General features: G+C 41.7%; 4 protein-coding genes across 4 annotated transcripts in view; 1 reads left to right on the top strand and 3 right to left on the bottom strand.

The window, feature by feature from the left end:
- Window positions 1–35,217, bottom strand: part of LOC308293623 (long-chain fatty acid transport protein 2-like) — a 40,362-nt gene extending 5,145 nt beyond the window's left edge. Inside the window, exons 1-10 of the mRNA XM_080736218.1 lie at window positions 34,494–35,217; window positions 31,979–32,104; window positions 23,946–24,001; window positions 23,138–23,306; window positions 19,287–19,445; window positions 16,285–16,409; window positions 13,154–13,348; window positions 11,873–11,963; window positions 9,288–9,486; window positions 5,763–5,860 (exon numbers count right to left, since the gene is read on the bottom strand). Coding sequence (XP_080592344.1) covers window positions 5,763–5,860; window positions 9,288–9,486; window positions 11,873–11,963; window positions 13,154–13,348; window positions 16,285–16,409; window positions 19,287–19,445; window positions 23,138–23,306; window positions 23,946–24,001; window positions 31,979–32,104; window positions 34,494–35,010 — 1,735 coding nt within the window. The 5' untranslated portion in view covers window positions 35,011–35,217. The remainder of the gene's footprint in view (window positions 1–5,762; window positions 5,861–9,287; window positions 9,487–11,872; window positions 11,964–13,153; window positions 13,349–16,284; window positions 16,410–19,286; window positions 19,446–23,137; window positions 23,307–23,945; window positions 24,002–31,978; window positions 32,105–34,493) is intronic.
- Window positions 35,218–42,603: 7,386 nt separating this feature from the next.
- Window positions 42,604–44,545, top strand: LOC308294638 (uncharacterized protein). Its single transcript, XM_080737394.1, has 2 exons — window positions 42,604–43,276; window positions 43,799–44,545. Exons 1-2 carry the CDS (start codon window positions 42,641–42,643, stop codon window positions 44,537–44,539), a joined length of 1,377 nt encoding a protein of 458 aa, XP_080593520.1. The 5' UTR covers window positions 42,604–42,640; the 3' UTR covers window positions 44,540–44,545.
- Window positions 44,546–46,359: 1,814 nt separating this feature from the next.
- Window positions 46,360–49,001, bottom strand: LOC308293622 (putative nuclease HARBI1; the record flags this gene model as incomplete). The annotated part of the gene is made up of 2 exons (XM_080736217.1): window positions 48,312–49,001; window positions 46,360–47,291 (listed from the first exon to the last, which is right to left on the bottom strand). Exons 1-2 carry the CDS (start codon window positions 48,640–48,642, stop codon window positions 46,360–46,362), a joined length of 1,263 nt encoding a protein of 420 aa, XP_080592343.1. The 5' UTR covers window positions 48,643–49,001.
- A 7,438-nt stretch (window positions 49,002–56,439) lies between these two features.
- On the bottom strand, window positions 56,440–106,566 carry LOC308293621 (long-chain fatty acid transport protein 2-like; the record flags this gene model as incomplete). The annotated part of the gene is made up of 17 exons (XM_080736216.1): window positions 56,440–56,616; window positions 63,956–64,086; window positions 66,703–66,800; window positions 67,466–67,664; window positions 69,417–69,510; window positions 70,231–70,425; window positions 75,127–75,251; window positions 75,534–75,689; window positions 76,873–77,082; window positions 87,605–87,776; window positions 88,497–88,607; window positions 88,772–88,891; window positions 89,201–89,311; window positions 90,612–90,699; window positions 95,686–95,834; window positions 96,625–96,710; window positions 106,545–106,566. 17 exons carry the CDS (start codon window positions 106,564–106,566, stop codon window positions 56,440–56,442), a joined length of 2,244 nt encoding a protein of 747 aa, XP_080592342.1.
- Between the last annotated feature and the right edge of the window lie 10,687 nt (window positions 106,567–117,253).

Below are 117,253 nucleotides of genomic sequence, written 5' to 3'. Positions count from 1 at the left end.
TTTTTTTCTGTAAACAGCGGCAGATAGAGCCTGGATACAGCCAACGGATATTTCTTTTTCCAATGGGATTGTTTTTTTCGAAAGCTGCGGTCCGGTCTGCAACGCTGGTACACGTTACATGCACAGATCGTGCCCACGTTAAAAGGTAAGGACAATTTGGCAGTTGCTGAGTTCAGGCTATGTTAAGGGCTTTGCACACAGACGCGTTATTTATTTTTATTTTTTTCACACAGAACAATGATTCTCTATGATCTCACTATGACCTCACTATGACCTCACTATGACCTCATGCACACCGGCTGTCCTGTGTGCAAAGCCCTTTAGTGTGGTATGTGGCTGATGTGGCCTCCATATATGGGCATTCCCTTATGAAGTCCTGTTAGATGTGGGCTTAATATTGTTGACATCAGGGAACTCCATATATGGGCATAAAAGGGAGTGTGGTTCCCCTGATATCACAGTGATGTCAGAGCATGTGCTGTTTCTCATACTAAACTGTGACCTTTGGTCTTAATTACATAGCGATCCTCCCCTCATTGATAATCCATTATGTTTATCTGTATGTCATTAAAACAATGGGCCTAAAGCTCACAACCTGCTGATCCATTATGTTTATCTGTATGTCATTAAAACAATGGGCCTAAAGCTCACAACCTGCTGATAACCCTAACCCTCATTGATAATCCATTATGTTTATCTGTATGTCATTAAAACCTCAGCTCACAACCTGCTGATCCCAACACGCTGGATGATTCAGAGCAGAAGGCCGGGTTAACTTTCAGCTCAGGATAAACGACACCAATTAAGCTTAACCATACCATTTATTGCAATGATAAAATCAGTGAGAGCTGACCGTTCAGTGTGGTGAATAGAGAATAGAGACTGCTTTACCCATTTAGGCCTAAAATTATTGAATGCTTTAACCAGTGAAAAATAGCAGATATACAAGCTCACAGCGCAGCACCGAGTGCCACGCTGTGAGCTTGTAGATCTGCTATTTTTGAAAAAGTCGTTAAAATATGTGCAAATCTTTGAATAAATGTATTTTCAAAGCGAACGTTTGTAATTGAAATTTTGCTTCTGGGTGGTCCCTGGAACTAGATATTTTGAGATGGGGGTCCGTGGCCAAATACATATCATTTTGGGGGTCCTTCACATGAAAAGGTTTGAGAACCACTGACATAGTAGTCTCTCAAGAACAGACTAACTGAGCTCCAGTTAAGTGAAAAGGACCTTTTCTTTGACGATGGCTGGCCAGATTGCTGACATTGAAACATGGGTTTTTCAAAAAAACCTCAGAAGGATTCAAAAGACACTTATAGAATCGGGTCAAAATTCAAATTTTCACGATAAAAAAAAAAAATAGCACTCGGTGCCGCGCTGTGAGCTTGTATATCTGCTATTTTTCACTGATTAAAGCATTCAATAATCCTAGGCCTAAATGGGTTAAATGTACCGCACTGTGGGTAGCAGGTAGGGTTGGGACTTGTTAGGATTTTAACGATTCCGAGTCCTTAGCGATTCCCTCTTAACGATTCCGGTTCCTAACGGTTCTCTTAACGGTTCCAATATATATATTTTTTCATATTTTCTATCATCCATTATACAATTACATAATACACACAACTTAAACCATGGATAATCTGCTTTATTAAATTACTGCACCCATTTCACTTGGCTTGAACACTGTTCGGTTAGGTAGTCTGGCTGTATGCATGAGTCCAACATGTTTTTTTTTAATGATTTTTTTTCCTAAATAAAACATGAACGATTGAGACCATTTAACAGTAGTTGTTTACATAAGCCTAATGGGCGTTCAAACAGTAGTTAGCAGTGATGTTAATAGGTTTTCAATGTAATGGGTCCCGGCCTCCCGGGTCCCAGAAAAGTTTTATGAGTCAATAAAATGTGTTTGAGCGCTGTGAGCTTGTAGATCGGCTATTTTCAAAATGTTTGCCTATTTCTTATATTTATTTTACAATATGGCTTAGTTTGAACTTAGAACTAGGATTTCTAAATACACTAGGCTACAGATACCCATTTAATTATATTTATATCACTGGGACCCCAATTTATATTAAATGTTAAAATGTAGTAAGTGAGTAAAAATGGAACAGGTCCATTTGGTTCCATTTATTCACTGAGTTACATAAAGTTTCCAAAAGATTCCCTTTTACTTTGCTTATTAGCAATATAAAACGTTTTTATATTCAGCAAAATGTCAGTAATGGTATTGTCTGCCTCTCATTATTGTCAAGGAAGAAAGTACTGTATGTCGCTGCCTTGCTTAAGTTTCATCAAGGCAAAAAAAAGCACCCTAAGACACACACCAAAGGTTTCACTTCACATGTGTGCGGGGGACGAGGAGGGGGAGCCACCGTTGCACAGAAGTTACTTTCACTTTCAGCTTAGGACAAATGGCAGCTTTTAATCAATGCACAAGGATTTAAGGACAGACACCACGGTTTGATTTGATCATTGCACAGTCAATTATGAAGGGATTTCAAAAATTAAAACGTCTCCATATTGCTTGGGAAGTCTACTTCGCGGCCTTCGCTAATCGCTAGTGTTTTTCTTTTACCGCTATGCGGTGATGAGACCCGTTAAGAGAATCGGACCGGCAAAAATGATTGACCCGGTTCTGGACCCGCTATCATGGAACCGGGTCCTAAAAAGAACCGGTTTCGGGTCCCAACCCTAGTAGCAGGGGGCTTGAATCCAATGAGAATGAACGAGGAGTGACAGACGGCAATGTTGGAGTGTGAATGAATTAACATATTGACGAATGAATGAAAAGGGGGGTTCTGGGGAATAGATAACAAAGCATCCAGCTTTCCACAAATAAAATAACTTCCGCAGGCTCGATTCTATGATCCTAATAGTCTCTCTGCGTTCTATGATCCTATAGTTTACTGAGACGCTACGCTGTCTCTCTGTGTTCTATGATCCTATAGTTTACTGAGACGCTACGCTGTCTCTCTAAATTCTATGATCCTATAGTTTACTGAGACGCTACGCTGTCTCTCTGCGTTCTATGATCCTATAGTTTACTGAGACGCTACGCTGTCTCTCTAAATTCTATGATCCTATAGTTTACTGAGACGCTACGCTGTCTCTCTGCGTTCTATGATCCTATAGTTTACTGAGACGCTACGCTGTCTCTCTGCGTTCTACGATCCTATAGTTTACTGAGACGCTACGCTGTCTCTCTGCGTTCTACGATCCTATAGTTTACTGAGACGCTACGCTGTCTCTCTGCGTTCTACGATCCTATAGTTTACTGAGACGCTACGCTGTCTCTCTGCGTTCTACGATCCTATAGTTTACTGAGACGCTACGCTGTCTCTCTGCGTTCTACGATCCTATAGTTTACTGAGACGCTACGCTGTCTCTCTGCGTTCTGCGATCCTATAGTTTACTGAGACGCTACGCTTTCTCTCTGCGTTCTGCGATCCTATAGTTTACTGAGACGCTACGCTGTCTCTCTGCGTTCTGCGATCCTATAGTTTACTGAGACGCTACGCTGTCTCTCTGCGTTCTACGATCCTATAGTTTACTGAGACGCTACGCTGTCTCTGCGTTCTACGATCCTATAGTTTACTGAGACGCTACGCTGTCTCTCTGCGTTCTACGATCCTATAGTTTACTGAGACGCTACGCTGTCTCTCTGCGTTCTACGATCCTATAGTTTACTGAGACGCTACGCTGTCTCTCTGCGTTCTACGATCCTATAGTTTACTGAGACGCTACGCTGTCTCTCTGCGTTCTACGATCCTATAGTTTACTGAGACGCTACGCTGTCTCTCTGCGTTCTACGATCCTATAGTTTACTGAGACGCTACGCTGTCTCTCTGCGTTCTATGATCCTATAGTTTACTGAGACGCTACGCTGTCTCTCTGCGTTCTACGATCCTAAAGTTTACTGAGACGCTACGCTGTCTCTCTACTTTCACTTTCAGCTTAGGACAAATGGCAGCTTTTAATCAATGCACAAGGATTTAAGGACAGACACCACGGTTTGATTTGATCATTGCACAGTCAATTATGAAGGGATTTCAAAAATTAAAACGTCTCCATATTGCTTGGGAAGTCTACTTCGCGGCCTTCGCTAATCGCTAGTGTTTTTCTTTTACCGCTATGCGGTGATGAGACCCGTTAAGAGAATCGGACCGGCAAAAATGATTGACCCGGTTCTGGACCCGCTATCATGGAACCGGGTCCTAAAAAGAACCGGTTTCGGGTCCCAACCCTAGTAGCAGGGGGCTTGAATCCAATGAGAATGAACGAGGAGTGACAGACGGCAATGTTGGAGTGTGAATGAATTAACATATTGACGAATGAATGAAAAGGGGGGTTCTGGGGAATAGATAACAAAGCATCCAGCTTTCCACAAATAAAATAACTTCCGCAGGCTCGATTCTATGATCCTAATAGTCTCTCTGCGTTCTATGATCCTATAGTTTACTGAGACGCTACGCTGTCTCTCTGTGTTCTATGATCCTATAGTTTACTGAGACGCTACGCTGTCTCTCTAAATTCTATGATCCTATAGTTTACTGAGACGCTACGCTGTCTCTCTGCGTTCTATGATCCTATAGTTTACTGAGACGCTACGCTGTCTCTCTAAATTCTATGATCCTATAGTTTACTGAGACGCTACGCTGTCTCTCTGCGTTCTATGATCCTATAGTTTACTGAGACGCTACGCTGTCTCTCTGCGTTCTACGATCCTATAGTTTACTGAGACGCTACGCTGTCTCTCTGCGTTCTACGATCCTATAGTTTACTGAGACGCTACGCTGTCTCTCTGCGTTCTACGATCCTATAGTTTACTGAGACGCTACGCTGTCTCTCTGCGTTCTACGATCCTATAGTTTACTGAGACGCTACGCTGTCTCTCTGCGTTCTACGATCCTATAGTTTACTGAGACGCTACGCTGTCTCTCTGCGTTCTGCGATCCTATAGTTTACTGAGACGCTACGCTTTCTCTCTGCGTTCTGCGATCCTATAGTTTACTGAGACGCTACGCTGTCTCTCTGCGTTCTGCGATCCTATAGTTTACTGAGACGCTACGCTGTCTCTCTGCGTTCTACGATCCTATAGTTTACTGAGACGCTACGCTGTCTCTGCGTTCTACGATCCTATAGTTTACTGAGACGCTACGCTGTCTCTCTGCGTTCTACGATCCTATAGTTTACTGAGACGCTACGCTGTCTCTCTGCGTTCTACGATCCTATAGTTTACTGAGACGCTACGCTGTCTCTCTGCGTTCTACGATCCTATAGTTTACTGAGACGCTACGCTGTCTCTCTGCGTTCTACGATCCTATAGTTTACTGAGACGCTACGCTGTCTCTCTGCGTTCTACGATCCTAAAGTTTACTGAGACGCTACGCTGTCTCTCTGCGTTCTACGATCCTATAGTTTACTGAGACGCTACGCTGTCTCTCTGCGTTCTACGATCCTAAAGTTTACTGAGACGCTACGCTGTCTCTCTGCGTCCTATGATCCTATAGTTTACTGAGACGCTACGCTGTCTCTCTGTGTTCTATGATCCTATAGTTTACTGAGACGCTACGCTGTCTCTCTGCGTTCTATGATCCTATAGTTTACTGAGACGCTACGCTGTCTCTCTGCGTTCTACGATCCTATAGTTTACTGAGACGCTACGCTGTCTCTCTGCGTTCTATGATCCTATAGTTTACTGAGACACTACTCATATCCATACTCAAGTCTCTTTTCAGATCTCAAAGTGCATTTACCTTCAACTTTGACCCCGTAGACGTTTGCCTCAGCGATGCAGTTCACCATGGTGAGAACGTCTGCTACCTCTGAGGTGGCCACGTTCTCTCCTTTCCACCTGGAAAGAAACCACGTCTCAAGTTAAAGCTACCCCTGGAGAAATGTAACTTATTAAGTTAAAGCTACCCCTGGAGAAATGTAACTTATTAAGTTAAAGCTACCCCTGGAGAAATGTAACTTATTAAGTTAAAGCTACCCCTGGAGAAATGTAACTTATTAAGTTAAAGCTACCCCTGGAGAAATGTAACTTATTAAGTTTCAAGTTACATAGAAAAGGTAACTTGAGTAACTTGAGTTACTTTTTTTTTCAGTGTTAAATTGAGAAAAAAAAAGTCACATGTCAGCAGAAATAATTATGCCTCCCAACTGAGTTTTATGTTTTATTTCAAAAAGGTTGACATTTTCTTTAGTAAACATCTGTGTTCCTAAAATAAAGTTAAGAAAATAAGAAAATGCTGATCTGTTGAGGACATTTGATCGTCAAACAAAACTTAAATGTAAAAGTATAACTTCGCTTGTAACTCCTTGTAACTTGTAACTTGAGCCAAAAATTATCCAAAAAGTATCTCAGTTACTTGACGAGTTACAAAATATGAATTTAACTCAGTTACCAGCACGTTACAGCAAAATGTAACTTAGTTACATAACTCAGTTACATGTAACTTTAACTTCCCCAACACGGTGCATTTGTTATATTGTTGTTGACGTACTGACATATTATCTTGCTTATTATATTGATGTATTATTATTATATTATTATTATATTCATGTATTACCTTGCTTATTGGGTCCCATTCTAATTTACAGTACACTTTAAGACAGAATAAGACATAATAAAGCCATAAGAAATAATGTGTTGGTAATTAGAACTAATATGTTTTATTAGACAGAAACAAAGACCGAATAGCAGAAAGAGCGAATACATTTTCTGGCACCGGTACCTGCCGACCGGCAGTTCGACCATCAGTCGTGCTGCATCGCCCGGCGACAGGACCGGCGGCCGCCTCACGAAACTGTAGGTAGGACCGGCATCGCTGGTAACTGCCGCGGCAGCCACCACCGCACGGTGGAACTGCCAGGCCTGTCGCCGGCGATGCAGTGCGACGGGTGTTCGAACTGCCGGTCGTGCGACGGTACCTGCTGCGGTAGTTCCGCGGCAGGTACCGATGCCAGAGAATGTATTCGCTCTTTCTGCTATTCTGACTTTGTTTCTGTCTAATAAAACATATTAGTTCGAATTACCAACACAGTCTTATTCCGTCTTAAAGTGCACTGTAAATTAGAATGGGACCGCTTATCGTAAGTCACTTTGGATTAAAAGCGTCTGCTAAATGCCTAAACTGTAAACTGTAAGAGAATGACATGGTGGAGTTGAGAGTCTGACCCCCCGGCTCCACCGAGCGCGTCGAGCGTCGCGTCAACGTCAACGCAGGGAACGCTCCCGTTTTAATCAATGAAGGGTGCTCCACTGCCGACGTCAACGTCCGCGTCGGACGCTCAAATTCGCCCCGGTTCATTTTTTGACGGCGTCCAACGCCGGCACGACGCCGTCATTTTGGTGGAGCCCTAGCCTGAGAGAGAAGTTCACCTGGAGGGTTGGGGTTAAGGTCAGGGGCGGCTCCTCTATATATATATATATCTCTATCTTATGGGGGAAATATCCCTTAAAAAAATCAAAAATAATTTCTTTTTTTTTTAGAAGAAATATTATTTTTATATGCTGGTGGAACCTAAAGCAGTAACAGCATCAAAAAGTTACAAAAAACACCAAATATGTCCAAATGGGCTGAGTTCTTTTAGCCCAAGCCAGCTTTCATTGACTATCATTGAAGAATGATTGACAGCTTAGTGAGCTTACATGCCACGCCTGCTTCATATTCTTAACATTGTGGGGCTAGTTTCTGTCAGCCCAAAGAACACGCCCAGTTCTGTGACATCACTGTGTGATTATCGTTGAGCTGGGTGATTGACAGCTGGCATGCCACGCCTGCTTCATTTAGTCCCTGTTTGGGCTAATTTCATTCAGCCCGTAGGACGTGCCCACTGCAGTTCCACCATGTGACTGGCTTTTAACCAATGTCTGATGTCTGTGTTTGAGGAAGAGAAATACAATGTCGCGGGACAATTCAAATGGACTTATTATTTACTTTTTAATCGATTTTCTGTCATGTTCGTGGGAGAAAAAATAGAAGTCAAGAGACTGGTGGTGCAAATACAAAAGGAAAGACCACAAAATCATACATTTGGTGTGAAATGCTTGCCTTTTGGAGGAGAGTGCACAGTGGACCCAGTCATTCTAAAGGTATCGTGAATTTCATTTATCTGACAAAGTTAAGAATGGTCGCTGCTTTAATAACATTGGAAATGTGCTGTGGATTAAGCTGCCTGTCTTTAGATGCTGTTGTCAACGTGACTGCGTGCCTGTGTGTGTGTGTGTGTGTGTGTGTGTGTGTGTGTGTGTGTGTGTGTGTGTGTGTGTGTGTGTGTTTGTTTTGATTCGTGTCTGTACCGCGTGCGTTTGCGTTGGTACCGCTCGCACGCGCGTTAGTGTGTCACACACAGTGTGTGTGTGTCTGTTTGTTTTGATTCGTGTCTGTACCGCGTGGGTTCACGTCGGTATTGCGCGCATTCGTGCGTGTGTTTGTGTCAGTGGCATGGCACGGTGAAGAGAGAGAGAGAGAGAGAGAGAGAGAGAGAGAGAGAGAGAGAGAGACTTTAAAAGCAGTTATATGGAAAGGGAGACAGAGATTATTTTGTATCATAATGTAATGCTTTGGCAATATAAGGTCCACCTCAAGCTGTAATAATCAAACCTTTTCATTAGTTGTCTGGTTCTGGTCTTATATTTTGTTTAAAAAGTACATGATGTTCTTGTGTGACCCTTAATTTAGGATTGTGTTATTCCTATGCTTAAAATGATGAGTATTGTCAACTCCACCAATAATGATGATAGTTATCTGCACATACAAACATAATGTTCACTGGAGCAGTGGAACCCCTGTTTGTTGTGGGCACTTCTGTTCATGTGCATCTCTTGCTATAACAAAGTACAGTAGTGTCATTGCTGTAACTGCATCTGGAATGTGATGTTGCTGCAGGGTGAACTATGGCTAGCATATAGTATAATATGATGCTGTTGCTGCAGAGTGAACTATGGCTAGTAATAGTATATAGTGTGATGGATTTATTGATGTAGCAGCTCACTGCCTCAGCCTGATAGCCTCAAAAGTCTAGTATTTCCCTCAGTCCATAGGGATATCCCTTTGGATCAATGGTTAAGATATTGGACTTCCACACGCGGGATACCCGAGTTCGAATCCCGGGCGTTACATTAGCCCTACCACCCAAAATCACCAAGAGCCGCTACTGGTTAAGGTTATTAGAAGGTCACCTGAAGGGTTAAGGTTAGGGTTATTAGAAGTTCAGCTGAAGGGTTAGGTTTAGGTTTAGGTTTAGGTTTAGGGTTAGGGTTATTAGAAGGTCACCTGAAGGTGTCCCCGACTCGATCCTTGAAGTACACAAAGTTGTCCTGGTCGATCCACAGCAGATCCCCGGTGTTGAAGAACTGATCTCCTTTCCTCTGGACGTCAAACAGACGCTTCTTCTCCGTCTGCTGGCGGTTCCCTGCGTAGCCAACGAACGGAGAGATCTTGGTGATCTTCCCCACCAGCAGCCCGCTCTCCCCTGGAGACCAGCACACCGTATGAGACACATGTTAGTGGATGCTTTAACCCTAACCCTAACCCTAACCCTAACCCTAACCCACAAGCAGCCCGCTCTCCCCTGAAGCACACCGTATGAGACACATGTTAGTGGAAGCTTTAACTATTAACCCTAACCCTAGCCCGCTCTCCCCTGGAGACCAGCACACCGTATGAGACACATGTTAGTGGATGCTTTAACCCTAACCCTAGCCCTAACCCTAGCCCGCTCTCCCCTGGAGACCAGCACACCGTATGAGACACATGTTAGTGGATGCTTTAACCCTAACCCTAGCCCTAACCCTAACCCTAACCCGCTCTCCCCTGGAGACCAGCACACCGTATGAGACACATGTTGGTCACCTTGACCCATGTAGGCCTACATGTAACCCTAACCCTAACCCACCAGCAGCCCGCTCTCCCCTGGAGACCAGCACACCGTATGAGACACATGTTAGTGGATGCTTTAACTATTAACCCTAACCCTAACCCTAACCCACCAGCAGCCCGCTCTCCCCTGGAGACCAGCACACCGTATGAGACACATGTTGGTCACCTTGACCCATGTAGGCCTAGGATTAGTGGATGCTTTAACTATTGAAAAATAGCAGATATACAAGCTCACAGCGCGGCACCGAGTGCCGCGCTGTGAGCTTGTAGATCTGCTATTTTTTGAAAAAGTCCTGAAAATGTGTGCAAATCCTTGAATATATGTATTTTTAAAGTGAACGTATGTAACTAAAATTTTAGCTCTGGGGGGTCCCTGGAACTAAATATTTTGAGATGGGGGTCCGTGGCCAAATAAATATAATTTTGGGGGTCCTTCACATGAAAAGGTTTGAGAACCACTGACATAGTATTCTCTCAGGAACAGAATAATTGAGCTCCAGTTAAGTGAAAAGGAGCTTTTCTTTGACGATGGCTGGCCAGATTGCTGACATAGAAACATGGGGTTTTCAAAAAAAAAACATAGAAGGATTCAAGAGACAAATATAGAATCGGGTCAAAATTCTAATTTTCACGATTTTTCAAAAACTGCAGATCTACAAGCGTGCAGCGCGGCTGTGAGCTGGTAGATCTGCTATTTTTCAATGGTTAAAGCATAAAATAATGATACACAATAATGTGTACCCGTTCTGAATAGGTTTTAAAGGAGAATTTCACATTCAAAACAAAAAAATATTGTGTCATTTTATCGTCTAATCAGCGTAGCCTGACTTTTCATTTGGTTTCACTCCATTATTCAGTCTGAGTCTGGGATGGGCGTTGCCAAAGAGGAAGTCATCGGTGATTGGTTCAGTCCCCAATCAATCATAACAGCAGCAAAGCAGATGAGGTCGTTGTTGGTGTTGCTATGTGGCTGTCTGACCTGTTGCTACTTGCTAACCAAAGAAACTGTCAGAATAGGAGCGCTACTGACTAGTAATCAAACACAGTAAAACATGTCAGCTACTGTTGTTTCAAAACGAGATCGATACGATGGCAAGTTGTTTATGTTTGGGAATGTCAGTTCCGACGCCGTTGTTTGATGCCATGGAGTTGAAACGACGCTGATTTGCCGGACGTACAGATTTTCTACAGAGCTCGCCTCTCATTGAGACGTGGCTGCCATTCAGGGGGCGGAGCCAGGCTAGCTTTTGGGAACACCCAATTCAGTATTTAGATATTTGATATTCATTTTATCAGACACACCTCCTTCCTATAAAAACCCATTGTAACTTCAAACTCCATTTTAACCACGATAGATTCATCTAAAACATTGTCCTTCTAATATGATGTTTTATAAATGACATTTTGCATTTATTTTTAATAATCCTCACCTCTCTCTACAGCAACACAGAGACCCTCAGAGTTCATTTATTCTCACCTCTCTCTACAGCAACACAGAGACCCTCAGAGTTCATTTATTCTCACCTCTCTCTGCAGCAACACAGAGACCCTCAGAGTTCATTTATTCTCACCTCTCTCTACAGCAACACAGAGACCCTCAGAGTTTATTTATTCTCACCTCTCTCTACAGCAACACAGAGACCCTCAGAGTTCATTTATTCTCACCTCTCTCTACAGCAACACAGAGACCCTCAGAGTTCATTTATTCTCACCTCTCTCTACAGCAACACAGAGACCCTCAGAGTTTATTTATTCTCACCTCTCTCTACAGCAACACAGAGACCCTCAGAGTTATTCTCACCTCTCTCTACAGCAACACAGAGACCCTCAGAGTTCATTTATTCTCACCTCTCTCTACAGCAACACAGAGACCCTCAGAGTTCATTTATTCTCACCTCTCTCTGCAGCAACACAGAGACCCTCAGAGTTATTCTCACCTCTCTCTGCAGCAACACAGAGACCCTCAGAGTTATTCTCACCTCTCTCTGCAGCAACACAGAGACCCTCAGAGTTCCTCACAGGTTCTTCTTTCTCAACATCGAACTTTATCAGGGTGTACGGGAAGAACCTCTGAAATATAAATATAAATATATGTTATATATAAATATATGTTTAATAAACTTTATCAATGTGTAGGGGAAGAACCTCTGAAATATAAATATATGTTAATATATATACATATATGTTTAATAAACTTTATCAATGTGTAGCGGAAGAACCTCTGAAATATAAATATATGTTAATATATATAAATATATGTTTAATAAACTTTATCAATGTGTAGCGGAAGAACCTCTGAAATATAAATATAAATATATGTTAATATATATAAATATATGTTTAATAAACTTTATCAATGTGTAGGGGAAGAACCTCTGAAATATAAATATAAATATATGTTAACTCATTGAATGCCCTTTTCAAGATGGCCGCCAAGTACCAGGATGCCACGTTCTTAAATTTCTAGTGCACGGATCAATTTTTAGTGCACGGATCGTGCACGCCCATGCACCATATATGCACCATATGTGTAGTACTTTTTAACAGCTTTCAAACAAAAAAATCCGCTTGGAAATCCGTTCAGGCATTCATGAGATAGAAGCCTTCAAAGTCAGACAAAACAAACACTGCCACCTTCCTAAATTTCTAGTGCACAGATCAATTTTTAGTGCACGGATCGTGCACGCCCATGCACCATATATGCACCATATGTGTAGTACTTTTTAACAGCTTTCAAACAAAAAAATCCGCTTGGAAATCCGTTCAGGCATTCATGAGATACAAGCCTTCAAAGTCAGACAAAACAGCCATTTTTTACATTTTGAAAGATGTGTTTGTTATGGGGCTAAACATGCAATTTCGCAATTGCGATCATGCCTAATACATTTTAGGCATTTTTGGATTTTTTTTTTTTTTTCAAAATGGCTGCCAACTCGGAAAAAATTCGGGCTGTGGCAGCCTGGGACTACTGTAATGACTCGGGAAACTCGGGCCTTGGCAATCAATGAGTTAAGGACATATATGGGAATGCCCATATTTGGTAATATCCATATATGGGCATGTTTTGACATAACATAACTATCATGAAGGGGTCTCCATATATGAGTAACTGGTCCCATATACATCACTGGCCAGATGGCCAAGAATTGGCACAACCTCACCCTTTAGGGCGAGGTCGCATGTCACCCTGAGGTCGCAAGTCACCCTGAGGTGTCTTACTAGTAAAAAGACAGACAGACAGACAGACAGGAAGTACCCACCGAGTGCAGGAAGTTGACCCTCCCCACGGCTCCGATCTTGTCGGTGTAGTTGATGAATCCGATGTTTCCCTCGGTGGCGGCGTAAAGCTCCCGCACCGCGATGTCCCCGAAGCGACGCAGGAACTCCGCCCAGACGTCTGAGCGAACGCCGTTCCCGATGGCGATCCTCACACCGTGATCCTTCTCCTTCTCTCTCTGGAAGAAAGACATCACAGTCATGGATTTATCAGATATACAAGCTCACAGTGTGGCACTCGGTGCCGCGCTGTGAGCTTGTATATCTGCTATTTTTCACTGGTTAAAGCATTTGAGCACTTGAACCCTGTCTCTATTCTGGGGGGAGGGGGGGGGGGAAGCTTGTGATTGGTTGTTGGTCCGACCACCTGAACCTAACCTTAACAGTAAAACTAACAGGGTTGGGGAAGTTAAAGTTACATGTAACTGAGTTACGTAACTAAGTTACATTTTGCTGTAACTTGCTGGTAACTGAGTTACATTCATATTTCTGTAACTCGTCAAGTAACTGAGATACTTTTTGGGTCATTGTTGGCTCAAGTTAGAAGAAGTTTCAAGCGAAGTTATAATTTTATATTTAAGTTTTGTTAAGATTGACGTTCAAATGTCATGTAACAGTTTAATTAATATGCACTAGCCCTTACCCGTTCAAAGATATGAGCTCCGAAATTATGTGCAGTGTGTGGGTTATGGGATGTGCACTGTGCACACAGTATATGAGGGATGGAAAGTAACTTTAACTCTTTGAGCGCCAGCGCCCTCTAGGGGCCAAAGAATGCCAGCGCATCTCTCATAGGCGAGCGCTTTAGCTTCCAGGACTTCAGCTTCCAGGACCTGACGTGCTCACGTTCATGCACGCCATGGAAATGTCCCGGATGAAGATGCTAACAGAATGGCTATTCCCATTTTGTCATCTAAAAGATCATTTTTGGGCGATTTCGCCGTAAATAAACCTCGCGCCGCTTTCCTAAAACACAAAAAAGAGATATAAGCCTTTAAAGATGCGGTCTTTCATTGGATTAGGCGGAGATTGGCGATTGCGTTCGCAAATTACGGCCGGCCGGGACGTTGTTAGCTTTCGGCTAGTAGCTACAAAAATCAAGCCAGGCTTCAGAAGGCCTCTTATCATTTTATTCATTTAATTAAATAAAGCCGAACTACTTCGGGATCGGCACACTCGTGTACTCATCGGAAGCGGCGCCGAACATCGGGTGAACATTGGGGAGCTCAAAAATGTATTTTAAACCATTTTTAATGGAATATATCGTCGGACAGAGTAGAACGGCTAGCTGGCTAGCGGCTAGCGAGCCAGGACCACCCACGACTCTACAAGCAGCTCGGGGTAAGTGAATTAATAAAAAAAAGATTGTATTGGATTGAAATAAAGCCGAACTAGTTCGGGATCGGCACCAGATGAGTTAACTGGTGCTTGCATGATAATATGTAGGAGCATCAATGTAAGAAATACCCGTTTCGTTTAATGGCTACAGAGATACTGTCCCCCCCCCAACCTCTCTCTCAGCGTTTGACACCAGGACCTGCATGGCTTTCCCGTGTCAACCTTTTCATCCAGCCAAGCCCATCTCCATTTGTTTTTGACCGCGCTGAGCACGTCCGAGCCTTATTGTCGCTGACTGAACCGATGCCACGCGTGGGTAATGTTATGAGAGAAACACTGCAACGCAGTGGAAAAATCTCCGCCTATTGCCATGAACACCACCCCGAAGTATTTCATTAGCATCACTAATGAAATCACTTTTGTGAGTGACAAATAAATCCCCTCGAATCTCTTATTTGCAAACATAACAAGTGTTCTGTTGCTTGTTTTAATGCAGAGAATGTAAGCAAACCATAGACTGTAGGAAGCAAACGCTTATTGTCAATTACTGCTGCCCCCTGTAAACACATATTTAGATAGTACAGGCTACCTGCTGTTTACATGTAAAACTCCAGTGACTTCATCTTTTGACACCGCCATCCACACATTACAGACAGAGCGACGTCTCATTCCATTGCAGCATGATATAATAACACCACCACTCATCTATTGGAATTCAGTGTAGGTCCAAAAAGTTTAACACACTTCCAAACGGTGTACATCGTTTAAGCCACAGGAGCATGGTTTTCTATCATAAATATGAACTTTAGCCAAACTATTGCGAGTAATCCAAGTAATGTTTTGTTTATCCAAGTAGTATGCATCGTTGCAGTTAGCTTACAGGCATTTCCTCTCAGTGTAGGGCGGATTTCAAAATAAGAGCCTAACGTAATCTGATCAAGTCAAGTCAAGTCACGTAACTGGTTTTATTTTTAAGTTTACTTACAGGAAATAGTTGGTCTAAATTAGAATACATGACACACCAGCAAGTCTACCGCACCACAGTAGTAACTGATGCTATTATAATTAGCGCAGACGGTTCGCCTTTTTTCTTTTTTTGCGAATCTGCACTGATCTCATAAATGGCCCCTAGGGAATCCTCAAGACGGAAATCCGTCCCCAGGACGGAGAAATGTAACCCCTGCCCCCTATATTAACTCTGAGGACCCCCTAGGGGTCCCGGACCCCTTGTGGAGAACCACTGTTCTAAACCAATATCCTAAACTGTAATCCTGGGCTCTGCTCTCCCTCTTCCTAGGGTAGATACCCTGACAAAAACATGCAGTAATCCTGGTCTCTATACTGCCTCCCCCTGGCCAGCCGGGGTGCCTGATGGAGGGGAAAGGAACTGGTTGGAATAACATGTTCCTTCCACACGCTACGTCCAAACCAGGGAAATCCCCACTGTCAGGTGAAAAGAAGCAACTTGGAATCCTCATGAATAGAAGGAAGCATGAGGTCAGTCCGTTGTCTCCCCAGGCGCAGCAGAGGGAGAGCAGAGCCCAGGATTACATAGACAATTGGCACTGGGTGAAAAATTGGGTTACAAAATCATGGGATAAAAATTATAAGAAGAAGAAAAAAAGAGACCAGGATTACTGCATGTGTTATTTTATTGAGGGTGTCTACCCAACATTGGCATGGTTTCTGTTGTAAGATAATGTAATCTATAAGTAATCCATTACCTTAGGGGTACTACAGAGGTAAGATAATGTAATCTAGTAAAGTAATCCATTACCTTAGGGGTACTACAGAGGTACCTCAGGGTCTCTCCGATGTACTGCATCACCGTAACGTTGTACTTCCTGCAGTCGTCCCAGAACTGAGAGGCCGAAAACTTCCTCCTCAGAACCAACGTATTACCTGGAATATAAGAGCAAAACACAACCATGGTATTACCTGGAATATAAGAGCACAACACAACCATGGTATTACCTGGAATATAAGAGCACTCACATCATAACCATTGTATTACCTAGAATATAAGAGCACTCACATCACAACCATGGTATTGCCTAGACTATAAGAGCACTCACATCATAACCATTGTATTACCTAGAATATAAGAGCACTCACATCACAACCATGGTATTACCTATAATGTAAGAGCACAACCAGTGTTTTGTAGGAAAGTTCTTGTCCGAAACAGAAAATGCATGCAGAATGGAGATAACACTCCCAGCCACCCCCGAAATGGCTGTGTGCTTTTATTCTGCCAGGGAGTTTCTATTATTTCAGGAATGATACGTAGCCTGCAAAGTTAGTTCAGGCAGGTCTACTCCAGAGGGTACATTGCATTGCAGTTGTATAAGAACACTAATACACACTAAATAAAACACTGACTTTTATAATCAATAATTCACACATTAATGTGAATTGTGAATTCATGTTATGTATCAAACAATGACTACTCTAAATGTATGACAACCTGAAAACCTGCGTGTGCGCGCGCTTGTGTGTGTGTGTGTGTGTGTGTGTGTGTGTGTGTGTGTGTGTGTGTGTGTGTGTGTGTGTGTGTGTGTGTGTGTGTGTGTGTGTGTGCGTGCGTGCGTGCGTGCGTGCGTGCGTGCGTGCGTGCGTGCGTGCGTGCGTGCGTGCGTGCGTGCGTGCGTGTGCATCTGAACTTGCACACAGAAGACAGTGATGAAGCAAGTGTTCACTTTTCCCCCAAATCTAAGCCGTTTATTAGAGATTTCATCAACTGGGCTTCTACCCCTAACCCACAGAGCAAAGTTTATCAACCTTTTTTTTCTGCCAGGGCACAGCTATATACGGGGTGTGTGTGTGTGTGCGCGTGTGTGTGTGTGTGTGTGTGTGTGTGTGTGTGTGTGTGTGTGTGTGTGTGTGTGTGTGTGTGTGTGTGTGTGTGTGTGTGTGTGTGTCCATATATTATTTTACCATTTGGCCAATGTTTTACCAGTTTTAGTTTGTTGATATTTTGATGCAGTAATGGTCTTTTTTCGTCCCCAGTTAACAGTTTCCATGCCAGCCCATTTCAGTGTTTTTTTTACAACCACAAGAAAACACTGTTTACACATCTATCCGTTCTGTCCATTATTTTCAGTGGGTGACGCTAAATTCTACCACAGTTACACTCATACAATCATGCTAACAAAATGAGCTAATACCTACTTTTGCGTTGGGCGCTCCACGCACTCGCTCCGTGCATGTGATGGTAACGTTCGGAACTGCGTTGCCACCAGCTGCTCAGATCTTTTTTCCGAATCAAAATAGGACTTATGGGTGAGGAGGAAAGTGTGTTTTTGTGTTTCATGCATTCTAACGTCTTGTCACAACAAAGCTGAAGTCACACGGGCCTACACTTCCCCGTTTTCATTCAGTCTCATGATCTGCCACTGGAGGGAGGCAAAGTCTTTGGTATGAAGTTCTGTTTGGCCATTAGGCAAAAATAATGTATTTTGAGTTGTTTTATAACAAAAATAGCCTATTCTCGTCAATCTTCGTCTGTGGCCTGGCTGCCTAATTAATCATTCTCGTCAATCTACCCCTGTGGCTTGGAAACTGTTAATGAGAGTTTTTGGGGGTCGCGGCCAGAAAAGGTTGAGAACCACAGCATCAGAGGACAGATTGAAAATCACTTTTTAGACGGGACATTTAACCACTTGATGCCCAGTGTCACCTTTTCTGGGGGGAACATTAGCTAAAAAATAGCAGATCTACGACACATTTGCGAAAGAATGCAACAAGCACAGTGCAGGTCGCAGTTAACTATGAAAACCGGCACATCAAATCATGGGGATGTGACAGGTGATGGATTTAGAGCTACAAATTATGGGATGGGACTGGTATAGGAATTAGACTTACACATCATGGGGATGGTACAGGTGTTGGAACTAGACCTACAAATCATTGGAATGGAACTGGCAATGGAATTAGACCTACAAATCATGGGGATGGGACGGATACTATAATATGATCTCCAAATCATGGGACTATCAAATTAGACCTTCAAATCATGGATTTACAGCTACAAATTATGGGATTGAACTGCCACGGAATTAGGTCTACAAATTATGGGGATGGGACTGGTTTTGGAAGTAGATCTACAAATCATTGGGATATGACAGGAGATGGATTTAGAGGTACACATTATGGGATGGAACTGCAGATGGAATTAGATATACAAATCATGGGGATGGGACATTAGACTCTACCCAGTAAGCCTAGTACACCAAAGTCTAGCCGAGTCCACTCTGGTGGGAGCACAGACTGAGAGGTGGTCCTCCACTAGGGGCACTAGGATCAGGCTCCACTAATAGGCTAGACTAGCTGTACGAGTCTATACTAGAATGTACCAGTAAGACTCCCTAATCGGGAGATAAGCGACCGCCAGGTCACATGTATACACCACGGGCCGTGGAGTGGAGCAGTAGCTTGTAGATCGGCTACTTTTGACTATTTTCCCATATTTTCTCCCCGGCGGCGCAGGTGTCCGCGGGGATCAGCTGGGGGCCCCGGTGGTGGCTGGGCCCCCGGGGACCCCCTGGTTGCCGGCCCGGTCTCTCCCGGTCTCTCGGGGGCCGAGTTACGGCCTTTATAGCGGGCTGCAGTGGCGGGGTTCCGCCAGTAAGTGGCGCTGAGGCGGACGCGTGGGTACCGGCTCCGGCTCTCCCAGTCGCTCCTAGCACGAGTTACGGGGTTATGTAGTAGTAGTAGTAGTAGTAGTAGTAGTAGTAGTAGTAGTAGTAGTAGTAGTAGTAGTAGTAGTAGTATCATTACCTCTCTCTATGCATCCAGCCAGACCAATCAGGAAGCCAGCACTGTGGTACAGCGGCAGGTTGATGTAGAACACATCCTGTGATGTCACTCCTGTGGAGGCCTGGATGAAAGACGCTGCCCAAACCCTCTCCTGAGTCACCAACGCTGCTTTAGGAAGACCTGAAACACAACCACACCTTCTGCTTTAGGAAGACCTGAAACACAACCACACCTTCTGCTTTAGGAAGACCTGAAACACAACCAAACCTTCTGTTAGGAAGACCTGAAACACAACCACACCTTCTGCTTTAGGAAGACCTGAAACACAACCACACCTTCTGCTTTAGGAAGACCTGAAACAAAACCAAACCTTCTGCTTTAGGAAGACCTGAAACACACAACCACACCTTCTGCTTTAGGAAGACCTGAAACACAACCAAACCTTCTGCTTTAGGAAGACCTGAAACACACAACCACACCTTCTGTTTTATGAAGACCTGAAACACACAACCACACCTTCTGTTTTATGAAGACCTGAAACACACAACCAAACCTTCTGTTAGGAAGACCTGAAACACAACCAAACCTTCTGCTTTAGGAAGACCTGAAACACACAACCACACCTTCTGCTTTAGGAAGACCTGAAACACACAACCAAACCTTCTGCTTTAGGAAGACCTGAAACACACAACCACACCTTCTGTTTTAGGAAGACCTGAAACACACAACCAAACCTTCTGCTTTAGGAAGACCTGAAACACACAACCTTCTGTTAGGAAGACCTGAAACACACAACCACACCTTCTGTTAGGAAGACCTGAAACACACAACCAAACCTTCTGCTTTAGGAAGACCTGAAACACAACCACACCTTCTGCTTTAGGAAGACCTGAAACACAACCAAACCTTCTGCTTTAGGAAGACCTGAAACACACAACCACACCTTCTGTTAGGAAGACCTGAAACACACAACCAAACCTTCTGTTAGGAAGACCTGAAACACACAACCAAACCTTCTGTTAGGAAGACCTGAAACACACAACCAAACCTTCTGCTTTAGGAAGACCTGAAACACACAACCACACCTTCTGTTTTAGGAAGACCTGGAACACACAACCACACCTTCTGTTAGGAAGACCTGAAACACACAACCAAACCTTCTGTTAGGAAGACCTGAAACACACAACCAAACCTTCTGTTTTAGGAAGACCTGGAACACACAACCACACCTTCTGTTAGGAAGACCTGAAACACACAACCACACCTTCTGTTAGGAAGACCTGAAACACACAACCACACCTTCTGTTAGGAAGACCTGAAACACACAACCAACCAACCAACCAACCAACCAAACAAACAAACAAACAAACAAACAAACAAACAAACAAACAAACAAACAAACAAACAAACAAACAAACAAACAAACAAACAAACTGTTTTAGCTGCTTTAGGTAAACCTGGAAAGAAGGTCAAGGTCAAGGTAAACTTTATTATCCTGTACAGTGAAATTCATTTGGTCCAAAAACACGGAACATCACAGACAACATCCAACAATAAACTAAATAAATACATAGAAATCATCATTACATAAATTGCATAAAACATGTTTCTACAAGGCAACATGTATTTATCTGCTGTCCTTGGGACAAAGGATTTGCTGAACCGGGAGGTTGTGATGTTCCTTCTGTTGCCCTGTTTTTACTGAGTTGGAAGTTGCTATGCAAGGTGAGCAGGGTCACCAAGGATGCGCTCAGCCTGGCTCAACATGAGATCTTTACACAATAATGTGCAGCAGACTTCTGAGCACACCCAACAACCCTGCTTGACACAAACCCACAAACACACTGTAAAAGTGTACAGGTGTGTACATGTGGGGAGTTACCTGTTGTTCTAAAAGTGTACAGGTGTGTTACAGGGAGTTACCTGTTGTTCTAAAAGTGTACAGGTGTGTACATGTGGGGAGTTACCTGTTGTTCTAAAAGTGTACAGGTGTGTTACAGGGAGTTACCTGTTGTTCTAAAAGTGTACAGGTGTGTACATGTGGGGAGTTACCTGTTGTTCTAAAAGTGTACAGGTGTGTTCATGTAGGGAGTTACCGGTTGTTCTAAAAGTGTACAGGTGTGGAGTTACCTGTTGTTCTAAAAGTGTACAGGTGTGTTACAGGGAGTTACCTGTTGTTCTAAATGTGTACAGGTGTGTTACAGGGAGTTACATGTTGTTCTAAAAGTGTACAGGTGTGTTACAGGGAGTTACATGTTGTTCTAAAAGTGTACAGGTGTGTTACAGGGAGTTACCTGTTGTTCTAAAAGTGTACAGGTGTGTTACAGGGAGTTACATGTTGTTCTAAAAGTGTACAGGTGTGTTACAGGGAGTTACCTGTTGTTCTAAAAGTGTACAGGTGTGTTACAGGGAGTTACATGTTGTTCTAAAAGTGTACAGGTGTGTTACAGGGAGTTACATGTTGTTCTAAAAGTGTACAGGTGTGTTACAGGGAGTTACCTGTTGTTCTAAAAGTGTACAGGTGTGTTACAGGGAGTTACCTCTTGTTCTAAAAGTGTACAGGTGTGGACATGTGGGGAGTTACCGGTTGTTCTAAAAGTGTATTGATTGACTGATTATTTTATTAGACAGAAATGGGGGATTCTGTTAGTGTGACATCACATGTACAGTATCGTGTTTCTTTGATCAAAGAAACAAAGATACTGTAAGAGCTGGCAGGGTTATTTGGAATCCTTTCCTTAAAAGGTCATTAAATAACAGAATAGAACAATACAAAACAACACAAGTTAACAAGGGGAGCAGCTGTGCAATAAAGAACTAAAACAACTGCACAAAAGAAGGAAAAAGACAAAAACAAAACAAAACAAAACATTTAAAAATGAACTTTAGGCTGAGAAGTATATATATATATATATATATATATATATATATATATATATATATATATATATATATATATATATATATATATGTCTGTTTATGTCTGTTTAACCTGTAGTTCCAGAGGTGTAGATCAGTAGATCAGTATAGATCAGGGGTTTTCAAAGTGGGTGACGGGGCACCCTGGGGTGCCACGACAGCAGTCCAGGGGTGCCGTAACTTGAAGAACAAAGTTATTTTCAGTCAGTTCTAACCAAAATGGCTGTTATCTCAACGTTTTAACATAATCACTAAAATATCGTCACTGTCGGGCAGAAACCTCGTATCTCCAAGTTTCAAATGTGTACGTCTTTTGATTAAGCAAAGCCCTGCTTCATCATACAAGACTGTCGCACAAAACTAGTGAAAACAGCCAATCTACAAGCACGTTGTGTGCTTGTAGATCTGCTGTTTTCACTAGTTTAGTACATTTTATAGATGATAAATACAAAACAAACGGTTTTGGACATACAAGGTTTCCACCCGACAACGACGTTATGCTATAAATATAAGGTGCTGGGAGTGAAAATTATAATCTAGGGGTGCCTCGGATTAAAACAATATTCATGGGGTCATTGGGGTGCCCTGAGACAAAAAAAGTTTGGGACCCCTGGTATAGATCATCAGTGACATAGCGTTACCTGTAGTTCCAGATGTGTAGATGTATATATAGATCTAACCTGTAGTTCCAGATGTGCAGATGTATATATAGATCTAACCTGTAGTTCCAGAGGTGTAGATGTATATATAGATCTAACCTGTAGTTCCAGATGTGTAGATGTATATATAGATCTAACCTGTAGTTCCAGATGTGTAGATGTATATATAGATCTAACCTGTAGTTCCAGATGTGCAGATGTATATATAGATCTAACCTGTAGTTCCAGAGGTGTAGATGTATATATAGATCTAACCTGTAGTTCCAGATGTGTAGATGTATATATAGATCTAACCTGTAGTTCCAGATGTGTAGATGTACAGAGCGATGCTCTTGACGGTGACGTTCTCCCTCAGCTGAGGGTTCAGAGGCTGGTCAGACTCCTGGAGGAAGTCCTGCTCGGTGAGCAGACTGATGCCCTCAGGCAGAGATGGAAGCTCCTGTTCTTCTGTCAGCAGGAACACCTGTAGAGATAGTAAACAACTTTAAATAAATAGGCACTATAACTGACAGCAACCTTAACTTGACAACACTGACTATATTTTTAAATCCTGTAACCAACGTCTCCACCTTTTACGCAAGCTCAACTCTTTCAGGGTGAGCAAGCACATTATGGAAACGGTTTATAAGAACCTAATAATCTTAACCTTCAACATAGTAATGTGGTACGGTAATCAGAACATACAATGTAGAGGCAAGCTGCAGAGAATAGTAAATCTGGCATCAAAAATCATAGGGAAAAAACTAAAAAACTAAAACAATTTAATTGTATCTACAATGAAGTGCTTAGGGAAAAAGCTGTCAAGATAATACATGACCCCTCTCATCCACTCCATAGGGAGTTGGATTTACTTCACTCTGGTAGACGCTATAGAACAGCTTGGGCAAACCGTAGCCGCAATATTTTTAAAAACTCTTTAATTCCAAATGCCATTAAGGCAATGAATGATGTCATGTCTCGTTGATCTGCCCGTTTCTTCATATATGCCACTGTTGTCCTTCTGGTTGCCTTAAAGATGCTTTGTGTGTAAGTGTGTGTTGCTATTATCTGTTGTTTTAATGTTGTGAATGCATATGAGACACAATAAATGAAACTAACTGACCTTGATGCCCTGCTCAGTGAGAGCTGGAAGAACCTCCTCCACCGCCTCACGGAGCTCTGAAACACATCAACATCATCATCATCATCAACATCAACATCAACATCAACATCATCATCATCATCATCAACATCAACATCAACATCATCATCAACATCAACATCATCAACATCAACATCAACATCATCAACATCATCATCAACATCAACATCATCATCATCATCATCATCAACATCATCATCATCATCATCATCAACATCAACATCATCATCATCATCAACATCATCATCATCATCATCATCAACATCATCATCATCATCTTCTTCTTTACTATGTAGTTGGGGCGGGCAACATGGTGATAAATATCATTGAGACGATACAATGTCTCCACGATATGCCTTTTCAGAGATATCGTATATATTGTGATACAATATAAACAATCCTGTTGAATTGTTAATACTAGTGGTGGGAATTTTCGTTCATTTCCGTGAACCGAATCATCGTTCGTTCGTTCACAAGATAGATTCGGTCATTATCGTTCAATCGGTCGTTCACAACTTTCGGGAAGCGGGGGGGGGGGGGGGGGGGGGGGTATTGGAGCCGGCGTTGAGCCGGTCGTCACATCATTCTAGTTCAGAGCCGTGACCGATAATCAGTCGAGTTCAGTCAGTCAGTCAGTCAGTCAGTCAAACACAAGCAGTCAAAAACACACAGCTCTTTCCTCTCTGCCTGACTGTTTCGGTCAGATGACAGACTCTGGATGCCTGGCCTGCCTTCTGCCTATATTGTGAACGTGACCTGACGAAGATGATGTATTGACATCGAAACGTCGCTTTTCCCTGCAGTGCCCTGCACCCTAAAAGAATAAAAATCGGAGTAGGCTTTTTCCACGACTGGTGCACGCACGCATATCAATCAAAAACATTCACACCGTCGCCGACTCATTATAAAACGGCCAACATCACTCAAAAGCCCAAATTAACATTTCACCCGTTCAGAGAATGAACGATTATCCCTTACCATTAGCATTACGTTCACACTTCATGAATTAACATGACACTGGCTCAATGGTCCATTGTATGAGATGAGATGTGTTACTATAGGCTACTTGTAGGATAGATTAATGCCATAGTGTTTTCTATGGCTTATCTTCTAGCATTCTTTTGTATAGAACTGTACCGCTTTTTTTGCAAACTTAATACAGTAGTCAGTCAGTCAGTCAGTCTGCAGTCTCGTAGGGTAGGCTAGTAATTAGAACATCCCGTTCAAAGAATGAACGATAACACCCTTTTCACTCGCAGGCAGGCAGTCAGTCGGTCTCGGTCAATCAATCATCAGTCACAACTCTTCTCGCGGTCGGAGGCACTCTGCTGCTCCGTAACTGTAGGTCCCTGATTTCTGTTCCAAACCCCCACGCACACACAGTCCTGCTTCTCTGAGGGAGAGCCCGCCTCCAGCCCACTACAGTGTCTAATAAGGAAAGAGGAACGGTGGAAAGGAGGGACGGAACGGTCGTTCGGGTCTGTCTTCTCTTGTGAGATACGTTGAATGAACCGTCTCTCTCTCGTCGCATTTGCAACTGAACGCCGTGAACGGTTGAACGGGTCTTTTCCGGATGGTGACCCGTTCGATCTCGTTCACCATAAAGATCCGTTCATTTGAACGGGTCATTCATGACCGACACATCACTAGTTAATACAGAGATTCATTGCAGAATTGTATTTAAACCTTTTGGTCTAAATCAGTAGTTCTCAAACTTTACAATGTCAAGTTCTCCCCTTAACTCTGACAGTATACATGTGTATACTTTCAGGGTTACATACATGTAAGGATCAATTTGGACCTCCCAAAAGGAACCCAGAGAGTCCTTGGACCTTGAAAAATAACCATATAAACGTATAAAAAATGAACGCATGTCAAACATTTTTTTGTATCGTGTGGATTTTCGATGTGTGCACTGTGTCATTTTATAGCAGTATCTAAAGAGCAAAAAGTATGTTTCTAAACGTGCCAAGTATCGCAAGACTATCCACCGTTTCCTTTCTGGGAACCAAATCTCGCGATACTTCGGAGACAGAAACTATTATTATGTACTGTTATTATTATTATTTCATTATGTACTGTGCACATTGAAAAGCAAGTGATTGTAAAAATACCTTTGATATGTCTTCTTTTATATTCCTGAACAGATTATATGACAAAGGTCTCAGTCGTTCATAAATAGTTTTTGTTCCAGGTTTGTTCATGAGCTGATCAAGCCGGCTCCATTCACTGACGCGACCGCGGTTTTCCCAACGACCCTGAGCGCAACAGTGGGGGCACGGGAGTGTGGGGGAAGCCTATTTATTGCCCATCGGCCCCCACCGTTGCGCTCAGGGTCATTGGGAAAACTGCGGTGGCTTCACTGACATGTATTTTATCGCACTTCCGGTGCGAGTTCTGGCACCCATGGTGAGCTTCATAGCCAGACATGGAGCATCCCTGTTGTCATGTGATGTCCCTTCCTCCTATTGACCTCCTATTGACCTTGGTCATCTGTCCTTATAAAGACATGATGTCCCTACCTCCTATTGACCTTGGTCATCTGTCCTTATAAAGACATGATGTCCCTACCTCCTATTGACCTTGGTCATATGTTGTCCCTACCTCCTATTGACCTCCTATTGACCTCCTATTGACCTTGGTCATCTGTCCTTATAAAGACATGATGTCCCTACCTCCTATTGACCTTGGTCATCTGTCCTTATAAAGACATGATGTCCCTACCTCCTATTGACCTTGGTCATCTGTCCTTATAAAGACATGATGTCCCTACCTCCTATTGACCTCCTATTGACCTCCTATTGACCTTGGTCATCTGTCCTTATAAAGACATGATGTCCCTACCTCCTATTGACCTTGGTCATATGTCCTTATAAAGACATGATGTCCCTACCTCTTATTGACCTTGGTCATCTGTCCTTATAAAGACATGATGTCCCTACCTCCTATTTATCTGTCCTTATAAAGCGTCCGAGGGCTACACTATTTATTACCCAAGAGACATTTAGCCTCTCAGACCCAGGTTAGGGTTAGGGTATTGGGTTAGGGTATTGGGTTAGGGTATTGGGTTACAACAAACTATTTTGTTATCGTTTAACGTTTAGCAATTCCATGCTGTATTGATGTTGGTGCCATAGGAGAGATAACAGGTAAACCTTGGAAAAAATAAAAAAATACTAAATGTGTAGACTTCTTGTTAAATAAGTAATGTAGGTGTTTAAGATTAAGAATAATTTAAATCTTCAGAGTGTAAAATGAAACCAGAAGGACCCGTACGGGTCCATTTGGTTACCAACTCTCCACCATTTAGCTGGGGACCACCTGAAACCCCCTAAAGGACCACCAGTGGTCCCCGGACCACTGTTTGAGAAAACCACTGTTTACAGTGTCAGTTGGTCGTGTTGTGTGACATCACCAACATTTTAATACACAATAAAAGGAAAGCGCAACAGGTCTTATTGTGGCCTCCTGGTGGCGCTAGAACAGGCCAATGTGAAAATGGTGCCATGTCTTTTTCAGCCTTTCACGGACGCTGCATGCATGATTTTGTTCCAAAGATTTGTTTTGCAAAAGTTGACCTGGTGGTGGCGCTATAACCATCACATGACTGTGGAGATGCTGTCTACAGATTGTACGTGAACTTTGGACAGAATATGTAGGAGCAGTGTCTAAAAATTAGTTTGACAAAAATCGGCCTCATGGTGGCGCTAGAACAGGCCCAAGTGAAACGACCGGGCCAACGGTGCCGGAGATTAGCTGGTAACAGACACACACACGGACGAACGGACGGACAGGGGCGAAAACAGTTTCTCTTCAGCCTGGTGGAGACAACATCCAGAATGACTCCAACACACAGGGGTTTTCAAACCCTAACATAATCACTAACATATCGTCACTGTCGGGCAGAAACCTCGTATCTCCAAGTTTCAAATGTGTACGTCTTTTGGTAAAGCAAAGCCCTGCTTCATCATACAAGACTGTCATACAAAACTAGTGAAAACAGCCGATCTACAAGCACACAACGCCTCACGATGCGAGGCGTTGTGTGCTTGTAGATTGGCTGTTTTCACTAGTTTAGTACATTTTATAGATGATAAATACAAAACGAACGGTTTTGGACATACAAGGTTTCCACCCGACAACGACGATATGCTATAAATATAAGGTGCTGGGAGTGAAAATTATAACTTAGGGGTGCCTCGGATTAAAACAATATTCATGGGGTGCTCTGAGAAGCCCTGCTCTAACACGTGCAGTCCTTTGCTGCAGATGACACACACACACACACACGCACGCACGCACGCACACACGCACAAACACATGTTAATTATTACCAGGGTGCAGCCAGGCCACTGTCTGACACACACACACACACACACACACACACACACACACACACACACACACACGCATGCAGGTATTTGTACTTTACTTGAGTGTCCAGTTTGCACTACTTTTACTTCTACTCCACTGCATCTCAGAGGTAAATAATGTACTTTTACTCCACTACATTTATGTGCCAGTTTAGTTACTTTGAAGAATGTGATTATTGTTAAGAAACATACATTAAGCACTTTAGCCTATACATTTTGGCCATTTGAAAATAGCAGATCTGCAATCTCACAATGCGTCGTGATGCAACACATTGTGAGCTTGTAGATCTGCTATTTTCAAACATTTGTATACATTGGAAAACTTGAGTACTTCCTACTTTTGTACTTTAAGGACATTTTTCATTCCAATTCTTTTGTACTTTTACTCAATTACATTTAGAATCGAGGACTTGTAACAGAGTATTTCTATATAATATAGAAAATACTCCTCGGTTCTAATATTGCAGTATTGATTGCGACCGTAGGTCGCATTTACTACCAAAACCTCCACAGGCTGTCCGTGGGTCAGTGAGTCAGTCAGTCAGTCAGTCAGTCAGTCACACTTTTGCCCTGCTCATATCTCCGCAACCGTTGACCCGATCCATGACAGATTTTGCACACACACTCTTTGACTGCCAAACTACAACCTCCAAGGACCCCCGGAGCCCCAGGGACCCGGGTCCCTGGGGGACCCCCAGATGTAAAAAATGACCAAATGTGGTCACACGTCACACGTCACACTTTTTCCCTGCTCATATCTCCGCAACCGTTGACCCGATCCATGCCAGATTTTGCACACACACTCCTTGCCTGCCAAACTACAACCTCCAAGGACCCCCGGGGCCCCAGGGACGGGGGACCCCCAGATGTAAAAAATGACCAAATGTGCAAAAATGACCAAATGACCACCGCAACGGGGCTGCTCACGGTGAATTCCCGGGGACCACCGACTCCTGGTGCTCCAGAACGGAGGCAAAAGTGGTGGCGCCCCCAGTGGAGGACCCCCTGCCACTGCAGCGCACATAAAATGCCGTAACTCAGGCTAGGAACGTCCGGGAGAGCCGGGGCCGGTACCTATTCGTCCGCCAAGGCAACGCGGACACCCCACTCCTCATTTCTCACATGGCCCTATTCCAGCGCCACCTTCAGGCCGATTTTAAAACACATTTTTGGACACTGCTCCTACAGTTTTTGCCCTAAAATCACGAATATCACTACACAGCATGTCTACACTCATGTCATCAACATGGATCAGGAAGATTTTGGAAAAACAAATGTTTGCCCTATTTGTGGAGATAAGCCACCTACGGTCGCTTATCTCCCGATTAGGGAGTCTTACTGGTACTTTTACTAAAGTAAGAAATGTGAGTACTCTCTCTCTCTCTGAGAGTAGGTTCCGGTGAGTTCCACCCAAACAGAGATTGTCTCCAGTGAAAGTCCAGATTCTCACCCTGTTCTGAAGGTCTTATGTGAAGAACAGCGGTGGTCCGGGGACCCCTACAGATGTCTGCACAACAATCATAAAGCAACCTTTAAGCGACGAGGTCGAGACGAGACGACCGTTTAAATCACTCATCTACTCAGACTCAGACTCTGAGATGGAAGACCAAGCACAACTAATTAGGGTTGTGCTTGGTCTCCCTCCTCAGACCCACCTTACCGATCATCACCACGAAAGCGTGGGGTGGCTCAAAGTAGCTGACAGAGTACAGCATCTTGCAATGGGCCTGGTGTACAAGATACACTACACCTCCAAGATACCCATGTACCTGGCAAACTACTTCTTAAAGGTCAAGGATGTTCACGATCACAACACCAGAGGCAGCTCCACTAATCATCATCATCATAGATTTAACACTAAATAAGGCTCTAACTCGTTCTCCTGCTACACCATCAACATGTGGAACGCCCTTCCTCAAGCCCTAAAGGAGAGCAAATCCCTAGCCTCCTTCAAAATTGGTATGAAAAGTCACCTTCAGGCGGTTGCTACCTGTGACTTGTAAATAGACTAAGCCCCCATGCTCCCCCCCCCCCCCCTTTTTCTTTTTTTTTGTTCTGCCTTTGTATTTGATGTTATGCTATTGAAACTGATATTATCCTAGATAAAGTATGTTCTATCCGTCTGTCTTTCAATGTTATATGAGATACTTAAAGCTGTACTGTGGAAGCTGCTCAACTAGTGGTCAGTAGCAGTATTGCTTTTTTCGGCCGGAGTCGCCGCGGACCACCAGAACGGCGCCCGCCGCGCCCGCCGCGAGCACCTCCGCCTCGCCGATACGCATCCGTAGAGCCGTCTCCCGTCATTTTTAGACCAGGATTGAGGGAGTAGCATGCAAGATTCCTTCACCAATGTAAACACAGTTGCTGAGGGAAGCTACTTCCTTTAGAGACAGCAAGACTCGCTGTGATTGGCCGGTAGTGTATCATGTGGGAGATGACATCATTTTGCCGGGAAATTCTACCCCCCTCACAACTCTTAGAAAACGTATAAAGAGAAGGCTTCAGAAGCTGAAAATAACAGAGTGGGTGTTCTAAAACTTTAGCGATTTAACAGTTAGGACAATTTTAAGATTTGTTTTATAAAAAAAGTTACATGGTGTAACTTTAAAGTGTGGTTCCTGTGGAAATAAGCCTCGGCTTTCTAGGATCTCCTTTTAGTTGACCTTGTACCAGTGATTTGTACTGTCATGAAACTGTACTTTTTTCTATTGCAAACTTCTAATAAATTCTTCAATCAATCAATCAATCAATTGACCGGGCGGAACGCAGCGGAACCTCAGCATGCAGACAGACTCACTTCCAAACATTTAATAACAATACTGGCTTTCAAGCAGTTAGAAACCTTGTATCTCCAAGTTTCAAATGTGTACTTCGCTTCATCATACAAGGCTGTCACATAACAGTAGTGAAAACAGCAGGACGCCTAGCACCGCGAGGCGTTGTGTGCTTGTAGATCGTCTGTTTTCACTAGTTTAAATCATTTTTTAAAATGATAAACACAATACTGGCTTTCAAGCAGTTTCAAGGGGCACACTTGACCCTTCTCAGGGGCACACTTGACCCTTCTCAGGGGCACACCAAAGGTCCCCAGGACCAGTGGTTGAGAAACACTGGTCTAAATGACATGAATTACCTTTGGACCCAATATTACAGTTGATCAGGGCAGCTTAAACATTATATTTAGTATTAACAGTATATTAGTATTAATATTATATTTACCTGTAGATGTTATAAGGGTCTTGGCTCCAGAACAGTTTAAACAGTGCAGAAGTATTATAGTATGTTAATATTATATTTACCTGTAGATGTAATGATAGTTTTAGCTCCAGAACAGGTTAAACAGTGGACCAGACCCTTGGCTCTTATATTAGTTGATCAAAGCAGCAGGACATCCCAGCTTGCTGAGTCCCAGCCACAGCCACATGTATTATATTTAGTATTAATATTATATTAACAGTATTTACCTGTACATGTAATGATAGTCTTGGCTCCAGAGCAGTTTAAACAGTGTAATAAACCCTTGGCTCTGATATTACAGTTAATCAGGGCAGCAGGACATCCCAGCTTGCTGAGTCCCAGCCACAGCCAGATGTATTATATTTAGTATTATATTATATTTACCTGTAGATGTAATGATAGTCTTGGCTCCAGAACAGGTTAAACAGTGCAGAAGACCCTTATTCCTGATGTTACAGTTAATCAAAGCAGCAGGACATCCCAGCTTGCTGAGTCCCAGCCACAGCCACATGTATTATACTAGAAGGTCGGCCGGCTACGCCGGCCTCCCCTCTAGGTCGTCGCGTTGCGTCTATAGGAGTAAATATTCGTCGAAAACAAATCCCTGAGGTACAGGGTGGCCACGATCTGATGGTTTTTTTGAGAAAAAAAAGTTTTTTGAGAAAAAAAAGTTTTTTGAGAAAAAAAAATGTTTTGAGAAAAAAAAAGTTTTTTGAGAAAAAAAAATGTTTGAGGAAAAAAAACATTTTTAAGAAAAAAAAATTTGAGAAAAAAAAAATTTTGAGAAAAAAAAAATTTGAGAAAAAAAAAATTTAGAGAAAAAAAAATTGAGAAAAAACATTTTTTTTGAGAAAAAATAAAATAAAATCTCAAAAAAAAAAATTTAGAGAAAAAATTTTTTTTGAGAAAAAAAAAGTTTGAGAAAAAAAACATTTTGAGAAAAAAAAATGGAAAAAATAATAATAATAATAATAAATAAAACGTATTGGTGATGCGATGACGTGGTGTATACGGATGTTACTGCGATTGAGGTGAAAGAGAAAAGTGGAAAGTTGTGAGCTAACTATTAGCTATTTTTGTGTGTGTGTGTGTGTGTGTGTGTGTGTTCTGGCTACGCCCCCCTCGGTTGAAATTGGATCCGCCGGTCCCATAGCTGGGAATACGAGCCAATGGACGGCGGTCACCATGGCAACAGGGGGCCAATGATAGAGTTATGTGCGGTTTTATTCCCTACACTCTACCGACATCTGCTCTGATTCCCTACACTCTACCGACATCTGCTCTGGCTATGAGTTGAAGTGGAGGCGACATGGGCGTGGAAGTGGGATGCGGCTCTAAGAAAAATTTAATAGTAGATTTAGTATTAATATTATATTTACCTGTAGATGTAATGATAGTCTTGGCTCCAGAGCAGTTTAAACAGTGTAATAAACCCTTGGCTCTTATATTACAGTTGATCAAAGCAGCAGGACATCCCAGCTTGCTGAGTCCCAGCCACAGCCACATGTATTATATTTAGTATTAATATTATATTTACCTGTAGATGTAATGATAGTTTTAGCTCCAGAACAGGTTAAACAGTGGACCAGTCCCTTGGCTCTGATATTACAGTTAATCAGGGCAGCAGGACATCCCAGCTTGCTGAGTCCCAGCCACAGCCACATGTATTATATTACATGGCCCTATTCTAGCGCCACCTTCAGGCCGATTTTTAAAACGGATTTTTGGACACTGCTCCTACAGTTTTTGCCCTAAAATCACGAATATCACTACACAGCATGTCTACACTCATGTCATCAACATGGATAAGGAAGATTTGGGAAAAACACATTTTTGCCCTATTTGTGGAGATAAGCCACCTACGGTCGCTTATCTCCCGATTAGGGAGTCTTACTGGTATTTAGTATTAATATTATATTAACAGTATTTACCTGTAGATGTTATAAGGGTCTTTGCTCCAGAACAGCTCAGACAGTGCAGAAGACCCTTGGCTCTTATATTAGTTGATCAAAGCAGCAGGACATCCCAGCTTGCTGAGTCCCAGCCACAGCCACATGTATTATATTTAGTATTAATATTATATTAACAGTATTTACCTGTAGATGTAATGATAGTCTTGGCTCCAGAACAGCTTAAACAGTGCAGAAGACCCTTATTCCTGATGTTACAGTTAATCAGGGCAGCAGGACATCCCAGCTTGCTGAGTCCCAGCCACAGCCACATGTATTATATTTAGTATTATATTATATTTACCTGTAGATGTAATGATAGTCTTGGCTCCAGAACAGGTTAAACAGTGCAGAAGACCCTTATTCCTGATGTTACAGTTAATCAAAGCAGCAGGACATCCCAGCTTGCTGAGTCCCAGCCACAGCCACATGTATTATATTTAGTATTAATATTATATTAACAGTATTTACCTGTAGATGTAATGATAGTCTTGGCTCCAGAACAGCTTAAACAGTGCAGAAGACCCTTATTCCTGATGTTAGTTAATCAAAGCAGCAGGACATCCCAGCTTGCTGAGTCCCAGCCACAGCCACATGTATTATATTTAGTATTATATTATATTTACCTGTAGATGTAATGATAGTCTTGGCTCCAGAACAGCTTAAACAGTGCAGAAGACCCTTATTCCTGATGTTACAGTTAATCAAAGCAGCAGGACATCCCAGCTTGCTGAGTCCCAGCCACAGCCACATGTATTATATTTAGTATTAATATTATATTAACAGTATTTACCTGTAGATGTAATGATAGTCTTGGCTCCAGAACAGCTTAAACAGTGCAGAAGACCCTTATTCCTGATGTTACAGTTGATCAAAGCAGCAGGACATCCCAGCTTGCTGAGTCCCAGCCACAGCCACATGTATTATATTTAGTATTATATTATATTTACCTGTAGATGTAATGATAGTCTTGGCTCCAGAACAGGTTAAACAGTGCAGAAGACCCTTATTCCTGATGTTACAGTTAATCAAAGCAGCAGGACATCCCAGCTTGCTGAGTCCCAGCCACAGCCAGATGTAGTTCGGCTCGTTGCCCAGAAACAGCGCCACGGCGTCGGCCTCGCGGACCCCCGCGCGCCGCTGCAGGCACCGCGCCGCGGCGGAGCTCCGGCGGTCCGCCCAGCCGTACGAGAAGCTCCGGTCCTCCCACAGCACGAAGGGCCGCTCCGGGTGCCGGCGGACCCCCTCCAGGAAGCGCTCCAGCACGCTGTAGAAGGGTCTGGTGGTCCGCTTGTAGGAGGTCAGCCTGAGAGCCAGCCGGAGGGTCCGCGCGGTGTAGCACAGGTCCGACCACCAGTAGCGAGGGGTCCGCAGAGTGTGGAGGAGATCCGAGGACCCCCAGCTGTGAGGGACCACCAGCAGCACGGCCAGACCCAGCAGAGCAGACAACAGCAACCACAACCACATGCTGGCTTCAACCTAACGGACTTTATGTGGAAATAAACTTATTTTAGTTGAGCTACAGTGAACTGAATGTTATTAAACTGAACTGTAATTAAACTGTACTTTAATATTCCTCTGCAAACTGACAACTCATCCTGTAAGGGTTAGGGTCCATCAGAACTTAAAGTTTCTCTAAAACAAAGTTGTGTTGTTTTTTTGTTTCAGCCTCAAAATCTCTGCTTGAAATGAAATGTGTGACAAAGTTCAACTGAGGGGGCGGAGCCTTGTTCTCCTCTCTCTCTCTCTCTCTCTCTCTCTCTCTCTCTCTCTCTCTCTCTTTTTTTCTCTCCTTTTTCCCCCTTTCTACACCAGGCGGGTCTTCAAGGGGTTTTCAGGCCAAGGACCCCTTAGTTGAGAGAGAGATGAAGCAGGGACCCCTTAGTTGAGAGAGAGATGAAGCAGGGACCCCTTAGTTGAGAGAGAGATGAAGCAGGGACCCCTTAGTTGAGAGAGAGATGAAGCAGGGACCCCTTAGTTGAGAGAGAGATGAAGCAGGGACCCCTTAGTTGAGAGAGAGATGAAGCAGGGACCCCTTAGTTGAGAGAGAGATGTAGCAGGGACCCCTTAGTTGAGAGAGAGATGTAGCAGGGACCCCTTAGTTGAGAGAGAGATGAAGCAGGGACCCCTTAGTTGAGAGAGAGATGAAGCAGGGACCCCTTAGTAGAGATAGAGGTGAAGCAGGGACCCCTTAGTTGAGAGAGAGATGTAGCAGGGACCCCTTAGTTGAGAGAGAGATGTAGCAGGGACCCCTTAGTTGAGAGAGAGATGAAGCAGGGACCCCTTAGTTGAGAGAGAGATGAAGCAGGGACCCCTTAGTTGAGAGAGAGATGAAGCAGGGACCCTTTAGTTGAGAGAGAGATGAAGCAGGGACCCCTTAGTTGAGAGAGAGATGAAGCAGGGACCCCTTAGTTGAGAGAGAGATGAAGCAGGGACCCCTTAGTTGAGAGAGAGATGAAGCAGGGACCCCTTAGCTGAGAGAGAGATGAAGCAGGGACCCCTTAGTTGAGAGAGAGATGTAGCAGGGACCCCTTAGTTGAGAGAGAGATGAAGCAGGGACCCCTTAGTTGAGAGAGAGATGAAGCAGGGACCCCTTAGTTGAGAGAGAGATGAAGCAGGGACCCCTTAGTTGAGAGAGAGATGAAGCAGGGACCCCTTAGTTGTGTTTGCAGATATTTAACCACTTGAACCGTCAATAAACTTGACCTTTCACTCTGTACTTAGTCTGCTCTTTTTCCTCTCTACACCAAAGCTCTTTTCCAAAAATAGCCGATCTACAAGCTCACAAGCCTCACAGCATGAGACTTGTGAGCTTGTAGATCGGCTATTTTTGGCTAAAGTTCTCAGGGGGAAAAAAGTTTCTATCACACAAAGATTTGGAGGACCCCCTGTAGTAACTCTGAGGACCCTCTAGGGGTCCCGGACCCCCTGTTGAAGACCCTTGTTCGAGTAAACATTTTCTGTTTACATCTTTGCAATTATAATTTTTTTCTGTTCTTTATGTATTCATCAAGTGAACAACAAAAATACAAAAACCACATCTTTACAAACAGACGTATTGTTGATTCATCCTCATATTAAAGACCTCAGGTTCATTCTTCTGTCTGTGTTCCAAACCTTTGCATGTCAAGGACAAGGACCCCTGTAATGATATGTATTTGCGGACCCCCATATCAATGTGTTGTGCCAGGAAGTCAAGGGGGTCCCTGGCTGTCAGGGACCCCCTTGAAGCAACGATTGGAGTTTTATCATTTTCGCTTATACTTGTCTTTGCTTTGCTAGACCTGTAGCGCCCTCCAGAGGCCAATGGGTGGAACAGGTTTGATTTGAAGAGTTTGTTAGCAGTTTGCAATGGAAAAATCACACTCGTGTGAACTGAGCGGTGGTGTGTGTGTGTGTGTGTGTGCGCGCGCACGCACGCACGCACGCACACGCGTGCGCGCACGCACGCGTGTGCGTGCGTGCGTGCGTGTGTGTGATATGATATGATACAGTATATATTATATGATACTGTATATATTATGTGATATATATTATATGATATCCTAATATAAAAAGAAGGGTGTACTGTGCACCCCTCTTCCTTGGTAAACTAGAAAATGTATTTTTAAGTCAAATAAAGTAGCCTATAAATGATTAGAACAAGCTGAAACATTCAACAATTAAAATCTAACATTTCTACAGCCTTTAAGGTCTGTTGAGATCAGTCATCAGTATGTTAATAATACCAATCATGCTAATAATCATCATCATCATCATCATCAGTATGTGATCGTTTTGACTGTAAGACTTTATATTTCTGAATGATCACAAAGTTTTCACTGCTTTATGTTTTTAATCAACAGACATCAGTATTCAGTACACGTTTGAACTGTAGTGGAAGTCTCTGACAGTTAGAACATCAAAAAGTTACCTGCACAAGTTAACAAGTTCAAATGCAATTTCACTTTAAACAAATTCATATCTAAATGTTAAATCAAGCAGCTTAAAAACGGTGGTCCAGGGTGCATATAAATATTAAATATATATATAAATGTCAGAGCAGACCAGGAAATGAACCACAAATTCATCTTTATAGCCGTAAACCAAGGTATGTGTCCAGTCATCATACATGTTTATTATAGAAACACTATGTAAACTGTATGTGTCCAGTGTACATGTTTATATGATAGAAACACTATGTAAACTGTATGTGTCCAGTGTACATGTTTATGATAGAAACACTATGTAAACTGTATGTGTCCAGTGTACATGTTTATATGATAACACTATGTAAACTGTATGTGTCCAGTGTACATGTTTATATGATAACACTATGTAAACTGTATGTGTCCAGTGTACATGTTTATGATAGAAACACTATGTAAACTGTATGTGTCCAGTGTACATGTTTATGATAGAAACACTATGTAAACTGTATGTGTCCAGTGTACATGTTTATATGATAGAAACACTATGTAAACTGTATGTGTCCAGTGTACATGTTTATATGATAGAAACACTATGTAAACTGTATGTGTCCAGTGTACATGTTTATATAGAAACAATATCATCAAAACAGACTCCATAATTAATACTCCCCCTGGCCAGCCGGGGCGCCTGATGGAGGGGAGAGGAATTGGTTGGAATAGCTGGAATAGTCGTAAGCAGCTTGGACTCCTCATGCATAGAAGGAAGCATGAGGTCAGTCCGTTGTCTCCCCAGGCGCGGCAGAGGGAGAGCAGAGCCCAGGATTACATAGGCAATTGGCACTGGGTGAAAATGGGTTACAAAATTGTGGGATAAAAAAAAGAAAGAAAACCACTCATCACTCAGTACAGTTACCAGGGTCCGCTACAAACTCCAGAACACATGAATTATTATTATGAAAAATATTGTACTTTTACTCCACTACATTAATTTGAAAACTTTAGTTACTAGTTACTTTGCAGATATAAATTATACCATTGTAAAACATACATTAACCCTTTCAAAGCCACGGGGAGCCCCTTAATGTTAAAACCGTACTATATCGCACATCCCAGCAGGGAGTCTCAGCCACGCCGTACTTTCCCGGACTTTGTCATTAAAACCGGAATAAATGATTTTGATCCGAAAATCGGCGATCGTCTAACCTTCCCTAGTCACCACTCGTGCATTGATAGCTCATGCACGGTCTGACATGAAGCAGAGGTGACGTCAGCTCCTTTCCTTCTCCAAGGCTACTCCCAGCCATTCGTTTGCTGTCTGTACCCTGGTGCTCCGCAGCAGCCATGCTAGGGGCTATGCTAGAGAAAATTTTCAGTTCTGCTTTTGAGTCACACATGGATTATTTGCGGGGACATTTACGTGAAGGGATCGCGCACGCGAAACGCATGGGGAGATCGATGATCGGCCAAAACCCCCATTCTATCCCAACGGAGAACCAGATAATCACGATGAGTTTATGACCTGGGGAAAAAAAAAAAGAAAAAACAACGGCGCTGTCCAAGAAGGAAGGGCGGCGGGCTCATGTTTATAAACATAATATTATGTCTCAGATCACAATACAATAATAGAAATTTCACGGCTAATCTACCAACCACCATTCTATTTCGGACGGCAAAGTGTTAAGCACTTGTAGCCATATTTTATACGTAGGATTTTTGAAAATAGCCGATCTACAAGCTCACAACGTGTCGCGATGCGACGCGTTTTGAGCTTGTAGATAGGCTATTTTCAAACATTTTGTACTTTTATGTCATGTTTAAACAATTAAGACGAGGTTTGACATGCTTACAGTATTCATAATATAAAGCCATTTAACACTTATTGCACACTAATGAATGATTGTTTTAATGATATTTAATGATAATATTTGTTACTTTTGTTAATAGTCATCTTCATAGATGCTGGTCAGCCACAAACTCACAGTCACAACAACTGGCCAATAAAAAAAAAAGATACCAGTTCTGTTCAGAATTTGTCGTCTCACATCTTTCCACAAAATATTAGAAAACACTCAACATGGGCTGATAAAAGCCTGGCTCAATAAGCAGGATGGATAAGGTGCTCGTTATCATTAAGAACTAGAAAATATTGTTCCTTCGAAACAATTGTGGGCTTGCTTCAAGCCAAAAAAACAATGGCTATAAAAGTACAAAATGTCAAGATCGCAGCCAATGCTCTCTTTGATGTTACTGACGCAATCAGACACTGCATGCATGATTTGAGGCATTTTGTTCCAAACATCTGTTATGCAAAAGTTGACCCGCTGGTGGCGCTATAACAGGTCAATGTGAGAAGGGTGGCATCTGTTCCTTGACTTAGTGGGAATGTGCTTGCAAGATTTCACGCACATTGCAGGCTGTGTTCATGATTTGAGGTGTTTTTGGCCACTTTATCGCTGCTTGCAGCTATATTTATTATTATTATTTTATATTTTTTTTGTGTGCACTTCATCGGCATAGATAAAGGTCCTTAGATTGTGTGTAGAATGTTTCATGCAAATTGCAAAAAGATCCCAGAATAAAAACGTTTTTATGCATTTCACAAACTGCTCAAAATGATATAGCGCCCCCCTTTGGCCAATTGGGGTAAGATTGGTTTTAATGATATTTGGACTAACCCTCTACAGTATTTCATCATGAAAATGTGACTTTGCATGTATGTTTTAGAGGAAGAATAATAAATTGCATAAAACTGCAATATTAATTGAATTATTAAAAAAGCATGTTTCAATTTAAAACAAAACCGATCTGACAGATCTTTAGATATTGGTCCAAAGTTCATGTCAAAAAGGTTTTGTGCACGTGACGCGAAAATTCCAGAATAAAAGCGGGTTTAAGCGTTTTACAAACTGCTCAAAATGGCGGAAAATCTAAGGGCGGAGCTTACTTAACAAAGACACAGATGTCTTCCGCTTGAGTCAAAGCACGCGTGTAAGCAAATTGCATGTCTTCAAACGAAACGAGTCATGACTTATGCCCGTTTGAAGTTTGAATTTTCAAACACTTTGTATTGCGCCCCCCTTTGGCCGATTGGAATAAAATTGGTTTCAGTGATACTTTGACTAACCCTACATCTTTGCCAAATGCCATGAACGTGTAACTTTGCATGTATGATTTAGAGGCAGAATAATAATTTGCATTGAACCGCAATATTCATTGAATTATTAAAAAATAATATTTCACTTAAAAAGAAATCCGACCTGACAGTTTGACCGTATTGGTCCAAAGTTCATGTGAAAAAAGTTTTGTGCGCGTAACGTAACAATCCCAGGAGGAGATAGATTTTTTACTGTTTTTCATATAATTCAAAATTCTGGGGGATCTAAAGGTCAGAGGTTAAAAGTCAGATCGTAAAAGTTGTTCGGCATGAGGAGACGCGTACGTGTATACAGGTTTCATGGCTGTACGTATAACAGAGCATGAGCTCTACCTGTTCAAAGTTCGCACTTTCGAAGGCTTCCTACAGCGCCACCATTTGGCCGATTGCTGTAATAAATAATAGCACACGTTGCCACAGTAAGCTGAACACATTGATGTTTTTATTTTCATTTTCTGTCTAAGTATGTAGGAGTAGAAAGGTGCCCAAGTTTTGAGGAGAACTTGCACTAGTATGACTGCCTGCCTATAGATAACTAATGACAATATCTAAAGTGTGCTCGCCTTACAGGCGAGCCCACAATTAACAAGCTCCAGTCTTCTCATGTCAATTATTTATCTGTCACAACATTACAGAAGTCATGCTAATGGTATTTATCTGTCACATTACAGAAGTCATGCTAATGTTATTTATCTGTCACATTACAGAAGTCATGCTAATGTTATTTATCTGTCACATTACAGAAGTCATGCTAATGTTATTTATCTGTTACATTACAGAAGTCATGCTAATGTTATTTATGTCACATTACAGAACTCATGCTAATGTTATTTATGTCACATTACAGAACTCATGCTAATATCCTGAAGGAAGTTGTATTGAGCTCTTTTATTTTTATTTTTAGGGCCCGAGCACACACAGTGTGTGAGGACCCTATTGTATTTGCAAAGATTATTATTCTTCCGCCGAATGAATCGTGTTTTTGAGCCGCAAAACGTACTCCAAAAGTTGCGCAACTTTGCACACACATCACAAGTGGCGAAAAATTTCGTATTTAAAAAAAATCAAAAGGGGGCGTGGCCTAATGGCTCAATAGCGCCCCCTACAAAACTTCGTGCCTCAAGCCCCACCATATGGTTTCACCTACACGTACGAAAATCACTACACACCTGTATCATGTCCGGACTCACAAAAAAGTCTCTTGGCGCCACTTCCGAAACCAAACCGGAAGTCAGCCATTTTTACTAATTAGTGGCGTTTTGGCGCATTTTTGGCCGTTTTCACGTGTCGCACTTTAACAAACTCCTCCTAGGGGGTTAATCGGATCAACTTCAAGTTCGCTCGGCATACTCAAGACACCTTAACGATGAAAAGTTGTGCGAATCGTGAGTTTTCGTGAAACGGCGTGCCCGTGGCGAAGTGTCAAACTTCCTTCACCAAACAGGAAGTGCCCCCTCTTCTGATTGGTCCATACTTGATTGTTCCTTTTTTTGGCTGTTACAAATCAACCGTTTATCGTACAGAGTTGTGGCTGGTATCATATGACTTGACTAAGTGTCCTTCACCTTAATTGGTTTAACTAAGTCCCGCCCCCTCTTCTGATTGGCCGAAACTTGATTGTTCCTTTTTTGGCTGTTACTCATCAACCGTTTATCGTACAGAGTTGTGGCTGGTATCATATGACTTGATTAAGGCCCCGGCTACACGGAGCTGGATGGTTGATATCCAGATAGATTGTTGATATCCAGATAGAAAACTATCTAGGTCCACACGGAGCTGGATATCTAGGTCTAAAATATGAGTCCCCAGACCTCCACTAGAGGGAGGCATGGAGGGAGGTCTATAATTATAGGCTCCAACAAGCATGCCAGGCCAGTAGGTGGCGCCGTGGTGGTAAGGGATAAGTAATACCCAGAGTGCTCTACCATAGAAGAATAGGCTCAGCATCTCAGCATGCGCAGTACTAAGCCGGAAGCCCGGCAGTGAATCAAAAACAAAAACAAACAGCTACTGAAAACACGTGAGTGAAGTCATGGAGAGCAAGAAGAAAAAAGATAAAAGTGAAAAAAGTGATAAAATTTTTATATGGACCGACGATGAGGTTGAGTTGCTGCTTAATATCGCCGTACAATACAAGGCCATGAGAGCACAAGAGAGTGTTGACTGGGATTCGTGTTACACAAAATATAACGACATCACAGAAGAGTTTCGGGAACAGTATCCTGATCCAGAGGAAGCTAAAAAGGTTGGGAAAGACTTTCCTCATTCACAGGACATGTTGACCAAGTCAATAATGGCGATCAAGTCAATAATATCGACCAAGCTCAAGAACATCAGATCAAAGTACCGCGAAGCCGTTGACAACGGGCGCCGAAGTGGACACGGTAGAGTGGTGATGCTGTACTACGAGCTCTGTGCGCTGCTTTGGGGTGGCTCTCCAGCTACATGTTCAATATCTTCTGGCATCGAGTCTTCAGACATTGACGTGGACCAGACCGACGGATCATCTGCCAGCGAGGGTCCTCCTGATACAGGACACGTTACGGATGGCACGTCTATTGATGGAGATGGGTCTACTGCTGGCACGTCTAGTGATGGAAATGGGTCTGCTGCAGACACTCCAGGAGTGTCTGCCTCGACCGTGAAGGACCGAAGGAACCTACTTCAAGTATGTTTGTGGTCCTAATACCGAATTACTATAATGATTTACTCTACTTTACTATTGTATGTAAAGTATATCTGATTAGAACATGCTGAAACATTTCGACAATACGGTCTAATATTTCTACAATTGCTAAAAGAAAAAAAAAAGTATATCCAGTCATTTTGGCGCATAAACAAGAATTTGAAGGTTAAAGTTAAGTCTGATAATGATGTACTGTGAATGTTCACATCATGTATACTTTACATTACTTAAGATCATTTTTAAAATATATATTTTTTAACATTTTGGACAAAATAGGCAATTTCGCATCAAGGTGCCCAGATGTCACTAGTGCCCACCTATCCTTTATTGGTTGATTAAAACATATATATTCTAAAATATGGAATACAATATGCTATTGCATTTTGCTCTTTGTTGGTTGTTTTTACAGACATAGGATATACAGTTATAGACTATTACAGTTCTATCTGCTTGTTTTGAAATTTATTTTCCATGTAACTAAAGTATTTTATTCTTCTATTCAAGGACAAACTTAAGGGCTACAGATACGACAAACTCAAGAGAAGGGTTCCATTGGAGAACGCTGCCCAAGAAGACCTAGAGGTGAAGAGGAGCATGCTGAAACTCATGGAAAAAGCAGAAACACAAAACACAGAGAATCTCAACAAAATAACCTCCAACATTGCACAGCTCACATCCGCAATCACTGGTGGAATTCATCTTTTGACCCAAATGATGCCCCTGCCTACTCAGCATCCATATTACGCACAACCTCAAAGTGGCACTTACATGCACATGCATAACCCTTACCCTCCATACCTACATAACCCATCACACATCTCACCTCCACAGCCAAATAACACACCACAACATCCCGATCCGTTCATTTTCACCCCACCATCCCATAACCCATCACGATCACACAACATGTCACCTCCACAGCCAAACACACCACAACATCCTGATCCGTTCATTTTCAACACACCATCACGATCACACAGCGTGTCACCTCCTCAGTCAAACACACCACAACATCCTGATCCGTTCATTTTCAACACACCATCACGATCACACAGCGTGTCACCTCCTCAGTCAAACACACCACAACATCCTGATCCGTTCATTTCCAACACACCATCCCCTAACCCATCACGATCACACAGCGTGTCACCTCCTCAGCCAAATAGCACCCAACATCCTACTCCGTTTTCCTACAGGCAGGCTCTGTTCCAAGATGACCAGAATGACCAATTTGAAAATTTGTAAAAATAACAGTTTCCGTTACATTTCAGTTTTTTGTTGCAGCCTAATGTTTTTGTTAAGCCTTCATTTTAGGCCATTTGTTATTTTAGATAATATTGCTCTGGAGGCATACTTTGTAATGGTTTTGGCATATTTGTTGCACATAATACCACATTGATTGTATAGTGTATACATATCCTATGTGGATGTTTACAGTTCTTTGGAATAAAACTTCAGTTGCACTTGCGTTCAGTTGCACTTGCGTTGAACAAAGACTGCATTGAATATAGTGTTAAAGTAAAATGTACTGTTTACATAGCCTATCCCATGTGGATGGAGAGTGAGACTGTTATAAGTCATTTTGCACTAAATGCCTGTTTAGTTTTGTTGCATTGCTATTACCACAACAGTTGACAGTCTGTACACACGAATAAAAAAAGGGTTTTCAATGCCAAATTTACTTTATTTTGTTTCAATCACAAATAAGTTGCCTTGGAAAAACTGTTCAGAGAAGTTACAAGGAAAAATGTATATTATAGTGTAGCATTACAATACTTTCACATCTGTGTGAAAACATCAGAAAAGAAAAAACGGACATGTATCATAACATTCAGCACAACACTTGTAATGTACAGTAGGAGCTGAGGCATTCCATTTTGTTTGATTCGGCTCGCAACCCCCAAAATAATCATATTTTAACCAGGGACCCCCCCACCGTGATGAACACTAAGAGTTGAGGCATTACATATTTTATACCACCGTTTCTATTGTGAAAATAGCAGATCTGCATGCTCACAACGTCTCGTGTTGCGAGGCGTTGTGAGCATGTAGATCGGCTATTTTCACAACTTCTGCCTCTAATTTTAGACAATTTTAATTTGTCATTTTAGAGGGATTAAAAAGTCCTTAAATTGTTACTTAAGAAATGTGCAGATACCCTCTATACACTTAAATTTTATGTTGGTTTGTTTACTGTTGAGTGAGAAAACATTCTTGCAATGCACACATTAGTGTGCATTAAGTAGTAATAGTAAAAGTAGTAATATTAAGTAGTAAGTAGTAGTAAGTAGTAATAGTAAGTAGTAATAATAAGTAAGTAGTAATAGTAAAAAATAGTAGGACCTCACACCCTGATAAACACTTGTAAAGTACAGTAGGAGCTGAGGCATTCCATTTTGTTTGATTCGGCTCCTCAGAAGAAGGCGTTGTGAGCATGTAGATCGGCTATTTTCACAACTTCTGCCTCTAATTTTAGACAATTTTAATTTGTCATTTTAGAGGGATTAAAAAGTCCTTAAATTGTTACTTAAGAAATGTGCAGATACCCTCTATACACTTAAATTTTATGTTGGTTTGTTTACTGTTGAGTGAGAAAACATTCTTGCAATGCACACATTAGTGTGCATTAAGTAGTAATAGTAAAAGTAGTAATATTAAGTAGTAAGTAGTAGTAAGTAGTAATAGTAAGTAGTAATAATAAGTAAGTAGTAATAGTAAAAAATAGTGGGACCTCACACCCTGATAAACACTTGTAAAGTACAGTAGGAGCTGAGGCATTCCTTTTTGTTTGATTCGGCTCCTCAGAAGAAGTAGTAAAGAAGTAGTAATAGTAAAAAATAAAATAAAAAAAAAGGCTGTTCCTACAGCCTTCAGTGGTTCTCAAACCTTTTCATGTAAAGGACCCCCAAAATTATTATAATTTGGCCATAATCCATCTGAAATAAGTTTGTTGCCAGGGGCCAGTTGCCATCCCAGAAGAGATGTGTTGTGCTTACAAAGTAAATAATAACATTTATATTGAAAAAATGAAATGAAAAAAAAAAAATAAAAAAAAAATAAAGGTTTTAAGGATCAAGGTATTTTGTCAAGACCCTCCTGACCCTCTTTCCCTCAGCCTCATTGCAGTCTGTTCTGTACTGGTTGTTCTGCATGGGAGGCTGGAATGCACTGTCAGATTCGCGAGCTAACGTCACACTGTGGTCATCAATGGTCTCCTTGCAGACCTCACAATAGTTATGGAGAACAAAACAAGCATAGATGACGTAAGGGAGGTCATTCAGGTTGATGTCCAGTTTCTTCTGAAGCGCTCCAAACCTGGCCTTCAATCGCCCAAAAGCACATTCAATGACCATTCGTCCGCTGCAAAGACACATGCCAAAGTACTGTTGTTGAGGGTTGCACCCACCGCTGGCATATTCCTTCATGAGGAAAGGCATTAATGGGTAGGCCGGGTCCCCAAGTAGGAATATAGGGATGGGGTCTTCCTCCTCCACAATCCTCTTTTTCAGGGCAGGGATGCGACCAGTCTTGAAATAATAATTTAATTTTGAATTCGCAAACACACGAGCATCGTGAACGCTCCCAGGCCATTTGACAACCACATCCATAAACTGGAAATTATAATTACACGTGCCTTGTACGTTGAGGGTGTATCTCCCTTTTCTGTTGATATATTCCACAGAGTTTTCCATGGGCTGTCTGATCTCGATGTGTGTGCCATCAACTGCTCCCAAGCACTGTGGTATACCATGGGCATGTTGAAACTGGCTAACAAGTTCTTCAGCTTCAGGTTCTGTGAAGGGCAGCCTGATGTACTGGGGGCCTAGATGGACAGTTATGGCTGTACAGACCTCCCTCACGATGTTGGAGACGCACTGTTTCGACAAGCCAAAGGAGTTTGCCGTCTTCCGCTGCCTCCCTTGGTCACTCAGGTAGTACAAGGTACAGGCCACCTTCTTCAACACGTCCACTGGAGCTCTCATCACCGTTGTTTCCCCTTCAAATCAAAATCAAATCACATTTATTTATAAAACACATTTTAAAAACAAACAAAGTGCTATACAGCAGGGGTCATCAATATTTCCATACACACGTGTGCATGTATGACACTATGGCATATTAGGAATCCCATGCATCACCTTTTCTTGTTTATTTTTATTCTATTTTGCTAGTTGCTAGTTTTTTGCACTATTAGGTTGTGTTAGTTTTTTAGTATTGACTGTTATGGTCACTTTGATTTGGGCACTGTATTATTTTGATAGTTTATGCTTTAAGACACTATGTATATACTATATATATTATTCGTTCCCTTTCCTGTTGTACCTTGCTCTTACTGTACTTACTGTACTCTGTTCTTGTTGTTTTCTTTTTCATACTTCTCTGTAACTTTGTAAATAACATTATACTGCTGTGCTGCCTCTGAGCAACACATTTTCCCCCTTGGGATAATAAAGGTATCTATCTATAACTAGTGGTTCTCAAATGTTTTATTTGCAAAGACCCCCATAACTCTTGAGAGTGTACAAATAGGTTCCATTTGTACCCCCATAACTCTATGGAACCAAACGGACCCTCCAAATGGATTTGGTTCCATTTGTACCCCCATAACTTTATCCATAGTTATGGGGGTACAAATGGAACCAAATAGACCCCTAGTTATGGGGGTACAAATACCCATTTGTACACGCAAGAGTTATGGGGGTCCATTTGGTTTCATTTGTACCCCCATAACTCTGAGAGTCACTCTGAGACAGTTATGGGGGTATAAATGGAACAAAATTTACCCTTTTTGGTTGCATTTGTACACTCTCAGAGTGATATATACCTGTTATGGTCATTCAGTACTAGCTATTTATGAGTTTCATTTGTCCGTGGCAAATATGACATTGAGACAACAAATATCCACTGCAAGCTAGCATGGGGAAGACCCATATACAGACTTTATCAGCTAAAGAAATACAAACAATAGTGAAAACATACAGAGACATAGGCCTACTGTGTGTAAGGCATAGCCTACCTTCGATGTAAGGACGGAGACACTCTGCCAAAGCAACGAGTGATGGTTTCGACATGCGGAAGTTTTCCTTCCACTCCTCCTCAACCACTAACCCTGCCACGAAATTGTCCCACCAGAGGCTGGTTCGACCAGGTCTGACCCAAAACTGCCGCCGCTTGCGGGCTTTGAACCGCGGACGCTGTGGACCGGTGTTCAGCAATATGGTGCGCATCATACGCCTTCTCGTCCCATTGAAGTGGTGGAGTTGGTGCAGCAGTGCCATGTTAATTTGGAGCACTCCCAAAAGTCCCAGAAGGGAAAGGAAAAAAGTAAAAAGCTTGGAAGGCGTCATGTTTGTTGTGATGATGATGATGATGAGTCGGCGGCGACTCTGCGTTGTTGTGACGTTCTGCCTGATGATGGTTGGAAATAAGCCAAGTGCTTTTCTAGGATCTCCTTAGTTGACCTTGTACCAGTGAACTGTACCGTCATGAAACTGTACCTTTTTCCTATGCAAACTTCTAATAAACTCTTCAAAACGCGAGGTTATTTGTTTTGAAGTTGTTGCTGCTGTTGTTGGCGCATGCTCACTGACAAGAGCTTCTTTTTTGAGGACGGTTGGCACCCATCTTTTTGGTGCATTGCTGCCATCTTCTGTTCTGGAAGAACACTACAGCGAATGCCAAAAGAATCAATGGGCATGCGCGAAGATTACGGTGATGTCATTGTCTTCAGAACTATCCGCCTATCTTGACTACACGGATCCAGTGAAGCGGATAGTTTTCAGTGTCTCCACTTATTTATCCGGATTGAAAACTATCCAGATTCACTGCCAAACTATCCAGCTTCGTGTGGCTACATGCCCCAACAGCACAAAAAAGTGTCTAGATATCAACAATCCAGCAACAATCCAGCTCCGTGTAGCTGGGGCCTAAGAGTCCTTAACCTTAATTGACGCTTCCTTCGCCAAACAGGAAGTGCCCTTCACCAAACAGGAAGTGCCTCTATAACTCATGAACCATTTGTCGTACAGACTCGCGGCTGGTGTCATAATTTTTTTTTTCTCAATTTTTTTTTCTAAAAAAATTTTTTTTCTCAAATTTTTTTTTTCTCAAAATGTTTTTTTCTCAAAAAAAATTTTTTCTCAAAATTTTTTTTTCTCAAAATTCTTTTTTTCTCAAAAAGATTTTTTTTTCTCAAACTTTTTTCTTCTCAAATTTTTTTTCTCAATTTTTTTTTCTCAATTTTTTTTTTCTCAATTTTTTTTCTCAATTTTTTTTTTCTCAAATTTTTTTTTCTCAAAAAATTTTTTTTCCCAAATTTTTTTTTTTGAGAAAAACTTTAAACTATCGTTAGAGTGCGACCCGTGATAACGGCCAAAAATGCGCCAAAACGCCACTAATTAGTCGAAATGGCTGACTTCCTGTTTGGTTTCTGATTGGCTGCTGGCCTTGTGACGTGGGTAGAGCTGCGAGGGCCCGGTCATTGCTGCTTGCAGCTTTAATTTAAATTGTAATTCTTTGTTAAATTGTAATTTAGGCGGGGACTTCCCATTGGTCCGAAGGTTCTCAATTCCGAAGGTCCATTGGTCCGAAGGTTCTCAATTCCGAAGGTTCTATATTCCGAAAATGGGCTCTTTACTCCGAAAACTGAATCCCATTGTTCCGAAGGTTCTCAATTCCGAAATCACCGGGGGGGTGACTGAAAGCGCTTTACCCTGTTTTAATCCATCCGATCTGATCGTGGGTATTGTGCCTTCGCCTCTGTTGCGCGGCACGCCTCGATCAGCCGATGCGCAAAATAAAAGAAAAAAGATCTATAAGTGGTAGCCCATAATGACCGTTATTGTGGCGATATCGCCAACATTCCCACTGGGCACGACTCTATGCATATAATAGACATGACAAGGTTCATAAGTTGACGCATTTGGAGCTGAATTATCAGTTAATATGCAACTATTTGTTTCAAAAAATGACACAATGTGACATAGTTCTCATATGCTTTACCAATGTATGTTTTCTCATGCCCAATAAAGCTCCTTTGAATACCCCCTTCTGTTTGACGTTTCTTTAAGCGTGGCTGTGGTTCGCTATTAAAGGCTTAAACTAAAGGCTTCGGGTTTCATGCAAACTCCAAATAATGTAATGGCCCATTGACCACGCACAGTGTCCTTGCTATGATTTTAAATAAAACACGTTTCTACTTTACACTGAGCTACCTTGGATCCTTTAAAAGATCTCCTTCTTATTATTTCACTCTTTTGAAACGCACAGCACCGTAAATTAACTTGGAATCTTTGTCCTGTAACTAGCAGCGCTTTTTCATCTTATCACATAACGTAGCCTAGTCTTACCATCTGATGAGGCTGAAGTGGCCTATGGATGAAATCTAGGCCTAGTGTCTCCATATTAGCCAGTAAAGGTGAGTGAGCAGTTGTTCAGTATAAGGGTTTATATGATATCATTTATATATTCAATAATATATATTTATTAGCCCCTGGTTGCGAGGTTGAATCTCATAATTTAACCTCTTATTTATACGTGCCCATTTATGGCGGCATTCACACGGGCACGTTTTATTGCGATTAAAACGAATCCTCTAACGTATTGTCGGAAAATACACAACGTTTGGACATGTGTGAAGACACATCCGTAGGCTATCTCAAATACAGGCAATATATAGAGCCATGTGCGGGTTAAATCCATAGTTATTTATAAAAGGTTAAATCCCCCTCCAGACCGTCCGCTCTCATTAGATTTCTGACCATTCTGGCCGCCTCCTCCCCTCATTGATTTAATTTCTGATCACCGCTCCCTCGATCGCACATATAGTGTATTATTTGTGAGGAGTTGCTCACAGTTAGATGAAAGGAAAGTGCCACTGGAGTCACTTGTATATCATATATAGGCTCTCTCTCTCTCTCTCTCTCTCTCTCTCTCTTGCTCTCTGCCAAATCATGTCCAAATGGAGACGCTTTACGCGTAGCGGAGCGCAGAGAGGGAGCCAGCGGAGGGCAAGACGAGAGAGAGAGAGAGAGAGAGAGAGAGAGAGAGAGAGAGAGAGAGAGAGAGACACGTTGACGTTGTCCTCTTCGTAGATATTCATATCTTGCTAAAGTAGGCCCATTTGCTGTCTGGTTAATTGCTGATAGATTTTGCGAGTCTCTCCCACCGCCGCATGGTTTTATTTTTTGATCGCCCCTATACGACCGTCGACCGCAGTCAGATAAATATTTGCGGGGGTCCTGACTCCTGGTTACATTGTGAGTTGAACTTGAAGAATTAATAAACACAGGGAGATGGAGGAGGCATTATTATGCAGCTTGGATACATAGCCTACATGTCCCGTGGACAGACGTGGACTCAGTGACTCCTTGTTTCGGATGACAATGTGCAAACATCAATTAAATATGCAAGAATGTGGCAACTTCACCACCTCCCATTCGCACGACTAAACTGAATTATATTTTGAGAATGTGGCCAGTCTAACGCGCAGTGGATCCATCGCATGAGAGACTTGCTTGCCAAAATAAGCTGATCTACAAGTTGTCAAGGCAGTGCGTACATGACCCGTTGTTAGCTTGTAGATCTGTCCATTTTGAGGAGTGATGACATGATATAGGTCACGTGAGACGTGTTGCGCCTTCTGCGAAAGATTTGTATGGTATTTCTCTCTGCTCAAGTCACAGGGCCTAATGCAAGGATGTCAAAATACGACTAGTTTTTATCTATGCGTGCATGTTTCCAGCTCAGGCTACTATTATAATCTATATGCTGCAGATTTAGTCCACAAATCCGCCTAACAAGAAATGGATGTGCATATGCTATAGGCCTACATATTTTATTAACATTTCACACGTTTTTTCTGTGTATGAGGGAGCTTTCCAAATTCTGTGCCCAAGCTGGCAGCGAGGCGTCCCCTGAATTGCTATTCATAATATAGACATTATATTATATAGGCCTAATTCTATATCCTGATCTATAAAACGTATAATAAAACATTTGGTTAATAATAGGTTTGACAAAGTACGTTGTCACTTTATATAACCATGATTATTCAATCTGCAGCATATAGATTATAATAGTGGCCTGAGTGCGCGATGGATCCACTGCGCGTTATAAATGGGCACGTATAAATAAGAGGTTAAATTATGAGATTCAACCTCGCAACCAGGCCAGGGCTAATAATTATAGGCTATATTATTGAATATATAAATGATATCATATAAACTCTTATACTGAACAATTGCTCACTCACCTTTACTGGCTAATATGGAGACACTATAGGCCTAGATTTCATCCATAGGCCACTTCAGCCTCATCAGATGGTAAGACTACGTTATGTGATAAGATGAAAAAGCGCTGTAGTTACAGGACAAAGGTTCCAAGTTAATTTACGGTGCTGTGCGTTTCAAAAGAGTGAAATAATAAGAAGGAGATCTTTTAAAGGATCCAAGGTAGCTCAGTGTAAAGTAGAAACGTGTTTTATTTAAAATCATAGCAAGGACACTGTGCGTGGTCAATGGGCCATTACATTATTTGGAGTTTGCATGAAACCCGAAGCCTTTAAGCCTTTAATAGCGAACCACAGCCACGCTTAAAGAAACGTCAAACAGAAGGGGGTATTCAAAGGAGCTTTATTGGGTATGAGAAAACATACTTTACATTGGCAAAGCAATTGTCAAAATAAAATGAAACCCTTAGAAAATGGGGACCATATGATCGAGAGCTATGTCGCATTGTGTCATTTTTTAAACAAATAGCTGCATATTAACTGATAATTCAGCTCCAAATGCGTCAACTTATGAACCTTGTCATGTCTATTGTATGCATAGAGTCGTGCCCAGTGGGAATGTTGGCGATATCACCACAATAGCGGTCATTATGGGCTACCACTTATAGATCTTTTTTCTTTTATTTTGCGCATCGGCTGATCGAGGCGTGCCGCGCAACAGAGGCGAAGGCACAATACCCACGATCGGATCGGATGGATTAAAACAGGGTAAAGCGCTTTCAGTCATTGTGACTGCCGAGGTTCTTTTTTTGTGTGCTCATTTCGGCGGCACCGGCACCATGGGAGAGCGCCGATTGACATCGCTGGCCCAATGAAACCCCGGTGATTTCGGAACAAAGAACCTTCGGAGCAATGGAATTCAATGTTCGGACCAATGGGCTGTCGGAACAATGAACCCTGGGCCCACGGAGCCCATTTTCGGAATATAGAACCTTCGGAATTTAGAACCGTCGGACCAATGCCATGGCACCATTTAGGCTATGCTTATTTTTTGTTACCTTAATTTGAAACTTCCATTAACTTTTATTTTGGTAGCTACAGCATTAATCCTATCCACATGGATATGGATAACGCAGATTTAACACTAAACAAGGCTCTAATTCGTTCTCCTGCTATACCACCAACATGTGGAACGCCCTTCCACAAGCCTTAAAGGAGAGCAAATCCCTAGCCTCCGTCTAGGCTAGGGATTTGTCACCTTCAGGCGGCTGCTACTCCAGACTTGTAAATAGACTAAGCCCCCGTCTGTTATTTTTATTATTTTCTTTCCTGCTTTTGTAATTGATATTATCCTATTTAAAGTACTGTGTTCTATCCGACTTTCAATGTTATATGAGATACATAAAGTGGTTCCTGTGTAAATAAGCCGTACAGCTTACTGGGATCTCCTTTTAGATGACCTTGTACCTGTGAACTGTGCTGTCATGAAACTGTACTTTTTTCTATTGCAAACTTCTAATAAACTCTTCAATCAATCAATCAATCAATCAATCAATTGATATGATTTATCATGTAATAGTTCCAGATATGACTGTATAGTGTATTGATCATATTCATATCATAATGGTTTATAATTTAATTATTGATCATATCATAATGGTTTATAATTTAATTATTGATGGTTTATAATTTAATTATTGATCATATCATAATGGTTTATAATTTAATTATTGATCATATCATAATGGTTTATAATTTAATTGTTGATCATATCATAATGGTTTATAATTTAATTGTTGATCATATCATAATGGTTTATAATGTAATTGTTGATCATATCATAATGGTTTATAATTTAATTATCGATCATATCATAATGGTTTATAATTTAATTATTGATCATATCATAATGGTTTATAATTTAATTATTGATCATATCATAATGGTTTATAATTTAATTATTGATCATATCATAATGGTTTATAATTTAATTGTGGGCTCGCCTATAAGGCGAGCACACTCTAGATATTGTCATTATTGTGGGCTCGCCTATAAGGCGAGCACACTTTAGATATTGTCATTATTTATCTATCAGGCAGGCATACTATATCAAGTTCTCCTCAAAACTTCGGTTCCTTTCTACTCCTACATACTTAGTGAGAAAATGAAAATAAAAACATCAATGTGTTCAGTTTACAGTGGCGAAGTGTGCTATTATTTTTTATAGCAATCGGCCAAATGGTGGCGCTGTAGGAAGCCTTCGAAAGTGCGATCTTTGAACAGGTATAGCTCATGCTGTGTTATACATACAGCCATGAAACCTGTATACACTTATGCGTCTCCTCATGCCGAACAACTTTTACCCTCTAACTTTTGACCTCTGACCTTTAGGTCTCCCACAATTCGGAATTATATGAAAAACAGTAAAAATATATCTCCTCCTGGAATTTTTGCGTTAAGCGTACAAAACTTTTTTCACATGAAATTTGGACCAATACGGTCAAACTGTCTGGTTGGATTTCTTTTAAAGTGAAATATAATTTTTTAATAATTCAATATATATTGCGGTTTTATGCAAATTATTCTTCGGCCTCTAAATCATACATGCAAAGTTACACGTTCATGGCATTTGGCAAAGATGTGGAGGGTTAGTCAAAGTATCACTGAAACCAATTTTATTCCAATCGGCCAAAGGGGGGGCGCTATACGAAGCGTCTGAAAATTCAAACTTCAAACGGGCGTTTCGTTTGAAGACATGCAACTTGTTACACGCGTGCTTTGACTCAAGCGGAAGACATCTGTGTCGTTGTTAAGTAAGCTCCGCCCTTCGATTTTCCGCCACTTTGAGCAGTTTGTAAAACGCGTAAACCCGCTTTTATTCTGGAATTTTCGCGTCACGTGCACAAAACTTTTTTTACGTGAACTTTGGACCGATATCTAAAGATCTGTCAGATCGGATTTCTTTAACATTGAAACATGCTTTTTTAAATAATTCAAACAATATTGCATTTTTATGCAAATTATTCTTCTGCCTCTAAAACATACAAGCAAAGTCACATTTTCATGACAAAATAGTGTAGAGGGTTAGTTCAAATATCACTGAAACCAATCTTACCCCAAATGGCCAAAGGGGGGCGCTATATAATTTTGAGCAGTTTGTAAAACGCTTAAACCCGTTTTTATTCTAGGATTTTTTTTGCAATTTGCATGAAACATTCTACACACAATCTAAGGACCTTTATCTAACATGCCTATGAAGTGCACACAAAAAAATTATAAAATAATAATAATAAATATAGCTGCAAGCAGCGATAAAGTGTCCAAAGCCAAAAACACCTCAAATCATGAACACAGCCTGGGATGAGTGTGAAATCTTGCAAGCACATTCCCAATAGGTCAAGGAACAGATACCAACCTTCTCACATTGGCCTGTTATAGCGCCACCAGCGGGTCAACTTTTGCATAACACATTTTTGGAACAAAATGGACCAATCTTTGACGTCAGTAACGTCAAAGAGAGCACTGCCTGCGATCTTGACATTTTGTGCTTTTATAGCCATTGTTTTCTGGCTTGAAGCGAGCCAACAATTGTTTCGAAGGAACAATATTTTTCTAGTTATTGATCATATCATAATGGTTTATAATTTAATTATTACCCATATCATAATGGTTTATAATGTAATTATTGATCATATCATAATGGTTTATAATTTAATTATTGATCATATCATAATGGTTTAGAATGTAATTCTTCCTGACAGAACGTCCTTGTGTTGATCCTTGGTAAAAGGAGTGTATAGTGTATAGTGTATTGTGTATAGTGTATAGGTTGTGTATAGTATTGTGTATAGACAGTGTATTGATCATATTCATATCATAATGGTTTATAATTTAATTATTGATCATATCAAAAGGTTTATAATTTAACTCTTCCTGACAGGACGTCCTGGTGTTGATCCTTGGTAAAAGGAATGTACTTCCTGTCTCTCTCAGACAGGAAGTAGAGCGGCTCAGTGATGACGTCAGGATCAAATCCTTCCTGCATCAACTTCACCTTCATCTGCTTGAAGGTCCCTGTCAGCTCCAGACTGTCCTATGAACACAAAACACAATGTTAATGAAGGTCCCTGTCAGCTCCAGACTGTCCTATGAACACAAAACATAATGTTAATGAAGGTCCCTGTCAGCTCCAGACTGTCCTATGAACACAAAACATAATGTTAATGAAGGTCCCTGTCAGCTCCAGACTGCCCTATGAACACAAAACACAATGTCACCTCTAGTCCTATGAACACAAAACACAATGTCAACTCTAGTCCTATGAACACGAAACACAATGTTAATGAAGGTCCCTGTCAGCTCCAGACTGTCCTATGAACACAAAACACAATGTTAATGAAGGTTCCTGTCAGCTCCAGACTGTCCTATGAACACAAAACACAATGTTAATGAAGGTCCCTGTCAGCTCCAGACTGTCCTATGAACACAAAACACAATGTCAACTCTAGTCCTATGAACACAAAACAAAATGTTAATGAAGGTCCCTGTCAGCTCCAGACTGTCCTATGAACACAAAACATAATGTTAATGAAGGTCCCTGTCAGCTCCAGACTGTCCTATGAACACAAAACACAATGTCACCCCTAGTCCTATGAACACAAAACACAATGTCAACTCTAGTCCTATGAACACAAAACACAATGTTAATGAAGGTCCCTGTCAGCTCCAGACTGTCCTATGAACACAAAACATAATGTTAATGAAGGTCCCTGTCAGCTCCAGACTGTCCTATGAACACAAAACACAATGTTAATGAAGGTTCCTGTCAGCTCCAGACTGTCCTATGAACACAAAACATAATGTTAATGAAGGTCCCTGTCAGCTCCAGACTGTCCTATGAACACAAAACACAATGTTAATGAAGGTTCCTGTCAGCTCCAGACTGTCCTATGAACACAAAACATAGTGTTAATGAAGGTCCCTGTCAGCTCCAGACTGTCCTATGAAAACAAAACACAATGTCACCTCTAGTCCTATGAATACAAAACACAATGTTAATGAAGGTTCCTGTCAGCTCCAGACTGTCCTATGAAAACAAAACACAATATCACCTCTAGTCCCATGAAAACAAAACACAATGTTAACTTTAGTCCTATGAACACAAAACACAATGTCAACACTAGTCCTATGAACACAAAACATAATGTCACCTCTAGTCCTATGAACACAAAACACAATGTCACCTCTAGTCCTATGAACACAAAACATAATGTCACCTCTAGTCCTATGAACACAAAACATAATGTCACCTCTAGTCCTATGAACACAAGACATAATGTCAACTCAGTCCTATGAACACAAAACACAGTGTCACCTCTAGTCCTATGAACACAAAACACAATGTCACCTCTAGTCCTATGAACACAAAACATAATGTCACCTCTAGTCCTATGAACACAAAACATAATGTCACCTCTAGTCCTATGAACACAAAACATAATGTCAACTCAGTCCTATGAACACAAAACACAACGTCAACTCTAGTCCTATGAACACAAAACATAATGTCACCTCTAGTCCTATGAACACAAAACATAATGTCAACTCTAGTCCTATGAACACAAAACACAACGTCAACTCTAGTCCTATCAACACAAAACATAATGTCAACTCAGTCCTATGAACACAAAACACAGTGTCACCTCTAGTCCTATGAACACAAAACATAATGTCACCTCTAGTCCTATGAACACAAAACATAATGTCAACTCAGTCCTATGAACACTAAACACAACGTCAACTCTAGTCCTATGAACACAAAACATAATGTCACCTCTAGTCCTATGAACACAAAACATAATGTCAACTCTAGTCCTATGAACACAAAACACAACGTCAACTCTAGTCCTATGAACACAAAACATAATGTCACCTCTAGTCCTATGAACACAAAACATAATGTCAACTCTAGTCCTATGAACACAAAACACAACGTCAACTCTAGTCCTATGAACACAAAACATAATGTCAACTCAGTCCTATGAACACAAAACACAGTGTCACCTCTAGTCCTATGAACACAAAACATAATGTCACCTCTAGTCCTATGAACACAAAACATAATGTCAACTCAGTCCTATGAACACTAAACACAACGTCAACTCTAGTCCTATGAACACAAAACATAATGTCACCTCTAGTCCTATGAACACAAAACATAATGTCAACTCTAGTCCTATGAACACAAAACACAACGTCAACTCTAGTCCTATGAACACAAAACATAATGTCACCTCTAGTCCTATGAACACAAAACATAATGTCAACTCTAGTCCTATGAACACAAAACACAACGTCAACTCTAGTCCTATGAACACAAAACATAATGTCAACTCCCCCCCCCCCCCCCCCCCCCCCCTCGAAGTCCCCAGGGCCAAGCGGCCTTCTCTGTGTCCGCCCCCACCCTCTGGAATGATCAGAGACGCCCCTCCCTCCCTGAAAACCCATCTGTTTAGAACTGCCTTCCCCAGTTGATCTTTAACTAGTTGTGGTTTTGTTGTTTTTGTTTTTAATGTTTCATTGTGTTTATCTCTTGTTGCACTTTACTATTTTAGTCTTGTTCCTAATAGTGGGGTGCCTGGACACTCAGTCATTTTAAATTTGTGTGAAAGTTTATTTTTCACTTCCAATTTGTAGATTATGGTCTATAGAACAATTTTGGTTCGAGTGTCAAGACAGTAGATTGAAGAAAAATATATTTTTTGCCCTATTTCCAAAATGACCAAAATCGGAATTGTGTTTTTTGAACAATGTCTTAGTTTTATATATGTTTTATTGCTATATCAAGTCAATACTGTGTGAGGAATCAATTGGAGTCAAATGTTTGTTTTGAATATTCTGGTATTGTATGATATTTCACACAAATGAGACAATAACATGGTTATTACACTCATACACAACAATACAGTTACACTATTTTTTCCCCCTGTACCACAATATAGTGCCATTGGATTTAACAACTGCTAGAACAATATTTTAACAAAGAAAAAATAAATCTAATACACATATATACAGTCTGTTCTGGTCTAGCTAGTTCTCACAAGTACATTTGCACAGACGTGTGCATTTCAACTTTTATTTCACGCAACTGCACAGAGTGCAGGTTGGCATACAAGCACGTTTACAATGCACTTCACACTTTAATATATCCTTGGCAAGGGGCAGAGTGGTCCAAATGGGGCCACTAATCCCATAATCAGTGGGACTGTGGACGGGCATCATGGACCTGAATGAATGAATGATATAGTACTACAATACATATTCAAGTAGATACATAGTTTTGTGCTGTCGCCCAGGTGCTTGCTTGGAAGACACTTCTGTTCAGATGTTGTTCCAAAGCATCAGTTGGGGGGGGGATCCTTTCCACGTCCGTAGTTTTATGTGAGAATTGTGTCATTCGAACATGATCAACATCATTGCCCACTTTTTTCAGCCTTGGAGATGCTTGTGTTGGGAGTGTCAGCGAGGGTTACAAATTCTTCCATGAGGGATGGCACTTTGCGCATCACCTTGTTGCAGGATCGCTTACCCTGCCATGGATTTGAATGACGATGTGCTGTCTGAGCCAGTGAATGCATGGATAGAGCCATGGCCTTGCATGTTGTCATGCCCAGGTTTGTGGCGATGGTATGGCCTTGCATGTTGTCATGCCCAGGTTTGTGGCGATGGTATTCAAGGAGATCATTCTAGTAATCTTTCCAGCGTTGAAGGAGATCCAGATTTCCGCGGCCGCATTCAGAGCCTGGATGTGATTTCTTTTGAGGAGGTTTCTGTTCAGGAGGAGTTAGGTGTGCCAATTGTTTATGTCCACCACGTTGGAAACAGTCCACCAATGGATCAATGCAACCATGAGGAAGCTGACACTTGTGTCCTAGTAGGCCTACATCTTCTCTATGCACTCCAAACATCATCACTTGGGATGGTGCATACTGGAGACACAGATGTTGTTGTAGTGCTTCTGTGTAATTTTCATCACATCCAGGCTCTGAATGCGGCCGTCTCTCTGTGCTGACATGTGAACTCTTGCTGATGTTGAGCACTACACGTAGCATTCTGGTGTAGCACCCGTCTAGAGACTTCTGCAGAGCAAGGTCCAGCATTCACTGCCATATAGGAGAACAGACTCTACCGTCACATAGAAGAAGCTGAGTTTGGTTTGTCGAGGGAGGTTGGAGTTCCATACACTAGCCATGCCATTAAGGGCCCTTCATGCAAGTGCCTTCCTCACTTAAAGATCTTGCTCTGTTGAGTCGACCTATGAGCCCAGGTACTTGAAGTCCTTGTCCTCCTTCAGAGCAGTGCCTCCTGTTGTTGTGAGAGGTGGATGTTCTGTTTGGATGTTATTGGTGGTCACCTCAGTTTTCTTGGCATTCAGCTGAAGGCCAACCTTGGCACTAGGGATGGCCAAATGGAGATTTTTTCTTAACCGATAACCGAAAGGCCTTATCAGTTAATTAACCGTTAACCGTTAAGGAAATGTGTTAAAAAATGCGCTATTTTAGCGATTTAAAAAAGGAAAATACACCCGTTTTTCCCCATAATAAAGTGCCATATTTACACATTACAAACAATAAAACTAGGAGAAACAAGAATACAAATGTTTTCTAAAAGAAATGTGTTTTTACAAAGAAACAGTGGGATTGAAATGATCAGTCTGTAATGTGATGCGCTTTCGCCAGGCACGTGCGCACATACAGCAAAGGGGGCTGGAGCCCTTAACTTTTATCAACAGAATTGTCCACCAAAAGGCCCTTCAGCCCATGCCTCTCTAGCATTCTGTGCACTCCCTGGATATCGCCTAACAAAACACCCGCAGCGAGATGCTCGCATGTAGAGCAATAACTTTCAATCGTATGACTTTTGGAGTGGTTGAATCAGCAAAACGTGATGAACCTGCTGATGCAGCGATCATTGAATTTGCGACTCTGAGCTCAGCTTTGTTATTTTCGCATATCCTACTGTAACCAAGACGACTTTAGCGTTCCTCACGTCATCAACATGTAACATTAGAAAGTTGTGTTTTAAGCTCTTCTTAAACGGGATTCAATGTGACGACGGGGGTCTGTTTTGTAAAATCCAATCGACGACACCACGACGGAGCATGTTGAACAAGTCAGCGTGTACGACTCCAAATCAAGCAGCGTCGCAGACTCGCAGTTGCGTGAATGCATGGATGTTACGCAGACATTGGTGTCCCAGAAATGTGTGACCACAGCGCGTATAGTTGCATGGTTGATGACTTGATGTTGCGTAGATATTGGTGTACGGGGCTTTTGGTGTGACACATGGGTTGATTTCCTTTTTCTTTTCTTTTTTATCGGTCAAAATTGACCGTTAGTGCTTACCGGTAACCAATTTCTTATCGGTTTAACGGTAACGGTTAACCGTTGGCCATCCCTACTTGGCACACTCTGACTCCACTCTGCTCAAGAGCTCCTGTGCTTGCTCTACGTGGTTGGAGAGTAGGCTGATGTCATCCGCGTAGTCTAGTTCTGTCAAGACTACTGCAGGGTGCTGTCTTGAGGCCAAGATCCTGCTCTTGTCCACTGATGGCCTTCCTGAGCGCATACTTCAGGACTAGGGTGTCTCCTTGCAGTACCCCAGCCAGGATGTCAAACTCCTCAGTGTTGCCATCTGGGGTCACCACCTTGGCCCGTGTTCCTGCATACATGGTCTCTATTGCCCGGAGTAGGTTGGGAGGGACACCGTAGGCCTTCAGGATCTTCATCATGGTGCCTCTGTGTATTGAGTCAAAAGCCTTTTTGAAGCCAATAAAGCACAATACAGCCGTCAGGTTGTTCTTCTTCAACTCCTCGATTAGTCTCCTCAAGGCCAAGATCTGGGCTACTGTGGTTCTCTCCTCTCGAAAGCCGTTTTGGTTTTCCCTCAGGTGAGGGTCGATGTCATGCCGAATCCGGTTTAGTATCAGCTGTGGAAATCTGGATCTCCTTCAAAGCTGTAAAGACTACTAGAATGATCTCCTTGTATACCATCGCCACAAACCTGGGCATGACAACATGCAATGGCATGGTTCTCTTCCATGCATTCACTGGCTCAGACAGCACATCGTCATTCAAATTCAAGGGTAAGCGATCCTGCTGCAAGGTGATGCGAAAAGTGCCATCCCTCATGGAGGAATCTGTAACCCTCGCCGACACTCCAACATAAGCATCTCCAAGGCTGAAAAAACTGGCGACAAACTTTGTCTGTAGGCTGTACCCTGATGACTCAAATGAGGGCAATGATGTTTCTCACAGAAAACTAGGAATGTGGAAATAATTCCACCCCCAACTGATGCTAAAATCACACAAAGCAGTACACAGTATCTCTATAGTCATGTCATCAACATAGATCAGTCCCATTTCCCATATTCCCTCCTGATTGGCTACCTTTGCCTTCTAAAGTTTGTGTATGCGACATGATGGTCGCTTATCTCCCGATTAGGGAGTCTTACTGGTTCATTCAGGTCCATGATGCCCGTCCACAGTCCCACTGATTATGGGATTAGTGGTCCCATTTGGACCACTCTGCCCCTTGCCAAGGATATATTAGAGTGTGAAGTGCACTTGTAAAAGTGCTTGTATGCCAACCTGCACTCGTTGCAGTTACATGAAAGAAAAGTTGAAATGCACAGATCTGTGCAAATGTAGGCCTACTTGTGCAAACTAGCTAAACCAGATCAGACTGTATGTATGTGTTAGATATTTTTTTTGTCTTTGTTAAAATATTGTTCTAGTTGTTGTTAAAGCCAATGGCACTATATTGTGGTACAGGAAAAAGATGTAACTGTATTGTTTTGTATGAGTGTAATAACCATGTTATTGTCTCATTGTGTGAAATATCATATAATACCATAATATTCAAAACAAAGATTTGACTCCAATTGACTCCTCACACAGTATTGACTTGATATAGCAATAAAAAAAAATATATTACACAGCAATTGTGGGAAAACTAAGACACTGTTCAAAAAACACAATTCCGATTTTGGTCATTTTGGAAATAGGGCAAAAAATATATTTTTCTTCAATCTACTGTCTTGACACTCGAACCAAAATTGTTCTATAGACCATAATCTATCACACAAATGTAAAATGAAAACCTAAAATTACATGTAGACGGAACCCTACTATAATGAAGTTATTGCTTTTATTGCTTCCCCCCCCCCACCCACCCACACACACACACACACACACACACACACACACACACACACACACACACACACACACACACACACACACACACACACACACACACACACACACACACACACACACACACACACACACACACACACACACACGTAACGTGACTTTGAGTACTCAGAAAAGCACTATATAAATCCCAAATATTAATATTTGGGATTTTACCTTGACTCTAATGAAGCGAGGTCTTGCGTAGGCAGGGATGAAGTTCTCCACATGGTTGAATAATCCAACACAGTCCAGTGAGTGTCCTTCTGTCAGGGTGACCGCTGCCATACCAATACGACCCTCATGACCTGTTAGGATACATTATATATACATTAATATACAGTTATTATTACATTAATATACAGTTATTATTACATTAATATACAGTTATTATCACTCTGACCCTTCTGTCAGGGTGACCGCTGCCATACCAATACGACCCTCATGACCTGTTAGGATACATGATATATACATTAATATACAGTTATTATCACTCTGATCCTTCTGTCAGGGTGACCGCTGCCATACCAATACGACCCTCATGACCTGTTAGTTAATATACAGTTATTATATCATGTTATTATACATTAATATACAGTTATTATATCATGTTATTATACATTAATATACAGTTATTATCACTCTGATCCTTCTGTCAGGGTGACCGCTGCCATACCAATATGACCCTCATGACCTGGGTACATTAAACAGAAGGTAAGGTCACTGCTCTGCCCTCCTGACCTATAGGGTACATTAAACAGAAGGTAAGGTCACTGCTCTGCCCTCCTGACCTATAGGGTACATTAAACAGAAGGTAAGGTCACTGCTCTGCCCTCCTGACCTATAGGGTACATTAAACAGAAGGTAAGGTCACTGCTCTGCCCTCCTGACCTATAGGGTACATTAAACAGAAGGTAAGGTCACTGCTCTGCCCTCCTGACCTATAGGGTACATTAAACAGAAGGTAAGGTCACTGCTCCCTCCTGACCTATAGGGTACATTAAACAGAAGGTAAGGTCACTGCTCCCTCCTGACCTATAGGGTACATTAAACAGAAGGTAAGGTCACTGCTCTGCCCTCCTGACCTAGGTACATTAAACAGAAGGTAAGGTCACTGTCAGCGTGAACATCAAAATGTTATTTTTAAAAGGTTAGGCCAACACGGCTTCATGGTCATGATTCACTGCCATCCTGGATGGCTTGGTTCTAGGCTTAACATAATTGTTATAAATATTTTTGTGAAAGTTTATGAGGAAATGAAAAGGAGATTTTCTTTTTTTTTTCTTTTTTTTGTGGAACCAGTAAACCACGCCCACCGCGATGCTCTATAAACATCTGGACTATAAACATCTGGACTGTAAACATCGGGACTGTAAACATCTGGACTGTAAACATCGGGACTGTAAACATCTGGACTGTATAGCTTATTGTGTTCTTGGACCAGGGCAGGTTGTTATTGTAATTACCCTAGTGTACCAGTAGGGGTCGTGTAATGTCCGTGTTTCTAAGATGTCGTTCAGCTCACTGGTGTGTCTGGGACACTTCCTACTGTACTTCATTTGTTGCTATTGTTACTATTATAATGTCCATAATGTAAGTACATTCATACATAATACTGTATTTAATCATTACTATTATAATGTCCATAATGTAATTACATTATACTGTATTTAATCATTACTATTATAATGTCCATAATGTAATTACATTATACTGTATTTAATCATTACTATTATAATGTCCATAATGTAAGTACATTATACTGTATTTAATCATTACTATTATAATGTCCATAATGTAAGTACATTCATACATAATACTGTATTTAATCATTACTATTATAATGTCCATAATGTAATTACATTATACTGTATTTAATCATTACTATTATAATGTCCATAATGTAAGTACATTATACTGTATTTAATCATTACTATTATAATGTCCATAATGTAAGTACATTATACTGTATTTAATCATTACTATTATAATGTCCATAATGTAAGTACATTCATACATAATACTGTATTTAATCATTACTATTATAATGTCCATAATGTAAGTATATTCATACATAATACTGTATTTAATCATTACTATTATAATGTCCATAATGTAAGTACATAATACTGTATTTAATCATTAATATTATAATGTCCATAATGTAAGTACATTCATACATAATACTGTATTTAATCATTAATATTATAATGTCCATAATGTAAGTACATTCATACATAATACTGTATTTAATCATTACTATTATAATGTCCATACTGTAAGTACATTCATACATAATACTGTATTTAATCATTAATATTATAATGTCGATAATGTAAGTACATTCATACATAATACTGTATTTAATCATTAATATTATAATGTCCATAATGTAAGTATATTCATACATAATACTGTTTTTAATCATTACTATTATAATGTCCATAATGTAAGTACATAATACTGTATTTAATCATTACTATTATAATGTCCATAATGTAAGTACATTATACTGTATTTAATCATTACTATTATAATGTCCATAATGTAAGTACATTATACTGTATTTAATCATTACTATTATAATGTCCATAATGTAAGTACATTATACTGTATTTAATCATTACTATTATAATGTCCATAATGTAAGTACATAATACTGTATTTAATCATTACTATTATAATGTCCATAATGTAAGTACATTCATACATAATACTGTATTTAATCATTACTATTATAATGTCCATAATGTAAGTACATTCATACATAATACTGTATTTAATCATTACTATTATAATGTCCATAATGTAAGTACATTATACTGTATTTAATCATTACTATTATAATGTCCATAATGTAAATATATTCCACTGATATGACCTTACCAGCTACTTTAACCTTTGACCTTTAACCCTGACCTTACCTGCTACTTTGACCCCGTAGACGTTAGCCTCTCTTATAGACGGAGCGGCGGTGAGGACATCTGACACCTCATTGGTGGAAACATTCTCTCCTTTCCACCTGAAACACACAGAACACATCAACACTATATTATAATAATATATTCTATATTATTATAATATTATATATATTATATTATTCATGGTTCATGAACCATGGTGAGAATGTCTGCTACCTCCATGTGTTGTGAACCATGGTGAGAATGTCTGCTACCTCCATGTGTTGTGAACCATGGTGAGAATGTCTGTTACCTCCATGTGTTGTGAGCTTGTAGACCGGCAGTTTTTTTGACAGAGAGAGTGAAAAAAAGACTGTATCAAGTACGTATCTTGCCAGTAATACTACCTAAATCGGGAGATAAGCACCCGTCAGGTTGCATAGACAAACTATAGAAGGCAATGGTAGCCAATCAGGAGGGAGTATGGGAAATGGGACAGATCCATGTTGATGACATGACTGTAGAGATACTGTGTACCGCTTTGCGTGATTTTAGGGTAAAATCTGTAGGAGCAGTGTCCAAAAATGTGTCTTGCAAGAATCGGCCTCATGGTGGCGCTAGAAGAGGGCCATGTTAGAAATGATATGATATGATATGATATGATATAGTACTTTATTGTCAGTTCACACTGAAATTTGTCTTGCGACACAGCAGCCATGTATGCGACACATACCATATATACAAACATTTAACACATGGTTAGGGTTAGGGTTAGGGTGCATCCTACCTGAAGGTGTCTCCGATGCGGTCGGTGAAGTAGATGAATCCGTCCTGGTCGATGAGCAGCAGATCTCCGGTGTTGAAGAAAACGTCTCCTTTCTGGAAGACGTCTCTGAGCCTCTTCTTCTCCGTCTGCTCCAGATCTCCAGCGTAGCCCGAGAACGGAGTCTTCACCGTGATCTGAGAGACCATGAGGCCCGCCTCCCCTGATCAATACATATAGATTAATCTGATCAATACATTAAATATAGATTATTAATAATAATCTGCTCCAGAACTCCAGCGTAGCCCGAGAACGGAGTCTTCACCGTGATCTGAGAGACCATGAGGCCCGCCTCCCCTGATCAATACATATAGATTAATCTGATCAATACATTAAATATAGATTATTAATAATAATCTGCTCCAGATCTCCAGCGTAGCCCGAGAACGGAGTCTTCACCGTGATCTGACTCACCATGAGGCCCGCCTCCCCTGATCAATACATATAGATTATATATGTGATCAATACATTAAATATAGATTATTAATAATAATCTGCTCCAGATCTCCAGCGTAGCCCGAGAACGGAGTCTTCACCGTGATCTGACTCACCATGAGGCCCGCCTCACCTGATCAATACATATAGATTAATCTGATCAATACATAGAGATTATATATCCCATCAATACATATAGATTATATATGTGATCAATACATATAGATTATATATCTGATCAATACATATAGATTATATATATGATCAATACATATAGATTTTATATCTGATCAATACATACAGATTATATATATGATCATACATATAGATTATATATCCTATCAATACATATAGATTATATATCTGATCAATACATATATGATCAATACATATAGATTATATATCCTATCAATACATATAGATTATATATCTGATCAATACATATATGATCAATACATATGGATTATATATCCTATCAATACATATAGATTATATATCCTATCAATACATATAGATTATATATCTGATCAATACATATATGATCAATACATATAGATTATATATCCTATCAATACATATAGATTATATATCTGATCAATACATATAGATTATATGTGATCAATACATATATATTATATATGTGATCAATACATATAGATTATATACCTGATCAATACATATATATTATATATCTGATCAATACATATAGATTATATACCTGATCAATACATATAGCTTATATATCTGATCAATACATATAGATTATATATCCTATCAATACATATAGATTATATATCTGATCAATACATATAGATTATATATGTGATCAATACATATATATTATATATGTGATCAATACATATAGATTATATATCTGATCAATACATATAGATTATATATCTGATCAATACATATAGATTATATATCCTATCAATACATATAGATTATATATCTGATCAATACATATAGATTATATATCTGATCAATACATATAGATTATATATGTGATCAATACATTAAATATAGATTATTAATAAATAAACAATACCAGGATGTTCAGTACCTTTCTAAACCAGTAAGACTCCCTAAGCGACCGTCAGGTCGCATCATGATTTGAGAGCAAAATCTGTAGGAGCAGTGTCCAAAAATGTGTTTGAAAAAAATTGTCCTGATGGTGGCGCTATATGGGACAGATCCATATTGATGAGATGAGTGTAGACATACTGTGTAGTGATTTGCGTGATTTTAGGTAAAAATTTGTAGGAGCAGTGTCCAAAAATGTGTTTAGCAAGAATCGGCCTCATGGTGGCGCTAAAATGTGGCATGGATCGGGGCAATGGTTGCGGAGATATGAGCAGGGCAAAAGTGTGACGTGTGATGTGTGACAGACTGACAGACTGACGGACAGCTGGTCGAGGTGTTGATAGTAGCTGCGACCTGACGGTCACAACAATACCAGACCGGATTGGGATGTTCATACCTTTCTGAGCTTCAATGCAGAGTCCTGTTGTAGAGTCTCTCACAGGTTCTTCTTTTTCTGCGTCGTATTTTATCACAGCGTAAGGAAACACCATCTGTAAATGGAAACACACACACACGCACACACGCACACGCACACGCACACGCACACACGCACACGCACACGCACACGCACACGCATACGCACACAAACACACACTACATTATAATCGGAGAAATGGACCGAATATAAAACAGAATGACACCACAAGTGTCTGACATGGATTAAAATGTGATGACTAAAATGATGTAATAATGTTGACCCTGTGATGTTTTGTAACAAACAAGGTAAGTTAAAAAAAAGATGATAAAGTTATAAAGTTTACCCTGTGAAAGAAGTTAATAATATTCTCAGATGATAATGAAATGTTGTATTAATTGTTGTCAGATGATAAAGATAATAAAATGTAGTATTAATTGTTGTCAGGTGATAAAGAGATAAAGTTTACCCTATGAAAGAGGTTGACTCTGCCCACCACTCCGACCTTGTATTAATTGATAAAGTTATAAAGTTTACCCTGTGAAAGAAGTTAATAATGTTCTCAGATGATAATGAAATGTTGTATTAATTGTTGTCAGATGATAAAGATAATAAAATGTAGTATTAATTGTTGTCAGGTGATAAAGAGATTAAGTTTACCCTATGAAAGAGGTTGACCCTGCCCACCACTCCGACCTTGTATTAATTGATAAAGAGATAAAGTTTACCCTGTGAAAGAGGTTGACTCTGCCCACCACTCCGACCTTGAATTAATTGATAAAGAGATAAAGTTTACCCTATGAAAGAGGTTGACTCTGCCCACCGCTCCGACCTTGCCGATATAGTTGATCAGACTGATGTTTCCCTCGGTGGAGGCGTACAGTTCGTTGATGCGGACGTCTCCAAATCGCTTTAAGAACTCCCTCCACACATCTGCTCGGATGCCGTTCCCGATCGCAATCCTTACCGAGTGGTCCCGGTCGTTGGCTTTCTGTGGAGAGAGAAGGTTTATGAGAAACAATCCTTATATGGAGTGGTCCCTATCGTTGGCTTTCTGTGGAGAAAAATACAAAAAAAGTTATGAACAATTTATGTCAGTCAAGTCAATTAATTAACTTCTTCACTTAAAGTGTTAGTTCAGCTATTTTTGACATAAAGCTGTGTGAAATACTTGCCATTAAAATAGTGGTTACAAATGTATTAATTGATTACCAGAGTCCCGTGGTCAGAGTTCTGGTCAGTTGGTGATTTGGCAGGGGCTCATGGCCCAATCATTAAAAATAGATGAATCCACAAAACTAGCGTCATTTGTGTTGTTGACCTATTTCTACCAAATAGACCAACTTTCGTTCAACTTTGACCCCTCTGTCACATGGTACTATTTTTTTGTGTCCAGTATCACTACGCCGCTGCAACGTATTTCCCAAAACAAGGTGCTTTGCAGTCAGCTGATCGGAACGAAACCTCGCTCTATATGGTAGAAATAGGCCAACAATACAAATGACGCTAGTTTTGTGGATTAATCTATTTTCAATGATTGGGCCACGCCAAATGGCCCCCACCCTATTGGAACTACTTAATATTCATCTAAAACTGACCAGAACTCTGACCACGGGACTCTGGTAATCAATTAATACATTTGTAACCACTATTTTAATGGCAAGTATTTCACACAGCTATATGTTAAAAATTGCTGAACTAACACTTTAAAGGAGTAGCTGTGTTGAAGGAAGTCAAGGACTTCAAGTACCTGGGCGCATGGGTCGACTCAACTGAGAAAGACCTTAAAGTAAGGAAGGCACTCGCTTGGAGGGCCCTAAACGGCATGAACAGTGTATGGAACTCTAGCCTCCCCCGCCAAATCAAACATAGCTTCTTCTTTGCAACAGTGGAGTCTGTTCTCCTCTATGGCAGTGAATGCTGGACCCTGAAGCCAACCCTGCAGAAGTCTCTAGATGGGTGCTACACTAGAATGTTGCGTGCAGTACTCAACATCAACAGGAGTGCACATGTTACCAACAGGAGCCTGTATGAGGGAATACCAAGGGTAAGCGAGAAAATTGCCACCAGAAGAATGAGACTAGCAGGACACTGCCAAAGACACCAGGAGCTTCCAGCCAGCAAATTGGTACTGTGGGAGCCAACACATGGGCACCGGTCGCGAGGACGTCCCACAAAAACATACGTGGACGTACTCAAGGAAGACGTAGGGACACAGAACACCAATGAGCTGGCCAGATGTATGGAGAATCGAGATGACTGGAAACAACGATGGAGGGCTCGTCTGAGGACGACCTAGATAGATCACCCCCGAAATGACTTTTTTCTATTGATTACTCACTCCATGGAGACTTGAGTTCAATAATATATATATTATTTTGTATTTGTCGCATTCCTAAGACAAAAATATATATTATAGTAAATCTACCCCCATTGATTCCGGATGGGGACCCAAATGTATCTGGGTCCACATCCGGAATCAATCGGGGTACATTTTTGTAATCAAATGATTGTCTTAGGAATGTGACAAAAAACAAAAATATTATTGAACTCAAGTCTCCATGGCGTGAGTAATCAATAGGAAAAAGTCATTTCGGGGGTGAACTACTCCTTTAATGCACTTCTTCAATTAAAGGAGTAGTTCACCTCCGAAATGACGTTCTTCACCATGAATACTTGAGTTCAATATTGTTTTTGTAGTTGTCACATTCCTAAGACAATAAAATATATTATTGTACATTTACCCCCATTGATTCTGGATGGGGACCCAAATGCATCTGGGTCCCCATCCGGAATCAATCGGGGTACATTTTTGTAATCAAATTATTGTCTTAAGAATGCGACAAAAAACAAAACAACTCAAGTATCCATGGTGTGAGTAATCAATAGGAAAAGAAAAAGTCATTTTGGGCGTGAACTACTCCTTTAAGTCTCAATCTTTTGTGATTCCTTTATTGATTCTGTACATAATAAGTAAACAACTGAAAAGAAATGACCATGGCACCCATGGCTGTCCCAAATCAGTGTACTGTACATGGTCACCTATATTATATAAAAAACACGGTGGTATTGTAAGCAGTAAGACTCCCTAATCGGGAGATAAGCGACCGTTGGTCGCTTATCTCCACAAATAGGCCAAAAGTTTGTTTTACCAAAATCGTCCTGATGGTGGCGCTAGATGGGACAGATGCGTTTTGATTACATGACTGTAGAGATACTGTGCGATTTGTGTGATTTTAGGGCAAAATCTGTAGGAGCAGTGTCCAAAAATGTGTTGGAAAAAATCGGCCTGATAGTGGCGCTATATGGGACAGGTCCATGTTGATGACATGGGTGTAGACATACCCTCATTTATCAATGGAGTGTAAAAAATGGTCTATTTTTTTCACCAAATTTTGCATAGGGCAACGTGTGCACGGCATTTATCAATGCTTCCTAAACAGACACACCTGGCGTACATTTGATCCCAGCGTTGATAAATGCGCAGGCTGAAATTTAAATAACACGCCCTTAATTATTCTCGAAACGCCCTGATTTTACGACCAGAACAACCCGAATACGACCTAACAACCAAAGAAAAGCCATGTCCGCGTCCCACACAGACCACGCACACATGCACGCACGCACGCACACACCTACACACGCAACTAGGCTACTTGGAACAGCAGCATTTTGGTTTACACAGCAGTCTTTGACAGTGGAAACGTGGGATTAACCAACGGTACAATCTTTGACAAGGAGGCTATAGCACCGCAGCCGACATGAATGACACAAGTCACTGGTCACTGCCATGAATACTTTTGGATATTAATTTAAACCATTGCCTACCCGTGCCGTGCGTGCGCAGACAGAACGCGTTCATTTGGTTACAAGCAATCATATTCCCCATGGCCATGATCTCAAGGCTCGCCACGTCGGGTTTCATCATTAACTCCAGCATAGTGTACAGTATCTACTGTATAAATTGAGAAACCCCACGGTTACGTTTTGGATATTAATTTAACCCAATTTCGGCGACGAGCGCAATGCACGTTTGAGTGCTTGAACTAGCGATCATGTACCGTTCCTGCGCGGGCTGGTCTTCTCCTAGGTGGGCCGTGGACCCCCAAATAAACCATCCGCAGCGTGCGTGCGCAGGGCTGGGCACAGCCAGGTTTGGAGCTTCGGGTTTTATCCATATTTAAAAGGACTCGCGTCACTGTATAAATTGGGGGCTCACGCCTCACGATAGATCACAGCGGCGCCGCGCTGGTCCCGAAAATGCTCTCGCATGCGTTCGTAGGTTATAATGTGCTTGTTCTGAGCCAGGTCTGCAATCTTAAAATAAGCACTTAACAGTAGATTGCTTCCATGTTGCTAGATTTTGATTGCTTGTCATTGTAACTTGGAAATAAAATCGGCGTGCATGTCCATGATGTAGCTGGCTATAATATACTTTTATAAAATGTTATATTTTCACAGGATTATTTATTATTGTGTTGGATATACATTTTCGAGTGGATACATGTGTCCATTTCCTGTCAAATAGTTAGACAATGCTGCTCCGCACGTCTACAATGGAACAAAGTGGTGTAGGATGAATCCTACACCACCTCTGGACTTGACGTGAGATTTGATCCTACCCTACGCCAACGTCAAGTTGAAATGATAAATGTCGAGACTTCCCTAAATTTTGGTGTACACCCAAATTTTGATCTGCACCACGTTGATAAATGAGGGCCTACTGCGATTTGCGTGATTTTAGGGCAAAATCTGTAGGAGCAGTGTCCAAAAATGTGTTTTAAAAAATCGGCCTGAAGGTGGCGCTATATGGGACAGATCCAAGTTGATGACATGAGTGTAGACATTCTGTGTACCGATTTGCGTGATTTTAGGGCAAAAATTGTAGGAGCAGTGTCCAAAAATGGGTTTTGCAAGAATCAGCCTCATGGTGGCGCTAGAAGAGGGCCATGTGAGAAATGAGGGGTGGGGTCTCCGCGCCGCCGAGGCGGACGAATAGGTACCGGCCCCGGCTCTCCCGGTCGCTCCTAGCCCGAGTTAAGGCATTTTATGTGAGCTGCAGTGGAGGGGGTCCTCCACTGTGGAGGGGGTCCTCCACTGGGGGCGCCACCACTTTTGCATCCGTTCTGGAGCACCAGGAGTCGGTGGTCCCCGGGAATTCCCCGTGAGCAGCCCCGTTGGGGTGGTCATTTTTGCACATTTGGTCATTTTTTACACCTGGGGGTCCCCCAGGGACCTGGGGGTCCCTGGAGCTCCGGGGGTCCTTGGAGGTTGTAGTTTGGCAGAGAAGGAGTTTGTGTGGAAATTTTGGCATGGATCGGGGCAATGGTGGCGGAGATATGAGTAGGGGGAAAGTGTGACGTGTAACGAGTGACGTGACGGAGGGAAGGAAGGAAGGAAGGAAGGACAGACAGACAGACTGACGGCTGGTGGAGGTTTGGATATTATGAGAGTGTAAAAGTAACTGCGACCTACGGTCGCAATAATATGTAATCTAGTATAAATAATACCTTAGTGGTATTGCAGAGGCATCTCATAGTATCTGGTATAAATACCTTAGTGGTATTGCAGAGGTATCTCATAGTAATCTGGTATAAATACCTTAGTGGTATTGCAGAGGTATCTCATAGTAATCTGGTATAAATACCTTAGTGGTATTGCAGAGGTATCTCATAGTATCTGGTATAAATACCTTAGTGGTATTGCAGAGGTATCTCATAGTTTCTCCGATGTATTGGATGACGGTAACATTGTACTTCCTGCAGTCGTCCCAGAACTGAGAGGCAGAAAACTTACTCTTCAAAGCAATGGTGATTCCTGGAAGAAAGTAATACCAGTAAGACTCCCTAATCAGGAGATAAGCCACCGTCTGGTCGCAGCGGGATTCTAGGGCAAAGTCTGTAGGAGCAGTGTCCAAAAATGTGTTTTAAAAATAAAAACACATTTTATATATATATATATATATATATATATATATATATATATATATATATATATATATATATATATTATATTATGATATTCCATACCTCTCTCAATGGCTCCAATAGAATCATATTATATAATAGTAATAAATATTATTATTGTATTATTGCATACCTCTCTCTATGGCTCCAGTGAAGGCCATAAAGCCAGCTGTGTGATACAGAGGCAGGTTGACATAAATCACATCGTCAGATTTCACCCCAACAGCTCTCTGTAGGAAGGACATGGCCCACAGCTTCTGGTGGCTCACCATGGCTGCTTTAGGAAGACCTACAGGAGAACAAAAACACCATGGCAGCTTTAGGAAGACCTGAGAAGAGAAGATAGACACCATGGCTGCTTTAGGAAGACCTACAGGAGAACATAAACACCATGGCAGCTTTAGGAAGACCTGAGAAGAGAAGATAGACACCATGGCTGCTTTAGGAAGACCTGAGAAGAGAACATAAACACCATGGCCGCTTTAGGAAGACCTGAGAAGAGAAGATAGACACCATGGCTGCTTTAGGAAGACCTGAGAAGAGAAGATAGACACCATGGCTGCTTTAGGGAGACCTGAGAAGAGAACATAAACACCATGGCTGCTTTAGGAAGACCTGAGAAGAGAAGATAGACACCATAGCTGCTTTAGGAAGACCTACAGGAGAACATAAACACCATGGCTGCTTTAGGGAGACCTACAGGAGAACATAAACACCATGGCTGCTTTAGGAAGACCTGAGAAGAGAAGATAGTCTCACCATGTTAGGAAGACCTTTAAACGAGAATGTATCACCATGGCAGCCTTAGGGAGACCTACAAGAGAACATAAACACCATGGCTGCTTTTGGTTTGATTCCCGATCCGGACAACCTTTGCCACGCGTCACTCCACATCTTTCCCCCCATTTCCTGTCAGTCTACTGTCCAATCAATAAAGAGCTGTCAGTCTACTGTCCTATCAATAAAGGCAAAAAAGCCCCAAAACAAATCTAGCTAAAGTATAAAATAATTAAGACCCCTCCACCTTGGGCCCTAGTAACTTGGTCCCACTACATCTAGCCTACATATGGCCTACATCAGATCTAGATATGGACTAGATATGGCCTACATCAGACCTACATATGGCCTACATCTTGGCACGAACGCCTCAAAGTGTTTGTTGTAAAATGTCTGGTCAAAACCTGGGGGGTGAAAACGTGTTGAAGAGAGTGGAGAAGAGACTTGGTGAACTGTATGCTGAAATAGAAAGCACCAAGTAGAGTTTAACTCAGGTCTGTTTTACTAAAGTATAAGTGGTTAAACTGAAGTGATGCTGATGAATTCCAAACATTATCAAAGTATTCTGAGGCACTCCTGGATACCACAGCACCCAAGGATTGCCACGGAACACTTTGAGATACCCTGGTGTAGATGTTTGTATATACAGTAGATCTAACCTGTAGTTCCATAGGTGTATATGTAGATAATCTAACCTGTAGTTCCAGATGTGTAGATGTAAACAGCTGGACTGTGCAGAGTAACATGAGATCGTAGCTCAGATGGAAGAGGATCTTCTGAGGCCAGGAGGACTTTATCAGTGAAGGAGACCAGTCCAGGTGTGGAGCTTTCTGCAGCCAGGAGGAAGACGGTGACGTTCTGCTCCACCAGCGTTGGAAGAACCTCCTCCACAGCAGCCTTCAGCTCTGCATCGATGGAGACAACACAGAATGATGGAGACAACACTTTGGAGACAACACAGAACACTGGTTCACACTTTGGAGACAACACAGAACACTGGTTCACACTTTGGAGACAACACAGAAAGCTGGTTCACACACTTTGGAGACAACACAGAACACTGGTTCACACTTTGGAGACAACACAGAACACTGGTTCACACTTTGGAGACAACACAGAAAGCTGGTTCACACATTTTGGAGACAACACAGAACACTGGTTCACACTTTGGAGACAACACAGAACACTGGTTCACACACTTTGGAGACAACACAGAAAGCTGGTTCAAACACTTTGGAGACAACACAGAAAGCTGGTTCACACACTTTGGAGACAACACAGAACACTGGTTCACACTTTGGAGACAACACAGAACACTGGTTCACACTTTGGAGACAACACAGAACACTGGTTCACACTTTGGAGACAACACAGAACACTGGTTCACACTTTGGAGACAACACAGAACACTGGTTCACACTTTGGAGACAACACAGAACACTGGTTCACACACTTTGGAGACAACACAGAAAGCTGGTTCAAACACTTTGGAGACAACACAGAAAGCTGGTTCACACACTTTGGAGACAACACAGAACACTGGTTCACACACTTTGGAGACAACACAGAAAGCTGGTTCACACACTTTGGAGACAACACAGAAAGCTGGTTCACACACTTTGGAGACAACACAGAAAGCTGGTTCACACACTTTGGAGACAACACAGAAAGCTGGTTCACACACTTACACAGAAAGCTGGTTCACACACTTTGGAGACAACACAGAAAGCTGGTTCACACTTTGGAGACAACACAGAACACTGGTCACACACTTTGGAGACAACACAGAAAGCTTGTTCACACACTTTGGAGACAACACAGAAAGCTGGTTCACACACTTTGGAGACAACAAAGAAAGCTGGTTCACACACTTTGGAGACAACAAAGAAAGCTGGTTCACACACTTTGGAGACAATACAGAAAGCTGGTTCACCACACCTTACAGCTCCTCACCCAAAAGAGAAAGTAGACGTTTGAACAAAACTAGTGAAAATAGATGATCTACACAAGTGCTGCGTTGCGAGCTTGTAGATCAGCTATTTCCACTGATTCTAATGTCATTAGAACTGGGGACACCCAAAACAATCATAATTGATCTGTATCCTATAACACAGTGATATATCAGTGATATGAATAGAACTGTAACACAGTGATATATCAGTCATATGAATAGAACTGTATCCTACTGTATAACACAGTGATACAGTATACAGTAAGTGATATGAATATAACTGTATAACACAGTGATATACAGTAAACTCTAATACAAGAGTAGATCTAAAGCGATCAGATGCTTAGAACCTGTGTTTTCATCTGGATTTATGCCGACTGCCACTGTCTGGACCAGCTTTAGCCCCGGGGCTACCTTGACAGCTACAGCCTGCCGGGCGCAAGCCGGCTGCTAGGCTGATAGCCCGGGCAGACAGCACAGATAAATCATCGTCAACCACTGAGAAGAGAGCAACAATCATACAAGAGTCCGATTCATCGCAGCAGGCCCAGATCTGGGCCTGTGCCGGTGAGTCTTGTTCCAGTACAGTGACACCTCCTGACTGTGCACTATGTCTTGTGTTTACTTCTCTCTGTGGGCTACTTTGTGTAGCCCGTGCGGGTATGTTTCCTGAGCTGCCTGTCTGCCAACTGTCTACCTAGCCAGCTACAGCATCTAATTTATCACCGTTACACCTTTACTGGCCAAAGCTATTTTTCTTCCCACAGCAAAACGATGACATCACTTACCCTGCCTCCAGACTGCAACAGCTGCCTCCGCCTATCCCAGATAGTGACTGAGCTTCAAGGAAGGATCTCCATACTCCATCAAACATCAAATTAAGGATGATGAGACGCTTTTGGATTTCTTATGTCCAGATGTTGTCAACCCAGCCACGGAAATAGACTCCTCATCTGTTGTACACATGTTATGTCCTGTCGCATCATCCCAAATTGAAGGTGCCCTGGACGACACTGTCCCTATGGTAGTCCGCTCAAGTCCTGCTGTCGTCTCTGAGGCGGCCCGCCGTGACCTGGACCTCACTGTCCCAGCGATGTTGTCCGAGACTACATCCTTACCCCGTCCACGACCCCAATCCTGTTCCACTCCCGCCCCATTACTCCCGTGGCAAACAGCCGGGCGCAAATTTAAGAAAGCAGCGTTCTCACGTTCCATTTTCAATACAACTAATCAGGTCCCACAGATTCCCACGAGCAATAGTTACAGCCCACCCCCGTTACCTACTAGCAATAGTTTTTCAGTCCTGGATATGAATGAGTTCCCTCCATTGGGTCCGCCATCCTCACTATATCCGGCTAGTGCGTCCAACGCTAGTGTGACCACCACCACACAGAAAAATGCACGCAGAAAAATGTTAAAAAATGCTATAAAACGCCGCTCGGTGGGCCCCCCCGGGCATCAGCCATTTAAAAAGCCCACCCCCCCTACATTATACAACACCTGGGAATGGCCCGGGACGAAGCCATCACAGAAGCACACCCCTCCCATAGTACAGACGGCGATACTCCACGATAGCCCCCCACCACAGCTGCCTGCTCCGCCTAACCCCCATACGCCTACTATTCCATCCACCCTCCCCCCTCCAACCACTTTACTTTTAGGAGACTCCGTCATAAAACACACTCGACTCAATAAAACAATAACTCGTTGTTTTCCTGGGGCAACCACCGCAGACATCCTCGAAATAATCCCCGAAGTCCTGGCGTCTCTCCCATCCTCCGTCACAACCATTGTCCTTCATGTAGGCACCAACGACCGCTACTCGGAACTTTCACGACTCCACTTTACACGCCTCCTCAATATACTCGACACCAGTGGAAAGTCCATTTTCATCTCTGGCTCGTTGGCGACGATGCGTCGCGGGGACGCGCACCTCAGCCGGCTACTGTCTTTGGACCACTGGCTCCAACGTGCCTGTCACTCTCACAACTTCCATTATATTCACAATTTCTATTTATTTTGGGAGCGGCCATCATTCCTTGCAAGCGATGGCCTCCATCCGAGCAAGCTTGGATGCCAGATGCTTGTAATCAATTTTAGTCGCTCCTTAGCCCTGGAAACGATAGCTCATCGTTGACTGTCTGCCACCACAGCTGACCGGTCAGTGTCTGATTACAGGATCACGTCATCAGCCACCTCTGGTCACCAACATTCCAGTTCACAAACTCATTACAACGCCCCCTTGTGGTCGGGCGGGCCTCCTCCCTCTAGCGAGTCAGCTTTGACTACAAATTTCCTCACAAATATTAACAATATAATCCAGGTTGCTATTCAAACAAACACATTTAATATAACAACAATAATTAGACCTAGACAACAAAGACTGCTGTCAGCCCCAGATTTCCAATCCAGCCATGGCAGCGTCCTTTCTAATCTCCTGTTATGACCACGGCTCTTAGGCCATAACAAATGGAGAGGGACACCCTAACACTAACCCTAACCCTAACCCTTTCTAATCTCCTGTTATGACCACGGCTCTAACCCTAACCCTAACCCCAACCCTAACCACGGCTCTTAGGCCATAACAAATGGAGAGGGACACCCTAACCCTAACCCTTTCTAATCTCCTGTTATGACCACGGCTCTTAGGGTTAGGGTTAGGGTTCGCCTACCCTAACCCTAACCCTTAGGCCATAACAAATGGAGAGGGACACGGCTGTTAAAAGTGTACAAAACATATTTATTTACATTTTAAACAATAATATGAACAAAACTTATGGGATGTGTAAATCAGTGTAATCAGTAGTGTCAGCAGTGTGTGGATGTGTGGAAGATGTAGTGTGGTGGTGTTGAATGGTGCAAACCAAAACTAGGCTAGTTAGCCAAAAGTGCTGCTGCTCTCATGGCAGGAGAGAGAGAGACTGAGCCAGCCTTTTATAGTGCACCCTGGGAACACTGGCCAGGTGCTCCCAATGCACCTGATTGTCAATCTGCAGGACCTGTGGGAAGTTAGTCAGACAAGAGAATACTCTAACCACACAGGCCCTAGTAGGCCGACTACAGGGGCCGTGACACCCTCCCCCTACAAAACGAGGACCCTTAAGGGGCCGAGAAACGAACAGCTAAACCAAAACATACTAAACGTGTCATTTAGTAAAGAAAAGCTAAACTATTGCTTTCAAAAGTACATTCAAAATGTGAACCAATCAGACCATTTACCTACAAAGACAAGAACCCAAATTAATTTTGGTCTACCCAATAATCACCCAGTAGCCAATCTAATGGCCAATACGCATATCAAAAACACTACGCATATCACAAACCATGTTTTGAAAATGTAACAAACCACTTAAATAAATGTCACTCTAACCACTCCAATCTGCACATGGCATACCAGCCCACCATCCCCAGCAAACAAGATCCGGAATTACTTGAAGCATCTAAGAGGATAGGGACAGGAACAGAGCCATTAACAGCAAGAAAGGCAGAACCACAAGATAGGTCAAAACACAGGTCAAAACACAGGTCACATTACCTCCCCTGCAACATTTTCTGATCCACATAAGTCATCAAGTACCCTTTAACAGGCCAACCTGAATAAGCCCAGAGTGGAGGCTCCTCCCAGCTCACCGGGAGTGTGCGCACAAAGCCCCACACCAATATATCCAGCGTTGCCCGAACCTAACCCCCCCATCCCAACCGACCCATATGTCAGAAGGACAAGGGGCAGCGAACACTGTCCCCCAGCCATTTTGGCCTGGCGAGACAAATCGCAAACTTAGTACAGAATAAAACCAAACCAAACGAATTCTGTCTCCCAGCCATTCCAGCCTGGCAAGACAAATCATATACTTAGGCCAGGATAAAACCAAATCTACACCTCCCAGCCACCTGCAGCCTGGCAGATACAACACTGCCTCCCAGCTGCACCGGCCTGGTGAAGACAATTCCTGCCTTTACATTACCAATTATAACTACAGCTCCCAAACATGGAACTCACAAGAACTTAGTACTGAAACAATTCTGGACCAAACCATACTGACAGAAAGGGAAAACCTATGAGGACAAAACTGAGGACAAGTGACTTTTTAGATTACCATTAACCAAAAAACAAATGCTCTCTCTAAAACCCTGCCAAAGCCAGGACAGCTGCTACAGGTGCGCCTACAGGTGCGATGATCCCCCTACCTCAGCTGCTTTACCTAAACCTAATGAAAATAACATATTTTGGTGAGCACTTTTCTCAGCCAATCAAATATTTCAGCGAAACTCCGCTGGCACCAAATCATATGAACTTTAACAAATCTGTACTTCATGCTCTGGTCAATACATCTCCATATTAGCAACACATACCAGTGTCAAAATAGACTTCATCTCACCTCGTTTTGACCAGTGAATGGTGGTGAATGGTGGTTAATGGTGGCATCAATGTGATGCCCTGGTACAGGGTTTGTATGCCTTTCTGTGTAGCCATTTTAGCAGGGCCTGCTGGGGGGAAGTGCACCGAGCCTGCAACCGATGCGCCTCAGCGCCGCCTCTCTGAGACGGGCCAGAACTACGGCCACCCATAACCCCTCCCAGCTTCCGTCTGGTGGACCACATCCGTCAGGAGGGTCGCACCGTCTGGAGGGTCGCACCGTCAGGTGGACCAACACCCAGATGCCCCTATAATGTCCACTCACTGGCTGCACCTACAAAAAGCATACACCTCTGCACCACTGCTGTGTACCCACCATGCTACCAACCACTGTTTACATGCCCCATCATGGCCAAACCAGCTCAGTTTTTACTGTCAGCTGTTGGATCTAGAGTCGTTATCCACTGATGCCAACATTACTACTAGCCAATATTGACACAGAGCAGAACTACACAAAGAAAATGGGCAACAACGGCGTGACACTGAAAAAATGCTCACCTAATTTTACAAAAAATAACACTGAAAACCAAAAACACCAAGCGAACTTCTTTAACAAAAATAGCGTATACTACTAATCCTATTTGGGGACCACCACAACAAAAACGCACCCTTAACACCCATCCTGACTGCTAACCACTACACTAACACTGTGCAGTTTTACCAATTAAATTACAGCACAACCCAAAACCATTAAATATTTAACAAAAACTGAACTAACAAATACAACCAAAACACTTTAACTACCATGCACCTTCTCCTATGACTATGCCAGACCTGCCGGTCTACAGGCTTCAAACCAAGACAGGAAGTTTACTTTACCTGCTCAAAACGTCATGGCAAAATACTAGTTCTATTTTTTAACAAACGGCACATCTCCCACCTGTTGTCACCAAGGGAATTACCCTCCCCTCACCCTTCACGCTTCTCGCTTCTCGCTTCACATTTCATGTCCTTCACGTCCATCACATCCCTCACGTCCATCGCGTCCATCAACCAAGGGGACACACCCTTCTGACACCAAGGGATGACGCAAGCATGGAACAAACATTTGTTAATCACATATTTTGAAACAGATTTCCAATACGAATGGGCCTACAACTTTAGATGTGGCCAAAACGTATCATTTCCATTTTTTTTTTAGACGAGCCCCCATGTTATGACCACGGCTCTTAGGCCATAACAAATCGAGAGGGACATGGCTGTTAAAAGTGTACAAAACATATTTATTTACATTTTAAACAATAATATGAACAAAACTTATGGGATGTGTAAATCAGTGTAATCAGTAGTGTCAGCAGTGTGTGGATGTGTGGAAGATGTAGTGTGGTGGTGTTGAATGGTGCAAACCAAAACTAGGCTAGTTAGCCAAAAGTGCTGCTGCTCTCATGGCAGGAGAGAGAGAGACTGAGTGCGGCCGCACCCAGCCTTTTATAGTGCACCCTGGGAACACTGGCCAGGTGCTCCCAATGCACCTGATTGTCAATCTGCAGGACCTGTGGGAAGTTAGTCAGACAAGAGAATACTCTAACCACACAGGCCCTAGTAGGCCGACTACAGGGGCCGTGACACTCCGCACAGTGAGACGTGACACCTCACCTGCAGACTCACCTGTCACTTCATCATTTGTGATGTGTCTGCTAAATGTTAGAGCTCTCTCAAACAAATCATTCATCTGTAGAGATTTTATTACATCAACAAACTCAGACCTGTTTATGATAACAGAATCAAGGCTAAATCCAGGCGACGTGGCAACTCTGTTGGAGACCTGCCCGCCGGATTTTCTATTTTTTAATCACCCTAGATTAAGTCATGCTGGTGGGCTAGCAATGATTTATAGAAATAATATTAAATGTTCCCCGGTTGATTTTGGTAGCTTTTCTACTTTTGAGATTTTCTCTATTTTAATTAATGGTAAGACCCCTATTTTATGTGTTTTAATCTACAGACCACCAAAACGTGCTACTGGTTTTTTAGATGAGTTTTCTGAGCTTCTGTCAATTATTATGACCCAGTATGACAGAGTTATCCTGGCCGGCGACTATAACATTCATGTTTGCTGTCCCTCTTCTGTATTTGTTACAGATTTTATTGTACTGTATGAATCTTTTAATCTGACACAACATGTAAATAGCCCCACCCACAAGCTGGGACATACCCTTGACCTGGTGCTCTCTCATGGTATCTCCCTGGACAATGTGAATATTTTAGAATTCCCCTCCTCTGACCACAAAGCAGTACACTTCAGTACTTTACTCCTCTGACCACAAAGCAGTTAGGGTTAGGGTTCAGTACTAACCCTACTAGTACCCTAACCCTAACACTTCAGTACTTTGCTCCCCTCCTCTGACCACAAAGCAGTACACTTCAGTACTTTACTCCTCTGACCACAAAGCAGTACACTTCAGTACTTTGCTCCCCCGTCCTGCTCCTATCCCACGCACTTTCTCCCGCTCTCGGAAATTTGACTCAAATTCCAGGCATCAGTTCCATCAGGCTTTTATTGCTACCCCATTCAATCCCACCACCCATGCCTCACTCCCAGTCGATGAATTAGTTGATGTTTTTAACAGCACCTGTTCTTATATACTTGACACCATTGCACCTTTTAAAATTAAATATACCAAGCCAAAGGCCATGCTCTGGTTGAATGACCAGACACGGGAATTAAAAAGAACCTGCAGAAAGGTTGAAAGAAAATGGAAAAAAGACAGGCTCACCTCCTCTTATGACCATCTTAGAGAATTGATGGCTAGCTATCAGACTGCTGTCATAGAGGCCAGAAATAACTATTTCTCCAACCTCATTCCTCACATTCCCATAACTCCAGAGTTCTGTTTAAAGCCATTGACTCAGTCATCAATCCACTTCCCACCCAGCCTCTGGAGGCCTCACCTGAAAAATGTGAGGAGTTCCTCCTCCACTTCATAAATAAAGTGGAAGGAATACGACTGCAGCTCCCCCCTGTACCTAGAGCTCCTGATTATGGTCCACCACTAGCCTCTCATCTCACCACCTTCCAACAAATTTCAACAGTTACACTCCTGGAGACAATAAATCAGATGAAATCCACCTCATGCTCCCTTGACACTATCCCTACCTCATTCCTGAAGGAGGTTATTGAGACCATTGGCCCCTCTATTTTATCTATCATAAACTGCTCCCTATCAACTGGCACATTCCCCTCCAGCCTTAAAAGTGCCCTGGTTCAGCCTTTGCTAAAAAAAGGCTTCCCTGGACCCTCGTGTTTTAAATCATTTTAGACCTATCTCCAAACTCTCTTTTTTATCAAAAGTTTTAGAAAAAATAGCCTCAAATCAACTGATTTCCTATATGAATTTTAACAGTGTTTTCGAAAAATTTAAATCTGGTTTCCGCTCTTTCCATAGCACTGAGACAGCTCTTTTAAAGGTCACTAACAACATACTTCTTGCCGCAGACAGGGGGGACTGTTCAATACTATTCCTCCTGGATCTGAGCTCGGCATTTGACACGGTGGATCATCCCATTTTAATAGAGAGGTTAGAGCACTGGGTGGGGATCAAGGACGTAGCACTAAAATGGCTCAGCTCCTACCTTACAGGGCGGAGCTTCTCAGTGGTTATAGGAGAGGCCACCTCCACCAAGGCCCCTTTCATGTGTGGTGTCCCTCAGGGCTCAATTTTAGGCCCCCTGCTTTTCTCCATATATATGCTCCCCTTTGGAAACATCATTCGCACACACAATATTCACTTTCATTGCTACGCTGATGATACACAACTTTACATCCCTCTAACATCTGGTTCCGGTAACATGTCCCGCCTTTTAACCTACCTTGCTGACATCAAACATTGGATGACCCAAAACTTCCTCCAGTTAAATGAATCAAAATCTGAAATAATCCTGTTTGGTCCCCCCAGTTCAACCATCTCCCTCCACTCACAACTTGGTCCCCTCTCCGCTAATATCACTCCAGCAGCCCGTAATCTGGGTGTTATTTTCGATTCAGACCTTTCATTCAACAAACACATTACAACCGTTGTCCAATCATGCTATTTCCAGTTACGTAACATCAAAAAAATCAAGCCATTTCTGTTAGCCCCTGATCTTGAAAAGGTAATCCATGCCCTCATTTCATCACGACTTGACTACTGCAATTCCCTCTACTCCGGTCTCACCAAAAGAAACCTATCAGTTGATCCAAAACTCTGCTGCAAGACTGCTCACAAATACAAGGAAACGTGACCATAATATTAATATATATATAACATAATATATAATATGGTTATATTATAACCCCTATTTTGGCTACTCTTCATTGGCTACCTGTGAGCTATAGATGTGACTTTAAAGTCCTACTCATCACTTACAAAGCCTTACATGGTCTGGCTCCTACATATATACTAGATTTGCTGCCCCCGTATGAACCTGGGCGCTCCCTTAGGTCCTCAAATACAGCCCTATTGAAAGGCCACGATACCAATATGGTTACCCGAGGTGACCGGGCGTTTGCTGCCCGGGCACCCAGGTTGTGGAACGCACTCCCAGTGCACCTTAGGTTAGCAGCTTCTTTGCCACGTTTTAAATCACTGCTTAAAACATATTTATTTACTAAATGTTTTTCTTAATTGTACTGATGTGATAGTACCTACTTTTTAATCTATGATTTGTGATTCATTTTGTGTTTTTGCGTTATGTTTTATAAGTGTTTTTGCTCTGTTACATGATGTTTTAATTCTTGCCTTGTACAGCACTTTGTGACTTTGTTTTGAAAGGTGCTATATAAATAAAATTCATTATCATTATCATTATCATTATACAGTAAGTGATATGAATAGAATAGATCTGTATCATATAACACAGTGACATATCAGTGATATGAATATAACTGTATAACACAGTGATATACAGTATACAGTAAGAGATATGAATACACTGTATCCTACTGTATAACACAGTGATATACAGTATACAGTAAGTGATATGAATAGAACTGTATCCTACTGTATAACAGTGATACATACAGTAAGTGATCTGTATATAACTGTATCCTACAGCATACAGTAAGTGATATGAAGGAAACCTTGTGCAGCAATCAGGACCGTTGCTCCGCTCCGCTCAAAGCAGTGCAGCAGGGATTTGGACCTCATGTTGTAGTTGAGCAAGGCAGCAGAGCAGCCCATCTTCACCAGACCCAACCAGAGGTAGAAGAACCAGGGGTCGTTACCCAGGAAGAGACCCACCGTCTGACCACCCTTTAACACATTATAGACACACACTGTCTGACCATCTTTAACACATTATAGAGACACACTGTCTGACCACCCTTTAACACATTATAGAGACACTGTTTTACCCTGCTTTAACACATTATAGAGACACTGTTTTACCCTGCTTTAACACATTATAGAGACACTGTTTTACCCTGCTTTAACACATTATAGAGACACTGTTTTACCCTGCTTTAAAACATTATAGAGACACTGTTTTACCCTGCTTTAAAACATTATAGAGACACTGTTTTACCCTGCTTTAACACATTATAGAGACACTGTTTTACCCTGCTTTAACACATTATAGAGACACTGTTTTACCCTGCTTTAACACATTATAGAGACACTGTTTTACCCTGCTTTAACACATTATAGAGACACTGTTTTACCCTGCTTTAACACATTATAGAGACACTGTTTTACCCTGCTTTAACACATTATAGAGACACTGTTTTACCCTGCTTTAAAACATTATAGAGACACTGTTTTACCCTGCTTTAACACATTATAGAAACACTGTTTTATCCTGCTTTAACACATTATAGAGACACACGGTCTGACCACCCTTTAACACATTATAGAGACACTGTTTTATCCTGCTTTAACACATTATAGAGACCCACGGTCTGACCACCCTTTAACACATTATAGAGACACACTGTCTGACCATCTTTAACACATTATAGAGACACACTGTCTGACCATCTTTAACACATTATAGAGACCCACGGTCTGACCACCCTTTAACACATTATAGAGACCCACGGTCTGACCACCCTTTAACACATTATAGAGACCCACGGTCTGACCACCCTTTAACACATTATAGACCCACGGTCTGACCACCCTTTAACACATTATAGAGACCCACGGTCTGACCACCCTTTAACACATTATAGAGACCCACGGTCTGACCACCCTTTAACACATTATAGAGACCCACGGTCTGACCACCCTTTAACACATTATAGACCCACGGTCTGACCACCCTTTAACACATTATAGAGACCCACGGTCTGACCACCCTTTAACACATTATAGAGACCCACGGTCTGACCACCCTTTAACACATTATAGAGACCCACGGTCTGACCACCCTTTAACACATTATAGAGACCCACGGTCTGACCATCTTTAACACATTATAGACCCACGGTCTGACCACCCTTTAACACATTATAGACACACTGTCTGACCATCTTTAACACATTATAGACACACTGTCTGACCATCTTTAACACATTATAGAGACACACTGTCTGACCACCCTTTAACACATTATAGAGACCCACGGTCTGACCACCCTTTAACACATTATAGAGACCCACGGTCTGACCACCCTTTAACACATTATAGAGACCCACGGTCTGACCACCCTTTAACACATTATAGACACACTGTCTGACCATCTTTAACACATTATAGAGACCCACGGTCTGACCACCCTTTAACACATTATAGAGACCCACGGTCTGACCACCCTTTAACACATTATAGAGACCCACGGTCTGACCACCCTTTAACACATTATAGACACACTGTCTGACCATCTTTAACACATTATAGAGACACACTGTCTGACCATCTTTAACACATTATAGAGACACACTGTCTGACCATCTTTAACACATTATAGAGACCCACCGTATGACCACCCTTTAACACAAATAGAAAAAGTCTGACCACCTTTAAAACAATGGTTCTCAACCTTTTCAGGCCGCGACCCCCAAAATAATCATATCTGAACTGCCCCCCCCCCCCCCCCCCACACACACACACACACACACATTTACAAGCACTAAGAGATGAGGCATTACATTTTGTATAACACGGTTCTATTGTGAAAATAGCTGATCTACCATTTCCACAATTTCGGCCTCTAATATTTGACAATTTGGCCAATGTTTAATTTGCCATTTTAGAGGTATTAAAAAGTGACTTAAATTGTCACAGTAGAAATGTGCAGATACCCTCTACACACTTAAACCTTATGTTGGTTTGTTTACTGTTGAGAGAGAAAACAGTGTTGCACATAAAGTTAATCATCTGGGGACCCCCCATAATTTGACATGAGCTGGAGGTTATTATATGCTAGTAAGACGCCTCAGGGCGACATGCGAGGTCGCGCCATGTCTTGGCCATCTGGCCAGTGATGTATATTGGACCAGTTACCCATATATGGAGACCCCTGGTACCCATATATGGAGATCCATGTACTGTATATGGAGATATGCTGTGAGAGCCCAAACATGCTTACTCAGTTATTTGTTATGTGAAAGTCCTATGACGTCTATGACATCCCTTTTATGCCCATACATGGAGATCCCTGTCAATAGAACCAGTCACACAGATATGGGCTGTCTTGGCCATGAAAGGGATTGTGTTAGTGTGGTTCCCCTGACATCACAGTGATGTTAGTGTGGTTCCTCTGACATCACAGTGATGTTAGTGTGGTTCCTCTGACATCACAGGGAACCACAGTGTCAGGCATTATAGACAGAGATACGGTCGCAATTACACGTGCACGCACGTGCACAGCCGCGCAAAGCCGCGCACGCACGCACGTGCACAGCCGCGCACACACACACACACACACACACATTAAACTATATGGAATTGGGGGTCCCTACTTCATCTCTCTCTCAGCTAAGGGGGTCCTTGGCCTGAAAACATTGAAGACCCCTGCAATATACAACTACTATGAGTGAAGTGCACGCATGTGTCCACACACGCACACGCACACACACACACACACACACACACACACACACACACACACACACACACACACACACACACACACACACACACACATACCTTCAACAGTCCACTGTCCAGCAGAACTCTGGCCACTTGGTTGCTCCTGGCATCAGTCTGCTGATAGGACACCGTCAGGTCCTGGAACCTGATTGGTTGATTGGTTGATTGATTGATTGATTACTTCATAGGAACAGTACAGTTCAGATACACCAATAGGATTTAAAGGAGCAGTTCACCCCCAAATTACTTCTTGTTCTACAGAGGGTTAGGGTTAGGGTTAGAGGGTATGAGCGTGCATAACGTGAGTGGCAAATCGAGTGGCAAAGTGAGTTTAACATCGTTTAACATTGTTTATCCAATCAGAGAGGACTTTTCTGTTTGGATGTTTGGGCTGCCAAGGTCAGAAAGTAGTTTTTTTTTTACACTCAGTAGGCGTTCCTGCATCACTTCCTGGTATGATGATGATGTCACACACATAGGCCCGCCCTCTATGGATGACTGACGCCATGGAGACGTGAGTTCAATGATATTTGTTTCCTAAGAAAAATGGATTAAATTTACCCCCATTGATTTACCCCCATCGATGGCAGCGGAAGAAAAGTCTAAAACAGTTACAGGTTACTCTAAGTCTATAAAGTTTATAAAGTATTAAAACAGTTACAGGTTACTCTAAGTCTATAAAGTTTATAAAGTATTTAAACAGTTACAGGTTACCCTAAGTCTATAAAGTTTATATAGTATTAAAACAGTTACAGGTTACTCTAAGTCTATAAAGTTTATAAAGTATTTAAACAGTTACAGGTTACCCTAAGTCTATAAAGTTTATAAAGTATTTAAACAGTTACAGGTTACTCTAAGTCTATAAAGTTTATAAAGTCTAAAACAGTTACAGGTTACTCTAAGTCTATAAAGTTTATAAAGTATTTAAACAGTTACAGGTTACTCTAAGTCTATAAAGTTTATAAAGTATTTAAACAGTTACAGGTTACTCTAAGTCTATAAAGTTTATATAGTATTTAAACAGTTACAGGTTACTCTAAGTCTATAAAGTTTATATAGTATTAAAACAGTTACAGGTTACTCTAAGTCTATAAAGTTTATAAAGTATTAAAACAGTTACAGGTTACTCTAAGTCTATAAAGTTTATATAGTATTTAAGTTACAGGTTACTCTAAGTCTATAAAGTTTATATAGTATTTAAACAGTTACAGGTTACTCTAAGTCTATAAAGTTTATAAAGTATTTAAACAGTTACAGGTTACTCTAAGTCTATAAAGTTTATATAGTATTTAAGTTACAGGTTACTCTAAGTCTATAAAGTTTATATAGTATTAAAACAGTTACAGGTTACTCTAAGTCTATAAAGTTTATAAAGTATTAAAACAGTTACAGGTTACTCTAAGTCTATAAAGTTTATAAAGTATTAAAACAGTTACAGGTTACTCTAAGTCTATAAAGTTTATATAGTATTTAAACAGTTACAGGTTACTCTAAGTCTATAAAGTTTATATAGTATTTAAACAGTTACAGGTTACTCTAAGTCTATAAAGTTTATATAGTATTTAAACAGTTACAGGTTACTCTAAGTCTATAAAGTTTATATAGTATTTAAACAGTTACAGGTTACCCTAAGTCTATAAAGTTTATAAAGTATTAAAACAGTTACAGGTTACCCTAAGTCTATAAAGTTTATAAAGTATTAAAACAGTTACAGGTTACCCTAAGTCTATAAAGTTTATATAGTATTTAAACAGTTACAGGTTACTCTAAGTCTATAAAGTTTATAAAGTATTTAAACAGTTACAGGTTACTCTAAGTCTATAAAGTTTATAAAGTATTTAAACAGTTACAGGTTACCCTAAGTCTATAAAGTTTATAAAGTATTTAAACAGTTACAGGTTACTCTAAGTCTATAAAGTTTATAAAGTATTAAAACAGTTACAGGTTACCCTAAGTCTATAAAGTTTATAAAGTATTAAAACAGTTACAGGTTACCCTAAGTCTATAAAGTTTATAAAGTATTAAAACAGTTACAGGTTACTCTAAGTCTATAAAGTTTATAAAGTATTAAAACAGTTACAGGTTACTCTAAGTCTATAAAGTTTATAAAGTATTTAAACAGTTACAGGTTACTCTAAGTCTATAAAGTTTATAAAGTATTTAAACAGTTACAGGTTACCCTAAGTCTATAAAGTTTATAAAGTATTTAAACAGTTACAGGTTACTCTAAGTCTATAAAGTTTATAAAGTATTAAAACAGTTACAGGTTACTCTAAGTCTATAAAGTTTATAAAGTATTTAAACAGTTACAGGTTACTCTAAGTCTATAAAGTTTATATAGTATTTAAACAGTTACAGGTTACCCTAAGTCTATAAAGTTTATAAAGTATTTAAACAGTTACAGGTTACCCTAAGTCTATAAAGTTTCCCTAGAACACAGGTCTTCAACAGGGGGTCCGGGACCCCTAGGGGGTCCTCAGAGTTACTACAGGGGGTCCTCCACTTGAACCCTAGTGTCCATATCCTGAGAACTTTAGCTAAAAATAGCAGATCTACAAGCTCACAACGCGGGCTGTCGTGAGCTTGTAGATCTGCTATTTTCAGTAAAGAGCTTCGGTGCAGAGGGGAAAAGAGCAGACTAAGTACAGAATGAAAGGTCAAGTTTATTAAGTATTGACGGTTCAAGTGGTTAAATATCTGAAAACACAAATTGACATGAATCCAAAATACACTGATGATTGTGCTGTCAAACAATGAAACTATATGGAATCTATGAAAAAGTTGTGGGGGTCCCTGCTTCATCTCTCTCTCAGCTAAGGGGTCCCTGCTTCATCTCTCTCTCAACTAAGGAGTCCCTGCTTCATCTCTCTCTCAACTAAGGGGTCCCTGCTTCATCTCTCTCTCAACTAAGGGGTCCCTGCTTCATCTCTCTCTCAGCTAAGGGGTTCCTGCTTCATCTCTCTCTCAACTAAGGGGTCCCTGCTTCATCTCTCTCTCAACTAAGGGGTCCCTGCTTCATCTCTTTCTCAACTAAGGGGTCCTTGGCCTGAAAACGTTGAAGACCCCTGATCTAGAGTTCTAGGGAAACTAATAGATCTAGAGATCTAGGGAAACTAATAGATCTAGAGTTCTAGGGAAACTAATATATCTAGAGTTCTAGAGTTCTAGGGAAACTAATAGATCTAGAGTTCTAGGGAAACTAATAGATCTAGAGTTCTAGGGAAACTAATAGATCTAGAGTTCTAGGGAAACTAATAGATCTAGAGTTCTAGGGAAACTAATAGATCTAGAGTTCTAGGGAAACTAATAGATCTAGAGTTCTAGGGAAACGAATAGATCTAGAGTTCTAGGGAAACTAACAGATCTAGAGTTCTAGGGAAACTAACAGATCTAGAGTTCTAGGGAAACTAACAGATCTAGAGTTCTAGGGAAACTAACAGATCTAGAGTTCTAGGGAAACTAATAGATCTAGAGTTCTAGGGAAACTAATAGATCTAGAGTTCTAGGGAAACTAATAGATCTAGAGTTCTAGGGAAACTAATAGATCTAGAGTTCTAGGGAAACTAATAGATCTAGAGTTCTAGGGAAACTAACAGATCTAGAGTTCTAGGGAAACTAACAGATCTAGAGTTCTAGGGAAACTAACAGATCTAGAGTTCTAGGGAAACTAATAGATCTAGAACTATAATGTGTTGCCCTGTCAGGAAACCACACTAATTAATGACTAGAAATACTGTTCCTACGAAACAGTGTGGGCTTGCATGTAACACCATGTATGGGCATAAAGATCTACCCTTTGGCTGCACCTCATTGGCTAAGGGCCCTGCCTTTGTACTGTTGAGGAGAACTTGACTGATAGATAAATAATGAAGATAACATACGTAACACCATATATGGACATAAAGATATACCCTAACCCTAACGCGTTGTACTGTGGAAGAGAACTTGACTGATAGATAAATAATGAAGGTAACATGCCTGTGCTCGCTTTCAACGAGCACACAATTATAATGAAATATGTAAGGGATAATGAATGGCTCCTTGGTGAATGACGATATGTAACAGACCGACGGACTGAGTTATCAGGCTGAAGGGATGTTATCGTCATTCACCAAGGAGCCATTCATTATCCCGCTTATTACCCGGCTACTAAATCAAATTAATAATTTGCCTCAAAACTAAAAAACAAAACAAAGTATTTCCTTGTTTACAGACGGCTGGAAGTGTTCCACAAGTGTCAGGCTGGGCGTCCCCCCCCCCCCCCCCCCAGCACAACATGGTCGCCTTGGAAAACAAGGAAGTGCTGATCAAATAGAATCCATTTTCTGATACTACGTCGTCTATTTCTCGCATACAATATTTTAAAAAACATTCTTGAGAGCAACGTTTAGTTGTAAATGTCGCTGTGTATTTGTTTACATGGCTGACATGTTGGATACGACACTAAATTCACACAGTGCAGCTTGACTGCAGCAGGTGTTCTGAGTCTTTGATTAGGCAGCGGTCTGTTATAGAACGGAATGGTCTGTTATCAGGGAATATCAGACCTCTGATTTCAGCGCTTGACCAATCAGAATCAAGCATTCAACCAAGCCGGGTAATAAATATAATTAATACCTGATAAAGTCTTTGTGAGGCTGTCTCTCCACATGCTCCATGAAGCGTTCTAGCAGGGTGTAATGGTTCAGTTTAATAATAATTAATCATTATAATGATATAACATTATTACCTGATAAAGTCTTTGTGAGGCCGTCTCTCCACATGCTCCAGAAAGCGTTCTAGCAGGGTGTAATCGTTCATTAATTATTATTATTATATAACATTAATACCTAATAAAGTCTTTGTGAGGCTGTCTCTCCACATGCTCCATGAAGCGCTCTAGCAGGGTGTAATCGTTCATTAATTATTATTATTATATAACATTAATACCTGATAAAGTCTTTGTGAGGCTGTCTCTCCACATGCTCCATGAAGCGCTCTAGCAGGGTGTAATCGTTCATTAATTATTATTATTATATAACATTAATACCTGATAAAGTCTTTGTGAGGCTGTCTCTTCACATGCTCCATGAAGCGCTCTAGCAGGGTGTAATGGTTCAGTTTAATAATAATTAATAAATATAATTAATACCTGATAAAGTCTTTGTGAGGCTGGGTCTCCACATGCTCCATAAAGCGCTCTAGCAGGGTGTAATGGTTCAGTCTGAAGGCTGACAGTCTGCGTCCGATGCTCATCAGTCTCAGCATGTAGAGGACGTCAGCTAGGAGGTACGGGCAGGACTGCTTTACCACCAACACCAACACCAACACTACAACACCACTAACTGCCCACATAGACAACCCTAACCCTAACCCTAACACTAACACTAAAACACCACACACTGTCCACATAAACATGACTGCTATGAGACCAAGACACACTGCTGCTTTGAGCTGGGAAGAACTGCAACCACACTGACGCTAGACTGAGAGAGAGAGAGATGAGAGAGAGAGAGAGGGTTGCAACACTCCAGAAAACTAGGTAAAGTGTGTGCGTGTGCGTGTGTGTGTGTATGTGTGTGTGTGTGTGTGTGTGTGTGTGTGTGTGTGTGTGTGTGTGCGCGTGCGTGCGTGTGTGTGTGTGTGTGTGTGTGTGTGTGTGTGTGTGTGTGTGTGTGTGTTTATGGTGGGTCAATGGGTCATAGATTAGATTATGCTGAAAAATGCGACCCCCTAACAACACCCTCATACATACATACATACATGCATATGTATGTATGTATGTATGCATGTATGCATGTATGCATGTATGTATGTATGTATGTATGTATGCATGTATGTATGTATGTATGTATGTATGTATAGATGTATGTATGTATGTATGCATGTATGCATGTATGCATGTATGCATGTATGCATGTATGTATGCACGTACGTACGTACGTGCGTGCGTGCGTGCGTGCGCGCGCGCATGCATGCATGCATGTATGTATGTATGTATGTATGTATGTATGTATGTATGCATGCATGCATGCATGTATGTATGTAGGGTTGAGCTGCATACATACAGCTCTCATAGGGACATTCGTACACACTGGGCCACTTGTTGGAGCGCTGGGCACCGCTCACTAAGCTCTAAGACGTCTAAGTCCTTCATGGTTCTCAGCTCAACTCCTCCTGGGGAGAAGAGGAGAGGAGAGGAGAGGAGAGGAGAGGAGAGGAGAGAATGTTTAGGAGAACAATAGAAACAGGGTTCAACGTCCTCTTAAACCCAGGGTACAAAGTCTACCATGCAGGCTATCTTTACTGCTGCCTCTGTCACATGTTTTATTTTACACACACACACACACACACACACACACACACACACACACACACACACACACACACACACACACACACACACACACACACACACTCATACAGTGATGTCAGAGGAAACCATGCTTGGCACCAACCTGCTCATCAGGAGCAGTTAGGGGTTCAGAGTCTTGCTCAAGGACTCTTCCACACTAACTCTGGGGGAGCCCGGGATCGAACTGGGAACCCATCCGGTCGCTCTACCCCTGAGCCACTGCTGCCCGCATGCTGTATCGATGTTGATGTCATAGGAGAGATCACATAATATAATATTTATAATAATATTATTCTGTATATAATATTATAATATTCCATGCTGTATTGATGTTGGTGCCATAGGAGAGATAACATAATATAATATTTAGGGCCCGAGCACACACAGTGTGTGAGGACCCTATTGTATTTGCAAAGATTATTATTCTTCCGCCGAATGAATCGTGTTTTGGAGCCGCAAAACGTACTCCAAAAGTTGCGCAACTTTGCACACACATCACAAGTGGCGAAAATTTTCGTATTTAAAAAAAAATAAAAGGGGGCGTGGCCTAATGGCTCAACAGCGCCCCCTACAAAATTTCAACGCAACAGCCCCACTATACGGTTTCACCTACAAGTACGAAAATCGGTACACATCTGTATCATGTCCGGACTCACAAAAAAGTCTCTCGGCGCCACGTCCGAAACCAAACAGGAAGTCAGCCATTTTGACTAATTAGTGGCGTTTTGGTGTATTTTTGGACGTTTTCACGTGTCGCACTTTAACGAACTCCTCCTAGGGGGTTAATCGGATCAACTTCAAGTTCGCTCGGCATACTCAAGACACCTTAACAATGAAAAGTTATCAAAATCGTGAGTTTTCGTAAAACGGCGTGCCCGTGGCGAAGGGTCAAACTTCCTTCACCAAACAGGAAGTGCCCCCTCTTCTGATTGGTCCATACTTGATTGTTCCTTTTTTTGGCTGTTACTCTTCAACCGTTTATCGTACAGAGTTGTGGCTGGTATCATATGACTTGATTAAGAGTCCTTAACCTTAATTGACGCTTCCTTCGCCAAACAGGAAGTGCCCTTCACCAAACAGGAAGTGCCTCTATAACTCATGAACCGTTTGTATTGCGGCTGGTGTCATAATTTTTTTTTTCTCAAACATTTTTTTTCTCAACATTTTTTTTTTCTCAAATTTTTTTTTTCTCAACATTTTTTTTTCTCAATTTTTTTTTCTCAAAGTTTTTTTTTTCTCAAAGTTTTTTTTTTCTCAAATTTTTTTTTCTCAAAGTTTTTTTTTCTCAAATTTTTTTTTCTCAAAATTTTTTTTTCTCAAATTTTTTTTTCTCAAATTTTTTTTTCTCAAAATTTTTTTTTTCTCAAAAATCTTTTTTCTCAAAATTTTTTTTTCTCAAAAAAATTTTTTTCTCAAATTTTTTTTTCTCAAATTTTTTTCTCAAAAATTTTTTTTTCTCAAATTTTTTTTTTGAGAAAAACTTTAAACTATCGTTAAAGTGCGACCCGTGATAACGGCCAAAAATGCGCCAAAACGCCACTAATTAGTCGAAATGGTTGACTTCCTGTTTGGTTTCTGATTGGCTGCTGGCCTTGTGACGTGGGTAGAGCTGCGAGGGCCCGGTCATTGCTGCTTGCAGCTTTAATTATAATATTATTATTCTGTATAATATTATAATATTATAATATTCCTTGCTGTATTGATGTTGGTGTCATAGGAGAGATAACAGATTATAATATTTATAATAATATTATTCTGTATATAATATTATAATATTCCATGCTGTATTGATGTTGTTGCCATAGCAGAGATAACAGGCAAACAATGATGCAAATAACAGTTCTTCTACATTGTCTAATTGTGTAGACTTCTTGTATGGTAATGTATTTATTAAGCACCATTCAAAACAATAGTTACAAGGTGCTGCACAGTGAATAGAATGAAATAAAACAGACATCACAGAGCAAGAGTAAAACAGAAACAATACAAATAAATAAACAGTACAAGTGTAGTGATGCACGGAAGCGGGGATTGAACCGGGGACTCCCACTCGCCAGTCCAACGCACAAGCAGTCATACTAATAGGGCTGGTACTAACTGTGGGGGCTACACAAGGAAATAAACTCCAGGTTTTACTCCAGGTGAAGGAGTTTAAGTATCTCGGGGTCTTGTTCACAAATGAGAGAAAGGGGAAGACGGAGAAGGAGATCAGCCGGAGAATCGGAGCAGCAGGAGCGGTTTTGCAGTCGTTAAATCGCACTGTTGTGAAGGAAAAAAAGAGTTGAGCCGTAAGGCAAAACTCTCTGTCTACCGAGCAATCTTCTTTCCTACTCTCACCTATGGTCATGAAGTGTGGGTCATGACCCAAAGTATAAGGTCGCGGGTGCAAGTGGCCGAAATGGGTTTCCTCAGACAGGTGGCTGGTATCTCCCTTAGAGATAGGGTGAGAAGTTCAATCACCTAAGAGAGACTTGGAGTAGAACCGGTGCTCCTTCACTTGGAAAGGAGTCAGCTCAGGTGGTTGGGGCATCTAGTACGGATGCCCCCCGAGCGCCTTCCTAGGAAGGTCCTCGATGCACGTCCCACTGGGAGGAGACCCCGTGGCAGACCAAAGACCAGATGGAGGGATTATATCTCCAAACTGTCTTGGGAACGCCTCGGTATACTCCCTGAGGGAGTGGAGGAAGTTGCTCAGGATAAGGAAATCTGGAAGTCACAGTTGGAACTGTTACCCCCGCGACCCGATTCCGGATAAGCGGTTGAAGATGGATGGATGGATGGATGGATGGAGGGCTGGATGGATGGATGGTAAGACACTTGATTAAAACGGCTGATTAGAACACCAAGGGGGAGCCGAGGATGGAGCCTTGGGGTACGCCATATTTTAAAACAGCAGAGGAGGAGACCAAATTATATTTGTTCAATGCTGAATCTGGACCCTAGTCCCTATCAGACCCTAATCCCTATCAGACCCTAGTCCCTATCAGACGCGCTCAAGCGTCATTTTGACGCTCAAGGTTCCATTTGCTCTACAGAGCTTGGCAAGGCAGCATTTTCTATCAGTGCTCCACTTGCATGGAACAAGCTCCAAAAATCATTAAAAATAAAATATCTGCCGGCCTTAGGCCAATTTAGGATGATGGTTTCTAATACCTTTGTTCTAAACTGTATATGTTTTAATTAATTTAGCTTTTAGTTTCTTGAACTTTCTACAGTTTTCAAGTATTCTCTTTTTGATTTTTCAAATGATGTCTGTAAATGTATATATGTATGTTGTTGTTCATTGTTGTACAGTCTCGGTTGCGTTGTAAATGAGTGCTTGCGCTCAATTGTATTTCCGAGTCTAAATAGAGGTAACAAACAAACAAAAAGGCATGGCCTTAAAGTGATAGTTCACCTATTTTTGACATGAAGCTGTGTGAAATACTTGCCATTAAAATAGTGGTTACAAATGTATTAATCCATTACCAGAGTCCCGTGGTCAGAGTTCTGGTCAGTTTTAGATGAATATAAAGTAGTTCCGGTGATTTGGCAGGGGCTCATGGCCCAATCATTAAAAACAGATGAATCCACAAAACTAGCGTCATTTGTATTGTTGACCTATTTCTACCAAATAGACCAACTTTCGTTCAACTTTGACCCCTCTGTCACATGGTACTATTTTTGAGCGGTGGTCACACCGTCTCCATAGCGTGGCCGTGTGTGTATCCGTGTGTGTGTGTGTGTGTGTGTGTGTCTGTCTGTCTGTCTGTATGTAGCCTGTGGTGTATGTAGCCTGGCTGCTATACCTTTTCTGACCACACATGTTAAGGGAGGGGCGCTGTTGTTCAGGCCAGCTAGGCACACTCACACTCACATTCACACACACAAATACACACACACACACACGCACGCACGCGCACACACACACACACACACACACACACACACACGCAGCCTCCACCGCTCAGTTCACACAAGTGTGATTTTTTGTGTCCAGTATCACTACGCCGCTGCAACGTATTTCCCCAAAACAAGGTGCTTTGCAGTCAGCTGATCAGAACGAAACCTCGCTCTATATGGTAGAAATAGGCCAACAATACAAATGACGCTAGTTTTGTGGATTATCTATTGTCAATGATTGGGCCACGCCCCACCCCATTGGAACTACTTAATATTCATTAGAAACTGACCAGAACTCTGACCACGGGACTCTGGTAATCAATTAATACATTTTTAACCATTGTTTTAATGGCAAGTATTCCACACAGCTTTATGTCAAAAATAGGTGAACTATCACTTTAATTGTAACTTAAAGTTATACCATGTAACTTTTTTATAAAACAAATCTTAAAATGGTCCTAACTGTTAAATCGCTAAAGTTTTAGAACCCCCACTCCGGTATTTTCAGCTTCAAAAGCCTTCTCTTTATATGTTTTCTATGAGCCGTGAGGGGGGGAGAATTTCGCGGCAAAATGACGTCATCATACTACCGGCCAATCACAGCGAGGGTTATACACTGCCGGCCAATCACAGCGCATCTTGGAGTGGGGTCGCTAGGGCGGCCATATTTGTAGTCTCCCGTGTGTCTGTATACTCGGTTGCACAGGGAGGCATGGGTGAAGGAGTGTATCTCCGGAATGGCTGAACGCACAGGAACCAGGGACCCCTCAAAAGATAGATCTCGGCGAGGTGGAGGCAGACGCGGCGGGGTGTGAGAACCGAAAAACGTCCGAAAGACGCGGACGCGACCGAGGTGTGTTATAGAGCTACTGACCACAAGTTGAGCAACTTACACAGTATAGCTTTAAAGGGATATAACACTTTCAAACAAGTTTGCAGATATCATATTTATATGAGATACTTCAATGGTTTCCAGTGGAAATAAGCTTAGTCTTTTCATGGATCTCCTTTTAGTAGACCTTGTACCAGTGAACTGTACCGTCATGAAACTGTACCTTTTCCTATGCAAACTTCTAATAAAGTCTTCAATCAATCAATAGTCCTTCTAATGCGTGAGCAGGCCGTCATTTTTCGATAACTTGTTTTATGTTCAAGTTCTGACGTTTTAATCAAGGGACTATTTTTCTGTAGCGCAACAGTACGTAGTAGTGTGGTTTCCGGTTTCCGGAATTAGTTCCAGCCGCTCGGCGCTCCGAGTTGAATTCAAGTCCGCCGCCCGCGAAGAAGAAACAACGACAACACAACAAGAAGACAATATGCGTTGCCTTGTGCCTACTTGCACTAACGTCGAGTGTAAACTTGCTGTCAAATCACATTTCCACAACTTCCCACGCAATGTAGCGTTGTGTCAGATATGGCTAGATGCTCTTGGACTCGCAGACACCATAACATACACAAACATTTCCAAGAAAAGACAAAAGATATGCAGCGACCACTTCCAGGCCACGGACTACACCAGTGGTCGTCTCAAACCTGGAGCTGTGCCCAGCTTGTTGCCGTCGGTGGTACCACTCGAGGTAGGATATCTGTTTTGTGATAATGTCGGTCCCATCCTCTTTTACAGTACACTTTAAGACATAATAAGACATAATAAGACAGAATAAAGCCATAATAAGAAATAATGTGTTGGTAATTAGAGCTAATATATTTGATTAGACAGAAAAAAGACAGAATAGTAGAAAGAGCGAATACATTCTCTGGCACCGTCACCTGCCACGGAACTTGCAGCGGCAGACACTGCCGCACGACCGGCAGTTCGACCAGCAGTTGCACTGCATCGCCGGCGATAGGACCAGCAGTCCCGCCAGTAGGACCGGCGGCCGCCGCACGGACCGGCAGGTCCCGTATCGGTAAACTGCCCGTCCATGCGGTGGTGGCTGCCGCGGCAGTTACCAGAGATGCCACCGGCATCTCTGGTAATTGACGGTGCCAGAGAATGTATTCGCTCTTTCTACTATTCTGTCTTTGTTTCTGTCTAATCAAATATATTAGCTCTAATTACCAACAGATTATTTCTTATTATGGCTTTATTCTGTCTTATTATGTCTTATTATGTCTTAAGCTGGCCATACACTACACGATAATCGGGCCCGACTGAATCGGGTAGAATTAAACACTACAGGATCATTTTTTCAGATTATCTGGCCAGAGAATCTAAACGGGCTCACACTAGCCGTTTTGAACAGTCGGGCGCACCGCACGCTACAGGATTCTATTCCGATTGAGTCGGGCCCAAACACAGCAATAATAAATAAATAATTTATATAATGAATACAAAACGTCACTGTTCCGACTTCCGAGAGCTTCGCCTTGCAACACGCGCGCAGACGCACATACAAACAAACACATTATGCTATCCACTCACAAACACACCATTGCCTCACGCAACGAAAAAAAAAAAAGCTTCAAATGATACTATGACTATGAGTTCACTTTGACGCGTTTCATGTTCATCCATGGATCAACTCTGATCGACTTTCCCCCTCTCTCTCCACTGCTAAAGTCAAGTGCTGCGCGCTGTCTGCTGGTGCTTCTCATGGTGTCTGATTTATGATTAGTCGTATGACTGTGTTGCGCAGAGAACATATCAGATCTCCAAGATCAAACTGCGTCCCTCCGCGCCACATTGTAGGGTTTGTAGATCAGGCAGTGGGCGTGTAGGCCTACTTGCACTCGTGCGCTGTTCCCAATCCAGTCTGTGACTGACTGGTAGTGACTATTTCTGCTGATATAAAACAAACTCGCGACCATTGAGTTTTAATTCCCATCGCAAGCAATCATGATACAACCTGGGAGGATGGATGTGGATCATTATTTGAAATAATAAGCAGTGTATTTATGTGTATTGCTTTTTTTTTGGGGGGGGGGGACTAGTTTTCAGTCCCAAATATACTGTAATGCTTTAAAAAGGACAGGCCTATTAGGCCTATATCCATTATGTTTCTTTCATGTCCGCTCCAGGTTTATCATTTTCAGTTTTGATAAAGTCATTTTATTTTATAATAGTTAAGGTAACGTGCGCGCATATTTTCTAAACCTGCTGTCTGTTAAAATACGAAACGCCTGGCTATGCGGGGGGCGCTGTGCCCGGAGTAGCCAGGAGTTGTTAACCCAGCTGGTAGATCAAACAACGAGTTGTACCTATGGCCAATTGGAACTTGAAAGGAGTAGAGATTACATAACTGCACCGTGCACGGACCATCAGAGAAAGTGACTGACGTGGGGTGAGCTGCTGTTGTAGGCTGCTTCCACCACGGACGGTTCAAGTTCAAGACAGGTTCAAGTTCAAGACAGGCACGTGTCTGCTTTTACTTTAGTGGCCATGGCCTATAGGCTTTCAATCATGATTTCCCCTGTCTTTTAACAAATTATCGCGGTGTGGGCGGATGGATCAATCAAATATAATCATTAAAAAAAGATCCGAGGGCACAGAGATCCAAATCCAATGTCCCAGAGAGAGAGAGAGAGAGAGAGAGAGAGAGAGAGAGAGAGAGAGAGAGAGAGAGAGAGAGAGAGAGAGAAAGAGGACGGTTCTGTGGTCCATTTGAAGAACTGTAATCCAGCATTTTGAGGTGGAAACATGGAGAATGCACAGGTTTATCATACATTTGAGAGTGAGAACCATAAGTTTAATGTAACTTAATTGGAGTTGGAGGAGGAGAGCAGAGCTGGAAAGTTATTAGCGAGTCCAGACTTGCACTAATTGGTTTGGCCTAGTTTTACGTCTTTGTTGATTGATTGATTGATTTTGTGTGTGTGTGTGTGTGTGTGTGTGTGTGTGTGTGTGTGTGTGTGTGTGTGTGTGTGTGTGGAGAGAGAAAAAGAGATAGCTCTGTCACTCAGATGCTCAGAGACTTGCTCTATCAGCGGCTGCTGTACCTATTTTCAATCAGTCCCCTGCTGCTATTCCAGACCAGTACACTGATCCAGGAAAATATCAAACATGTTTGAAAAGAGTCGGGCTACCCCCGATCGTCCTCCGAGCCACTCGGCTGGGCTCCGAGTGGATCTGTGAGACCTCACGCTAGACGACGTTCATGCCCGATTGTCGGGCCCGTTTCAGTCGGTGGCAGCCCGATTGTCGGGAGGGTAATTAAATAGCCCGATTATCGGCTAGTGTGCGGCCAGCTTTAGATAGATAGATACCTTTAGTATCCCAAGGGGGAAATTCAGTTGAAGCTCAAAGGTTCAATATTTCATTTCAAGATCAAAAAGAGGTCTTTCTCCCAAACACATTGTGAATGAATCACTGAAGCTCCATTTCATTTCAGAAATAGTGAAAATTAGCTCACAAGCTTGTAGATCTGCTATTTTCCATGGGGTTAAAGTGGTTAAACTTTTTCAGGAAATGTATAATTTACCCGTAGTATTTCATTCTGAGGTTGTAATTTTCTGCCATATCTTTAACAAGCTCTTTTGTTATGATAAATAGACCAATAGGCCTATATGAGAGAATAACACTAAACCTCCTTAAACACTGATACAAAAGGGTTTTCAGTTGATTCTAGTGCCTTCAGGCAAGATTGATAACTTCCCAAAATTAAGATTAATGGAAAAGAAAATCACTTTTGACCGCAACAAATGGTGTAAAAGGATCAGGCTTATTAGAATGGGCTAAGCTGTGAGAGCTGCTGGGTTCTGCTGGGGAAACTGGACAACAAGGGCATTTCTGCCTAACAGACCCCATGGACAGTACTTTTGGATCAATATAAGACCTAATAGACCCCATGGACAGTACTTTTGGATCAATATAAGACCTAATAGACCCCATGGACAGTACTTTTGGATCAATATAAGACCTAATAGACCCCATGGACAGTACTTTTGGATCAATATAAGACCTAATAGACCCCATGGACAGTACTTTTGGATCAATATAAGTAGGGAAATTAGCCTGAATGTTTTTTAGGGTGAAGTTGTCCTTTAAGTTGACACGGTCCACAGACCAGGGGTCTTCAACAAGGGGGTCCGGGAACCCTAGGGGGTCCCCAGAGTTACTACAGGGGGTCCTCCAAATCTTTGAGTGATAGATACATTTTTTCTCCTTTTTTATATTAACCACTTGAACCCTAGCGTCCATATTCTCCAGAACTTTAGCCAAAAATAGCAGATCTACAAGCTCTGTGAGCTTGTAGATCTGCTATTTTTGGCAAAGAGCATTGCTGTAGAGGGGGAAAGAGCAGACCAAGTACAGAGTGAAAGGTCAAGTTTATTAAGTATTGACGGTTCAAGTGGTTAAATATCTGCAGATTGACATGAATCCAAAATACACTGATGACTGTGCTGTCAAACAATGAAACTATATATGGAATCTATGAAGAGGTTGTGGGGGTCCCTGCTTCATCTCTCTCTCAACTAAGGGGTCCCTGCTTCATCTCTCTCTCAACTAAGGGGTCCCTGCTTCATCTCTCTCTCAACTAAGGGGTCCCTGGCCTGAACAGTATGAAAAGTAAATTAAATTAATAAAATAAAGAAAATGAAACTATACCCTAACCCTAACCCATCTAAATAGCACTTTACAATGTACTTAACATTCAATACAATAACATTCTTGTCTCCCCAGCATGATCTTGTAGATCTCTAAGACAGTGGTTCTCAAAAAGAACCTCTATAACTAGTGGGTACAAATGTGAGCACATCACGTGTCCATTGGGTTCTATTTTCACATTCCCAGGCCCCGGACACACATTTAAAGCACATGCTTTATGCTTTACCTGGGTGGAGCCTCCCATTCATTCCCTATGGAAGTCACATGTTTTGATGAGGCAAGCTTGCTCTAAGCCTTCCTTTAAAGGGCCATACCAGGATTTTTTTTCTTGTTTTTTGGTCTTCCAAGTGTCTCTTCCTTACCTTTCATTTCAGTGATTCTTTTGAAATCTGCCCAAGTCTAGGAAGGCATTGGGCTCATTTCTTTTAAGCATGGTGTGGCCCCTTTAAGGCTGTCCTTAAGCCACAGACAAGCGTGCCTCGTAAAAACATGTGACTTCCATAGGGAATGAAATTAATTGGACGGTGCCCTTCCCCCCAGGTAAAGCACAAGGCATGTGCCTTAAATGTGTGAACCCGGCCACAGACTTACAGAAGGAGTTTTATTGCATTGTTGTTGGAATATAAGAGCCCAAGGTGATCAACCACCAGTCTGGTTTGAGCCGGAAGGCAAAGCTCTCTGTCTACCGAGCAATCTCACCTATTAAGTGTGGGTCATGACCCAAAGTATAAGGTTGCGGGTGCAAGCGGCTGAAATGGGTTTCCTCAGACGGGTGGCTGCTCCTTAGAGATAGGGTGAGAAGTTCAGTCACTTGAGAGAGACTTGGAGTAGAACCGCTGCTCCTACACTTGGAAAGGAGTCAGCCTAGGTGGTTGGGGCATCTTAGTACGGGTGCCCCCCGAGCGCCTTCCTAGGAAGGTCCTCGATGCACGTCCCACTGAGTGAGGGGAGACCCCGTGGCAGACCAAAGACCAGATGGAGGGATTATATCTCCACACTGGCTTGGGAACGCCTCGGTATACTCCCTGAGGGAGTGGAGGAAGTTGCTCGGGATAAGGAACTCTGGAAGTCTCAGTTGGAACTGTTACCCCCGCGACCCGATTCCGGATAAGCAGTTGAAGATGGATGGATGGATGGGAAGTATAATGCCAAAAATCTGATGTCTTGTCCAATTACCTCGCTTATTATAAAGAACTCTGGATTAAGAGGGTCTGCTAAATGCCTAAATTGAAAAAAATAGGGCTGCTGCTTGAGCATAACTTTTTAGTTTACGTCTAGTAGGACTTCTGGTGCAATTATTGGAATACTTGGTGCAGTTAATGGAATGAATTACTAAATTATAACATAATTGTAATAAAAGTAATCAATTCTTACTCTTGAATGTTTCCATGCACAGAACGACAACAAGAAAACCAAACGAGTCAAAACAACGAAAGACAGGAGGAAGAAACCAAAGCATGTTCTTTACAAAAGTTTATTGGCTTTTAAAACCACTTTTAAAAATCTCACCAGTGAGTACTTTTCCATTGAAAAAAGAAAACAAAAAGAAAAAAGCAGTTTATTTTTTCCCGTCCTTTTTTGTTTTTCTGCAATATTAACAAGCTACTGTACAAACAGGAGGTTTCACCAACGACCACAACAACCACGAACTGATTAGGGTTAGGGTTAGGGTTAAAGGTCGTTAGGGTTAGGGTTAGCCCTGTTGGGTTAGGGTTAGCCCTGTTGGGTTAGGGTTAGCCCTGTTGGGTTAGGGTTAGGGTTAGCCCTAACCCTGACCACAACAACCACGAACTGAGGAGGAGAAGAACTGGTCAACAGGGTTAGGGTTAGGGTTAGCCCTACCCCTGTTGGGTTAGGGTTAGGGTTAGGGTTAGCCCTAACCCTAAACCACAACAACCACGAACTGAGGAGGAGAAGAACTGGTCAACAAGAATCAGAAGAAAAGGAGGAGGAGTCCAACACAGCTGGTCCAGGGTCCAAACCTCATCACTGCACCGGACCGGACCGGACCGGACCACAGCATTAGGAGTTCACATCAACCAATACACCTTAAAGTCCCACCTTGTTTTAGGGATATTTCACTTAAAACAACTTTTCATCGTCTAATCAGGCTTTTGGGAACGCCCAGGGCAGTTTTCAAGTCGCTTGATTCAACACACGCCTCCTATACATTGTAACTTCAAACTCCATTTTAACCACGATAGATTTATCTAAAACACACGTTCTTGGTTCTGGTGACTCATACTGCCCTAAGAATACGTGAGCTGGCCGTATTTTTTCAATTACTTTCTTCATTTATTTTTAACAATTATTTTGATGATACTAATAATTAAAAAAAGTATGAGTCACCGGAAACAAGAACGGGTGTTTCTATTGTGGTTAAAATGGAGTTTGAAGTTGCAATGGGTTTGTATAGGAAGGGGGTGTGACCTATCTAAATGGTTTGTATAGGAAGGGGGCGTGTGAACAACAACAAATAGACCTATCTAAATGGTTTGTATAGGAAGGGGGTGTGTGAACAACAACAAATAGACCTATCTAAATAGGCTACTGAATTATGCAACTTAAAAAGTGTCCCGGGTGTTCCCAAAAGCTTGCTTAGACGATAAAAGTGTTCTTTTGAAAGTGAAATATCAAATTAAGGGGAAGTCCTTCTAACGCTATGGACCAGACATACATAAAGAGAACTCCTATACTAAGGTCCATAACATTATGGATGCTAAGGTCCATAGCATTATGTATGCTATGGACCTTAGCGTACATAATACTATGGACCTTAGCGTACATAATGCTATGGACCTTAGCGTACATAATGATATGGACCTTAGCGTACATAATGCTATGGACCTTAGCGTACATAATGCTATGGACCTTAGTGTACATAATGCTATGGACCTTAGCGTACATAATGCTATGGCCCTTAGCGTACAAAATGCTATGGACCTTAGCGTACATAATGCTATGGCCCTTAGCGTACAAAATGCTATGGACCTTAGCGTACATAATGCTATGGACCTTAGTGTACATAATACTATGGACCTTAGTGTACATAATGATATGGACCTTAGCGTACATAATGATATGGACCTTAGCGTACATAATGATATGGAGCAGTGCTACGTAACCACGTGCGTCATTGAGGAGCTAAACATTTCCTTCATTCAAACTCAAAGATCAGTGCTTTGTTTGAAGAAAAAAAAAGAAAAAAAAAAAAAAAACATCTGGAAATACAAAAACATTTCTTTTCTCCAGCTAAATAAGCATAATATGTAAATTCAACAGGAAAACAAATATTATAAAAAAAAAGAATAAAAACATAAAAAAAGAAAACAAAACAGAGTCATAGAAACAAATGGAATGATATTAACTTAAGGTAAACAGACAACAAGGAAATCTTATTAAACTAGCCAGTTAACCATTTCACTGCCAGTAGCATGTGGTTAACCATTTCACTGCCAGTAGCATGTGGTTAACCATTTTACTGCCAGTAGGATGTCTGTTTACAGGGATAACAAAGTGGTTACGGTAACATAGTTTCCCCACATCTACTCTGGCTTTTGCGAGTGTTGTTTCTTTTTAAGATTCAATATTCAGATATTTCATTTTAATGTTTCTATCAGAGCCCCCCCCCCCCCCGTAGTTTCAGTGAATCTAACATTAAAGTGGAGTTTGAGGTTACGATGGGTTTGTACAGGAAGGGGGCGTGTCTGATCAAATGAATATCACATATCTAAATACTGAGTAGATGGAAATGCTTTCAAGTGAGAAACCCCTTCAAAACCCCTCTAACCCCTTTAAAGGGATATTTCACTTTCACACATGTGGGGTCATTTTATGGTCTACAATGGGTCTGTATAGGAACACCCATTTACACTATATACACTACATTGTATTTATATCCTACAATGGGTTTGTATAGGAACAATGGGTGTGTATAGGAACAATGGGTTTGTATAGGAACAATGGGTGTGTATAGGAACTGTGTCTGATAAAGAAAAACAAATATTGAATCAAGCAATTAAAAAGTGTGAAGGATTGAACACAAGAGCCAGAGTAGACTAGAAAATGAGCCCAGTTTTCACAGTTAAAATAAGAAGCCCTTTTAACTGTGAAGACAGGGTACAAATGGAACCAAGTGGACCCCCTTAAGGGTCCGCTTTGGACCCCCTGGTTGTCCCCAGACCGCATGTTGAACCACAACTCTTTTCTTCAACTAGACGACAGTGGTAACCATGACGACAGAACTCCTCCCACATGCCTGAATACAATCATTTATATTTAACATAATTAATTAATGAGCATGTCGGTTCATATTCTCCTGTATGAGAATGAGTACAGAGTGTGTATCTCACTGAGATTAAAACACATTGTTGCTACAAGACAATTAATAATAACAAGTCATTTTCTGACAATTCACACAATTTTTCTTTTTTACTCGGCTCGTCGTAAAAATATGGTTTCCTTTTTTTTTTTGTCAAGGTTGGTGTCCATGGAGGTTAGGGTTAGCTAACCCTAACCCTAAGGTTGTGTCCATGAAGGTTTGGCCAAGCCGTCTGTGGTGTTGGTAGAAACTTTAGTGCAATAAAAAGGTGAAAACTCCTTAAGTTTTGTTTGTTTTGTGTTTTTTTTCCTCCAGTGTCTGCTTTAAGAGGGTCTGATAGAAACGTCAAGCAGCCAAAAGTGTCACAACTCACTGATCTAACAGACCTAACCCTAACACTAAAGATCTGTGGTTCTCAACAATGACCCCCCCCTGCTGGACAGGTTGGGACACTACACCCCCCATCTACTCCACCTCTGGTTCATTTAACTCTGGGTTTCAACCCGTTGAGGGTCCGTCTTGGACACCGTGGTGGTCCCAGGACCCACCGTTGAGAACCACCGACAGCAAACCATGCACAGCGTCCCTTCTGCACCCGCAGATACCATCATCATCATCATCTTCATCATCAAAAAGAAACAAATTACTTCAGCAAGCGAGACCAAAAATGGACAGCATTACTTTTTTCTTTTTTTTTACGAAACACCAAGAGCCAGTAATGTTTTTAAACACACAACATATACAGTATTTCTGTTTAAACTTCTTTTCTGAAATCTTTTTCTTTTAAATGACACAAACCTAGCTAGATTCATGGCCATAATATTATAGTGTCTGGATACATGACGCTTCTATGTATCTATTCCTATTTACACATGAAGTTTGTATTTTCTTTCTTTCTTTTTTTTTAACGTGACTTAATACAACATTGACGATAGCCAAAAAACTCAAGCAAGCATCCTACTGGACCACATGGTAGCCTAGCGGGCTAGGAATGGTAGCCAAGCTGGCTAGGAATGGTAGCCTAGCTGGCTAGGAATGGTAGCCTAGCTGGCTAGGAATGGTAGCCTAGCTGGCTAAAAGTGGTGTACCGCATGGTAGCCTAGCGGGCTAACAGTAGTAACCTAGCGGGCTAACAGTGGTGTACCCATAGAGTATATATAAAATAGAGAGCGGACGAGCCCCGCCCCCACTATCATTTCAATGCAAGTGCTCAGTGGCGTTTTGAAGCAACGGCTACGTGCTAGCATGTAGCTAATCCAGGTGCATTCTGGGGGAAATTGGCCACTATTTAGAGACCACAAATGACGTCACGCTGCTCTCCGCTCACAGGAGTAGTGGGGCCAAACCCCCAGAATGCACCTGGATTAGCTACATGCTAGCACGTAGCCGTTGCTTCAAATCTAGCCCTGGGTTCTGGGGGCTTGGGTGTACCACATGGTAGCCTAGCGGGCTAGCAGTGGTGTCTTCAACATGCTTTTCAAATGTCCAATCTTTACCTAGAACACATTATAGGAGAAGAACCTTTCACTCATTTAGATATAGGATAGTATATACAGTATATATCCTATATTTACATATAGGATACTGTACAGAAGATCTTTGTATTGTTTTACTTTTCCTCTCTCCAGGTTAATATTATCTCCCTTGGTGGTTAAATGGTTATAATCTCTTTAAGTTTGACAGGTTATCTTTGGTATGGAAATATAAGGCTGGGACTCATCAGAAATATATTATAATATATCATTATAATACATTATAATAGATCAATATAATATAAGGCTGAGACTGAAAATAACCTGACTGCGCCAGATGGTGGCAGCAGTGCGTATGCCTGCATACCACCCTGCTTTTACCATCTGGATTCATTCCAACCAAACCGATGGAGGAGGCAGGCCATTTTTCAAGTTCTTTAGCAGGTGATTGGATGGGGCCGTCTGTCTATCACAGTCTGGGAGTGCCAACTCCAACCACTCATATTGGCCTGTCTGCATGACTTTACACCCAGAATCCGCCTGTGATAGCTGAGTGGTTAGTGTCCACACCTCGGACTCCGGAGGCCCCAGAGGTCGCAGGTACGATCCCCCGCTCTGGCTATCACTGCTCCCCTCCCCCCGCGCTCCTTGTGAGCAGCACCGGGTTCAGCTGGGTTAAGCTGGAGAAAAAAAGCAGCTGGGTTGGGCTGCGATATCTGAATTTCCCTCGCGGGATGAGAAGGTATTCATTATTATCATTATTATTATTACGTGGTCTGCAGTCAGACTCTATTGGCTCGGAGCCGCTCAGAGCCCGCCCGTAGCTGCCTCTGATTGGTCCGGTCTGAGTGATATCAACCCTCCCCGAGCAGTCTCAGATGGTAAGGAAGGGTGGTACGCACTGCTGCCACCATCTGGCGGAGTCAGGTTATCCAGAAATAGATGGTTTTATAGAATTGAGTGCCAGAGATTACGTTCCAACTGAGCCTAGTTTATTCCAAGCCACATCGCTGGGCTAAAGGGAGAGCGTCGTTTATACCAAACCACGCCGCTGGGATAAAGGGACAGGCGGCAGTTTAATCCATGTAATCCATGTTAAATAAAATAATCAATTAGAATAAAACAATTGATATTGGGGTGGGGGATTTTTCTGGTTAAATGTTTCATATATTCACACACCATCCACAATTTTCTTTGTTCCCCCCCGAAAATGTGTATCCCACGATTTAGTAACCCATTTTCACCCTGCCGTTCTACTTCCTGTCACATGACCTTTCTACTTCCTGTCACATGACAGTTTGCATCATCGTCAACCAAGGTAATATTCCCTTTTTAACCAATGAAGGGTTCTCCATATACCGTAAGGTATATAGGCCGATGTATATGTATATTATATGGTATATAAGGGTCCATATACCATAAGGTATATAGGCCGATGTATATGTATATTATATGGTATATTAGGGTCCATATACCATATTCACCTGGCGGCCACCTGGTGCCAGGTACCCATATGGTATAAAGGTACTCCATATACCATATTCACCTGGTGGTGATAACTGCTCTTACATAGGCTAGCAACTAGGGTGGCATTGCATTGACTTAATGGCAAGATGGCCACCGTGTGAATATGGTCTATTGCCGACGCTGTGTTCGGAGGCGGCGTCCGACCTCAACATTGGCCTGGTTCTTTGGTCTGGTCCCGACACTGGCACGATGCCCGATAGCTGCAGTGGAGCTTTGGCGTAAGAAGAGACCCTCCTTGGCTGGGGGGCTGAAGCTAAAAATCCTAATTTAACCGCTAGCCTAAGATGACGTCCCCTCTTGTAGTCTTCAGGTAGAGGTCGGGTTCTTCCAGCCCAGCGACATGGTGTTGTTCTACAGTCCTCAGACTAGGACTTCAGTGTCACCATAATGTTGTTGCACAGGCCTCAGACTAGGACTTCAGTGTCTCCATAATGTTGTTGTTGTACAGGTATCAGACTAGGACTTCAGTGTCTCCATAATGTTGTTGTTGTACGCCTCAGACTAGGACTTCAGTGTCTCCATAATGTTGTTGTACAGGCCTCAGACTAGGACTTCATACCATGGATATCTTTCCAATCCAACCAGGGAGTTATAGGACTGTGAGCTATCACGCTTTTTTTTTCCTCTCGAATAGCGTTATCAAATTATCATCGTTATCCTCCTCACTCTACTGACTGATAAAACGTTCACATACAGTGCCAACCCGTTGCCTACAACAATGCATCTAGAACACTGCAAAATAAAATATACAATAAAATAAAATAAAACAATTAAAAACACTATAAGACATCGTACAGAAAGAACAGGTTATCAATCAGATTTAACAGCTGCCTTTGATAGGACCGAGCTCGGATGGTTTTCTACTATATGTACAATCTGTCTAATGAGCTCTTATGGTTTCTACTATATGTACAGTGTGTCTAAAGAGCTCCGATAGTTTCCACTATATTTACAGTCAATCTAAAGACGGCTGAAAGCCAGACTTTGGGGGCGGGGCAAAGGCAGGCCGATGTTGATTCCTTTCCGCGCTGGAGGTGTTTGACCTCGGTGCGTTTTGAACAGTACAAGTTTATTAGGCTTTAAAAAAACAACAAACTAAAACATGACTGTTGGACTGACGACACACGCAGACATGAACTCAGCATTTGGTGTTTGATGATGACGATACGTGTAAAGATTATGTCAGAAATTCAGCACCTGGTTAGCATCAGCCGCTAGCCGTTTTAATATTCCAACTGGTTAGCATCAGCTGCTAGCCGTTTTAATATTCCAACTGGTTAGCATCAGCTGCTAGCTGTTTTAATATTCCACCTGGTTAGCATCAGCTGCTAGCCGTTTTAATATTCCATCTGGTTAGCATCAGCTGCTAGCTGTTTTAATATTCCACCTGGTTAGCATCAGCTGCTAGTTTTAATATTCCACCTGGTTAGCATCAGCTGCTAGCTGTTTTAATATTCCACCTGGTTAGCATCAGCTGCTAGCTGTTTTAATATTCCACCTGGTTAGCATCAGCTGCTAGCCGTTTTAATATTCCACCTGGTTAGCATCAGCTGCTAGTGTTTTAATATTCCACCTGGTTAGCATCAGCTGCTAGCCGTTTTAATATTCCACCTGGTTAGCATCAGCTGCTAGCTGTTTTAATATTCCACCTGGTTAGCATCAGCTGCTAGCCGTTTTAATATTCCACCTGGTTAGCATCAGCTGCTAGCTGTTTTAATATTCCACCTGGTTAGCATCAGCTGCTAGCCGTTTTAATATTCCAACTGGTTAGCATCAGCTGCTAGCCTTTTTAATATTCCAACTGGTTAGCATCAGCTGCTAGCTGTTTTAATATTCCAACTGGTTAGCATCAGCTGCTAGCCGTTTTAATATTCCAGCTGGTTAGCATCAGCTGCTAGCTGTTTTAATATTCCACCTGGTTAGCATCAGCTGCTAGCCGTTTTAATATTCCAACTGGTTAGCATCAGCTGCTAGCCGTTTTAATATTCCACCTGGTTAGCATCAGCTGCTAGCTGTTTTAATATTCCACCTGGTTAGCATCAGCTGCTAGCCGTTTTAATATTCCAACTGGTTAGCATCAGCTGCTAGCTGTTTTAATATTCCACCTGGTTAGCATCAGCTGCTAGCCGTTTTAATATTCCAACTGGTTAGCATCAGCTGCTAGCCGTTTTAATATTCCAACTGGTTAGCATCAGCTGCTAGCCTTTTTAATATTCCGATATGGCAGGTAAATGTACTCCTAATTACTGTATTAGAGTACAGATAAAAGTAATCCTACTAATGTGTTACTGTATTGGAGTACAGGTAAAAGTACTCCCACTACTTCCTGTCTTAGAGCATATCAGGGGTGCAACATCCATTTAAAAGATTATGACAAATAATAGATAATTGATTAAAACGGGGAAAATGTTTGAAATTGTGATTCCCCCCCTTCCACATTATCTGTTTTTAAGAGCAAAAGAAAAAGCAGACCTACAAGCTCTCAACGCATCACACGGTGACACATTGTGAGTTTGTAGATCGGCTATTCTTGCACGACACTGTTGTACGACGAAACATTAAATAAGTGGTTAATCAGACTAATAATAATTAATCACTTTGATCTTCGTTCATATAAAATAAACTGCTAATTGATAGAATAATAGCTAATCGACAGTCCTAGAATATATTATAATAACATGAATATATTATAATATAACAGATACAGATATTGCATTGTTTTTCAAATATAATATGGAAGATTAATCTCTTTTTCTTTTCTTTTTGATTTCAACTTGTTGCTGCCATCAAATACTTTTTGACACAATTGAATTGTGTATGTTTCTGATGAAAAGGGGAAATTAACTACAAGTTAAAATAATGAACTACAAGTAAAAAAATCAAATAAAAAAAAATCAGTAGATTAAAAATCAGTAGATTTTCTGGTTTCACGCCTGGCACTTTAAACACTTTAAACACTTTAAACAGGACAAAACAAGGTCCAGAACCAATCCCAACACGCAGGAAGTAGAAAAGACTGATCGACCACACACACACACACACACACACACACACACACACACACACACACACACACACACACACACACACACACACACACGACAGAAAACAAACATAAAAAAAGAATAAAACAATAAAGAGAAATAGAGATAGAGAGTGAAAAAAGAAATACAAAAAGAAAGAAAGTTAAGTTTAAGCCAACATCTCCACAGAGGTGCTGGTCTGGTCTTTAACCCAACACCTCTACAGTGGGCTGGTGTTGGTTTAACTGGTGTTGGTTTAACCCAACACCTCTACTGTGGGCTGGTGTTGGTTTAACCCAACACCTCTACAGTGGGCTGGTGTTGGTTTAACCCAACACCTCTACAGTGGGCTGGTGTTGGTTTAACCCAACACCTCTACAGTGGGCTGGGCTGGTGTTGGTTTAACCCAACAACTCTACAGTGGGCAGGGCTGGTGTTTAACTTTAACCCAACACCTCCAAAGTGGGCTGGGCTGGTGTTGGTTTAACCCAGCATCTCCACAGTGGTGGGCTGGTGTTGGTTTAACCCAGCATCTCCACAGTGGTGGGCTGGTGTTGGTTTAACCCAGCATCTCCACAGTGGTGGGCTGGTG

Source organism: Nannobrachium achirus (assembly GCF_963921795.1).
Source record: "Nannobrachium achirus genome assembly, chromosome: 11".
Classification (NCBI taxonomy): Eukaryota; Metazoa; Chordata; class Actinopteri; order Myctophiformes; family Myctophidae; genus Nannobrachium; species Nannobrachium achirus.
The sequence above is the reverse complement of the archived record's forward strand: the minus strand, read 5'-3'. Positions and strand labels throughout refer to the sequence as shown.

Bases quoted from the DNA above. Each gene is read 5' to 3' on its own strand.
- LOC308294638 (XM_080737394.1), top strand. From the start codon at position 42,641: ATGGAGAGCAAGAAGAAAAAAGATAAAAGTGAAAAAAGTGATAAAATT. The intron at 43,277-43,798 runs GTATGTTTGTGG...CTTCTATTCAAG, and splicing joins ACCGAAGGAACCTACTTCAA to GACAAACTTAAGGGCTACAG.